A 141893-nucleotide genomic window follows, 5' to 3' on the forward strand; every position below is an offset into this window, starting at 1 on the left:
TATATCAAACTGTTGTCTGTCTGTCATGAATTTAACCTGGGTTTTTTTTATTGTTGATTTCATCATCATAAAGTATGAAAGTGCAATGCAGTTGTTCCTCAGATTATTTCAACATTGTTTATGAAACTGAAATGAGCAATATATAATAACAAATAAATAACCAACAGCCAGCTTCACTTAGATGGACCTGCAATATCTGTCTGGACAAAGAGGGGTTTAACACGTGTGCAGTGTCTTTCATGGGTTTGATTGTGTGATTTATTTTAAATTACATTTGACTTTAACAGATCTCAGAGCACAGTCTGGCTGTTTATCCCAAACTCACCTAGCTGCAGTCACATATGAATCTGGGATCGTGTTAACAGTTTGGAGCAGAGGTTCATAACTAGTGTTTTTAACAACAGCAGGGTAGGTGAAGAGGACTCAGAGCCTTTTGTGTGACTCAGCTCAAACGCCATAGTCCTATATTCTCCACAACCCCCCCTGTTGTTGCACTAAAAGCCCCCTCCCCTGCACCGGGGTTAGTGGAAAAGGTCACACAGGATTCAGGCCGGCCTTTTGGACACTACTGGGGGTCAGTGGGGATGGGCAAGTGTGGCAGCAGGAAGACACGCTGCTCAACCAATGGCTCCCATCTACCCTCACCAACATTCATAACCTGTCCTGATAATGGCTGTTCCTCCATTGATCCGGCCGCAGAGCTCGACCCCGAGTTCACAGGCAGGCTGACCGTCCCTCCACCCACAAACTGTGCCGTATTGGCAGGTGCCGAAACTGAGTTCTTGATTAATTAAACACCCTGGGGAGAGCCTCGCTGACCATGAATGAGGTTTTCACTTTCTCACGTTATGTAAGAGAAGAGCCTACAACCGCACCAGGGCTGTGAATATAATCATATATAATATATATGAATTTGGTTACATAACGCAGTACAAGTACTTCACAGGGAAACATGACAAGCTTACAGGTTAGGAAGTGTGTGTAAGTCATGATTGTAGCAGAAGATGTGATTTTAACATATGTTGGAAAAGGTCATATACTATATATTTCTGATTAATTGAACAATGTCCTGAGGCTTTTTTTGACCGGTTCCTATTTAATTTACATTTATTTAGAGCTTCAAAGATAAATTCACTAATCCATAAGTCACCCAAAAGAAAAATAAACATCAACTAATTTGTTAATATATAAATCAAATGTGGAAATGATTCTCGGTTTTTTTCTCCTCATTTTAAACTGAATATATTTTGGTTTGGGACCAACAATACAAGACATTAAAGACATCACCAGGACTTTGAGAATTCCCCACTATTTTTAGACATTTTTAAAACAAACTAATTAAATTAATTTGGAAAATCATCTTTACACTAATTATTAACTGTACCATCTGATTTTGACATATTTTTGCAAATGTCTTTATGCAGATAACTAGAAAATCCAATGTTCAATTTAAAGGACACTTGAAACATATTTGTTTTAATACTGTCATCCAACTCAAGATACGTTTGTAGTTTCAAGTTCAGGAAGAAGTCTGATGTTTCTTGTTGATTATAATGTTGCTGTTTTACTGAACTTTCTACATAAAGTACACTGCTTTATGTCAGCTCATTAAGGCAGCTTGAACCTTTAACATGGATCCATATTCCAAAAAATCAAGTGCAGAACGTCTTTTCTCAGCACTTCTTGTGTTTTGTTCTCTGATTGACCGGACATTCCAGCTGGGCCGCGGTCCTGCTGCTGAAAAAGGTTCACAGAGGGGGAGGAGCGTGGGAGGGGAGGTTTGATCTGCATGCACAATAAATGATGGACACTGGATCAATATCCACATTGACACAACAGCTGTCCTGCTCCCTCCTATCAATGCTTCCTCTTTAATTGCAGAACCCAGTTTTAGAGGACAAACTCATTTCCATTATCATTTTTGTTTTCAGTCCATAGAGACCATTTGGTGTGCAGTTGGTCTCTGATACTGAGGGGTCTGCTCTCATTAATACAGCATAGTATTGATAAGGAAGAGTTAAAGGGCCTCGATGTAGCCAGTGCTGAACTCCTGCTGTTACATATTGTACAAATTCTTCATTACTTTAGTTTCAGTCCCACAATACAAAAGTTGTTAATGTAAAGCATACGGTGTTTCAGCTGTAGTTTTTATATGTTGGTAAAGTAGGAGCCATAGCTGATGAGTGTAGTTGAATACAAAGTTAAATATTTTCGTCTGAAAATGTAGTGGAATAGAATGGGGCGACGCCTGCGAGCTAGTTCAGGCAGCCAACTCGAGCACTTATGCTGCATTCATACATAACGCCCCTTGCCACTCTACAACCAACCAAACAGAGTCTCCTTAATATGCCGCTCTATTTAAGCTGCCTCTCTCTATGCATTGCTTGCTGCTGCTATTGCTGCAGCTACTTCCACGTCGCTGCTGCTTGGCTGCCCCACCACCACCCCAGCTTCCACCTGTAGGCTCGGGGGGTTAGTTATTTAATCATCACTCATCGTGCTATGTATATCTGTGGAGTGATGATGCCCGAGCCGAGATGCCAAACTCAACTATATGCTGCTTCTAATAAACATGTTAAAGAAACAAGTGAGTTGTCTGACTGAAAGTATGAAGTGGCAAGAAATAGTCAAGTTTAGTTTGTTTGTTTGTAGCCTTTATTTAACCAGGTGAAGCCCCTTGAGATCAAAAGATCTCTTTCTCAAGGGTGACCTGCAGCGCATTGGTTACACATGTAACATCAAAACAACAGAACAACAATAAGGACGACATACAACATAAATTACAGGGCACAGTTTACAAACTCTATTTACAGTGACAAACTCTATTTACAGTTTAGAAGTAGTAGCCCATGCAACTCGCTTTACATTCCATCTTTGCCTTGTACTAAAATACACTATCCAAAACCAATCTCCATGTATGTGTTTATTTGGTTTCCTTGAAAAATACAACTAATAATCACTGGTAACTAAGTCAGTTTACTCGAGTACCATACTTAAGTACACATTTGAGTATTTTCTTTCTGTGCCTCTATATACATCTACTCCACTTCAATTCAGTGGAAATATTGTACTTATTACTTCACTACGGGTACATTTATTTAGCAGCTTTAGTTGCTATGCTCCAATTCAAACACTGAGTAAGTGCATTGAACAAATCAATGACTGGATGCGGCAGAACTTTCTCCAATTAAACAAAGATAAAACTGAGGTAATGGTTTTTGGAGCCAAGGCAGAACGTATAAAAGTTAGCGCTGAGCTTCAGCCTGCAATGTTCAAAACAACAGATAAAGCCAGAAATCTAGGTGTAGTCATGGACTCTGACCTGAGTTTCAACAGTCACATTAAAGCAGTTACTAAATCAGCCTACTATCACCTAAAGAATATATCTAGGATTAAAAGACTAATGTCACAGCAGGATTTGGAAAAACTTGTCCATGCCTTTATCTTCAGTAGACTGGACTACTGCAATGGTGTCTTCACAGGTCTCACTAAAAAAATCTATTAGAAAGCTGCAGCTGATTCAGAACGCTGCTGCTCGAGTCCTCACTAACACTAAGAAAGTGGATCACATCACTCCTGTTCTGATGTCTTTACACTGGCTTCCTGTGTGTCAAAGAATAGATTTCAAAATACTGCTGCTGGTTTATAAAGCACTGAATGGTTTAGGCCCAAAATACATTTCTGACCTCCTGCTAAATTATGAACCATCCAGATCTCTCAGGTCTTCAGGGACTGGTCAGCTTTCTGTCCCCAGAGTCAGAACTAAACATGGAGAAGCAGCATTCAGTTATTATGCTCCAAATATCTGGAACAAACTCCCAGAAACCTGCAGGTCCGCTGCAACTCTGACTACTTTCAAATCCAGGCTGAAGACTTTTCTTTTTGTCGCTGCTTTTAATTGAACTATTCACATCTTAAACTGCACTGTAACTTTTATCCATGTACTTTTTCTTTTAATGTTTAATTGAACTATTCATATTTTAGACTGCAGTTTAACTTTTATCCATGTATTTTTCCTTTTAATGTTTATTTTATTAGCTTTTCTTTTTTAATGCTTAATGTCTTTCATTTTTTGTAAAGCACTTTGAATTGCCTTGCGTTGAAAAGTGCTATATAAATAAACTTGCCTTGCCTTGCCTTTAAGAGTTTTAAACGTAGAAAATAAGAATAACTTAATGGAAACTATCCATTAAGTGCCTTTAACATGGGTGGGTTGACACTAATTATTTGGATGCAATTGTGCTAATTGTTAAAGTATGTTTTTATGTAGATAGTTCCATCTTCAAAAATGTGAAGATGTGCTGCTTTCCCATTTACATATTTTTATTTTCTATTTAATATTCTAGAGGTTTTTTTTCTGCAATGAGTACATTTACTTCCAATACTTTGAGTACTGATTATACTTTTAACGTAAGTACCATTCTCAATGCAGGACTTTCACCTGTAATGGAGTATTTCTATACTTTCAAGTTTCAAGGCTTTATTGTCATTTGCACATTAGCTACAGTGGACATTTATATAGGACATAGAACAAATAAAACCGATAGTACAGTGTATTATTATTACATTTACTAAGTTAGAGTAAAGGATCTGAATACTTTGTTCACCTCTGCTAATAATGCAGTACTTAATTGTAGTTGAGTATTCATCATTAGCAGGCTAGTATGTAGTGGGATCAGGCCTCGGTGTAAATGCATGAGTTTAGGAGATGATATAAGTGACGCACAGCTAACGGTAGGTGGCGCTGGACTGAAAGCGTCAGCCTGTGGGAGAGAGAGATGAATGGAGAGGTGTCCATGATCCAGCGGAGGGGACTGCTCTCCTGCTGTTGCCCTCCCTCCTCCTGCTCAGTATCAGCGCAGCTCATCTGCAGGACACAACTATGAAAGAGTAGCTAGCATGCAAAGACAATTCAGGTATTAATGGCGCCTGTCAAAGGGAAATTATATCAGCGGTTGCTGTTCTTGGTCGTTTTTCTTCCAATCTCAGGTAAGAAGCGTTATCGATATTATTCTGAGAGTTAAAACCCTATCACTCTGACTGTGTGTCGCCTACATGTTTGACTGTGTGGAGCCTCAACAACAGCTCACTGCGGACCTTTAATGTTACATTTAACTAACTGACTAACGTTAAAACCCGTTTAACTGGAAAAAGTACTCTGATAAAATACTTGACTATAAATGTTACTTTACACCACTCTCGGTTAGAAACGCAACTGAGAGTTTTATCACCAAAACTGTCACATCAGAAGACAGAATAACTGGAAAGTCATCAGGTTATCTAGATTAACCGGTTTGACATTGACTCTTTCTAATACATTAACGTTATGTTTTATTTATGTAAACGACCATTGTCATGTCCGGCTGAGAATGTGTTGTGTTTTAGCGAATTCAACTGTCAACTTTAAAACTCACTAACGTTACTGTGCTCAGATACCTTTAATCAGAGGTGGGAGAAGTACTCAGATCTTGACTTGTACTGAAGTAAAAGTAGTGTAGGAATACTCTGTTACAAGTCAAAGTCCTGCAATCAAGATGTTACTCAAGTAAAAGTAGAAAAGTATCAGCATCAAAATAAACTACTAAGTACTCATTATGCAGATAGCCCAATTTTAGAATAATTTATATATCATTATGTTTTGATTATATTCATTGATTAATTTAAGCTGGTAAAGGTGCAGCTAGTTTGAATTACTTTGTAAGCTTGTGGATTTACTCCAGGTGTAACTAAAGTCTTAAGTAAGTGTTGATTATCTTTCATATCATTAATCCAATTCTGCAAAGTAAGGTATTACATAAATGTAGTGGAGTAAAAGTACAGAATTTACCTCTGAATTGTAGAGGGGTAGAAAAACAAAGTAGCAAAAACATTTAAATACTCAATAAAACTAATTACCTTATAATTGTACTTAAGTACAGTATAATATACTTAGTTATTTTACACCACTGATTTAATGAAGAGTAAGACATCAGGCTATCAAAAATATGTATACTGTTACTCAAGTGAAAGTAAAGTTTACAAAATAGCCTAGTGTACTGTACACTAAGTGGGACCTGTCACAGCGTTATGTTATTATGTAATCCTGACAAAGAGTATGATTAAGAATATGTTCAAGCCATATGTAGCGTATTTAAGGTTGACATTTGTAAAGCTATTTGAACATACTTTGTATACTTTTATTTAAACAGTAGCCTATCTTGTGTCAGAAGTAGCCTACCATAACTCCTTCTGAATTCTGTTCTTAACTACAGCTATAGACAAAATATCGTATTAAGGGGGTTAACATGCTGTCGATACCTACCATGTGTATCGATCCTATTGATGTTTAAAAATGAGCAGTATTAGCTGAGTTATATTGTTAAGTGTACAGAGTGTTTAGTTACAGTGTGACTCTTTGATCTTCTAACCAGGATTATCCAATTACAGAGCTGAAATAAGAGCCCAGCAGTGTGTCACTCCAACAAAGGGCCAATGCTAATACAAAATCAATACACATCATATCAGCCTTAAAGTTGGTGTTGGTGATACGGCTCAATGAAGTCATATACTGTGGCCCTGCTTCTAAAGAGATGATGACTTTAAAATACAGGTTGTTATGTAATTGTTCTGAATTGATAGTGAAAAACCTGCATGTATTCAGTTGATCTATTGAAGCGTAGCATGTTACAAATGACACTGTGTCTCTTTTCAAAGGTCCAATTAATGGAACATTACGTAAAGCTCATGCTGAGTGTTCAGTTAGTAATAGGTTTCTGTGTAAACCAAAGAGACTAATGGGATCAAACAGTTTCACCTTCAGCTGGTGACTTTATGAGCCGTAAGTGATTGGATTAAAGTGGTGCAGAAAGGAAGCTACAATGTGATTTACTGTAGAGGACAGCTGTAGCCTGCAAGCCTCTCACATGTTGTATTTCCCCTAATAGCAGGGTGTTTTAAGGAGTCTCACGCATGTATCCAACTGAGACTATAAACACTGATAATACCCATCCAAAGGAAGCTGAGCCACAACTTCCTTTACTGAGTATAAACTCTTTAAAATAACTTAAAGCCTGACTTTAAATAACTGTTTCAATGCCTTAGATGTTTTCACTGAACTTCTGTTGGTGCTGGTTGCATCATTCACTTCTAATTAGTTTTTTCTCTCTCCTTCTGCAGGTGTTTTATGCTTTAGTGAGTTATTTTTCATCAAGGAGCCCCATGATGTCACCGCCATGCGGAAAGAAGCTGTTATTTTGGACTGTCAGGCGCATGGAGAGTCACCCATCGACGTCAGATGGCTCAAAAACGGAGTAAAAGTGTTGGAGAACGACCGGGTGTACCGGCTCTCCAATGGCTCCCTTTTTATTTCGGAGGTGGAGAGCAGGAGAGGAGACAAATCAGATGAAGGGCTCTATCAGTGCCTTGCTCAGAACAAATATGGCGCAATCCTGAGCCAGAAAGCCCGTCTAACAATCGCAAGTAAGTATCATGCTGCAGTCACCATGGAAACATAAGAGTGTGATGGACAACTTTGATCATAATCAGGCAGTGAGATGTCCTATATTCTGACTATTTCTTTTGCTGCTCAGTGTTGCAATCAAGGCAGCTTTGGTGGTAGTGCAGGAAGGGGGACAAAGTCTTCAAAGTAAGACCCCAAAATAGATGCTGTGGAGGGGATATATGCCCATTGGTGTGGTAATGAAGGAGCAGCAGATCTGAAAGGTCAGGATCTGTCCAGGATACCGGCTCTCCAATGCTAAAGAGCAGATGACCCCTATTCAGAGGCCGGGCTTTCATGTTATTGCACCCTGACCGCTTGAGGAATTGTTCTTTTGGAATGCTTTCTCCTCCAGTGCTGCGCAAGTTGGCCTCGAAATTGAAGGGGGGAGCGGAGAAGCTTCAGGCAGAGTTGGTCTTTTGGGACATTATATCCCCTCCTCCCACACCATGGGCCAATTGGGCCATGCATCTTGCTGTGCCACTTTTTTGTGTTTGGTCATCTTTGTACCCCCACCCAATGCACTTAAATGTGCATATTTATTATTGCTGAGATGTGGAATTATTTTGAAGGAAGACAATAGCAAGCCTTGACATAGGGTAATAGTCCTTGTCTCCATGTGTTTCAATAGTGGAAGATTATGTTTACGTTAAAGTTCATTCATCCTCTGTTTTGAGGTCCAAAAAGTTATTGTTGAGTTGCAGAACAATAACTGATGATTTTTAATTTTTTAATTTAAACACATTATTAGAAATGTTTGCTTAGAACAAAATGGGTTTTTTATAACATTACCAGCAATAATGGAATAGTTGTTATGAACTTTGGTTTAATGGGGTTCAATTAGGAGTGAGTAATTTAACAGTTGTTGAGTTTTTAAGCTGGTTAACGTGAACTATTTTGAAGTTGTTCCTGACTACATGTGATGTTGTAAATTATCAGTTATAAGTCAGATATTTTCTGGTATTTAAAAGGAACATATCGTTTATTAATTCATTGAGTGGTGTACATGCTTTATAGTAAAAAGTTAAGTGCTAATAAAGGCTGGCAGTAAGCTTTACTAGTTTGTTTTAAAATGACACTTAGACCAGCTTGAGGGTCTATCTGGAAGCTCATAAAATTTACACATACCTGAGAAATGCTCAGTTGAAGGACACAGAGGCAGCAGTGGGGGCTGCTGCGAGTGGTGTGCCAACACACATACGCACACACACACAAATGTGAATTGCTGTTTCCCAGTATCACTGCCTTACCCCGAGTGTCTAAATGACCAAACTTTATTGCAGGTCTTACAAGGTTAGTAGGGGCTGGAGGCTTTGTACACAATTGTGTTCTGCCTCACTACTCTGGTGAAAGAGTGAAAAGCTTTTCTCTCTGACCGTTTTGGTCCACATTGCCTCCATGCTTGCAAAAGTAAAGGGATTCTTTGGGGGAAGTTGTTTGTCCTGATATCAGTGGACAGAACAGCTGGACATTTACACCACTAAAACGCCTATTACATAACTTGTATAATTTAACAAGGCTGATTCTAAGCTTACAGTTTAATTGAGAAGTCAGGGTGGCAATCCTCATTAAACAGCATGACTTTATTTATGATCTGCCTTTTGTCTTGCCCTAAAAGGATTTTGGCAACATGTGGTTATTTGTTTTCAATCTATTATGGCTGTACATGATATTTAGTTTATTATGAACATTTTGATCCAGCTGTCAGTCTGTCCTTAACACATGTTAATTCTTCATCTGAAAGATGGATGGTGTATCATGTCTTGATACCGCCTTTCCAGAGCCAAATAAAGCCACATTTTGTATCGATATTGATGCTATCATTTCGATTTATATAGCTTAGTTCTTTGTGATATGTGGTTAAAATGACAATGTTTCATCGTACCAGCGGTGAGCTTTTTAATTCTCTGCTCTTATGTCGAAGCGATGGACCTGCCAGTTGTTCTTTGAGGAATGTGATGGTGATGGAGGGTAACCTTAAACATTGGGTTTGCTAAAGCACAAAGGTGAGGGATTTGGACTCGATGAAAAGGAATGTGACACATGAGCCTTACCATGTGACTTTTGTCAATAGACTTTAGATTGATGGGGATTTTAGCAGAGTTAGCGTTCTTTTGTAGCCTCTTGTACCATGTGATCACAGGTATACAAAGGGCATAATGTCAGAGTTCTCATTAGGTTTTGCAGGTACGTCTCAGTGTGGCCCCCCTATTGGTATAGGCACTATGAGATGGTGAAAACTGTCCTGAGGTGTCAGGTTTCTAGGATGCATTGCAGTCTGGATGGTTTAAGACATGGTGATTGAAAATCATTGGCCAGTCAGTGATGGTAATGCGCTGTTGTACTCTGGCATTATTGATGCGGTAAAGTCTTGGGACCAATTCCTGGAACAGATTAAATTGAGGGCGTCTGGGTAACCTTGTAGAAAGTAGGCTTGGGCCTGTGTTAAAGGATGGCTTAAATAACGCCTGTGTTACGTTCTCACTGATTGAGTCCATTTCTTTAGGAAAACTATACTGATTGTAACTTGTCATTACCCTCAGAAAGGGCCTTATGCATTTGTTGCAAGCATAACATAATGGTAGGCAAAAAAGGACAGTTCAACCCAACATTTAAAATGCAAATCCCTGCCTCTGCGTTCTCTCAAATATAATGGAAATAGGTGACACTTTGCTAGTGCCAAAAGCCCCAAATTAATTAATTTGCAAAACTTGTTAACCACCATCACCGTACAAAAGTAAGCTACTACTAGTATGAGAGGCTCATGCTTAATCAGGGGTGGGTATTGGCTATTAGGAAGGAAAATACCCCAAATTAACCCTAACTGCTCACAAGGTGGAATATCTTGAGTAAACTGGGCCAAGGTGCCTGGAAACAGATCTAGCTGTTGTTTGTTGTTGTATTTTTGTTGTGCTTGATGAACAAAAAGTAACCTAATCAAACATTTATTTTGTGGTGACCATGTAATTTGAAACTGTCATCCAGAGGTATCTGTTTCAGGGTTGAGCTGATTCAACTTTCTATCTCCAGCAGAACAAGTGCTATTGCCTTTAAATGGATTAAGCTTTGGAGTTTTTTAAAGAAGCTACAGCTGCTAATGTACAAAGTTTGTTTTAACTTAATGATGTTTCCATAGGAAGCCAGGCCAGGACCACAGCAATATTTCTAGTTGCTAAGGAATGTTTCTGACAAGCACTGGCTCGGTCCAATTAGAAACCCCCATAAGACGAAAGTAAACCTTGCAAGTGTTAGCTGTGGTGTGAATGGATGGAATGGCCTGAAGTGAGACAACTCTCTACCTGGAATCTTGTTTTTCTCCTCTGCTGGACACGAAAGGTTACCATGGTTCCCCTGAACGGCTGGCACAGGGGGCAAAGGTTTCTTTAAATTGTTCAATAGATGGAGGGCCGTGCGACAGAGCACAGGACTTAAATCTTTCCTACAATAATGTGGGATGCTCATCTCGTTTTATCAGTTGCTGCAATGGTCATTAGTGCCATAATCAGTGGGTTTACTTTTCTCTCTTTCTGATCTATCATGTTATAACCAACTTTTCTTTTCTTAAACGTTTTGTTGCTGCCATGGAAAAGTATATTAGTGCGGTTAAAAAAAGACTTTTCAAAGATTGACTTCTTCAGCTCCGTGTTATGATACGGAGATTAAAGACAATGCAGCCACTGTTTGCGGTGAGTGGAGGGTTGCTGTTGAATGATTGGAAAACTTTGTAGCAGAGATAAGGGGTTGGAGGAGGGGGATGAATGCTCCTTCCCAACACCGCTCCCCCACCGCCCGCCCGGTGCTTTCAGAGGTCACGCTGCTCATGGGAATAGCTCTTTGTTTAGCCCGGCCAGTGGTCACTTGACTGTCCTGCAGCCTGTGTAGCAGCAGCACATCTGCCAGCCAGCCAGTGATTGATTTGTTGGCTTTTTTCAGCTTTGCATTCTTCTCCTACTTGCTTATCAGCCTCCTTTCCCCCCCGATCCTTTTATTAATCTTCAGCGGGGGTCATGGAACACTTTAAAGGGCTCATCACTCAATTAGATGGAGGTTTTTTCAGTAAAGGTGTGGGAGGAGTAAATGAAGATTGAACTTATTTTGGTGTAACCATGTGGTGCACTCTATAGGACCAATAGGAAGACTCTCAAACCTTTTTGGGGTTGCTTAGTGATTCAATGGAGCTTATTTCAGGGCTTCCTGATGCTTAAAGCTATCAATCGAGCAGGCACCCTGCAGGATCATGAGAAGATGGTCAATTTGAATGTACTCCTAAAAGATTGGACTCTGAGCATAGCAACACTGAAGCGGCTTCTGTCATCATGTATCAGGACATGGAAAACCACATTGAATTAAACATACTCTCATTGACAACACTTTTTTGGATTATTAAACGGCACGACTTATTCATATAAGTATTTATTTTTGGACTTTCTCAGGTTGTTTCTTTTAAGTGAAAAACTATTAATAATTTTTATTTTTTTCCGATGATTTTACAAAACAGCTTTTTTTCCTTGTTTGACAATTTCATTTTAATATATTTTCTTTGCACTTCAGTGTCAGGATTTATTTGATATAAAGTGTGTTCCTTACCTTCATACAGTAAGACCCATAGGAAATATAAAGTGCATATTGTTTATATTGAATTGCCACGTTTCAATGCACAGTATTATTTAGAATAAGAATCAGAGTCAGAAACAAGTTTACTGCCAAGTAACATACGAGGAATTTGTCTTGGTATTATGGTGCAAACATATCCTCCATACATAAAAATAAAAAGCAGTATAGACCAAAACACAAGCTTGTTGTCCCATATGCTTGTGTGTCGTGGAAATTGTTTAAATGAAGAGATACATTGACTTTCAAGATTAGTAATGAAAGGATTCATATGATTTTCAGCACAAAATCACAGAGAAATCCACTCGTATGCAGGTAGATAATGTGCTGGGGCCTGACTTAGGAACTGACCACAGTAACCAGAGGAGAGAGAGGGCTGAACTAATTCCTGGTATTTGTAAGGGAACCTTTGTTTGGGCCTGACCTGTCCACTGACCTTCAGTTTGTTGAGCTGCTGGCATCAGCAGACCCATCTGGTGCAGGCAGAAGTGAAGCAAATACATGTTTACTCTTCAGATTTGGACTGTGGTGAAACGTTCTGTAATGAACAGAGAAGAGTTGTTGACAGACTCATATTTGTACATCTTTAGCTTTGAATTCAGACCTCTGGACATCGCTGTCACTTTACATCAAGCATGCAGTTAGTTTTATCACTGTTATTCAACATGCAACACCTGGACCACATATATAGTTTTATTTGTTGTAGTTGCTAAACTGGGACATGTCATCGATACAGCAGAAAAGGATATCATTACAAAACAGCAATTCAAACGTTGCAGCTGGAGGAGGAACTCAGAGATTTATAGGTGGCTTGCGGGGCAGCAGTGAGCAGGAGAGCTTTGGGGTGGTCATGTTGGGCTCTGTGTTTGGTGCTAGCCAGGATTTGTGGAGGTCAAAGGTGAGAGGTGAGATTGCTGGGAAGCCAGAACTGTTTCTTCATGCTTTTAGGCTGAGGAATTTCTTCTCCTAGTCTTGTTGGCTAAATCTATGTATGGCACGCAAGAGGAAATGTTGTATTATTTGGTGGAATAAAAGAACATAGGCACACACATGAAAGTGGAAAACATAATAGTAGTCTTTATTATCACAAATATATTTAAAGTAAATGACATGTTCTTTTTCTCATCTTCACATTAGATGCCCCACGGCTAACATCATCGTTCAAAGCAGGTCACCCTCCCATATCGGTATAGTGCTCTTACCAATGCTGGACCATCCCTAGCCGTTATAGATTCCCCTCCCTCTCTTAGTAGTTTATCAATAATCATCCCGCAGCTTGTCAATCCAGCAGGGAGGCAGAGGATCACTGCAGCTCATCTCTCATGCCCTGCAGTCATATCACTTCAGCACATTAATGGCATTTTTGAGCCTGCGTTAACACTGGGGGTGGGACAGTGTGAGCGTGTGATGGAGGGGGGTTTGAATGCCTCTCCCTGCTTCTGTCCTCACATCAAACAACCAGAGTGGAGCTAATAGGGGCAGCAGCTCAGGACTAATTTGATTAAATGTGTCTAAAGCGAAAGGATCTGATCCTGACGGCAGTTTGGCAGTCCTTTACGACAACTCTAAAGCCACCATGAAATAGAGCTCTACAACTAAATAACCTTTACATTTCAAAAAATGAGTCTTCATAACTTTATCCCAGCAACTGGAACTTTCTCCCTTCCCAAAATGAATGGCTCTTTCCTCCACAAGAGTCAGCTGGATTTGAAGCCAAGGCGCTGTGTAAAAGTGATAATTCACTGAATGGCAGTCATAGCTCTCCTGCTGTTTAGCACCACAACACCTGGCAACACCGCTTACACGCAGCCATCCATCATGGCCCTCACAGACACTGCAGTGACTTTATGGCAGTGGACCTTCTACACTTTTCTCGAAAGCACAGGGTTCCACAGGAGAGTGTTGCATGTCTGAATAAACAAATACAGATGTTGGATATCCAATCAGTACAAAGAGTTATGATTGTTAAATAGCAAGTCAGACAATTCTGTAGTTTCACTGTTTTCCCTGTTTCACGTTCGTTTCCTGGTTGGTTGTTCACTTAGGAAATGATGCCTACTGTTTTCTGGTCATTTCAGTACTTGCTCTATTTCACAAACAGCAGTGCAATTGATTTCTTTTAACCAATGATTGACCTCAGGCTTCTGCAGCTTTTTGAGCAGAGAGGGGGACGGTACAGCAGTGGGTGACCTTAATAGCTTTCAGAACTTTTATGGCCCAGGATGAACCACTGTCAAAGAGCATTCATTAACAAAAAAGGCTAAAAACAACTTCATTATAAAATACATACACTTCTCTTGGCTGGTTCAGCATAAAAGGACTTATTGTAATTCATGTTGGGCCTCATTTGCTTGCCGCTCAGCTGGTGGCTGACAACAGCTCAGTTTCAGGGAAACTCTATCCTCACAGGATGTAGCTGTTCCACTCCAGTCATCACCTTCCTCAGCAGGTCTGTAGCTTTAGGTCATCGTCTCTCTGTTTTCTGACATCCAGTGGATCGGACTGAGATGGATGGATGTCTGAAGCACACCAATATGTTTGTAAACAAGGAGAGTTCAATCAGAAATAAAGAGTAAGTTGATCATCCTTTGAGTTGATCTTGGAGAGCGGGTCACAAGCACTATATTACCGTTTAATTGTAGGCTATACAAATATTAATAGGGATAATATAATCTGTCCTTGATGACACTTTGATGAATGTTTCTGTAACCTTAACATTGTGGGAAGTTGTGCAGGGCTTTTGACTGATGTTCTTGGATGTTCTAGGTCTTGGATGATTTGTTATGTGCTTCAGTTTTATGTCAAACATGATTTGTGGGAAACGCATGGAGTGAAATGCAACACCTTAAGGGAAAATAGTTTGCTTTGACCTTTTCTAGGAAAGCTTCCATGTAGGCTAAAAGATAAAAACATGAAAACTCTCTTGGTTGCACGGAGGAATTGGACTGTGCAAGAGTTTTGTGTCTTTGTAGAAACCAGGCCACTTTTTATTGCGATAAAGTAAATGTTCAAGAGCTGAGGAGAATTTGATAAAGGAAGCTGCGCTACTTCCCTCACACTGAAAGACAGTGCCATCTCATTCTGACGTTATAAGATGAAGGAAAAAACATTAAAGTCGTCTCTTTGTTCTTCTGCAGGTATCTCAGCGTTTACAATCCAGCCGACGTCCATCGCGGTGACTGAAGGCTCAGTCGCCAGGTTTGCCTGCAAAATCAGTGCCCACCCTCCTTGCATCATCACTTGGGAGTTCAATCGGGTCTCGTTACCCCTTGCCACAGAGCGGTAAGCACTGTTTTCAGTTTCATACGTCATGGTGTACTGTTTTACTGGACAGCCGAGTTTTATTTACATGAAACATAATCTGTGACCATTATGAGTTTTTATGAATGTTTGATGTGTCATTTCTCCATGCTGTATCGTATCCAGAATCACCGTCCTGCCCAGTGGTGTGCTTCAGATCCACGGGGTGCAGCGGAAAGATGCTGGAAACTATCGGTGTATCACCACCAACATCGCCAGCCGCCGCCGAAGCATAGAGGCCTCCCTCACTGTCACCCCAGGTCTGTCAGCTGGTCTACATTAATGTCTTTAAGATGTCAGGAAATTGTGAAAAATGTCCATCCCAAAGTAATGTTTTTAAAAGTATTGTATTGTCACCCCAAAACATTTGTTTTCAGTTGAATATGATATAAAACTGAGAAAAACAGGAAAGATCCTTGTCAAGAAGATGTTGGTGTTTTAGTGTTCAGGGACTGCAGATGGAAATTCATTAATATTCTTCTCTTTTTTGATTTTTTTCATGCACAGTCCTTGTAATAAAATAAAGTCTACAAATAATAATAAACAAAGTTTAAATTGAGCAGATATGAACTCATACTTCAAAATCACAGTAAGGTAACAGTGTTTGCCTCTCTCGCAGTTGTGGTCAACAGTTCGTTGAAAGGCTTATTTACTAACTAAAGTGTCAGCACAGAGAGAGCATTTCCACTTGAATCTGTGATGCCAATCCCATCAGATCACATTCACTAAACCTGTTCTTCCTCCTCCCCCTCGCAGCCCCCAGGCCCCCGCTTCCCCAGAGGCCGCGCATTATCGTCGGGCCACAGAACATTTCAGTGTCGTTGCACCAGAATGCCATCCTGGAGTGCATGGCCACAGGCAATCCCAGACCCATCCTCTCCTGGAGCCGAGCGGACAGCAAGTCTATTGACGTTTACAGCACTAAAGTGTTGGGAAATGGCAACCTCATCATCACCGACATCAAGCCCCAGCATGGAGGCGTCTATATGTGCAGAGCCACCACTCCTGGCACGCGAAACTTCACAGTCTCTTCAGCCAACATCACCGTGTTAGGTAAAGACATACCGCAGTTTGGCTGTGTATGTTTTTTGATTGAAAATGTGGAGTTAAAATGTTAAATATATTTTCATTAATGTTCTTTTTCTAAAGCACTCCCTTCCTTGGTTGAGTGGCCGGAGAGCCTGACCCGTCCACGAGCCGGCACCGCCCGCTTCGTGTGTCAAGCTGAAGGAGTTCCAACGCCTCAAATCACTTGGTTCAAGAACGGAGAGAAAGTTCACTCTAATGGTCGATTCAAGATGTACAACAGGTGATTCCTCCTTCCATTTAAGAGAACACCCATTCATATTTAAAAATGTGTGCGTCTGTATTTACAGAGATAATGAAAACAGGAAACCAGACTAATTTTATTGTACCATAAAATGCTCATTTAACAGTCTTTGTTGTTCAGTTTAAAACAATGTATATAAATAATGCACTACTTTCCTTACAGTAGAAAGGAAACTGAATAATTTACATTAGGGAAAAAGGATTTAACATGTTATAGTTCTTCAACTGTCAGTGCTTGTTAAAGGTAATTATAGAATGATAACACACTGTTAAACAAGCCTCAGGATATGACCATGTGTGCATAATCTTAATCTGTGGGTGTCTGTGTCTCATAGCAAACTGGTCATCAACCAGATCATCCCTGAGGACGATGCCATCTATCAGTGCCAGGCAGAGAACGAGCAGGGGTCGGTCCTCTCCATGGCCAGGCTCATCGTGGTGATGTCTGAAGATCGGCCCAGTGCTCCCAGGAATATCCGAGCTGACACCGTGTCGAGCTCCGCGATCCTTCTGGCGTGGGACAGGCCTGAGTTCAACGCAGATAAAGTTATTGCTTACTCAGTGCACTACATGAAGGCTGAAGGTGAGTGGTGTGCAAACAAACAAGAGACAACAGGAATTAGATTTGCAATGTCTTTTTTGTCACATAGGGATATTATCTCTTTTGTACAGTATTTTCTTTTAGCACTAAATGTGTAAATGCAGAACATCTCCAGTTTAAATCCTGAGAGAAAAACAGTTAGGAAGTTAAATTCTGCCACTTCCTGTCTAGAAAATATATTGTGGGACCTTTCGGTTTTTATTAACACCATGTTGGTGGGATGAGGTAAAAGAAAGAAAAAGGAAATTATTTTTCTAGAATAAAGCCGAACAACTGCTTTTCTTGAGAAACAGGAACATTCCTTTATGGACTGTCGCCCTGTGGAGTTTCAAGATGCAGGGTCCCTTCCTTTTGGCTGCTAAAATGCAGGATGCACACACAACTATTCATTAAAGCACAAGGGTTGTATTGTGGAAGCAGAAAAGCCTTTAAGCCTTTCAGCCTTCCTGGGAACCCTTGCTGTGGACAACAAGAGTCACATTCAAACAATACAACATTTGAGAAAAAAAAATCAGCTTGCTCATTCAAGCACTACACTTAATTATAATGGCCCTCACTTCCATTGGGTTGGTGAAATGTACAGAAAAGAACACCTGCCGGATTCTGTTGGGGATAATGAGGTCAACATAAAAAGAACAAGTTGAACAAATTCCCTCCATTTTATTCTTGAATTACTGGCATCCGTCCAGAGTTTTTCTGCCCTTGATTTAGATTTCGTGACACAATCTTCTTGGTCCCGGTCACAAAGAATGGCTGTTCGTTGAGATTGACAGAGTATCTGACAGTACGCTCTGCACCTGAGGTGACAGAGAAAACCCAGCCGTAAATGGAGGCTCTTATGAAAGGAGGAACTAATTAGTCCGTGTGATGAAGTGTCTAAAAGTGTGTATTCTGTGAGGACCGTTAGAGGGAGTGAATTGGACAGGAAGGCAGACTTTGTTACACTTTTCTGAGAGGCTTAGTGGGGCATTCAGAATACGGAGACATTTCTTTTTTTGCGCAAGTACCTTGTTTACAAAGTCAGAAATCAGACCATGTCTTTTTTTACCTTGGGAAGAAAATACATCTTTGTGTGAATTTTCTAATCTGCTTTAATTAAATACATATTCCACAATAGGTCATTTATAAAAACTGCTACAAGTAAACATGGAAATTAATGTTCAAAAACTGCTCCAGGAAGTGATGACTGTTGATATAAGATACTTTGTAATTGCATGATTATGATTTTGTTCCGTACCAACAACAGCAGTTCTCATCAGAAGCACTATTGATTGTGTTTATATAAGTCTGCTTTAACGATGTTATAATTTGTCCAGGACTAAACAACGAGGAATATCAAGTTGTGATTGGAAACGATACAACTCACTACATTATTGATGACCTGGAGCCGGCTCGCAACTACACTTTCTACGTGGTGGCCTACATGCCCATGGGAGCCAGCCGCATGTCGGACAACGTGTTCCAGCACACACTCGAGGACGGTGAGGCATACACTCAGTGAAGGTCACAAACACTAGAATACCGATCAGAAGTAAGACATGTATAGAGAGTGAGGTGGGCAGATAGAGGACAAACGGCCATTATCGATCTACAGAGACCATGTTATTCCATTGGGAGCTCAGAGCATGTTTGTTTATAACATATTGTAGGTGCTGTAAATGAGCTTGCTTATTGATGTAGAGATAAACTCATTATTTGAACAGTGTGTGTACATGTATGTGTGTGTGCCTACTTACACAAGCTCCAATGCATACATCTAATGCCTTGTGAGTGATTTTGAATTCCATGAAAACCTCATTTGTTCATGACCTGTGGGTCAAAGGCTGCCCTGTGTCTGTTCTACAAGACTGAAGTTATGACATGATTTTACATAGCAGGCAGGGCAAGCTGGAGGTCAGCCTAAATAGGTGCTCTTGTTAGACGATTAAATCAAGTTATAATCAGGGTAAAACATTTCTTTTTTTACATACAAGACCCTTTGTAACCCCATGAAAATATGACTTAAAATGATCTTGCATCATATTCTGAAATGTGATTACCAACTGTAGCCACCATGAGTAACTCTGTCTTGCAGTTTTAGAGTTAGTTTGAATAAGGGTGAGCTATATGTATAAAATACTGTGTTGGTTATTTTATAACGCTATATATAGGAAACCGGTTAATTTCTGGACCACTGATTGGAATAATGCCATGAAACAGCCCTGCATTGATTTGCAAGAAATTGAATAAGACACATCATTTGTATTGGTGCACATAATTATATTGTCTCAGGGCTCACTGTATATCTTGGGGAGGCCTCTGAATGTATATGGTTATAACAATTCCTTTTCCTAGCCATGAAAACCCTTCAGAAGAAACAGCTATTGACAACATGGGGAATAGAAGGGAGGACTTCAGTTTTCTTTGGTCCTAACGTCCCTGTCTTTTCGCTCCACAGTTCCCCTCCGTGCTCCTGAGCTCAGCCTCACCAGCCGCAGTCCCATGGACATCCAGGTGTCTTGGCAGCCGCTTCCAGACAAGCTGAGTCGGGGCCGAGTCTCCGCCTACCGTTTGTCCTACCGCACCAGTGCTGAGAGCACGGTGTCACAGCTGGAGCTACCTGGAGAGAAGACGCAGCACCTCCTGGAGATCCTGCAGCCCGACACCATCTACCTGCTGCGAATCGTTGCTGCCACCAGCATCGGGTGGGGGGAGCAGTCCGCCTGGACGTCTCACCGCACTCCGAAGCTATCGAGTGCTCGAGGTAACACATGTCTGCCATACAGCCTTCATGGTGTATTAAAGATGAGGGAACTGTTTTTCAAACATGCAGACTGAAAGTTTAGCATCATTGTTAATGATCACTAAACATTTATCTTCCGCTTAAAGGCACAGTTCGGCCCAAAATCAGAGGGACATGTTCTTTCTCTTACCCGAAATGCTATTTATCAATCATTATTCTTGATGTGACATTCCGAGTGTTAGAGATATCGACAAAGAGATTATTTTCTATATAATGGAACAAGATGGCATCCGCGTTTTGGTGAAATCATAACGTAGTTACTTAAGATAATCCACATACATTGTTGTCACCTTTTCATGAAAAACGGTTGGTGCTCATTTCGGCGTTGTTTAGTTGAAAGAAAATAGCAACTCTCATTAAAACTATGTAGACTGATAACCGGCACAACAGATAAGAGGAAAAATCGATATTTCTGATTTTGGGATGGAGGGTTCCTTTTTAAACCTGAAGACCAAATCAAGATAAAAACGTGCTCTAATAATCTTGTTAAGGCCTTGCGTTTGTTACTCTGTGACCTTTGCCCTGCACTGTCAGTAGCATTGGAGGGGTTTCAGTCATGGTCATAAAAGGAGCGACTCAGATCTCTGGGTGGGACACAGTATATGGTTGTTAGAGCCACATCTGAAGCTTTTAGGTGGGGGACGGGAGGATTTGTTTTTCCTGCCCTTCTCTTTCTCTCTCTGTTTCAAGTCCCAAAGACTTATATTGGTAAACTCCATTCCCCTCATTCCTAAAATAAAAACGTGTGAAATGAGTCCCCTGACAGCTCGTTGGGTTGACTCCGGTCTGTTTTGAGTGTGAAACAGCTGGTACAGCATCAGATGGTAGTTTCACTTTTCAAATAAAACTCCCATGTGCCTCACAAAAACACTGGAAACAACTCTGTGAAGAGATTCCAGTTGTCCAGGAACAAGTTCCTGTTTTCTGAAAAGCTTCAGCGATAAGATGCACCTATCAGAACGATGTTTATGAATCACATCTGTTTCTGGATCAATGACTGTTCCTTGTTTGTTTTTTTGTAGGACTGTTATCCATCACACAATATCTAAATCTAAATGTTTTTTCTTTATCTTGTCTTTAGTTCCCATGGCTCCTGAGCTGCATTTAGAGCCTTTAAACTGCACCACTATCTTGGCGCGATGGCAGCTGTCTCCCAGGAACTCGGCTAGTGTTCAAGGCTATAGGCTCTTCTACCACGAGGAGAGCCAGTCAGAGAGGGCGCCGCTTCAGCTTCGCGCCTTGGATAATACTTACACCATCGGAGGCCTTGGTGAGTTTTTGGGTCAGATCATTTGAGTTACCTGCTGCCACTGTGGTACCTGGTATCCATGCTGAAACTCACAATGCTTTCCATTTTCAATCAAGCCGCCAATTAGTTTATAAATACCTGAATAGTGTCCACCATAATGTCTTTAAATGTTGTTGTTTTGTCACTGCAAAAACCAAATATATTACACTTAAAATTATGTAAAACAGAGAAAAGAAGGGAATATATCTCCATAATTGGGAGACAAAAAAGAAAGTACTTGTTTAACCCGGTTAAATCGGTTTGCGTGGTTTAACAAGCAGCAGTGGCATCTATTGACGACGGCTAAGCATATAAGTGATTAATTGGCCAAAGTGTTGTCGAGGAGATCCGTGAAACAGAACGGCATCACATCCCACTTCCATGACCTCCCGACCTCTGTGCCGGACTTTAGTGTGTGTGCCTTTTCAGCAGCTGCTGGATGGTGTTCTGGACATATCACAGCTCTTTTGGCCTTTAGGTCAGATTCATTTTGGATTTTTTTGTTTGAGAGAGGAGAGGGGGCTCAGGCCAACGCAGTGGACAACTCACCATCTGTGGCGAGAGGGGTCAACCAGGTGGTCAGCAGCTGACTTGTAAATCAGGAAGCTTGTGCCAGAACGGGATCAGAAAGAAAGAAAGATGAGGAGGCACTAAAAATGACTTTAGGTGTTAACTCTAACCGCTGCAGGCATTTAGTTAGTTAGATATTTCATGTTATGGGTTAAACACCAAAATGATAAATACACCCACAATGAACCTCTACTCCTGTTGCTTCTACTAATGATAAGGATATTAATGAATAATGAACACTAATACTGATACAATCAGAATAACTACTTAACTTACTTAGCTAAATATAAACACCTGGGATGCAGGTTTGATAATGGATCATTTTCAGAAAGAAAAAACTGACTGTTTGATTGTGTTTTGCTTATTAAATGTAATTATATTTTATATTATTGTCATAACTGTTTTATTGACGTGTATATTCGGGAAAGATATGATGCTCTTAAAAGTTCCCCTACTCTTTATCATCCTACTGCTCTGAATGTTTCAAAGTGCTTGGAGGAAGCTGCTGATAAATATGAAGCCACAAATAAATTAGCAATACCAAAAATAGAGCTTCAGCTGAATAAAAAGAATCATCTTTTTGTTCCTCTTCGATAAAGGAGCTTTGCAGGGCAGCTGTGTTGAAGAGAGGAAAGCTGTTTAGTGGAGGCAGATTTATTATGTGTTTTATGACTGCTTTGAGCTGCGTTGCTGGAGGAGCAGTGACATCAAAGACTCTCATTGTGTTTGACTTTGAGAGCCACAAAGATAGTTTATTAGCTAAGACCTAAAGGAAATGCAGCCTCTCACTGATCGAGCTGTAGGCCTAACAATGAGCACGTCTTGTGAGCTCACTATCTTGCCGTTCTGAGATTTCTTTCTCATGAATTAGTTGTAGGACTGTGCACAAGCATGTGACCTCCTGTGTGGCAACACATCCTTCATCAGTCAACCCCGCAGAGCTGTGAGGAACCCGACTAAATGGCTTTAACACTTTTACAAATGACTTCTTCCTTCTTAAAGACATCACTTTTTCATATGTTTAATATTGCTCCAAGCTGCAGCATAATACATGCAATAGGCTGTTTTTAAATTGATCAAAAACATTTAAGCAATTAATAAACTAATGAAATACAAGAAGATGCATATAAGTCCACGCTACTCTGACAGTAGCACAAATAGAGAATACTCAGTCATTTAAGTTTTAAAGCAACATTTACTGTTTCTAAAGTGTGTTAACATTCGCGAACATTAGCCACCCTAAGCTGCTGGTCCTACAAGACAAAGTGAAGGCTGTAGAAGCAAAACCACTGTGTTAGGAATCATGCAAATGTAGCGAGTGTAAGCATTTAATCCAGGGTACATTTGATTATTTATGAGTTTCACTTCTCATGTACAAGAGGTAGAGTATGTAATTTCTTGTCATCAAACGTTATATAGTCTTAAAGGTAGTCAGGTGATGAGTTGGTGCACCCCTAGATATTTAGTATCACAAGTTTTAAACATAGTACTTCAACAATAATTGTACTACTTAAAAATGAATGCATAATGTTATTGTCTCTGATCATCTAGAAATGTAGATATTTAATCACAAAGTAACACCTGACCTGGATGTAAAGAGCATGGTCTAAAGGGAAACTACATTAATGACCAGGAATTAAGATTTGAAGCTACAGATGCTCAAACAAAGAGTCCATATGTTGTGTCCTTGAGACAACAAAATGCTGACCGTAGAGCTTTCTCAGCAAGTGATTGCTTTGCAAATTAAATCTGCTTGTACTGTAAATGACATTTCCAATATTCCAGCAGTGGACATGCCTTCTTTTGCCAATAACATTGATTTCCGAGCTGTCAGCGGTGACTTTCTGTTTAAGGTGATTATGTTTCAGAGCATGTGTGAATGCAGTGGAGATTTGACAAAGACAGAAACAACTGCAGACTGAGCTGTGTGTACAGCCGCAGAAGAGCATGCTTCGAGCTGGCTGTAAATTATCACTTATGACCAATGCAGATGATTGAAAGCACACCCTGAGAGACAGGAATGTGTTTGAGAGGCTCCAGTTGGGTATAAATGACATGGTGATGTGACCTTTCCTCGCGTGTGTAGCCTCTGCTTGGCTCAAGAGAAGAATATCTAGACGGCTTGTAGTCGAGGCTTAAATACCTCTCATACCTGTTGGCACCAGGCCGCGCTGTGTGCACAACTGTAGATTTATCTCTTAGCTGCAGGCCATCTTCTTGTCCATTCCTTTTATTAGACACAAGGCAAAGCGTGCTTCGTGTGATAACTAGATTTCGATGCTGACCGTCATTTTAAAAGGTCATTTTGTGCTTAACTTGTGTGTGTCAGTAGTTGATTTGTGTGAGTAAGGGCAAAAGAGAGAAGGGGAGGACAGAGAGGGAGATGATAGATGCTGGTGTGAGGGTTCATGCAGGAGTTGACATTTATGGCCCCTGTTCAGGCCTGGCCTGGGGGGCCTTTCGCAGGGCAGAACAAAAACCTCAGGGGCCAACAGGATCTGCATTTTGGCTGTAAAAAAAGGGGGGTGACCACAAATGGCTAAAAATATGCCCTTTAATACAAACAGCATAATTTATGGGAGTGAGGCCATGTGAGATTTATCCCAGTGGGAAGGTCGGAAACATTTCTTCTCTCAAGGAATGGCAACTCGAGCAGAACGCCGCACTCTAAGAATAAAATGTTTATTTTGTAATACGGATTCACTGCTTTACAAGGTAGAGAGGTAGAAACAATAAGAAGATGAATTTAAATGTTTTATTTTGATTGCGAAGTTATCATTTTAGTTTATTTTTATCCAGCAATAATGCCAAACATGGCTATCTTCATGTTTCAAAATGTGATAGTTTTCTTCCTTTTTGTGTTTTATGACTGTGTAAACTAAATGTTATTTAGTTTGGAAAATTCTAAATATTTGAATTAAATAATTAGTGGTGAACTTTAGACATTTGAAAAACAAATGGTTTGCCAAATAAGCGTTAGTTGCTGCCTTAATATCAGGATTTTTTCAGAAAAGCACGGTTTGTTTGATTATTAATGACAACTATTTAGCTATCTGTGGTAGAGAGGATATTCACATAACGTTTATGTTATGAGCTTCAGGTGTCAGGTCCATTGCGAGTGAACGCCAAACCTGTCCTCTGAGTTTTCTCTTATCAGGACTCTGTGTCATCACCTATCAAGTGGCATTTTATTTTGACTCTAGGTGTTCCCCTGTTTTTCCACTCACTTCCTCTGCTTGACCCTCCCCCCTCAGAGAGAGCCCTGTCCCCCCTCCTTTTGCAGGATTTAGCTTGCCCAGATTCCATGTCAAAGGTCGTGGCCCAGATGTCAGCTTCCCCCCTCGCAGAGCTACTCTCTCGCATAATTACGGCAGGCCCATTGTACTGTGGGGCTGGGTAGAGGTGCATACTGTGTGCATGCTTCTCTTTAGAGGTGGTGGACACTGAGGCATCACAAACAGGGCGGATAACAAGGTGGACAAAAAGCCTCCTGGTTGTGTTTATCTCTTGCAATAAGAAAAAGTAATCAACAGGAAAGATGTTCAGTTCAAACCAGTCTTGGTATTATGTAACTCTTCCAGAAATTCAATATGGATTTCATGATTGGTGATTTAAGTGTTCATATTTACATTTGACTCCTAATTGTCATTGAATATAGCCAAATAGTTTTCAGGAGGAAGAAAAAAGGAGGCTCCTCTCATATTGCACACCCGTGACCTCAGATTCTTTCAGAGTTTAATCTCGGCCTGACCTGCTGGCCCTGGTCTGGCTCTAGTGAAGCTCCTCAGGGCAGCATGGGGGTGCACCACTCCACCCCTCCTAAACTTCTCTTACCTCCATGGACTCACATTCATCTCCTGTGGTCCTGTGGGACTCTTCTCAAGAGCCTCTAAATGTTTTATAAAGAAATAGAAGTTTGTTTTAGTGATCGACCGAACTTTTATAAGAGTAATAGAAGCCAGGTCATTAAAGTGTCCAGCAAAACGCTCATGGTCATATTGGAGTTAATATATATTTATGGGTTAAGTTAATACACAAGTACAAGTAAGAACACAACATTAAAGTAGTTTTAACTTCTTCTGAACAAAAACATACATAAAAAATCACAATGACGAGAATGCCAGGTGGTCCCACTGTTACCTATTTAAAACTTCCTAACAAACATCGAAGACTTCAGGTCGGAAAATGCTCTATTTTTTTAGCATAAATAGCATTTTTGTTTAAAACATACACAACTTCCAAACAAACTGTGACCAAACATTTGAGAAACATTCATTAAAGAGGCAAGGGTTCACTGTGCTTTTATTTTACATATATGGCTCACAATATAAATATCACATGCAAATATTCAAATTAGACCCTGCTAATTATTCTTTTAGGGGTAAGAGGGACATTTGGTCGGATGGCTTTTGTTCATCGAGGCTCTTCAGGGTCACGAGGCCTGAAACTGTTGTTGACCGTCAGCAAAGCCCTTCCCAGGGGATTTTGTCCGTCGATGTGACGCCCAGATTCTGGACCTGAGTAGGAGTGGCCACTGACCACTGACCAGCCGGCCTGACTGGGGCCGAGAAGGGGCTTTTCTGATTTTATCAAAAGACTTGGGGGTGACAGGGTGATGGATAGTGGAGCTCTTCTGTTCTGCTGCCCTGAGCACTGCAGAAACTGACCAAAGGACTCACGTCACAGAGCATCTGTCACACTGCCCTCACCTCTGGTTCCCACCACACCATTAGGACAGAAACCCTCACTGACCCCACACCCACACGGCCCAGGCCTCTTTCATGTATCCCCCTGCTTCCTGTTAGCTGGACGGATCACGCTGTCATCTGCCATGGTGTTGTGGTCCATGGTGAAAAAGTGTTTTTGAGAATAAATCTCAATAGATGTTTCCTGAAGTCCAGATCTAAGACTGCATATTGACTGATGTATTTTACAGCTACACTTTACATTCTCTGTGGTTGTTATGATTATTAAGACATTTTTGTTTCTTTCTTTTTCTCAATATAGACCCAAGGAAGAAATACCATGTGAAGCTTCTGGCTTATAATTTTGTTGGAGAAGGCTACCAGGCTGACCAGACTGTCAGCACCACTGGATGCGTCTGTAAGTCGCAAAAGTGTGACAATAACATTAGATTGCATATAAGGACCGTTGTACTGTAAAACATTTTTAAATATGGAGCGATGGGTGGTAATATTCTTATGAAAAACTTAATTTCCTAAGATATAGGTCATATATTATATGAGAATAAAACGTAAATATTATTCTCTACGGTTGAAGTGTTTGAACCATAACAACAAAAGACAACAATGAGGTTATGTCTCAGACTTTAATGTCATACATTTGCAAGAGATAAAAACTAAATCTTCCTCAAAATGTATCTCAGATAATAAATAACAACTGAAATGTTGGACATTTCCTGAATACTTACTCCCTCTATGTCATTTATTTATTTTGTACCTACAATGGCCCTTGTTCACCGTTATAGGAGCATGTTGGTGTCTCTTGTATTGCAACAGTAAATAACTTTACCCTCAATGTATCTCGTAGCTGTCAGAGATCGCCTGGTGCCTCCTCCACCTCCTCCACACAACGTCTACATCAAGAGCAACAGCTCCAGCTCGGTGTTTCTGCGCTGGCGTCGACCAGCCTTCACCTCCAGCCAAACCATCAACTACACCGTGCGCTGCAACCCAGTAGGCCTGCAGAATGCCTCGCTGGTGCTCTACCTGCAGACGTAAGAATTGACTAACAGCACAGGCAGCTTTTTTATCATTGTGTTGAACTTTTAAATAATTAGTACAGTTTGGGACAAGCACATTCAAAGGGACAATGCTCTCTGTTTAGAGTGTTTCATTGATAGTGAATACTGATTTAAAACACATGTTACTGTGTGTTTGGTCTATCTTAATGTATGATGAGATGACTTAGTCTCACGCTGCAGTTCTGCTCTTATCTTAACACCTCATTATCAATAAGTTGTCCTACCACAACCTCAGCTGTGCCATATCAGAAACACTTAAACCACTTAAAACTTAACAACATACATTTTTTTCACACTTGTTGGGGAGAGTGTTTTGGTCAACTCTCAGTGGTGTCTTTTCCCACAGTCCGCACAGCTCCATACCACCATCTGCTGGACAAGACCCTTTATTATCAGACTATTTCAAAAGTAAAAACTGATTACATAATTATGTAGATCATTGTGGCTTACTATATAATAAAATATACATAGCTGGGAAAGTCATCATTTTGTTTGTGTTATTATTTGTTTGTTAGACCCTGTAGGACTTAAGCATCGCCAATGAAACCCATTAAATCCACAATGCTTGATCCAATGGCTATAACAACACAACATTGTGCATTATATCATATCAGGTTTTACATTTTAGAGAAGTGGCTTGAAGATGTTTCCTATGGGTCAAATACATGCTATATTCCTGGTTTCCACTGGGGTTTTTAGTAAACAGAAAGTAATACATGTTTAACAGTGTCATTTAAACTCACATTTAAACAGTTAAAATGTTTATAAAGTAATAATAGATCAATTAGTGTTAAGTGTTAAAAGTCTCTGATTTTCTTTTTCCTGCAGGAATGAGCAGAACCTCCTGGTGAGAGATCTGGAGCCCAACACCAAGTATGAATTTGCCATCCGCCTCCACATTGACCAGCTGTCCAGCCCCTGGAGCCCTGTGGTCTATCAGAGCACTTTACCTGACGGTGTGCACAACATGATCAAACATTTCAATCCTATTTATTATAGCTAGGAGTTTGTTACTGCTGCTGCTGCATGGTATTGTTATGTGACCTTGCTCCTTACACCCACACAGCTCCAACTCTGCCTCCTTCCAACGTGAAAGTGACTCTGATAGAAGAGGACACGGCGCTGGTTTCATGGAAAAACCCAGATGAACCGAATGTAGCTGTGACACATTACACCATCCTGTACGCCTCAAGAAACGCCTGGTTAGCTGGGGAATGGCAAGTGCTGCAGAGAGAAGGTACGGATGAGTGTGGTGATAGATGTGGAGAGAAAGACGTTATACATGTTTGCAGGGGAAGGGGGAACCACAAAGACTTCCTCCTGTCCCGCACAAATAATCCATTGGAAATCAGTAACTCATTTTATCCTCCAGTCTTTGCCAGGACAGGTTACGCTCAATGCTTTTGTCTTACTGATAAAAGACCAGTTTGTAGGTTTAATACGATTACTACAAAGACTTTGATTTATCTTCTTATTGACACTTTTCAGTTCCAGTACAGTTTGTCAAATCAGTTGAAATTGTGTCAAACATAAATGTATTAAATGAATAGAAATGGGATGCATGTTTTATAAGATTAAGAAAATAAATTTAATGTGAAAAGTTTCACCAAAAAAAACCTAACCGAATACAAAATGAAACGATACATTCCCCATGTTTGCGCCAACCAAAAAGCAAAGTGAGAACTCTTTGTAAAGCAACCAATCCACTCAGTCACAGGCACCATAAAGATGTTGGTGGGTCTGATGTGTGAGGCTGTTTAGGTGTCTCAAGGCAGATGACCTCAGGAAACAAAAAAAAAGACACACACAATTCCCCTCTAGTGAAGGGGTCAAAAGTGAAGCCGTTCACAAAGCCCCCCCATCACCTCAAACTGAACCCCCACCCCCCCGCGGCCTCTGATGGGACCCTGGTGGTGCTGGATAAGGGAATGTGTATAGCCCTGACCCCCTGCTCTTCTCTCACATAGCACCTCTCAGCCATCAGGATTGTTTTTGTGTTTGTCTTTCTCTACAGCACAAAGTCCTGTTGTTCTCCACTCACTGAGGCTGCGGCCCCACGAGGACGAAAACGGCTAAACGCATAGGATTAACGCAAACGCAATCGCAAACGGCTTCCGTCCACATGCAATAATTATCCGGATAGTGTCTGCCCACACGAGACCGCTCCGTTTAGCTCCAACCGCTGGAGAAGCTGCAGTACATATGCAGGAGCCTGTAGGTGGCGCTGTAACTTCCTCCACAAAAGCAGCGAAGAAGAAGGTTGTCATGGTTGCCCTTCTGTTTATTCTCCGCGGTGGGGGCCGAGGGAACCGGGCAGAGTTTTTCGCCAGTCAGCGTGTATTAAAGTTGAAATCTTCCGGACAAAATTATAAAAGTGCCGGTCAAAGGTCTTCTTTGTTATTTATTGAGCTTTAAAACAAATGAATAACGACTCTATATAATATAATGATAAAATACACGGAGCCTCTCTTTTTCCTCCCTCTCTTCGGACAGCGCCAGTGTCTGTCTCATGCAGCAGCTCATCCAGTAATCAGTGACCCGGCCGACTGTAAAAATAAACATATTTATAACTAGTTTAGGGAGTTTGAGAGGTAATTAAAATAGCTAAGGGTGATGATCTGACTTGAAGTGTGTGTTTTGCTGCAGAGGGAGGAGCTGCAGGTGAGCAGAGCTGCGTGTCTCCGTCCTGTCAGATTAGACTTCACTCGCGAGAGAAAGATAAATAATCTGAATTCAGGGTGCAGTTTACTTTGACGTGGGGGTGAGCAGCAGAGGTGGGGAGAGGCGGGGCTATTGCCTCATCAATATTGCTGTAGATGTTGCACAAACAACTGTAGCATGGTCAATAGCGTCCGGAGCACGATAGCAACTCTGCGATCCGCCATTGTTGTTGTTGTTGGTGGCGAAACACTTCAGCACTGGCGCGGGGTAAGCGGAGGTGAGCAGAAGAGGTGGGGAGAGGCGGGGCTATTGCGCAATCACTATCAGTGATCTGAAAATGTCCGTATAGGGCGCACACACGGAGCTGTTTGACCCCCCAGAGAGTGGCGTATGCATTTCTATCCACCTTGGGACCCGTTGTTGTTTCCTCAGTCGTTTAGTGCCATATTCGGTCGTCCTCGTGTGGCCGAACGGTCTATATGACACTAAACAGTAACGCAAACGACCGAATTCGTCCTCGTGGGGCCGCAGCCTGAAACAGGCATCTGCGCGTATCTTGATAGTAACATATTGGAGTAACAAATAATCAATATTCTTTTCAAAAGAACTTGTTTAAATACATTTAGACATTAAAGGAATAGTTACACATTTTGGGAAATGTAAATGTGCTCCTTACTTAATGCAATTTGCCAGTTACCTTTGTCTGATAGTTTAAGGTACTTTTCAGATTACACATTTTCATAACTTTACTTTCCAGAAAAAAACGAATTTTCTTCTAATTTTTCATTTAAATATAAAACAAAAACTGTTATCTTGCTTCAAATGGAAAACTTATCATCACAGTGCTGAACATTTCACAGTGTGATATTAGTAAGGAGGATTTGAATACTTCGTCCCCCACTATGTGTGAGTGGCATCAATATTCTTATCTTTCTCTGGTCAAGAAAGCAAATAAACACGTTTCAAATGGTTGAACTATTCCTTTCAGTATAACCATGAAATGAAGTTAACACCCAACTGTTGTCTGTAGCAATAATCACAAGTAAATAGTTTAAAAAGCAAAATCCCCCAACAATATATTCAAAATGTGAAGTTAAACACCAGTTAAATCTCACCAACAGGAACCATCACCATGGCCCTGCTGGAGAAATTGAAGCCTGGTCAGATTTACTTTGTGAAAGTTTCTGCCTCCAACAACATGGGCGATGGTCCGTTCTCTCTGACTGTGGAGCTGAAGGTCCTGGCAGATCTGTCCTCGGGTCACGATCCCCGGCTCTCTCGTGGCAACACACACTCCACAGGTCAGTACCATTAACATCAACCTGAGAGAATCCCTTTATATATTTTCTATAAGTTTCTTTCTGACTGCAATTTGAAGGATTGATAATCTGACAATATTCCCTTTAACTTTCACAGCCTTTTCTGATGGTTTCTACCACTTGGACCAAAAGTCAATGACAGGAATCACTGTGGGAGTCTGCATCGCTCTCATCTGCATCATCATCTGTGCCTTCATCATCATCTGCAGAGGCAAAAACAGGTACGTGGACTGTCCGAACACATATTGTTAAACAGCAGATGCTCAGTGTATTCTCTGTTTGTACTGACATCATGTTTTCTTCCTCCAGGAAATTCTCAGCATTTAAAGCGTACAGAGAAGGAGCGAGCACATCTGCCGCAGCTGCAGGACAGCTGGGCTCTGAGGGACAAACGGAGAGCGCTGATGTCAGCGTGCCGATGCTGAGTCCAAACCACTTCATCGATGCCAAGGTACTTCACACTCAGCACAGCATGAAACACGCTCACTGAAAAGCTTTGGATTTAGTCTTTTTTTGGGGGCCTAGAGCAGTTTTGGAAATATTAACACATCTTTTGGAAACATTACAATGTTTGTAAGGATATTATTAATTATACTACCTGATGATATAAAATATAGTTGCAAGAGTATCACTTGATCATATTCATTTTACAGTAAAGTACTGGATATGGCTTGTGCTTTTTCAAACTTACTATACTTACCAAGTTTACTTATATATTTTTCCCTTTTTTAGGGTGGAACAAATCTCATTATCAATTCTCTCGGCCCTGTTCAGCCAAGCACTGAGAAGAAAGAGAAATGGTTTTCCTTCAGCAGTAATGCGAAAAAGGACAGTAAAGCACTGCAGGTAAGATTTAAAAAGAGGACTCTTGCTTGGTTAATTGTCATCAGCAACTTGTAGCAAAATGGATACGAACAATTCATTGCTTTGTAAATTACAATTTGCATATGGTTAAAAAAAAAATCAGACCCAAACCTTAGCTTAAACCTAAACACTGCTATTTGATTGTTTGTCTTTGTTTGGGTAACAGTCGGCCTGGGACTTAGATATAAGACCTTTTTACTTCCCATTTGACTAAGGCTGTAACAAATGAGGTTTTATTATTGATAAATCTCCAGATGAATGTCTAGATTCATTGTTAGGTTTAAAATGGTCAGATAATAGTGAAAAAAGTCCATCCACTTTGGAAAAGTCTTGTTTGGTCAGTCCAAAAACCAAAGACGTTCTGTTAAATATGGCATAAAACAGAGAAAGCAGTAACTCTCCAGATTTGAGAGGCTGAAAGCAGCATTTCATGCCATTTTTGCATGAAAGACTACTTTAAGATGAATCTATAGACTAAATGATTTCCAATTATTTTTGTTTGAATCGATTTATAGACATAGTAAACCTATTGTTGCAGTTTTACAACAGAGCCATAAACACTCAGACACGCAGACTAATCATCACTTCCTCTGTGCTGCAGATTGTGAGACCCGCCTCCTACCAGCCCGGCTCCACCGTGCTGACCTATGAAGAGGAGCTGAACCTGTCTCCAGATCAGCCCGACGCCATGCAGGCAATGCGCTGGTCGCCTGGGGACTCAGAGGGCTCCTCCAGCAGCGAGGGCAGCCACGCAACCGGCGACTCGGGCCGTTACTCTCATGACGAGACGGAGATGACCAACCTCTCGTCTGGGGCTAGCAGCAGCCGCCCGTCTCTGTCCGTGGAGGACAGCGGAGGCTCGGAGGACAGCGGAGGCTCGGACTGTAGCGTAAAAGAGTCAGGCGATGTGGTGGAGGAAAGTCTGCCTGACCTGAAGTTAATGGAGTCTGTCGACAATGGCTGCTGTCACCATGAAGCAAAGAACATCTCTCAGGATGCACTTTCCCTCCAGGTGCCTGAGTGTGTGTGAGTGTGAGAATGTGTGCGAGAATGTGTGAGGGTGTGAAGGCAGTCGTACACTTGCAAAAAGTCAAACTGCAGTGAAGTACAAAAACTACTGAGCAGAGCACATCCTAGAGAGTTAGAGGAAACGATCAACATCACTCCACAGTCCCGCCTCAAAACCCACCTCTTCAACTCTGTCCATAAGCCCCCCCCCCTCACAACCAACTTCCTCCTGACTGCTTTTCTGTTTTGTTTCCTTTTGGTTTTGGTTTTGTTTTGTTTGTCTACCCTCCCTCCCAAATGCGTCTTTGTGTTCAAGAAAAGCGCTATAGAAATCAAATGTATCATTATTAATACTCCTGACAAGCTTAGCTTAGCACAAGGATTAGAAGCGGGATTCAGGGTCTCTGGCTGTGCGTAAAAATAACAAAATCCACCTACCAACACCTTTAATATCCCAAATGAACACTTAGTTGTGAAGTGTGGAAACATCAAGCTATGGTTTTATAGGAGGTCTTGTGTTTAGCTATGGTTGAGACCAGCTTTCTGGAGTCTACCCATCGGGAAGCCTTCGTAAAGCGACAATTTGTAGTTTTTCACTTCAGTTTTTGCAGAGAAATTGTTTAGCTTTAGAGGTGGATTTTGTTACCTATGGACACATCCAGGCTAGCTGTTTACCCCTGTTTACAGTCTTTGTGCTAAGTTAAGTGAATTGGCTGCAGGCTGATGACAAACTAATACTTGTAACTATCCTTCAGTTATTCTTTGCAGTTATTCTCTCTTGCAAGTGTACCGCAGGCCTGAATGTAAGTGAGAGAGAGATGTGTAAAAAAACAAGGGGAGAAACCTTTTTTACATTCATCCTCTGTAGGTCCAACACAGTGAACAGAAAGCCGACAAATGCCTTTTCCAGTATAAAATGTTGGCAGGGATGGGTCACATGATTTATTTTACTTTCAATGAATGCCTTTTTTTATTTTCTCTTTGTTGTGTGTATGTTTTGTTTTTTTGATCTCACCCACCATGAATGTTTAAAAAGATTGTAAAAAATTTGGCACAACGTGACATTTCTGACATTATTTAAGAGAGTTTATCACTGGAGCGAAAGGAAAGCGTGAATCCTTTTCACTGATTATCTACCTCGGTTTACCTCCGTGTAAACTTCCACTGTATATTTAATAACTACTTATACCAACGTTATGTGATGTGCTGCTTCGGTTACATTGCATTTGATACTTCCTGATGACTTTCCTCCTGATTGTCATCCCACTTTAGTTTTTTCAATTGATTTTGTCCGGATTTTGCTGGATGGGGAGGGCAGCTCTCTCCTCTCGCTCCACCTGTGTGGCCTGAATGATAGAAACACACACCGTTTGTTATTTATCCCCTCAGGTGTTGCTGAGGCACTGAGCCAGTATTAATAGTTTGTATTTTGTCCATTATTGAGTAATAGTATGGAAAGACAGTGAATGTCTCCTTTTTGTTTCCTTTGTGCAGCTGCCCTCGCTATTCCTGTTTTATACTACCTCGATTACGAATGTATTTTATTGTCTTATTGTTTTCCTAAACTCAGGGAACAAAGTTTAGTACATTTGAAAAGTCATGTAGTGTTACAGGCTTAACTGACAGGGTATCTTCTCAGTACTAAACCGTTTGAGTGTGTATTTGCCTAATAGAAAATGCTATGAATGTATCCCCCAGACATTGTGCGCTAGTAGCTCAAATGTTAAAAAGCCCCCTATGTAGTTTCTCCTCAGGTCCTATAACGTCTGTTTGTTTTGTTTTTACAACAGACTCTTCAGTTTATTGACTTCTTCCTTTTGATTAGTGTAAAGATTCACACCAGAAGTGCTTGCAGTGGCGTGTCGGTTCAGAAAAGCTTTATAATTGGCCTTAATGTGGGAAAGCCTCCCTCAGAAGTGGAAACCAAATCTTTCTGAGGGATAAGCTCCACGTGAGGATGCAACACGTGAAGAATGATTGTAGTAAAAGCAGTGTTTAATCAGAGATGAAAGTGAAGAATTGAATGAACACCATAAAACTATATTTTTATTAGAAGATAATGTTCCACGGAGTTCACATTGTAGAATTTTCCAAGTAGTCTTTTTGTTTTGTTGTAGAGTAGATAAAGATTAGCACTTGTCTGCCAAGTAGTTTTGTATTATCGTCCTATGTGCAGCGGTGAGTGTGACGCTAGAACCCAAAGAGTTGTTTGCTACCTGTGTTTATTTTAGTCTCTCAACTAATCTCTGGCAGAAGGTTACTGAGGAATGTGAAATAATCGAAACACGTTAGACCAAAGATGAGACGCTGCCACTGAGATCAGTTTTGAGTTCCTCAAACAAAGCCTTGCACATTAGTGGCCTTGATCCGCGACACAAAGAGTGAAGAGAGTCGCGGGTTAAAACTCCAAGGAAGTGCCTGCAGGACACTCAGACACTGGAGTGACAATTATTAATCATTTTGCGCACAAACCAAATTATCCTGCCGCAGTGTTCCTCCAAAACTGTTGCAAACAGATGTCTGTACATTGTAGGGGCGAAATTATTAAATACAATATATTATATTGAGTAGTGTCTGTGTTGCAACGGTGCAGTTTTGTGTAAATGTGCACCCACTGATTGAAAGATTATTTAAAAAAAGAAATTGTATTTAGAAGATTTCCTCACATGGGACATACATAAAGTAATTTATCTCAACCCAAAATACATGTGAGGTATTTAAACGTTTGCCTTTTGAGTTAATACTAAAGATACTTTGATCATCTTTAAAGATATCTTAGTTTAAATCATAACTGACAAGTCAGTGGGTGCAGCTTTGTTTTCACATTCTGTATTTTAATCAGAGAGATTCTGCGGAGGATTCAATCATGGGAAATGTACGGGATGAAGAGTGACACAATCAGTTTACCTTTCTTTTGGAAAAGCAAACAATATAAACCAAAGATTGTTTTTAAAGGTCACCGTTGCATATTGGCATATTGAGAGAGATCTGTTTAAGCATCCTATCTTTGTGTGAAAGTTGTCATTTTCAGTGTCCTTGTGCTCATTTAATAACAGAAACCATGTGTTCTACTTGGGGATTTCAGGATGAAAACGTTTCCATTATTCATCTTTTATTTCCAAAAAATAAGTTATCCTCTTTTTTTTACACTTTTTATTATTCAAAGTTAAAGAAGAATACACATTTCCCTTTGTAATTGAACCATACTGTATTCATATGTCCTGTGTTATTAGAGCTTTAAGAGCTCAATCCAGAATCTGAAACCAGTCCTCATGCTTATAACTCTCAACCCAAAATGTTCAAGAGATGTTGTGGAGCTCTGATAAGATACTGAACTGCTTCACAAAGACACTGTTTATGTTTTTAACTCGGGATACACACACACACACACACACACACACACACACACACACACACACACACACACACACACACACACACACACACACACACACTACTGGATGCAGATTCTAAATTGGGCTCTTCGTAGTTCAGGTACAGAAGTGTTACCTCAGGTTTTATTTTTCAAATTCTTGTGATAAGTGCAAATGCAATTTACTTGGGTCATTAATATGTGTAAGATAAAAGATGCAATGTGTGAGATATGGCAAGAATTTTAGTTTAAAACAGTTGAAAAATGAACATATACAGAATGTAAAGAGAATTTAGTGTTGCCTCTCTGTTCCATCCTGTCTTGTATTACCACTTGTCCCTCTGGCGATTGTGAGTCACTGTAGCGTCCAGTCTAGCATCGGTCCAACATGTGAAGACGTAGTTCAGAAGACGTGGGTCTATGGCCAGCTTTTACACATTGCATCTTTAAGATCGTCCCACAAATGACCTGAGATGTTGGCCTGTCCATCGCATGAATGTTGTTATGTTGGAGTTATGTTCCTGTCCGAATGTGTGAATTCAAAGGGATAAAACACACTTGTTTTTCCTTTTAGCAGTAATATTGTTTAAATAATGTGAGGTAGAGCGCTGCGGGTCATTTACAGTCAAACTCAGGGGAACCTGCAGCTGCTCCGCCTCAAAGAGAAAACTGGTTTTCAAGTCTTGAAAATGGAATGTACCTTTTTGTAATGATTATGTTTCATGATATTTTATGTTAATGTTTTGTTTTATTTGTCAGATCATCTTTGTCAGCAAAACCACTTGCAAGTTGGTTTTTGCCAAAATATGTTAAGTTAGGAGATTTAAGACAGATGGTAATTATGTATAAGTCTGATTCTCAATTTAAATAAAAGTATAAAAAATGTCATTTGTCTACAATTGTTTTGATTGAATGCTTTCATATTTAAACAAACATGCATTAGCTTTGACTACAGTATATCTCTACTGGTATGATATGTTAACATCAGATCATTGTACATTTTATTGATAATTCTTACACATTTTTAGGTAAGTAAAGTATTTAATACAGGACTTTAACCTTTTAGTGTTTCACTTGTAGTTTAGTTTTAAATATTTCCATGTCCTGGTATTTCTGCTTCTGCACCGCGCTATATGATGATATTAGTTTCTTTAAGATAATAGTATACATGAAATGCATAATCCTTTGTGTTAAAATACAATCATTAAATTATTATAGGAAAAGATTAAATGTATAATAATTTAAAACATAATTACATAAATTGTTATATTTCAATTATATAATATGTATATCATCCTCATAAGAGCTCTTGTGCAAATTGAGTAACTTTACTTTAATTATATTTTGATTCTAATACTTTTGTAAATGGACATGTTAACACTGAAAAGTTCAAATGTCAAATAGAAGCCACGTGCTCGTTGTTGTTAGGTCAGGGTTGCCAACTTTGGGTACCTGGCTGGAGTGAGATTTTGATATCATGGGTTTAATTACACATATGCGTACGAAATGACTGCTATCGTGTCAGTAGCGGGACCTTAGGATATAGGATAATACAATATACAAATACACAATATTGGACACAGACTATAAAGGGCACACAGTTTCCTTCACTAATGAAAGTCAAACACATGTTTGTTTCCACTGTTTTATTGTGTGCCTGTCACGATAAGCAATTAATTGATTTATCGGCTACGGAGTATTTTTGTTGGGTAATCTATGGTAGGGCTAACCCAGGGGTCTGCAACCTTTTTGACCAAAAGAGCCATTTCGCTCCTTTTTCCCAAAAAATGTTTTGTCTGGCCGCAAAACATATTTCAAAGTTTTACATCAGTTATATCAGACAAAATAAATTCTTTATAAATAAAATGTTTGCATTTATTAGGCTATTTATTACATGATATAAAACTGTTAACCTCTAATAAGAAACAAATAACTTTTATAAGGAGAATTAAAAATAATACACAGGCCTACTTTAAAATAAATTAAACACAGCACTTGGGGAGTCCTCTGCACATTTGAAGGGGGAACAAATATTATTAAATGGGCCCACTTTGAAATAAATAAAACATATATCTGCACCCTAAAAAGAGTTAAAGGTAAGAATGGAGAAACCAGCTCGAGTGCGCTAGAATTTGAAAGTACACAACCGGAAAAAAATAGGCCTCTTCCTTCAGACTTTCTTACAGAGTCCCTTATGGGCATAGATATGTCTCATAATTATTTGTGTGAACATAAAAATAATTTGTGTGTAAATATGTGATTTGTAAATGTAAAACAACATCCACAAATGCATTTAAAAGATTTGCAAACTCACAAATACATTTGCAAGTGTAAAACGGATCTGCAAATACGCTAAATATGTTCACAAATAAAAAAAAGATCAGTGAATATCTCTTTAACATTTACAACTTTCGATCAGGCATTTGTGAATCCATTTTGTATTTGTGGACCAAAATGCGCTCGCGGATCTCAACTCTCTGTTCACGGATCTCAAATCTCTGTTCGCGGATCGTCTTTTTACACACACGGAATTTTGAGACATATTTTCCGCCGGTCTCGGCTAAAATCTACTCGTGTCACTCGGTTATTTTCGGAAACCACGTGATGGCCCGTTGATGACTACATTTCCGCATGATTTCAAAGTAAGAGCATGATGGTTTGTTTAATGCTCTGTTTTTGTATTATAATGAACAGCGGAACGTTAGATGCATTCTTCATCACCATCACCCTCATCGTCATGTTATAGTGATACAGTTAGTTTGTGTTATTGGTTCAATACAGCATATCTCGAGCACCTTCGTTGATGTTGAAGTGCAGGCTATACGCCACTTCCGGGTCCCGGGGGAGCAGCTGGCAACGAAGCAGCTCAGATAAAACTCTTTCTTCATTGTTTGTTGTGTATTCAGTCAAGCGGGTCAAAGTTACAAAGCACTTCACATCTTATTAATCGGCCTAATTTTACTTTACCAGTGCAGTAATAAAGTAATCTGTAGAAAAGCACCGTATTTAGGTCAGCCTTCATAGTAACGCTACATTAAATGTTATAATATTCATCGTGTCCTTTCCACTGATATATTCCTGTCGATTGCTTTCATTTGTATTTAATGTTATTGTGTTTATACTTGTTTCCACACATTTCACAATTTGGGATGAATGAAGTATCTATCTATATATGATATCCATCTATCTATATCTGTCTGTCTGTCTATCTGATCTATTATTTTATTTTTCACATACACATTAATGCAACTATATAATCAAAAGTTTTAACACATAGGCCTACAGAGAACCTTTTAAAGCATAATGAGTACTTCAAATGTAAGTCCATTTGGCTAGTACTTACATACCTTTACTTAAGTAAGACTATAAAGGCAAGACTTTTACTTCAGTCAAGTATCTGAATACTTTGTCTGCTACTGGTAGTCCATGGATCCATTGCTCTTAATTTCCAGTCGTAAAGAGAACCAACTGTAATGTGTTCAAGTAGATGTCCTTTCCAAATGAATCGGATGGTAACATTGGGTCAATATTAGCATTAAGGTGTTCCATCTGTTGATCACTCAGAGGACTCCGGGTGACAGGAACAACTATTCCCAGTGTTCCTCACGCAGATGACCACTGGCCTCCCAGTCAATGAAGGGGATCTGTAATCTCTGTCACAAAAAACAAAACCGTTTTTAAAAATATGTATACTTTTCTTCCGCTGTTATGTACCGTTATAATTGTATACAAAAGAAGAATAAAGAAGTATCACTACATTCCTATGCATTAATATAATTACTTATATTGACTGTGCGTGGGCCTGGCAGTGGGAGATTAATTTCAGGCAAAAGTGTGCACAATCAACGGTAGGGCATGTATTTTAATTGTTTTAATAATTTATATGGTTATAAAATATAACATTGAAACACTGACGCAAAGAACAAGTATGTAGAATGTGTTATTAAGTACGTTTGTTTGACTACAGTCCAGTTCTGTATCCTACATAATAAAATATGACAATCGTTAATTTCTTTGTCAATTACTTTTATCAAATGAATATCCCACATTTTTTTTAAGCACTTTAAATGTTAGAAACAAATATTATAGGATTGATATAATATGTACAATATTTAAGTCCTGTACTCTGCAGGTACAGATAGATAGATAGATAGATAGATAGATAGATAGATAGATAGATAGATAGATAGATAGATAGATAGATAGATAGATAGATAGATGGATATCATATATAATAATAATAATAATACATTACATTTATAAAGCGCTTTTCCTGGTGCTCAAAGCACTTACGAGCAAGTAAAACAAAATAACAACAAAAGTAGAGAGTGCTAAGCTCGGAGGAATAAGGGCAAGGGGTTATATAGATACTTCATTCATCCCAAATTGTGAAATGTGTGGAAACAAGTATAAACACAATAACATTAAATACAAATGAAAGCAATCGACAGGAATATATCAGTGGAAAGGACACGATGAATATTATAACATTTAATGTAGCCTTACTATGCAGGCTGACCTAAATACGGTGCTTTTCTACAGATTACTTTATTACTGCACTGGTAAAGTAAAATTAGGCCGATTAATAAGATGTGAAGTGCTTTGTAACTTTGACCCGCTTGACTGAATACACAACAAACAATGAAGAAAGAGTTTTATCTGAGCTGCTTCGTTGCCAGCTGCTCCCCCGGGACCCGGAAGTGGCGTATAGCCTGCACTTCAACATCAACGAAGGTGCTCGAGATATGCTGTATTGAACCAATAACACAAACTAACTGTATCACTATAACATGACGATGAGGGTGATGGTGATGAAGAATGCATCTAACGTTCCGCTGTTCATTATAATACAAAAACAGAGCATTAAACAAACCATCATGCTCTTACTTTGAAATCATGCGGAAATGTAGTCATCAACGGGCCATCACGTGGTTTCCGAAAATAACCGAGTGACACGAGTAGATTTTAGCCGAGACCGGCGGAAAATATGTCTCAAAATTCCGTGTGTGTAAAAAGACGATCCGCGAACAGAGATTTGAGATCCGTGAACAGAGAGTTGAGATCCGCGAGCGCATTTTTGGTCCACAAATACAAAATGGATTCACAAATGCCTGATCGAAAGTTGTAAATGTTAAAGAGATATTCACAGATCTTTTTTTTATTTGTGAACATATTTAGCGTATTTGCAGATCCGTTTTACACTTGCAAATGTATTTGTGAGTTTGCAAATCTTTTAAATGCATTTGTGGATGTTGTTTTACATTTACAAATCACATATTTACACACAAATTATTTTTATGTTCACACAAATAATTATGAGACATATCTATGCCCATAGTCCCTCCTCCAACACACACGAACGCACACATGACCAATGAGGGCACGATATAAGTTTGTGCCCAGATGGAAGGCTGACAGGCAGGTAGGCCATCCAGTTACTTTAGCCGAGCCGGCTCAGATGATTGGTCATGCTTTTTACAGCGCTACGGCTTCCAGAGATTAATTTTTGTATGTATTTATTGTCAAAGCATTTCATATATTCATTGCTATCGGGACGTTAAGAGCATTCCATGGAATATAACAAAAAGTGTTTTCTGAAATAAATGACATACCCCATTGAATTATGACTGACGATCGTCAGCTGTCTTCCTCTCCCTCGTAAAGGCTGCACCACCGTTGACAACTTCTCTCTACATATCAAACATACCGGTAAACCAGCATCGTTTGCTGTGAAAGCATACAACTATGTCCACGCAGAATTAAATCCTGTGTTCCTCCGGTACTTTTTTTTGATTTATCCATAGTTCGCTCATCGAGCCGGGGGTCAGGTTATTCGCCTCCAAGAAAAGGCGCTCGCGCGGGACCGGAGCAGGATGTGACGCATATTTTAGTTGACCTAATTAAAACCGTTTTGTTTTTTATTTATGTGTCACAGTATCACCTCAAAATACAACATACGAAACATTTTCAACCATGCAACAAAATATAAATAGTCCTACAAATACTTTTATTTTATTTCCTTCTTATTTTTGTCTAAACTCAAGGGAGCCAGAGCAGAGGGTTTAAAGGGCCGCATGCGGACCGTGGGCCGCGGGTTGCCAACCCCTGGGCTAACCCATACAGTGGTGGGGCTCAAGTCAGTATTTGCAATGTAATGTGCTCCCCTTGACAGTGAAACGCCACGCGTGAGGTTTAGATTTCCCTGTCTCAATCCAAATGGAACTGTATGAAACAAAAAGGCACATTTGTCTTGTAGTAAATAAAAAGGGCGACCTGGAGCCAATCCTGCAATTTCCCCACAAGTGAAAGAGTTGACATGCTGAAACCCAACCTCTGTAGGGGGGTCTGGGGGGATTGTCCCCCAGGAGATTTTTTGAAATACTAACAAAAAATACACATTCTGGTAGGCTACTCTCTTGAGAAGAAAAATAAATAAATCTATTATTACACGACATATTTAAAAAAATGAATGCCATTTAATTTTTGTGTTACTTTGTTCTGAAAGCTGAACCTGCTGCTCCTCACAGAGAGAAGAGGGAAGAGGCTGTGTGCATTACTTTACATTGTGGATAAGGGTGGATAGCCCCCATTGTTCTGAGTGTCAACATGAAAGACAGCCCACACACCTATCAATCATCAAACCGTGGGGTCTTATTTCATTACGTGTTGATTTCTATCAACACGTAATGTTGTATCGATGTATATAGAGATGTACTACAGCAAAAGTATTCTCCGTCGGGACTTCCTGCAACAACACCTCGCCGTTATCTTGATTCTGATTGGCCAGAAGACATTATCAAAGATGTTCTATTGAGAAGACGATCGCTACGTGACAACAGTTTTCAAAACCGTTTCTACTAGTCTTCGGTATTCTTGTTTTGGCGTGAGAATAGTTTGGGCAGCGTGAGAGCGTGAGATTGAGAGTGAAATTGAGAGTGAAAGCGTGTGTCACCCGCCAGATGCTTGAGTTGGCAACCCTGAACTGTTAGGTGGGTGCTAGTGTGCGCGTGTCGTCTGGCTCTAAACCAAAAATATTCCAAGGTTATGTTACTTGAATCGAATGGTAAATTGAGTTCAGAAACTTTAAATACTACTGGTACTCTATGACTTCTTATATGACAGTATGCTGTGTGGAGACTCACCTGTCATATAAAACTTGTAGAAGTTGTGCTTTCTATATATAGAATATTTAGTTTAGAGCTTAGAGCCAGACGACACGCTGTAGCACTTAATAACAACGAGCACGTGGCTTCTATTTGACATTTGAACTGTTCAGTGTTGACTCTAAAACACAGTGAAACAATACATTATTGTCTTGTTGTTTTTGTATGTAGTTTTCTTTTTTTTGTTTCCATTTTAGTTCTGCTGACAGTCTGCTTTATCACGCTTCCTTGTTTATGTTTTTTCCACTCGCTTGCTGAGCCAGTTTTGCCGCCACGCTGACGTATGGGAGTTGTAGTTCTATGAGTTCTAAAAATGCGGTTTCCGCTTGTCCAGCTAAACACTTCAAAACTACATTTCCCACAAAAAGACTGGTTTTGCAGTGTTGTTAAAGGATAACCTGGGCTGTAACTGCGTCTGGAGCTCCAACAGCTGCCTCGTCGTTTGGCACAACACACCGGTGAGTTTAGTCTTTTTTTAAAAGCTAGTGATGTTAAAAGGCTGCTTAAGATACGTAACGTTACTAATTATATGTTTTCACGGTGCTCAGACAGGTGACGTTAATAACTAGCCTGGTAACTTAGTTAAAACCAACAGCTAAACGTCGTCATTGGTGTTAACGGCCGGATGTAATGGTAGCTACGGTATCGGTTGTTGTATAAACTGTTGGTATCTCATTTGTTTAAAATGTCAGGCCGCACGAGCAGGCATCTTGTGTTCGCTGCTGCTGAGGTCTTCACCGATAGATGTCGCCTTTCACATAATGTCCGTTTGTTGCAAGGCTTTACTTCATAACAGTGCGTCACACTGGGGTGGTAAATAAAACCACATTTGGCCAACCATAACAGAAGTGCTTTTATTTTTGAAAACGTGTCTATGTTGATATGAATAATAGTTCATTTATCTAAAAAATAAGTAAAGGTGCTTTATTTAAATATGTTACTTACAACTATAAGTCTCAGGAGATTAATACAATTGCAACGTAAAAATGCATTATATGTGCTTGAATTTGGACTTTCAGTGTATATTAGATGTAGGGAGCCCTGATTACAGTATTTCAATACAGCACACTTTTCATTAAAAACAAAACAGCAGTTGTCTCCAGTAAAAGTGAAAGAGTTCCTGACTGCCTGGGGTCCTATGTTCAGCTCAGTCAGATACATAAGATAAGGACACAGTTGTACAGTAATACCTGTAGTTGTACAGCACTACCTGTACTGTACAACTGATTGATACGATGTGTGACGATGACACCCACAGGCAGTGATACAAAAGTCTTGGATGTGTGTCTTAGGTTCTTTCTTTTTAATACCTTTTATATTGCCCTTAAATAACATTTCTTACCCTCAAATACATCCCAAGGACAGAAGCAAACATTTTTATTTTTTAATAAATACTTTGAACTAATTGACTATCCAATTGATACATTGTTGACGTGACACATTATCATCCTGTGACACAATGTCCTACTTGATCTTTTTCACCAAAATATACTTTCACCACCTTATCTCCTCCAAATCCCTGTCTGGCTGACAGCGGACAGAAATGTCGGCGACGTCAAGTGATGCAGAGTCGTCCTGTGGCTGGACCATTATCAGTAATGAGGTATAAATCCTTTTCTTGGTACCTAAACCAGCTATTTTCAGTTGTCTATTTTCAAATCACAGGATGGATAGCCTCTCAGTTCCCTATCTCCAACATTCAAGTTCACAACTCTCATTCAAATGTTTAAAAACATTACACATTATTTGAGCAATCTCTTCCTAACTTAGTCCTGGAATTATTTAGACACTTTTTATAGAGTTGTATATGATACACTGTTTATTCAACATATCCAATAATCATTTTTATAAGTGTGGTGGAAATTCCACACTTAATCACATTCTGGTTAGTAATGAACAAATCTTCAAGTTTAAACCAAAGTTGTGTTATTTAATGAAGAGTTAACAGAATCAATCTATTTCCAGCTGCCTTCCAACAGAAAGGCAAGCACTTTACACAGGAGAAAGGGAAAGGTCCCAGCCAATCAAAATGTAAACTACTAGGTTATTGAAATGGTGAGCAGGCGAGGGTTAAGTATATATACATGTTAATTATAACCGGTAACACCAGTATGATAATTTGCCAGACAATTGTCACAGTGGCACTCTGCTCTCTGTCGAATGCTAGAGAACTCAAGGTAGCCAGTCTTTTTGCATTAAAGGTGTGAAAAATCCGTATTGAGCCAAGGGAAAATCTAGTTTATATAGAACTGAAAGACACTTAAAATATACATTTCAACGATAATAGGTAAATATCTTGCTGAATACTGCATGTCTGCATGTATTGTCTTCTTTATTCATAAATAAAATGATGTGTCCCCAGGGTTCAGATATTGAGATGTTGGGAGCAGAGGCTGCCGAGCTGTTAGAGTGTCCTCCAGCAGAGGAGGAGGAGCGGCAGGATGAACAGGCCTCAGACTCCACTGGTAACACTCCTCATATTATTTTCTACCTGAGTTTAACAGTAGAAGATGTGAGTATGACACTGTAGGAATACAAACCGTTTTCTTGGTTAAATTGTGTGTTTATGTAAGGCAAGGCAAGTTTATTTATATAGCACTTTTCAACACAAGGCAATTCAAAGTGCTTTACAAAAAATGAAAGACATTAAGAAAATGGCATTTAAAATAAAAGCTAATAAAATAAACATTAAAAGAAAAAATACATGGATAAAAGTTACAGTGCAGTTTAAGACGTGAATAGTTCAATAAAAGCAGCGACAAAAAGAAAAGTCTTCAGCCTGGATTTAAAAGTAGTCAGAGTTGCAGCGGACCGGCAGGTTTCTGGGAGTTTGTTCCAGATATTTGGAGCATAATAACTGAACGCTGCTTTACCATGTTTAGTTCTGACTCTGGGGACAGAAAGCTGACCAGTCCCTGAAGACCTGAGAGATCTGGATGGTTCATAATTTAGCAGGAGGTCAGAAATGTATTTTGGGCCTAAACCATTCAGTGCTTTATAAACCAGCAGCAGTATTTTGAAATCTAGTCTTTGACACACAGGAAGCGAGTGTAAAGACATCAGAACAGGAGTGATGTGATCCACTTTCTTAGTGTTAGTGAGGACTCGAGCAGCGGCGTTCTGAATCAGCTGCAGCTTTCTAATAGATTTTTTAGTGAGACCTGTGAAGACACCATTACAGTAGTCCAGTCTACTGAAGATAAAGGCATGGACAAGTTTTTCCAAATCCTGCTGTGACATTAGTCTTTTAATCCTAGATATATTCTTTAGGTGATAGTAGGCTGATTTAGTAACTGTTTTAATGTGACTGTTGAAACTCAGGTCAGAGTCCATGACTACACCTAGATTTCTGGCTTTATCTGTTGTTTTGAACATTGCAGGCTGAAGCTCAGCGTTAACTTTTATACGTTCTGCCTTGGCTCCAAAAACCATTACCTCAGTTTTATCTCGTTTAATTGGAGAAAGTTCTGACACATCCAGTCATTGATTTGTTCAATGCACTTACTCAGTGTTTGAATTGGAGCATTGTCTCCTGGTGAAATTGTTACGTAAATGTGTGTGTCATCCGCATAGCTATGGTAACTTATTTTGTTGTTCTAATTAAATTGTTATTTAAATGCAAGAAATTACTCAACTGTTGAAAAACAACTTTTTCAATGATTTTACCTAGAAATGGGAGGTTTGATATGGGCCTGTAATTGTTCATTACTGAAGCATCTAGATTATTCTTTTTTAAGAGCGGTTTAATGACTGCAGTTTTCAGGGCCTGTGGAAAAATACCTGAGTGAAGAGATTTGTTTACTATATGAAGTAGATCTGAGGCCATGCAAGGCAAAACATCTTTGAAAAATCCTGTTGGAATAATATCAAGGCAGCAGGAGGAGGACTTCAGAAGTTGTATAATGTCCTCTAGGTTTTTATCATTAATCTGATGGAATTGTGTCATGGTGTTTGAATTGATGTTAAGTGGACACAGAGACAACACGTTTGCTGTACCTGATGCAGAGGCACTGACTGCTTGTCTGATTTTCTGAATTTTGTCAGTGAAAAAGGAGGCAAAATCATTGCACGCCCTGGTGGATAGAAATTCAGAGGCTACTGACACTGGGGGGTTAGTTAGTCTGTCGACGGTAGCAAACAAGGCACGTGCGTTGTTTTTGTTTTTGGTAATGATGTCAGAGAAGAACGATTGTCGTGCGTTTTTCGATTCCAAATTATAAAGGCCAAGTCTCTCTTTATAGATTTCAAAGTGAACCTGGAGATTAGTTTTTCGCCACCTGCGTTCAGCTTTTCGACATTCTCTTTTTTCTGTTTTCACGGTCATGGCCTTTCTCCATGGAGATATTTTCTTGCCAGACACTTCCTTTACCTTAATTGGAGCAATGGCATCTATAGCATTTTTAATTTTTTAATTAAAATGATCTACTAGCTCATTTACTGAGATGTTAGCAGGGGCAAGTGTGGAAGAAAAATTCTGAGTAAACATTTCCCTAGTATTTTCAGTTAAATATCGCTTTGTGGTTACCTCTTTTTGAAAAAAATTGTGAACAGAAATAGAGCTCTCAAAGAAAACACAGGAATGATCAGAGAGTGCAACATCAGTCACCACAACCTTAGAGATATTCAGACCCTTTGAGATAATTAAGTCCAGAGTGTGCCCCTTAGTGTGCGTGGACTCCGTCACATGCTGAGTCAGTCCATGTACAAGCAAGAATATCCACATCTCTTTCAGCTAAATGCCTGAAACGTTGACTTTTGTATTGTCTGACTGTCAGACATTTTACATTCACAACTTAAAGCTCTAACTCTATTAATGTATCCTTGTGTTTTTCCTTGTTTGTTTCTTTACACGTTGTACATGCTTTCATTATCCCTTTTTAAAGCAGCTAGAAAAATGTCAGCTTGGAAAATAAATATGATTAATGAAAAGATAAATCCAGCTGATCAATATAGGGCATTGTTTTGTTTCAGTTTCTCAAATACGAGCGTTTACTGGTTCTTTTTATTTGACATTAATAGGTCATGAAGATCATACAGTACCCATCATAATTCACACTCAATTTGTATTTATTATGTTTGCAGCTCAGTGTGATGAAGAACAAGTTGCAGAGTCACTTGATGAAACTCTGAAAGAGCAAACCATAGATGAGACAGTGTGTCCCTCAGAGGTGAGAAAACGATCAGAATGACCTGCAGTGTTCTTTAAACAATCCAGAGTCTGTTCCCTTAGTGCTCCATATTCAAAATATTGTATCTTCTCCAGGACGGCCACAGCTCCACAGGGAAACAGCATGTGCTGTCCTTCAGCGATCACTCCGACATTGTGACTCTTGGAGATCTGAAGGAGGACGAGCCCGCTGAGGAGGAGGAGGAAGAGGAGGCCGCCAACGGGGAGTTTTACCTCGGCACCTCCTGCAGCAGCCAGTACGCTTTCAGTGCTGCGGAGACTGGTAGGGCTGCAGCACACACACACACACACACACACACACACACACACACACACACACACACACACACACACACACACACACACACACACACACACACACACACACACACACACACACACACACTTTAATGATGAAATGGGCTTCCAATAATTTCTCTATGCTGGCTACAAGATTGTCACGTCGTATCACATGACTTACATTTTTAATTGAGCCGTCCCTTAAGTTATAGATGCTGTCTCTTTACGTATTAGTGATGGAAATTCTGGCTCTTTTTAGTGAGCCGGATCATTTGGCTCGGCTCACTAAAAAGAGCCGGTTCTTTCGGCTCCCAAACGGCTCTTCGTGTTAGCACAGTTTACCACAGAGCCTCAGTTTCGGCTCCGGCGCTCACAGTTCACGCACGTGCTCCACTAGCACCCCCCCGTCGAGGCTCGCCGGCAGTACACTTTCCGTCACAGGAACACGCTTTGCTGGCGGCGAAAATAATCCCACCAGACTCCTTTGCCCCTCCAACAGAGGGATGTCCTTGTCCTTTTTCCTTTTCGTCATTTCAAGCGATAAAAGCTTGATCTTCTCTCGAATTATTTATTTTTTTGGACGCCCTCAGCTCGAGTTCAGGGCGTTCCGAGCTGAATAAGGTCAAATGACGGCAAGACGCCCCCCTGGCGGAAACGCTGTTTAGTCTCTATACTAGTATTTATGTCAAAAGTAAAATGCATGAGAGCGATATCAATCTTTAGATAGATACTTTATTTATCCCAACATTGGGAAATGTTTTTGTGCCAGAAGTAGGGATGGGTTTCTTAGTGTAGTGGAGCCTCACTTTAGAGCGTTTACCGCGATCCATCTTTGGTGTTATGAAGTGACTGAGCTCGTGAACTGTCTACGGGAGGGCGGGGGGAGCCTCGCTGCGGGGAAACTGTGGACCTCTGTCGCCTGTCAGCGCAACATACATGATGCCGTTTAAAAAAATTAAAGGCGGTGCTGGCCGTCAACGGCCCGCTGACGACCGGCCGTTCTGTGATTCTCCAGAACACACAGATGGCCAGTCCGCCCCTACCCTGGCTGTATTCCACCGGGTCGCACCGCGGCGGTGACGGACCCGCGGCGCAGACGGACCCGGTGGAATACAGGGTCTACCGCGTTTAGGAACCGTTAAGCAGAACCGAAATTGTGCATTTTGTATGGGTACCCGGCATTTTCTTATCGGTTCTCATATGGAACCGAGTTTCTGTTCCCAACCCTAGTCAGAAGCAGTGTCAAGCAAGAGTAACAAATGTTTAAAAGATACAGTATATAACTATTTCATAATAGAAAAGACATATATCCCTAGCCTAGAGTATCTACATAATACACAATATGACCAGATATTGAATAAATGGAGTACTCTACAATAAACAGTGTCATTGGCTACAAGGATATACAGAAATATATTATAGACACATAATAGCAAATCATAAGTAGTCATTTAAAATGTTAAATGTATTCATAAAACGTGAACAGCCAATTAATCTGCAGTATTTGTTCCCTGCATGATAAACCTCGCTGCACATTCTTTTGAACCTGATAGTTTTGTGTCTACCTTTCCCTATTTATGAATTCCCTCATGAAACCACTGCAACCGTGACCTTGTGTATTTGTATTGTAGTATTCCCAGGGCAGCAGCAGCAGCAGCAGCTGCCTGCAGTGACTCACTCCAGCAGCAGTGAGGATGAGGAAGGGCCGAGCACCGTTGTCCGAAGGCGAAGGTTGAGGAAGAATACGGCTGGCAGCGTGACAGAGCCTGAGGAAGAGGATGAGGAGGATGAGGGTGAAGTTCTTGATGTCCGGACACAAGGCAAGGGCAGCAGCATCCTCAGCAGCTGCATCCTGATCGCCCTCGTCGTAGCCTTCAGTGCGGGCTTTGGACACTTCTATGGTGAGACGAGGAACATATACTGAGCCCTGTAGCCCAACTATGCTAATCCTAATGTGTGTGTGAATACAAATGTAAATAATGTGTTTGTGTTACAGGTTCAGTCCAGATTAAAGAAAGGCAGAAACCAGGGGAGGAAATCAGAGTGAATGAACTCGATGTTGTGATGGATCTGATTCAACGACATGTTCGAGAAAAACCTTTTAAACACCAGGTCAGAGAGTACAGAGATCACAACATCATGTGTAGCAGTATGTACATGAACACATAACTAACTCATTCTGTTCATGTCATTCATCAACCCGTGCTTTGACTGTTATTACCTCTTTTTGAGCATAAGATTATATTATATTATATTAGGAAGACTTTCATTTGGCCATAACGTGTTTCTTGTTGTTCTCTCTCAGGGCCAAATTGTTGACTTTGGAGCGGATGATCTGGATCAGCAAGAAGTGAACTCACTGCTCTCACAGGTGAGGGAGAAGATTCAGAAAGAGAACCAGGAGCTCCACATCCAACAGGTTCTCATTCAGGTCACTTCTTCACTTCATTCCACGGCCCCAGTTATGGGTGGAAAACTCTCTCTTGCATTTTTGCATTTTGATTTAATGCTCTAATGCCGAATGATATTTCACAATAAGACTACCCTTATAAAGGGTTTACGAATAGTTTGTAATTAATTAATTAATTAGGTTGTGAATACTTTGTAAATCATTAATAAGCTTTTATAAGACATGAGATAAACAGGGCAACTGTGACCGGTTGCCTGCCAAATAGTGAGCCCACATTTATCTGTACTGCTAAGCCTTATTAGAAATGGTAGTAACTCATTAATAAATGGGAATGTGTTTTACACTTTACAAGGCTCCCTTTTGGCAACTATAAATGTTAGTAAGTCGTAAATAAATGGTCATAAGAGATACCAAGACACATCAAGATGGAAGGGGGGGGAATCAACTCGGTGTACAACAGATACCAAGGATGCTGGCTGATGAAGAAGACGAAGTAAGCTAGGTAGCCAATATAAGACTTAGCAGTACAGATAAATGTTGGCTCACTATTTGGCAAGATGACTAGGCCTTATATTGGCTACCTAGCTTACTTCGTGTTCTTCATCAGCCAGCATCCTTGGTATCTGTTGTTCACTGAGTTGATTCTCGCTAATATAAGGCTTAGTCATCTTGCCAAATAGTGAGCCTGTGTTGATGTATGAAAACTATGTTAGAACTGGTTTATAAATGGTTGTTAATGATTAATAAAGTGTTTACAACCTAATTAATAACCTAATTATGAACCCTTTATGAATCCTTTATAAGGGTAGTCTTATTGTAAAGTGGTACCAATATTTCATTACATTCAATCATCATTTAAACAACGCTTTATAAGCCATAACATTTCCTCTCTTCCCTTCAGGCCCAAAGAGAGGAGCTGGAGATGTTGCTGAGAGAGAAGGAGCAGACTGACCTGATGGTGTCCGAGCAGCACCTGTTGACCGCTGAGAACATTCTGCTGATGAACTCCCTACAACATAAAGAAGCGTCGCTAGCCGCCCTGCAGGAGGAGCTGAACAAGCTCAGAGATCAGGAGGCGATGAGAGCCGGTGCTGACGCGCTGCTTTCTGAAAACAAGAGGCTGTTAGATGAGCTGGAGGGGGAGAAACAGCTGGTCCGCAGCTTTCACAGCCAGAGGGTAGACATGATGGCTGAAACCCAGACACTGAGGAAGAAGCTCAACAAGCAGAGAACAGTTACAGAGGAGCTCAGGAGAGAGTTAGAGGAGCTGAGGAGTCTCTTCCCCAGAGCCAATCAGGAGGCAGAGACGGAGCTCCAGGCCCGTCTGACGGAGCTGGAGAAGAGGCTGAGCTTCGAGCAGCAGCGCTCCGACCTGTGGGAGAGGCTCTACCTGGAAACCAAAGAGGAGAGAGCTAAAGGAGACACAGAGCCCAAAGTCAAAAGTCAGAAAGGGGGCACGGCAGGAAAAGTTAAAGAGACATTTGACGCTGTGAAAAACTCCACCAAGGAGTTCGTCCATCACCACAAAGAGCAGATAAAGAAAGCAAAGGAAGCCGTGAAGGAAAACCTGAGGAAGTTTTCAGATTCCGTCAAATCAACGTTCAGAAACTTCAAAGACTCGGCCTCGACCCTCTTTAAAAATGCAGGAGGCTTTTATGAGAAGAGACGTGGCGAGAAGAACACAAAGGAGGCGTGGCAGCACAGATCCACTCAGAACACACAGCAGCGCACACACCACGCGAGCAGCCACAACACTCGGAAATCAGGAGATAAAGTTCACAGAGATGGAGGTCAAGATTCCGACGAGGCAAACTTCAAAGGATGCTCGGGAGTGTTCGACTGCGCCTTCCAGGAGTCCAAGAGTCTCTTCGACAAAGCCATGGATCCAATCAGAGCGGACGAGTTCAACCAGCTGCTGCGGAGCTACTTGCAGCAGGAAGTCGACCACTTCCACCACTGGGAGGAGCTCGAGAAGTTCATCAACAACTTCTTCCACAACGGCGTGTTCATCCACGACCGGATGCTTTTCACGGACTTTGTCAGCGGCGTGGAAAACTACCTGAGAGAAATGCTCGAGTATCAAGGCCTCGACAACGACGTGTTCAGAGATCTCGACGACTTTGTCTACCGGCACTTCTTTGGAAAGGGTTACAGAAAAAGCCACGGCCCAAAGTAAGTCCCAATTATCTTTAAAAAAGTAGCCCATCTTAATTAGGGAATAAGTCCAAGCTTTCTGTGGAACGTCATTCTCATTCCTAATCGTCCGAAAGAGTTTTCCAGTTATACAAGAAGATCTGATGTTGGGAGAAAAAATATTTGGTGTAATTGGTACACTTCTAAACTTAAATCTTATTGATTACATGAATAGCTATCCTAGTAAGTATTTGCAGTTCAGGGCTCTTTTGCCGAGAGCTTCTTTCAGGACTTTGTATCAAACCGCCACAATGTGTAAATAAATAACATTTTCTGAGGGCTGGCATTACATTACATTTAGCTGACGCTTTTATCCAAAGCGACTTACAATAAGTGCGTTCGACCAAGAAGATACAAACTTGAAGAAAACATAATCATATAAGTACATCAGGTTTCATAGAGACAAAACATTTCAAGTGCTACTCATTTGGCTTTAGATAAGCCAGTCCTTTGTTAGTATATAAATGCTTTGTTAGTAATTGTCGCTCGAAGTGGAGTCGAAAGAGATGAGTTTTCAGTCTGCGCCAGAAGGTGTGTAAGCTAACTGCTGTCCTGATTTCAATGGGGAGCTCATTCCACCATTTTGGAGCCAGGATAGCAAACCGACATGTTTTTGCTGATCGGGTGCAGCGAGCCGTTTGGCTGGTGCAGAGCCGAGTGCTCATTACAATGCCAAATAGGAAAAGAGAGTTGGATTCCATCTATATGAAATCATTTGACATCTTAAAGAAGTGGGAGGCAGCCATGGTAAATCATATGGAGGGCAAATGCAAGACAAGTGGTCGGAAGAATCTACAGTAAAGTTTGGAAAGTGGTGAATTTCCTGGCCATCAGAAATGTGCAGGAACCTTAAGGGAAGAGACTTATTTTCTGGAAGATCGTTCCCTCTTGCAGACGGGATTGCATTTTACAAATCTAAGCACAGATGATGTCATTATCCTTGAGACATTACATTGTGCAATGAACTTCATAATAAGTTAAAGCAGGAAAAAGTTGTAATTTCAGACGCAAGATTTGTAATTTCCTGACGCTGTGGGTTCTCCTTTTCAACAATCACAACATTCAGAGTTTGGTTGTGTGCAAGGGATCATGGGAGTTTGTCATTACAGTCAGCCTCCCAGCAGTTAGGATCCCTTCATTCTTTAGTGCTCATTTATTCAAGTTAAACACAAAATACTAGTATTCATGCTTTTGATGTCTTGTTTTTGAACCACACAGCGGGCCGTTTGAAGGACCCGACACAGACCCAAAGGAGACGAAGCATCAGCAGCGGAAGCAGAGAGCGAGACCCCGACCGAACGGTGAGCGCACGTCGAGCCGCTCAGGAAGAGGCACAGACCGACACATGGCCGACGTCAAAATAGAACTGGGTCCGCTGCCGTTTGATCCCAAATATTGATATTTGATTAGCCAATTCCATTTTGGGTTGTATTTACCTGCTATGTCCAACTTGTTTGCACAATGTTAACTTTTTAATGCTACTGAAGTTTCTTGAGCTGTTTTTGCGGTTTTGAAGTAGCTGTTACGTTTGAGTTTAAGATGGGTAAAACACCATTAACACTCACCTTCAACCACAGCACATAATGTTTAAAAATGTTTATTGGGAATGCAGAGCTTATTTTAAGATGAATGTTTGTAAGTATTTGTAGGAGTTGTTTTAATTTGCTGCTACAGAGACAGATTTTATGGTCTGAGTTTGCTTTCATTGTAAAGATGCTATGTTCTAACATTCCACATGAAGCCTATTCTTAATGGACCTGAGTTTTATTTTGTATTTGTGTGTAGTGTTGGGAAAGAAATTACTGGAAGAGAAAAATGACACCACATTTATTTCAGTAGCAATTTCATGTCTTTACAATCTCATTCAGGATCCATTGTTCCAGTGTCAGTGCCTTTCATATATAAAGATGCTCCCTCCAACTCTCCCCTCAGGGAAATGAGTATGAAACATCTCTGCTGTCCTCACAAAGTTATTCCCCTGCAAAAACACGGATATTTCCTGCAACAAAAAAACACATAACATAAATACAAATCCCACAATCATTTAGACAAATAGATAACATAAATACACTTTGTGAAGATCTCACTTTCTCCAAAACGTCAAACAGAACCAGATGGGTTGGTAGAGAAGATTTGTACGGAAATGAGGTTCTGAGCCAGTGAAGCGGGTCCTCGTAGAACTGATCTGCTTCATCTACGTGACCTTCTTCTCCGAGGTCCGGGGGACACTCGAGGAACCTCATCTTCATCGGGCAGTGCACGTGGCTGCAGAGCGACAAAGAGAGAGCAGTCAGCTGCTGCATGTAACTTTTGGTCTACATACAAACATTATATCTAGCTTCAATTATATGGGGGTTATTCCCTATCTTTATTCAAGAGCGTCGTATTTAAATTTGAGAGCATACTTTATGTATTTATTTCCCTCGAACCATGTCCTCGCACTCAAATAGTGCCTGCTGCTTGCACTCGGATATATTGCTGTTTACAGATTTATTCTGTGCGCGCTCGAAACTTTTGTGCAACAATCCTGTCAAAATCCCTCAACCAATAGGAGGCCAGGTGTCCTTGCGGGTGCGTTCGCTTGACTTATTACAGCGTCCCGTAAGGGCGGTTACTCTTTGGTTTATAAACTCCCGCCCTCCACGGCTTTATAACATAGCATGTACTGCACTTGACGGTTAATATTCTTTAAAGGTGGGGTATGTAATTTTGGAGAAACCAGCTCGAGTGCGCTAGAATTTGAAAGTACACTACCGAAAAAAAGCTGCCCCTCCCTTCAGACTTCCTTACAGAGCCCCTCCTCCAACACACGATGATTGGTCGTGCTTTTTACAGCGCCACGTCTTCCACAGATGACATTTTGTTATGTATTTATTGTCAAAGCATTTAATATATTCATTGCTATTGGGATGTTAAGAGCATTCCATGGAATATAACAAAAAGTGTTTCTGAAGTGAATTACCTACCCCACCTTTAACTGAAATGCTACATTTTCTCCTAAAAGGTATTGATAATAACATATTGTAAACTATACCGAACCCTAATAATAATGGACATTAGTGTAAGTAAACAAATGTAAATAAACGTCACCTCCCTTTTAACGGCTATTCTGGAGCTCTACACGTGCAAATGTTTTATACAAGTTTCCTGATTTTAAATTTGTAACGTAAGCTTTGAACAAGGTTGAATAACTCAAAACTGTTGTAACAATTTGCATCAGAATTGTGGGTGTGCAGTTTTTACAACACTTCTCTACCTGTAATAAGGCGTGGAGTGGCAGGGCATGAGCAGCAGGACGTCCGGCTGCATGGTGGAGATGTTTCTGACGTCACACAGCGTCTGCAGGCGGCTCATGACGTCCAGAGAGCCTCGTTGGTGGATCAGCCCGGTGTACAGCGCTGCCAGCAGGTTGCTCACCAACAGGACGGTCGCAGCAGCTCGCCGCCACGCTTTCAAACTGGACAGAGATATCCCTGGAGTAGAAGAAGTATTAAAACACACGTCTGGCTGTAATCACAAATACATGTGGGATGTGAAAACTTACCACAGAAGATCATACAGAAAGGTAGCACTGGGTAGATGAATCTGAACTCTTTGTGAGGAAGCAAACTGAAGGAGAAGATCAAAACAGGTTAGTTTGTCCGTCAAGATGCAAAACATGACTGATCTCAGGACCGGACTGGGACAATAAGTCAGGCCGGGAATTATACACCCAGCCAGGCCACTACCAGTTGCCATTCTGCTGGATTTATTTGTAAATATTTACAGCGTAGCTTCCCATAGTGATAGCTCTATAGTTTAAATCTACCCAATAATAAACATATGGACAGGGGTTACTATTTTAAAAAATATGCAAATGTATTTGGGAACCTATCCATGTGAATATATTTTAAGTGGGGGTGGACCTCAAATCCTCTAGGGGGATCTGGGGGCATGCCCCCCGGTAAGATTTATTTTAAAATGTTGGAGTTTAATGCATCAACCTGGTGCATTTTGAGGGGAAAATAAAGAGACTACACCTGGAACACCCATATGAAACAGAACTGTATACATTTCAATAATCATAAAATCATGGCCATAACCAATAACATATGAAAAACACTGAAAGTTGTTTATTTATTTATTTTTGGTTCATTTATAGTTGTGAGTGTGTCTGTACTCCTGAATCAGCCTCCCCTGTCTCCCTCCTCTCCTCCCTGCTCCTCTTTGAGGTAGCAGCAAAGACTAGTTTTAGCTCTCAACAAGTTTTACAAGTGTATCTTACCTTCTTTCTTTTTATTCATGCATATTTTACTAATCACTCCCCCCTCAAATGGAAATATGGGTTTACATAAATGGTGACCAAACAGTTTGAGCCTCGCAACCGTGCCGCGCCACACTATGCGCCGCATAAGCGCATAGGTGCGCCGTATTTGCGGCTCCCTCCGCAAGATGAGGCTCCCTCCACAAGATGAGACTCCCTCCGCGAGGTGAGGCTCCCTCCGCGAGGTGAGGCCCCCTCTGCGAGGTGAGACCCCCTCCGCGAGGTGAGACCCCCTCCGCGAGGTGAGGCCCCACGCAGTGTGTGATCAGCCTGTAGGGAGGGACAGCCCTGTCGGCAGGCCACATCATGTGTGGACAGACAGCACCCTGTGTGAGGCAGAGCCACATTTGCGCAGCGTTGCGTTCACAATACATTAAAAAAAAGGAAAATCGCCAGGCCAGCAGGCCACTTAACAGGCCAGGCCATCGGGAAACCTCCCGGTCCTCCCGATGGCCAGTCCTCCCGATGGCCAGTCCGGGCCTGACTGATCTGGACCTGTATTACTCAAACTGAGGAAAGGGACATTTTGGGTCTGAAAAGGGATAGTTTGTATTTTTTGAAAGGAGATATACTTATGTAAAGTCAGTTTTAGATCCACAGCTGTTTAGTTAATATTCCCTTTTTTATTAGTTGTGATTGTTTTATTTTAGATATCATTTGCACTTCAAATTGTTGACCTGTGTTAATTTGTTGGTCAATAAACAGAAAAACCCTTCATTGTTATTAGAAGCAAGTGACTTTTCTTTCTATAGGGTACGATATTATTGAGTGTAATTCTTAGAGGTTTAATGAATTTTGGGTTGTTAATGTGAACAGACATTTACCTGTAGACCACGATAGTCCAGACGATCGCTGCCAGCAGGATTTTGTATCTTTTGAAGGCGAGGCTGCACCCGTGAAGAAAGAGCGGAAGATGAGGACCGATCACCACGGCAAAGCCCTGAGAGAAGTACCAGTGCCAGGGGTGAGAGCCGTAGAAATCGGCCACACCGTGGAAGACGTTAAACTTCAGGAAGTTAAACTGCACCACGGTCCACTGAGAAACAAAAAGTTAAATCATATTGTTACATTAAACTTAAAAAGAAGCTGTGAATGCAATCTAAACTTCACATGGGTTTTATCTAGGGCTGAATTAAAACAGTTTTATTATTATCAATAAATCTGCAGATTATTCTTGAGATTAAGTGTTTGGCCTAACCAGTTACAGAAAATAGAGAAAAATGTTTATTCCAGTTCCTTAAAGTTCAATGTGACGTCTTTCAATGTATAGTTTAATATGGTTTAACAATAAAGTAAACATGTAACAGATAATTTTTTTTGTAGATAGTTGGTGCTCATTTTTCAGTCCATCAACTAATTGTTGCAGCTCTGATTATATTTTTTACCTTTCCATAAAATATGCAGTCGATCAGTGTTGAAATCACAACAGCCACAGCACTGGAAATGAGAAAGAAAGAAAAATAATCATGCAATAAAGAGACAAGGATGAAATGTATGATGAGATGATGGGAGACATAAAGCACACACCCTATAGGAACAACGGTATGAGTGATGAGCCTCAGTTTGTCATTCTCCTGCCAGAAATGGTACATCAGCAGAGGGAACCAGACGATCAGGGCCGTGGGGCGGACGATGACTGCCAGGGCGACCAGGCTCAGGTATATTTTGCTGGAGAGACACTGTTAGTAAATAATCTTTATAAAGATAGGGGGATTAATTAAACATGAAGTCACAAGCCAAACCTGCTGTGAGTTTTGGATCTTGGGAGGGGAAAGTAAAAGAGAGCCAGAGAGGTGAGGGTGGTCTCCGTGCTGTTGGTGAGGGTCCTGGTGCAGCAGAACCAAGAGAACCACGAGCACATGTGGCAGAAGAACTGGAGACAAACACAACAAGGAGAAGTGATAAAGTCCTGTATGAATGTACAAAAACCTGGGATGATCTGAACACAAAGAAAGATCTGATTGGAGGATGATATGAAGTTGGTCGGTGCCTTACTGTGAGTTTGTGCTGTTGTGTTTTGTCATGTTTGCTTATGTAACATAGTGGACTAACTGCAACTGCATTTTATTGGGCTCCTTGTGTTGTATAAGGGCAATAGCCAACCCTTGAATACCTGAATTACTTGGCAACCCAGCATAACCTCCCAGTTCATGTCATGCATCCTGACAAAAATATCCATTAATGGGAGAAATCAAATGGTTCTACCCTGAATATATGTTTAGTTCTAAACTTTTAAACTGTGTATTTAAAGCCTCACTAATTTCTTACTAGCCACTGGATTAGTTTAAAATGTATACTGAATAGCCAAGAAAGCAAGGATCATTTGCGACATGTATTCATAGTGGTTTGAATTCATGTTTAATATGAATTACATGATTTTCCCATGACAAAGACTCATTTTATCTAGCTGTAATATTATATGTAGTGGTTTTATTTCATAGCTAGATATTTGTATTTTAACTTTAAGGTTTTCTATCTGTGTGTGAGACATATTGTGCCTGTAGTCTGTTCTCCACTCAGCAACACTGAGATTCTCCAGGAGTCAGCTGTTGAGAAACTTAGTGAAATATGTTGCAATCCATTTTGCAACAATCTGCCCAAACGTGTTTTCAGGTCACATAAGCCCAGACTGGCTCTGTTGTTGTAAAATGCTGCTAGTTAATTATGTCTGAATTAAGTTTAGAAAAGTTGGAAATTGAAAAGTTATATATGTCTTTTGATCTGAGGAAATAAGATTATCACAAACCAATCCAGTGCAAGCTGTAACTTGTACATTTCCTGAAAAACCGAGGTGAACTCCTTACCGTCCATTTTGCAACATCACGTCTTTCCAAAGTTCGGATGAGGTAGAAGAATTTTACATCAGCAAAAGCAGCGAAGAGTGCTTGAATTATTCGTGGTAGCCATATCTGCAGAACCAAACAGACCAGGATTAGTGAAACGAAGGGACAAAAGAAAAAATATTTGCTCAAAGACATGCAATATTGAAGTTGTCTGTGAACACACCAGGAGAAAGACTGAGTCGTAGTTTAGGAAGTGTAATATCTTGTATATGAATGCAAAGAAGAGCGGATAGGTGAATCCTCTTATCCCTTCCTTCCATTCCCAGGTCAGATACCCATAAGTCACTCTGTTAAGGTTCGATCAGCATACAGGGATAGAACATTTAAAAAAGAATCTGCTTCCATTCAGCAGGTGTCAGATTTGAGATGTTCCTTTTAATGTAACTTCTTGTTTTAATTTATACTATTTTATTGGGTTAATGAAATATCTACAACCTGAACTAAAGTTTGTCAAGACAAAAAGTAAAAGTATTATTTATGTTAAGAATAGTAATAATGGTTATAATACGAACAATAATTATGGCTTATCCTATTTCCTTTTTATTGTAATACCTTGTTATCTTGTATGGTGTTTAATGTCATTTATGTTATCCAAACATATGCAATACCCTTTCATGTGCTCTGTGAACATTTCAAACAAGAGCTTTTTTAAGCTAATAATGTATGTAATGTATTAATTTAGAGGACGAATAATAAAAAGATTATGATTGATTTTATTTTATTTTGAAGCCCACTGACCTGTAAACATTTTTCCTGTATACACAGACTTGACTTGGCACTGCTCCAACAATAATAATAATGCATAGTAAGTACTAAGTAGAGGCACATATCTGCAGGTAATACTTAATGTAAAGGATATTTGAAGACCATCCGATGGGAAACCTCCAGAGACTGCCAGTACTCATCAGGGACGAAGCTGGTCTGCACCAGCAAGCAGTTTATCAGTCTGAAGGCCACAGAAAACAGAACCACTCTTCTCAGCTCACCTGTGGAGGACATGATTAATATATCACTTGATTTGTTTTATGATTAGTTGTTTAGTCCCCATTGTCTGACATACAAAGATGAACCCACCTTCCTTAAGAATGTTTTCATCTTCCTTTGAGTATAGTTGCGATTTTCGTTTCCGCAGTTTCACATCTTCCACTTTATTCCCAATATTTAGACGCGATCGGATGTTCTCCATCAGGACATAGTGTTTGCTGCAGGACACCCGTCAGGACTTCAGTCAGTCAGGTGTGCTCAGAGTCAACTCTTCAACACAATGTTACTATTTTTAAATACTCGAAATGACTTAAGGTGTTAGTTATTGGCTGGGCGCTGCGTGTGGACAGTCTGCACACTGCTTCCGTTTATTGATCCCACGGTATTAAACTTTCACATCTTAAACTAAAACACGATTAATCCACATTAACTTCAGTATCACAGAACTGTGGTATTATGTTGACTGCGCATCCGCACTCAGACTTACTTCCGCTGGAACTCTGATTCCTGATTTCAAAATAAAGGGATCCTGCATTGTGTTGTTGGATAATATGTTTTAGTAACAGATGGGCCGTTTTTATATTTACAGTACACACAATGTATTCACAAGTTTAACCTGTTGCAGATTTAGAGACTGAAATTTGAAGGGGACCCTTCACCTTTTGTAATGTGACTGACAGGATATTCGTGCGCTTTTCTCATGCACGCAAAAGGATATTTTGAAAACAAAAATGTAACCAACATTAATATTAATTTGATATTTCTTGAAACAATTACTATTATTAATTTGAGTAGTAGTAGTATTACTATTATTTTAGTATTTATGTATGTATTATTTGCTGCATATTATTATTTTGTTATTAATATTATTCTGCTCTTCCCACGTTCCTCCACTAGGTGGCGGACTAACGCGCGCTGCTGTTCAGTCAGAATTCACGACAGAAGAAGAAGAAGAGAGCTTGCCTGCACCGCTGCTTGTTGGTGTCCTTGCAGTTATATATCTTGTGTTTTCACCTCTGTGTTCTCCTGTCTGTCTGAATGTGGTGATCCAAGACACTTTGAACAAACCGCTTCCTCGGTGAGTTTTTAGAAATATGACAACATCGCTGTTAAACCAGTTAAATTGTCATGTTTGAGTTGTTTTTAGCAGCCAAATGGTTACAAAACGGTCAAGCTTTCAGAGGCTGTTTGTGCATTTACGTTTTTTTTTCAAAATAAGACTCGCTTAAATGTCTACATGTAAATCAATGTAATGTCAGGTTAGAGATCACTTTTGTAATGTTTTTTGAAGACCATAAGGTATAACGGAAGGCTTATGAATCAGGATGTATGTTGTTTGACACCAAAGATACTGCACAACTGAGCCAAGACAGCATAGTATTACTGTTTGACATACATTCAGACTACATTACAAAATCTGTTGTAAGGCATTTATTAGTTTCTGATTATGGGAAAATAGGAAAAAATAGTAGAATTTCCCACTACTGTATCTTCTTTACCAAATCCAAAGTATTTAGGCTATTGTTTGCTCTTATGATAAAGTAATATATGTTCTTCCATATCTGAGCCTCCCCTGTATCAGTTGGGAGTCCAGAGGCGAGTTGTTCCCGTGCAAAATGTCGATGTTTGATCAATTACTTCCATTAGAGTTTTTTTTACAGGTATATCTGCCATTAAGCATTTTTTTATACAAGTATACATTCCTAAAAATACCAGCTAAGGTGAAGGGACATTGTTCAGTTTCGGGATCAACGTCAGTCCTCCTTGGATTGTAGTGATATGCGTCTTGGCTTCGGTTTGAATGGTAATTTGGAAACAATCTTGCACCAGTTTCTCTGAAGATGATAGAACAGGAAATCCAACCTCAAAACACACCATTTAGTCCAGCAACACAGCTACCTTGTACTGCATGAAGAGTAGCTGACAACATACATGCTGCAAGTTATGCTTAACATTTTGCAAGAACATGTAACATTCAACAGAGCAAAGGGGGTGCACAAATAATGGTTATAATTCAAAGTATCTAAATCAACTGTCTTGGATAACAACTTTTTACTCTTCTTTCAGAATCATCCTGTGTTTGGAAATTGGGTTTTCATATTAAAAGAAGTCATGTTTCGAAGGAGAATACCCTTTGTAGATGTCCTCTTCGCCACACTGGTTGGAGTTGCTGGTGGTATTTATATCTTCAGCCCTGTTTTTGCACCTCAGCTGGAGCCGAAGACCTCAGAACAACCAAACCAGGATGTGCCACAGAAACCAAAAGAAACAGACTTATATATTTCACCCCTTCAAGGAAATACTTCACAGACAGAAACCAGGAGATCAACATGAGAGGCTTCTGGCTGAACCAAAGACCTGCACGGATGTATGCTTCTTTGGGGTCCTTTGTGTGATTTTTCATTTACAAAATAAAACATTTAATAATTTCACGTCTTGAATAATCATTGTAAGGGAAACTTCTACAGAAATGGAGAGTCAGGACTCAGAGAGACATGAGGAGAGTTGGAGCTTTGATGTCAAACACTGGTTTTATTGCAAGTATCGGCCGGAGAATTTCACATCACAAGTCACAGCAGCCAGAGGTTCTGACTGCACGGGTGGGTTGCCACATCAATTCTGCCCAGCCTCTCTCTCGATAGACCTTTTAACTAGTTTACAGAGAGTTCTGGGAACACTGGAGATAGCCCCAACATCTGGAGACACTCAATCACTTGTCTGACTCTTAGGCTCTGTGACCGAGAGTTGACCGGTCATAGACTGAGAAATATCAACATATGACTGCATTAGCACATTCCTTACGGGAGATAACAGACCCAGGGTTGGTCATACACGTCAACAGGCAGAAAGGTTAAATATCTTAGGAGTAAGGAAGAATTATTCTCTGACAATCATCTATTTCAAAATGATGTGTCAAAAGTTTTGTTTTACATGTTTGTTTTTATCTCCAATAATTTCAAAGGGTAACTCACATTCATCAAATCAGTTAGCTTACACAAACCCTCATGCTGTATGTGATTTATTCAATAGAGAAATGTTGCATTTTGTCTTTATGAAAACAAAAAAGCTTAATATTTTTCAAAATATGCCAATAAATACGACTTAAAGTCCTGCGGTGCTGTAAAGTAAAAACTTTATTTGTATAGTGCCTCTCTTGCAAAATTGTATTCAAAGTGCTAAAAATTACAATGAAAATACAACAATACAAGTAACAATGCACAGTACAATACTTTAGTCATGGACTCCTGAAATTTACATTGCAACAGGGATTAACTGTAAAAATACGCATAATTGTTGGTCCATATTTTGTTCTTCAAAATTAAATACATTAATATGAAATGTAATACATTGAAAGTAGTTCAGGCACGTAACCATTAACTAGTTGTCATTGTCTCCTTGAAGAGATTTGTATTTGTAAGTAAATATTGTGTTTTATTGTCCTATAGGATTTTCAGAGATAAGCCTATAGTGAGTGAAATACCTAGAAATGTAATAAAATATATATTTATAAATATATTCTGATGTTGATATGTGTGTAGGCTTACTTTTATTTCAATTACAGTAAGATTGAATGATTGTTTCTCAACCTGAAGATGGTTTACTATTAAAAGAAGAACGTGTTTTACTGAAGTAAATGTCAGGTATGCATGTCAGGTGTGTGATAAAAAGTACATGCTCATTTTCAGAGGTGGGAAGTAACTAAGTACATTTATTCAAGTACTGTAGATAAGTACAATTTTGAAATACTTGTACTTTACTTGAGTATTTCCATGTTATGCTACTTTGTATTTATACCCCAGTACAATTCAGAGGTAAATCGTAAATACTTTTCCTCCAATACTTTTATTGTGTACCTACTTTGTAGATTCTGATTATTATGTGAGATATAAGCAACACTTAAATAAGACTTTAGTTACACCTGGGGGGTATACTGCGAAGCAGGATTTTCGCTTAGCCGGCTAAATTCAGGGAAAACTCCGGCTTTCCGGTCATCCGAAGCTGGTTCTCTTTTTAGCAGGCTAGATCTCCATGGTAATATATGCTAAGCAGCTAACCTGGTCGGGACCAGGTTAGGTTGCAGGCTAAGAGCTCAACTCAGTGAAAGCACCGCCTGCTGACCAATCAGAGCTCAGTGTGCGGAGTTTAAAGCGATCAAGTCATATTACAGGGGAAAGGAAATACAGAAAAACTGCCGTCGCAGGAAAGACGGCCGGCAAAAATCACCGACTGTGTGAACGTGAACATTAATAGAATATCACCTCCCATCTTCAGAGCAATCTGACTATTATAACATTAGCGTTAAGAAAGCTTACTTAAATATCGGCCACAACATAAGTAACCGGATCAGAGTACATTAAGTACAGTCCGCGGCATATCACTTCATAATGTATCATATATCTCCTTATCTGAGTCAGCTGAGCCGTATCTGGCCGTGCAACACTCACAGTGTCACATACTGTATGCAGAAGTATTATTTTAAGCAACACATAAGTTGACGAAACACTCGAGACAAATGTAATTGAAGTCAGATCGTGTTTTAGACGGGGCAGTGATATCATAAACCTGTTAATGTACGCATTCAAACACTTGTTCTTTTACCAGCTGTATTCACCTTGCAGGTGCAGCTATGTGGCTTTGATCCTGGATAAAGTGTTTAAGTCATGGATGTTTAAAGTTTAACTTCTTCATTTTTGACTAGTATTAAAGTTCACTTTTCATTCAGGAAGTATGACGCTGCGCTGTCAGTACGCTTCTCCATGTTTGTGATTGGTCGAATGCTCCAAATGCCACCCCTTTCATGTGAACGCGCACCTAACTAGATAGGACACGGCTGGCTTGAGCGATCCACTTGATAACCAGCGTCGTAGTACAGTTTAGCGAGAGCGCGTATGTTTTGGATTAGGCCAACCGGCTAACTCAAACATATCCAGGTTAGGTTGAACCAGGTTCGCAGTATAGGCCCCTGGAGTACAATTCACAAGCTAGATAGATAGATAGATAGATAGATAGATAGATAGATAGATAGATAGATAGATAGATAGATAGATAGATAGATAGATAGATAGATAGATAGATAGATAGATAGATAGATAGATAGATAGATAGATAGATAGATAGATAGATAGATAGATAGATAGATAGATAGATAGATAGATAGATAGATAGATAGATAGATAGATAGATAGATAGATAGATAGATAGATAGATAGATAGATAGATAGATAGATAGATAGATAGATAGATAGATAGATAGATAGATAGATAGATAGATAGATAGATAGATAGATAGATAGATAGATAGATAGATAGATAGATAGATAGATAGATAGATAGATAGATAGATAGATAGATAGATAGATAGATAGATAGATAGATAGATAGATAGATAGATAGATAGATAGATAGATAGATAGATAGATAGATAGATAGATAGATAGATAGATAGATAGATAGATAGATAGATAGATAGATAGATAGATAGATAGATAGATAGATAGATAGATAGATAGATAGATAGATAGATAGATAGATAGATAGATAGACAGATAGACAGATAGATAGATAGATAGATAGATAGATAGATAGATAGATGCAATGTAAGAGAAACTAAGACACAAAAAATAAACAGTCCAATATATTTCAGATTTAGAAATATAAATAAAATAGCATAACAAAGTTAAAAGATAAAAAAGCTACAAAGTCAAACTAGCTGCACATTTATCACACTTTAATGCATAAATAATTACTATAAGAACATATATTATATAAGATTGTGAAATGGGCCAATCTTCCTAATGAGTAGGCTACTTTTACTTTTGGCACTTTTTTGATGCTAATGCTTTTCTACTTTTTCAGGACTTTTACTTGTAACAGAGTATTCCTACACTCTGGTACTTCTACTTTTAGTTGAGCACAAGATCTGAGTACTTCTCCACCCCAGCTTATGTCCCTGTGAGATGTGTTGCGTTAGATCAGGGGTGTCCAAACTTTTTTCACCGAGGGCCACATACAGAAAAATATACGAAAGGCGTGGCCACTCCCTAGAGGTGAGGTATTGCCTCATAGATTCAGTTAAAAGTTGGAAAAATCAATCAAATGTAAACCATTCTTGATACTTGAAAATGCTTTCAGAAAATAACAGCCTACATCACAGCTCTCCATCATATATTTTGTTACAATAAGTGTTGGCAGCTCATTCCTTAAAACAGATGCCTCAGATTGATTATAATTATAGGAAATACGAAAGGTATATTTCAAGGTTGTTATGTAAATGTGTTATTGGGCTTTTTTGTTATCAACTTAGATTTGTTAGAAAAATATTGTCAACTTTAATTGACTGAATTTATTAGAAAAGTCGTCTTGTTAACACATGAATACTGTGTAATATATTTGAACATTTATATTTAAGAAGTAGCCTAATACAAGCAGAAGTTTCATTTGTGGGCCATATTTCATCATACTTTGCTGAGGGCCGATTCAAAATGGTCCGCGTGCCGCATTTGGCCCCCGGGCCGTAGTTTGGACACCCCTGCGTTAGATGTAGTGCTGCAGTAACGGAGGCTCCCTGCAGCGGCTCAGTGAGGAGGAGCTGTTTCTCCACGGGAAGTGAAGCAGGCGTTCAGTGTTAATGAAGCTCATGTCAACTATTGGCCCAGAGGCGACGGAGAGAGTGAAGTTATCATTTATCCCCTTATCTAAAGTCTAAAACTGTCACTTTGTAAAACTTTTTTTTTACTTTTACTAGCGGGACTCAGTGCGCAGCAGCAACGCCCCGGGGCTGGTGAGTATGTTCACATGTTTTCAGGAAATCGAAGAAATCGGGTAGCATCTGTCAGGAGTTAGCGAGGGGCTGAAAGTTCACTAACAACTTAAATTCACTCGATTATCTGCATCTCTTCACACTTTCTGCCTCCAAACTTGTTAAATTCACCCCTCAAACATTAACAATAACGTGGCGTAGGGAACAATGTTACACTTGCCTTATCCTCCTGTAAGAGTTGTTTGTTTATCCCACACTAAACACCATTGTTTATACAAGTAAAACATTTGGTTTCTCGGGACTGGACTGCAGGTTTTTTTTAACATTTATAACGCTGTTTGTATTAATATGTTCACTGCGTATGTCTGACAGAGGAAGCTGGCATCCTGTTAAGTCTTAAAGTAAAACAAAGTGACTATGTTGTTACAGGACAGCCACATGAAGACCTGCTGAGGTCTATCGATTTGAGTGTGTGTTTGTTACATAGACTGTAGGTCTGTTGGCAGTGGTGGAAAGTGACTAAGTAGCTTATATTTAAGTACAAATTCAAGGTAGGCCCAAGGGTTCTTTACTTGGTTATTTACGTTTACTGTTTGTACAGGTCTTCATTTGAAGTGGCATTGTCCACTACACCTCAGGAGTAAATATAGTAGGCTACTATTTTGTACTACATTTGTGTCTCAACTTTAGTTACTTTCCAGGTTTTCATACACTTTATCTAAAGGATAAAGTGTTTCCTTTATGGGTTGAGGACCTCTGAAGTTAAATAAAGCATATCAAAAGCACTACAGCTGAAAAATGCATTGTTTGTAACAAAGCTGAAAACTGGACTGGACACAAAGATACATTGATTATATAAAGGAGGTATCTCTTTAACACAACATCTACAGCAATACAATGCAACTTACACATTAATTCAGGTGTTATATTGATCCAAAAACATAATGTATAATGAGTTTAACTTTAAGTACATTTGGCTAAACACTTACATACCACTTCTTAAGTAAGGCTTGAACGCATGACTTTGACTTGTAGTTGAGTATTTTCACATGGCGGTGTTAGTACTGAATACTTGTTCTACCGCTGTTTGTGAAGAATGAGTTTGATGTGCCTGGCACTGCCTGGCGCTGCCTGGCGCTGCTGCAGATAAACCCTCTCAAGGTATTTTAATGAGCGTTGGCAGCCAGTAACTTTAAAGAAACATGGTGCCAAAATAACTGATCATATTATTTTTATTCTAATGTGCACGTCATTATTGTGCTGCTGCACCCTTTCTAGTTTATGGCATGCACACATCCGGATTTCTCCAAGGAGCCTCTGTGTTGGACAGCTGCCCAGGGTGGGTCTTCCACTTCTCCCTGATAAAGGATTCCAGCTTTTAGTGTTTGCTGGTCTGCATGGATGGTAGTACTTGGCAAACACAGCTACTAGGTTAACTCCACCGCGGACAAAATGCCAAAAGGTATTACGGTAGATTAAGGTTTAGTTATACTTGATCTAAAAAGCAAAGCCTCATTGAGATAAAACATCACTTTCAAGAGAGTCCTTGCCTAAATATGTAAATACAGACAGACAATTCAAGACAGAATCTAAATTAGAAATGCAATTATAAAATCATGAATATAATTGTTTTAAATGCAATCATGTAGTTATTTATCTGCTGATTGTTTTCAAGATAAATTGATTAATATTTTTATATAGAACATTTTGGAAAATAGTAAATAATCTTCATCCAGGTTCTCAAAGTCCAAGGTGATGACTTTGTGTCCGTCCAAAACCCCAAATATTCAGTTTGATACGATATCAAACAGAGAAAAGCAGGACATCTCGCCATGCAAAGGACATTAAGAATAATATGCATCTGTTCATCAACTTGAGTAAAATTGACAAGTGTTTTACCTTTAGCATTATTACACATACATAAAAACAATTGATTACTCTCTTGCAACAATATGATGTTAATACCAAGTGGAACACATACTTTAAAATAGACTACAAATAGACCTACATTTTAATTTAGAATAATAAAGACAAACAAACAATGTCTCTCTGATACTGTTCACAATCTGAGATAGAAAACGACATTACTTCACTGTGATTCAGCCGTTAAAACAAGAAATATCAAAAAAGTAAATGATATCTATTCTAATATCTGATGACAATGTAATATTGATGTATAGCGCTGCTAGTATTTTTAAATGCAATACAATTAAGTAGGTAAGTACTAGATTTTAATTTGGGAGGCCTCCACGAATTCACTTTTAATTAGATTACCAGAAACCTGTTTCAGTTTGTTCAGTTTCTGTTGCTAGTTTCTAATTTGTATCAAGTGATTGTGGTGGATGCAATTTCTTGTGAAAGCGCAACACACATCCTGCAAGTTGAAATGTCAGGATGATTGTAAATGATGTGTAGCTGTTGGTTTTGTAATAGGCAAACCCTAACCCTTTGTCGTTTTTAATGAAACGAATAACTTTAAGATAAGCGTCACACTTGGTGTTACACAGATATTTGGGAGGCCCTTTCCTATGAAGGCAGAATGTGACACCTTAATCTGACAGAGCCTCGTTTGTTTTCTGTTAAAAGGTTGTGGGAAACCTGAGACTGCCCAATGGCATTTACTCTTAATCCGAATGAGTTTAACCTCCACAATTTGAGAGATTTACAGTATGTTAGGTATATTCCTCTGTTCTGCACTGCAGCTGTAACTCTCAGGAAATTGTTCTCAGGCTGGGTGCACACATTTTTAACTTCAATTTTACAATTGTTCATATTAAAGGTGGGGTAGGTACATTTCAGAAACCGGCTCGAGATACACTTTTTGTTATATTCCATGGAATGCTCTTAACATCCCGATAGCAATGAATATCTTAAGTGCTTTGACAATAAATCCATAAAAAAATGTCATCTGTGGAAGCCGTAGTACTGTAAAAAGTACAACCAATCCATTTAGCCGGGCCGGCTAAACGGATTGGATGACAGTATTAATTGCCGCCCTGTCTGTCAGCCTTCCATCTCGTGCACGCAGAAATGTATCTCGTGCCCTCATTGGGCGTGCCGTCATTGGGCGTGCATCGCAGCAGTACTTCAATGACTCGCCAGCAACAGGCGGCCACTTTCACCAGTCTGCTGACGTCATGTGCGCGTTCATGTGTGTTGGAGGAGGTGCTCTGTAAGGAAGTCTGAAGGAAGGGGCGGATTCTTTTCGGCTGCGTACTTTCAAATTGTAGTGCACTCGAGCCGGAATCTGAAACTTACCTACCCCACCTTTAAGTTTTTTTAAAAGTTGTATATGTTGTGCGGCACTCATCAAGTGTTACATTGAATTATTGAAGAAAACGTGTTTTTCCTAGCATGCCTCTACGTTGAATGAAAATGTTCTTTCAGAAATCAAGGATAACAAAGGGTTAGTGTTTGATAAGTTTGTTTTATAGATCTTATATAATTCTTCCTTAATTAAGGACTCAAGCAATATCACAGGTTCTCAACAGAAAAGAACAAAACACAAACCTAGTTATATACAATAGAACACAAAACTCAGAGCTCAACAAAGACAAAATAACACAAACTAAAACAAGAAGGCCAGGATTATTCCTGACTGCATGAAGGGTCCCTTTTTGAAAAAATGGTCTCGGTTTGGGTTGAAAATAAACCCAGTCAGGATCCAGTTTGAGTTCTGTAGGCAAGGGTTAAAACTCCCTATTTTCATCCCGAACAGAAGAAGCTGTTTGTCATAATGAGGATTCCACGTGTTACTGAGCCTGAAGACATGATGGTTGTGTAGGTATCTATAGATACATTTCAGTTCAGCAAATGTAATAAAATGATCAAAACTTAATTTATAAAAACATGGCAACGATGTGATCTTGTTAGCTTCCTGATCAACATTTTAATTGCTGGTTATTGCAGATGTGGCTTGTCCAAGGTGTTGCACAATCAACTAATTGCGAAAGAAAAGTCATACATTTCATGAAAGTATTTGCATTATGAAATAATAGGCATTCTCTTCAAAGTCTATATGAATGTGTTTGCTTTTGCAACCTTGCCAACCATTTTAACATGCTCCTTAAAAACGTATTTTATAACATATGTACCACTTGTGTGTGTATTTGGCTTTATGATATTACTGTTTTTCCTGCTGCGTAATCAATCGCCCCTTTAGGGACACATTAAGTTCTGCTTGACTCAAATTGAAAGGTAAATGAAACCCAGTAAATAGGTTAATAGACTTAACGGTTTTTTTGTTAACCGCACTATGTGTATTCCTGCGCAACATATCAGATTGTACTCCGTCATCAGAGCTTGCTTTCCCTTCCCAGCTGCTAGGACTGGAAGAGGTAGCTTTAGCACCACACTGTAACATTACTAGACATGTGCTTGAACATTTGCTTTTCATTAGAACATTTGGCTTTTCAGGAGATAGTGCTTTTTCTTGTTTCCGATTGGAGCTTGGAGAAGTCATCAGATGAACCTGATGGTAGTCTGCAGAAGTTTGCTGACACAATCTGCATCTCTTGCAGTGTGGTTTTGCTCGGCTGTGTAACTTTTGTGACCTGTTTTTAAATGACACAGAAATAATTTACTGACTCAAGTTTTGGAGTCAGGCTGTTTTAATAACAATATCAGTAAGTTGGGCAACAAGTCAGTGATGCAGACGCTTTGACTTGTTATGGCAGGAAATAGAAGTGCTTAACAAGGTACAAAATGGCAGACAAACGTTTAAAAAGCAAAGGAGCTTCAAACGGTATGAGAAAAAGTACCACTAACAAAATAGAAATAACACAAATAATTAAAAAGATCAATAATCAAAAGTTAAGAGGATGCCTTTACATATAAATGGGTTCATGACAGTTACAAGTGAACATTTCAACAAAAAGTGAACATTAGACCCATCATGAAGGTAGTGTTTATTGCAGGTTTGATATATTGGGCTGCGTAGTTTTAATTAGGATTCAATAGATTTGTAGTAGGCCCCTTAAATTGGGAAATAAGAGGAAATGTTACAGGAAGTTGTGAGTTTAATGCTAATAAACCATTTTGCTCACATGTGTATATAAAGTTGTGTAGTGTTACAAATCTTTAACTGGGTCGGTTTGATGGTAATCATTTCCTTAAAAAAAAAAAGATTTTGAAAGCATTCATAAACCGTTATGAAGAGCTTTACGACAGGATGGAGAGAGTCAACATCAAAAACTAAAGGAACCTAAAACACAATTAATACTTTTTTCAGAGTTTCAGCTTTTGTTGCAATGTCAATAGCAACTGACCCAGCTTGAGCTTGTTTTGGCACCCCCGAAAGAAGGACCTAAAGCGTTATAGAGATATAAATAAAACCTTAATATTAACTTTAATGTACCTGGGTAAGAACTGCTACGAGCAGGAATGTTGACTTGATCATTTGGGGCTCCTTGTTCTCTTTGCAGCCGTTTCCGTCAAAGTGCATTCATCATGGATCTCGATATAGCACGAGACCTTAAGCTACTTATGGCTCCAGATAAAGGGTTCAGGGTGGGTCACAGTGAAAGAATGTAGGACTTGTCTGCTGAGTTTTCTACGAGCTGGTCATATGATACATCTGCACTTTCTTTTAAATGTTTTGACTGTAGTAAGTCGTCCATGTCAAATAAAAATGTCTCCATTAGATTTCATAGTGTGCTGAATTACTTCAACCGTTACTCCAAAATGTGTAGAGCAGCAAGCGACTGATTTCTAGAGACACATTACATCTGCTTTCTTGTCGTGCTGATCGTGAGTACATACTTGAGTGTTGTCGGTGGCTGGAGAGGGACAGAGGGATTTAAAAAACTTCCTGTTACTGTGTCAACAAGATAACATGGCTCCTATGTTACACATACCCCTGCAATGTCATAAACTATACAAAGATACATTTGGAGGGTTAGGGATGTTTTGAAGAGTGTACAAAATGTTATGTATACAGGATTGAATGAAGATTATACTCCACCCCCACAGCAGTACTTTTGCTGATGCCATGGGGTACATGGAAAATGTTGGAGAAGCTCAACTAAGTAGACATAATAGCAATAAAAACAAACCACAAGAGTCGCCCGTATTACATGAACACCATTTGTAAGAGGCTGTAAAAACTATGAACAACCAAGTTGTATTTATCTTGAGTTTTGTTTCCCATTATGGTTAACTACTGATGTGCTGTGACTATACAGTAATGACATGATTAACATAAGGAATATAAATTAAAGTATGTGAAATTATTCCTTCAGACATGACGTTTGCTTTTTATGTCAATCCATTAATCAGCAACATTTAGGAATTGCATAATTATTTTGTAATTTCTTTGTATCTTTCGTAGACGTCACAGCTGCAACTTCATCAGTCAGAACAGATCGAGCATTCTACAAAGTAACTTGTTTTTTTGATGTGCTTTAAATGTATGTTTTGTGCTATTATTTGAGACTTGATTTAATAGAGTCAAGCTTGTTCATTTGGGATAAGAAGACACATTGACGTCCCTCTTGTATGGAGGCTGGCTGTTGATCTAGTGACATCAGAATTCATTAGAATTAAAGATGATGGCTGCTGGTACTGAAAGTGAAATGTAATTAGCATAATGCTAAGGGCACCAGTGGAGCTGGAAAGATGACAAACAAGAAAACAGAATAATACAAAAGTGTGGGGGTGGACTGGACTGCATTAAGTAGATTGAAGGGATAAGTCCCAACATTGTTCATCTATACTATAGCTGTAGTGTGGACGGGCGGTTACTTCCACATAGTCGTGATCTGTAGGAGCTTGAGCCTCGCAGCCACAGTCCTCCCACACGGTGTTTTCCCTCCTGTTGCCTGATTAGATCTCCTCTCAGGACTGTGTGGGTAATGGTGCGTTCACTTGCTCCTCGGATTGCCCCATTTCGAGAGTTTGGAAGTAGTTGTTCCCCTCGCCGTGTGTTCATCAGCTTTTAGTTGTATTTTTTTACAGAATGTGTGCTACATAGAATAGGTGTTGTATTTTAGTGCTCAGAGAATCTAAACAATATGTTGATAGCTTTTTATATTAGGTTCATATTGTTTATATTAGTGTTTTTCTCCCAGTGTTGTTCCTGCACTTATACATTCCTGTAAAACCACAACAATATAAGGTAGCCCTTTCTATAATTATTTTTACAACATAAAATATTCTAATTATGGTGGATCTTAATCTGCTTATAGAATTTCAGAGTTATTTTTTGAACACTCATAATTATTGATGAATCTTAACATCAACAATCATAACACCTTATGAAGCGTGTTTTCTGATTGTGTATGCATATAGTATGGTTACTACTTGTTTTTATTATTTGTAGGGAAAAGTAATTGTCGGATGTAGTTTGGAGGATTTGAACAAATATAATAATTTAAGCATAATATTTAAATGTCAAGTGCTTAAACCATTTGGATGTCAGTCTGTGTGTGTTTGTACAATAGATGTGGTTATTTGGGGGATAGCTGAACATAAATACCAATGTATTTCTGTAACACATTTTGAGATTGTTGTTTGAGTTGTTTTGTTTGTGTGTTTCAGAAATTAAACTCTCACGATGTCGGATGGAGAGTATGATTACCTCATAAAGTTCCTAGCCCTCGGTGACTCTGGAGTGGGGAAAACTAGCTTCCTCTACCAATACACAGACTGCAAGTTCAACTCCAAGTTCATCACCACAGTGGGAATAGACTTCAGAGAAAAAAGAGTGGTAAGTTCAGTCAATTCTTATCAAACGCCGGCAATTGTTTGGACCTCTTTGTATGCTTTCGTGCAGCAAGCATTTACTGCTGCCTAATTAGTGGATTTAATGCATTCCCACACCATTAAGTAACAAAAGAGTACTGATGAATGTTGCAACAGCAATCCAAGGAATGACTAATGTTGGTGAACAGGAGGCAGCACCCTCCTTAAGAATAAACACTTCTTACCATTGGCAAACAGCTGAGCAGTGTTCATATTTACTCATTGTTTACTCTCTAATGCTGCTAACCTCAAGCTTTAAGATAATATCCTGATAACAGATTCACCACAGCTGTACTGGAGCTACTCAGTCAATCCAGGACAATGTTATGTTAAGGGCACAATGTAGGGAACACATTGCCACTAAGGTTCTCGTAGATTTGAGGTTTTGTGAAGTAGTGTGCAATCATGGTATAGTTTGCCATGGCAGTCAGCTTCTCCCAGTGACAGTGTTTACCAGGACCAAACTATTTGAAAAAGTCTCCTCCTCTCCAAATACATTGACCTGCCGATTAAAAGTGTGAAAACACTGAAACAGGGCTGCCAACAGCACGCAATTATCCCATATCTCACGCACTCACGCCACACTTGCCTTTCCTCACGCTAAGGTTTCGTCCAAAATAAATGTATATAAATATAAAAATAAAGTGAAGGAACAGAAAACCGAGCGGTCTACGAAATGGGACGTTCTTCTGGCTTAGTTCAGTAAAGTTGAAACGATATTGAGAGATTCGGATTTCACGGATCAATAACTCATGAACAAAACGTTATTCAGACACAAACGATGTCTCCTAAGTACCGTGGTAAGGTTGACAACAAACTACAACCACATTTCGATCAAAAAAAAGCCAATACGCGCCGTCCTCCGAGCTGGACACATTACATTGGTCTCTATCCGCAGCCCGAGAAGAAACGAGTGCTCAGGGACCGTCTGCAAAGTGCAACTCCGAAAAAAGAGAATACAATAATATTCAATCACTGTTATACAGCTTATTACTACCAAACTCAGCACACACATCAATAGTCTCATGGTGGTCATACTACAGCAAGGAGTTTGGAAGAATATGCTTTTGAATAATTTTGGGGAATATTTATAATGTCAAATCTTCAATCTTATCATCTTTAAATAACTTCACTATTATTCAGTATATTTCTACCAAACTCACTATTTGCATTGTTGTTGTTAGCATCTGGTTAGCTTAACAGATATTAAAATCTGTTTCTAAAACAAGGAAAGGGAGAGCTCTGTCCTGTCAGACTGAGAGATAATTACAGCTCAGTGAGGTAAGGGACTCTCTGTTTAGATAGTTAACTTTAGTCTAGTTATCTCAGTTGGTCTCAAACGTTTTGGTCACCATTTATGAGAATAAATGAAAAACAGTTGTGAAATACTATATGACAGACAAACAAGAATACAGTTTAAAAGGTGAGTGATTTGTAAAATATCCATAAAGAAAAAGAAAATCTGTTTACAGTTCCGTTTCATATGGGTGTTGAGAGATGTATCCATAAATTCATTTTGCTCTCAAAATGCACCAGGTTAATGCATATAACTTCAATATTAAAAAAATAAATCTTCAAGGGGGAGCATGCCCCCGGACCCCCCTAGAGGAGGTGAGGACCCCACCCCCCTCTTTACCTCTACTTGCACCTATATGCCATTTTATATGCTGTGCGCTGATTATCAAGCCTTCATTGTAAGAGTCGTGTGTACACTGTGTATGTGCGTGTTCCACTGTAGCACCCGGTACATTAATGGGAAACCCTAGTTTGTACATGTTCAATACATTTGTAACACTGTACACATGAACGTTTATTTTATCTTCCACTAACGTCTGCTTTACTTTGTTCCTGTGATAAACTAAGATCAGGACATCCAAAAAGTAAAATCCACCATCGGGATAAAATACCATGAAGTTACAGTATATTAAATGGGTAATCAGATGGATACAGTACACCAATAATACTGAAGCTGTCTGTTCAATGGTCACAGGGAAACCGCTGAGATCAACAGCGTGTCCCTAGATTAGTCTTACTGTAGGAATGAAAGACTACATTATTTCTCAATCTCTAAAGGTTCCCGTGTTATTGAAATGTGCAGTTACATCTGGGGACTCTTTTAGAGACTCTTCAATAACTTTAATTGCACATTTGTTTCTCCATTTTTACAAGCAGCTATGAAATACAAGATTAATGCTGCTTATCATTCTCGAAAAACTCAAAACTCAGTCCCAACAGAGTTTAACAGTATGATGCAAGTATCGCTTTAACATGCTGCATTGTTAAACATCTTAAGCCACTGGAAAGTAAGATCCGTAAAATAAATCTTATTCTTAAAGTGTATGAAGGGATTTACTACTACATCAAACTACACTTTAATTACACTCCAACAGATTGAGATTGAATGCTTCTCAATCCGTTTGAACATCTGAACATCTGTTTGACCTGATCCGTCTCTGTTTCTGTCAGGTTTACAAATCAACAAATCCAGATGGATCTCCAGGTCGAGGACAGAAGATCCACATGCAGCTGTGGGACACTGCGGGACAGGAGAGGTACGTGAAGTTATTCTACTTGAACTTTACATTTATTTGTCACTATTTATTATATTGTCATCAAGTGGTTCCTCTTTGTTGTCAGGTTTCGGAGTTTGACGACGGCGTTCTTTAGAGATGCAATGGGTTTCCTCCTCCTGTTTGACCTCACTAATGAACAAAGTTTCCTCAACGTCAGAAACTGGATGAGTAAGTCCTTTGATATTTCACTCTGAACTGTACACTTCGTTTTTTGGCTGTTTTTAGAAGGGTGTTAAGATGTAAGAACAAAGGACGCAGTCTACATTTTCATTAAATATTTTTAAAAACAAGTGAGGTGAATGGAACGGATGCTATTTAACATAGATGAGTTGCAGTAAGAAAAGGTAAAAAGTAATAATGTCCACTCTGAGAGGTTTCTTATGTAACAATCGGGGAGCAGACGTTCCATATAACCTGTTGTGCTTTGAAATGTGGATGTGTCATTACCGATAGGTGGACTGAAATGTTGCATCATTAAAATTAAGACACAATTTAGTGCACAGGAATTTTTTACAAAATGGATCACTCTCAAAATACTTGTGTATAGAATTTACACTAGGATGTTAGGCCTTTTATATTGTGTGATTTAACATGTATTCTTCCAGTATTTATATATTATAAAGTATTTTCTGTGCACAGTATACTCTCACCTCAACTACTGCTGCTACACTGCTCAACTTTCTTGTGTCTTCTTGAATATAATTCTAAATGATGGCTTTATATCTGTCTCAGAAGCAAACATATTTATAAACGCGGGACTAAATACATAATAAATTGCTCAATGTGTGTTTTCAGGTCAGTTACAGATCCACGCATACTGCGAAAATCCAGACATTGTTTTGTGTGGCAACAAATGTGACTTGTCGGATCAGAGAGCAGTCCGTGAGGAAGAGGCCCGTGAGCTGGCGGAGAAGTACGGGTACGTCTCCGCTTTGATCCATCTGTACATGAACCTCTCCCTTTAGATGTTTGTCAAGAAGGCAGTGGCTGTATTGTTTGCCAGTCTTGGAAAAGCAAATATTTGTACACATGTGTAAAATATCCTGCTCTGAAACTATAAGACACACCTCTATTAAAAACACACAAAGTGCACCGTGAGAAATGCTGTGAATGCCTTCAAGAGAGGATAAACCTCGGAATGCTATATAACATTCGAAGTAGGCGATATTGACAGACAGACTAATGCTCTTTTGGTCTTTATATGGGACTGGAAATGTAACCTTGCATAAGCCCCGCCTTATCCCTATTTTTTTCTCTACACTCAAAGTTTGTGTCACATTGTGACTAGCGGCAGTAGTCTGTGATCCCGTATTTATTATGTCCAATATTTTTCTTCCATGCAGAATCCCTTACTTTGAGACAAGTGCTTCAATCGGGCTTAACGTGAACATGGCCGTGGACGTCCTGCTGGATCTCATCATGAAGAGAATGGAACGATGTGTTGACAAGTCCTGGATCCCTGATGGGACCGTCAGAGCTAACGGAACCAGCAACCCAGACCTCTCAGAGGCCTCTGATAAGAGCAAATGTGCATGTTAGATTCAATTACGAACGTTACATGTCTGTGTCCATAATACTGTTGAAAAAATAGGAAGATATCCAAGTTAAGCAGTTGAAGTATACATTATGCATATTGTAAAATATTTAAGGGGAAACAATATTTATCTTTATTGCCCCACAGAGTAGTGCTTTGCTATACATATATAAAGTACAGAAGTGTATTAGGTCCAGGCATGAGAGCAAATACATTAGAGGAAGATATTGATTTGTTGTTTTTAGGGAAAATGTTGTGAATTAAATTGAAATGTCAGGAAAAAGTCAAAAAGTTAGTCATATATATGAATCCTACATTTTAACTTTATTCTCAACATTTGAAATGCTAAATAGATTAAATAAAACATCTTATTCCCAAGCCTGCCCATAATACACCTCCATAGAAAAGTGCTTTTTGAATGTGGGCGTTTAATTTAAATTAATTTAACATGGTCTTTTCAAAAAATATATATTAATATTGGAGCGTGGGATATTTATTTCTAATGATGTCCAGCTGGAAATGTCATCATTTGGATGCTGATCATGTTTTCAGGTATAAATGTTGTGCTTCAAGTTGCGTCAAAGTGAGCTGCTCTGCCAAATGTGCTATAAGAATACTTCTAACACTCTTCACTTGCTGTAAGATAAGCGTAGATTCACACTGCGATTAAGAAAGGAGTCACTTTGTACAGTCAGATGAATGTTGACTGATGCCTGCAGTCACGGTGTATTGGGATTTGTTATGGATATACTTTTAGGAAGCTTATTGATGTTGTGCTTAGTGTCCTTCTGCAGAATGCAAGATTGCCCTGCAACAGCCAGTAAACACGTTGCTCACATTGTCCGACTGAAATTAACTAGAAGGACAATTAACATTTGTTTATTTTTTCCTAAATCAACGTTTGTGCTTGTTTTTCTTAAAACCTTGATAATAGAATACAGTTTGTCTTCGTCATCAACACTTCATTATAATCAGCAACTATTTCTGCCAATGATTGCAAAAATTAAGTCTCAGTATAAATATAAAATTGTGGAAAAAGTAAAACAAATAGTCTAATAGTTTAATATATTTCAAAGTAAGACATTTCAATGAAAAATGTTGCTGTAGCTTTTGTGAACATCCAAGTAACATGCAATATATTATTTTTTCAATATTCACCTGTAAGGATTTCTGTAGTTTTAGAGTATTCAGGATTGTGCTCAGCCGAGATCCTACATACTGCTATGCCAAGGCCCCGGATGATAACATGTGGATAACAAGAATATATCACCTGAAAACAAAGACCACCTTTGCTAGTGTCAGGATTCTCCGAGCAGATGCTATGCTTTTAAAGAGTGGGACAACTGTTTAGGCAGCCATCTACTAATTACACATGCGGCATGCATCAGGATTATGTATTCAAGTTCTGATTGCAATGAAAAGAGCTGCTACATACCATCTTACCCTCAGTATATTTTTGGATGTAGACCTACTGAGGGTTAAATAATAAAAGAGAGGTCTTTAAAGAACCTGCTTAGCCTTGGTTTTGTATTGGCAAGTTTGATAAGAATAGCAATAAACAAACATTTCAGTTTACTTATATGGTGTTGATTTTTAAATCCTTATGCTTACCCCTTCAGATCCTTTAAAGTTTCATAGATTTATCATACGACTGATATTTAATTAAGAGTATCTAAACTTAGTAAAACACTGAAATGGTATTGTGACATGTATTTTTTTGTTTTACACACACATGGACATTATTGTTATTAATTGTAAAGGCTAAAAGTGATGTTTTAGTTAAGACACAAACAGCTAAAGTTGAATTTGATTATAATATGAGTATGACTATGCTGATTAATTTCATATTTTAAAGTGTGCCATACTTATTCATATGCAAAATGTATATCATGTGTGAAATAAACTGTTTTATTTATGTATTCCTTGAAGCAGTATCGAATTTTATATAATCAATCTTGAAGAGGTTGAATAAAAATGGAATTTCACTATGAAGTATTGCTTTATGTGTTTAGAATCTGAGATTATGACCATCCTTGCCAACATTACAGACTACATAACACTTCAGTCAGTGTCTAATATAAATCCTTATTTCACTACTGGCTTTAATGTTTAACGTTTGACGACCTTTTTTTTTTGTCCAATCTGCATTCATAATACATCCTAAAGCGTGTTTTTAATGGGAGCTGCATGTTTAAAATTGCCCCTTTATAAATATAAACCATAGATATAAACCATTTAGATCCAACCCAAAAGGGGGAGCACTTTCCCCACAGCCCCTACCAGAGGAGTGTTTATCCGGTGAAGAAGAAGCTGCAGAACCAAACACAACACCAGCCTGAGTTGCAAAGGTATCAGAGACACTTTTCATTATTTTGACAATTTACAAACTCAATGCTGAAATACGGTTTTACTCAGAGGTACATTTCAATTAAAACCAAGGCTCAAATTCAGCAACGGTAATACTTCCGCTGAAAATCCACCAGTTTCGTATCTGTTTTAGCTAGCTAACGTTAAGCTCTCTTGACATTGCATTTCTTTTTTCAACCCTGGCGTTAAAATAAAATAACGTATAAAACACACACGAGCTTTAGCTCGAAGTTGTCACTCTCTGCTAATGCTAATGTTAGCTAGCTAAGGATTAAGGTTAGTTGACGTTTTTTTGTTCTGGATTATTTTTAAGGAACTGACACGTACCTTTATTTCCTTTTATTTGTACCCAACATATTTTCTCTTTTCCCGCAATTGATGTTAAAAAGTAGCATCACTATAATCTTGTTAAATTGCATACGTTTATGGAGGGACGAATCTGGCTGTTGCTATGATAAAACCCCTTATTCAGTCTATGGGTAAAACATAATCGGAAGATTCGGAACGGTTATCTCTATGACAACGGACATCATTTATTTAACTAGTGAATACATAACAACATAGACGTTTTACACTTTGAGACATATATTCAAGTTAACGTAAAGCTAAACAATACTAAACAATAACTCTTCAAAAAAGGATTAGTTTCTTGGATGTGACAATTCCATTCACATGATTAGTGTTCTTATTATTGATTTAACCAACTATTGTATTGAAAAGTATCATGCACTTTGCAATAACATCAACACTTGATTAGAATAGAAAATTGTATTGATCCCCAATACTAGATGTATAATAATATGTATGTTTGTATGTAACATAATGTGTGTTTTACTTGCAGAATGCCTTTCCACTTCTGCCCTCAGTGTGGGACAAAGTTGCAGACGGGTTTCAGATTTTGTCCTTCATGTGGGGAGAAGATTCCTTGTATTGTTGATGAATCTGGACCTGTGAGCCCGGTGACATCTTTAAGTCTCTCTCCAGCCAAGAAGGATGAAGCAGTAGTTAAATCATTCCTTGTTTCAGTAGCAAGTGGCCAGCCCACAGGAAGTACAGGTAAACATCTTGACAGAGTGTTATGTACAGTAAAACATAGATTGTTTAGACTTTGTGTGGTTTTTATCTTTGAGAATGTTAATCCTGTTTTTCTTTGCCACATGGATATAACACCTCAGCTCTAGTTACGACTCGTCCTGCACTGCGGAAGCCACGAAACTCCCTTCGTCTGGAGAAGGAAGTTACATTTAATATTAGCAATGCCACGCCACCTGTGCTGCCCTCCACTGCTATCAAAGGTGATTTATAATGGTTTGGAAGAAGTTACCGATTGAGAAAATTTGCTTTTTGAATTTAATTTGCTGTAGCATGAACCATCAGTCTGACATATAGCTTTAAGCTCCAGGCAGCACATGCCAGGTGGAAAATTAAAATAATAATTTGAAATATTGAATGCATTTTTCTTGGACAACATTCTATGATTTGCTATGATTTGTCTCAACAGATAGTGGGGGTGGATTGCTCGGAACTCCACCCAAGCAGCAGTCTCCTCGACCTGGTGAGCTGAAGCACATTCCTCGTGGAAAATCTATTTCCTGTCTTCTGTCTTGATGTGTCTTTCTCATTATTTTGATTGCGGCTGATTCTATCTGCAGGGAGGGGAAAGGCGAGACGCTCCAGCCCTGCTGAGCAGGCAGAAGAGGGAAGGAGTCCGAATAATAAAACAAGCAGGAGAGCGGAGGATTTATCAGTACATGGCCCCCTTGTGGCTGTCTCCTCCCCTGTTTCCTCACCAAAGTCTCAGTTAAAAGGTGAGAAACAATTATTATTGTATTTCACTATGGATTAAGCTGCTGATTTTTTTTATAGTCAAGAAAACGTTAAAAGATATTCAGTTGTATATGATATAAAACGGAGAACCAGGAAATCTTTATATCAATAATTTACTACAGTAAGAACAACTACATGATTCAGTTCTCAGGGGATGGACCTGCATTTTAGATTCACAAAATATCAGTCGGTTAAATGGAGACACAGAGTTAAATCTTATCAGGTCACTTGGCAGATACACTTTGCATTATATAAGCTCAATGTAAATGGGACCATTTCTATGAGGATACACTTTGCATTATATAAGCTCAATGTAAATGGAACCATTTCTATGAGGATACACTTTGCATTATATAAGCTCAATGTAAAATGGAACATTTCTGAAAAGATTCAATGTGAAGGGATTTGAAGTGGAGGTATAGTTTTAACTTTGACGTCGGTTAACTAATTCTGGTCATCTCTCTTTATCCTTATATTTTCAATTTGTTATGTTTTCTATGCATCCTTTTTTATGTCAGCGTCTCACATACTTTGAAACATACGACGTAATTGGTCGGTTGTTTCTTTTTGCATTTATAGGAAAAAGCAAATCTAAGAAGGCAAAGCATGCGTCTGCTGTGGAGCCGCTGCAGGAAGGCGAAGAGGTGACGGACACGGCGGGAAAGAAGTGGAAGCTGGTGAAACTGCTGAGTCAGAGCACCACAGAGCTGCTGTACGAAGGTGAGACTGGCAGTGGAAATACTGGTTTATATTCAAATTACATTTCAGGTAAAAGATAAGGATTATTATTATACAGAAGTATTTATTCAAATTTTGAACAAACTATTCCGACTTGTCTTTCAGTCTTTCATTTACAATATAGCTGTTTAACGGAAACTATATTCTAAATAGATATGCTAGATATATAAAATGGTTAAATTATGTAGTTTTAGTGTTACCTCTTCTTATGAGACTCTTCTTTTTGTTTCCATTTCAAAAAGTATCCTGGGTCCGGGTAGCTTGAATAAAGCCTTACAAAGAGAGGGCTAGTTTGGCAGTCCTTCAACAGGATAACACAATTACAAATCTAAATGTAAAGTAAAAAGATCCTGTATTGGCACAAAATAAATATAATTTCTTTTTTTCTTTTTTTCAGTTTTGCAAATAGATTCACGATCCAATTCCAAGGAATCAAATCACATCCTCAAGCTGGTAAGTGCCGCCTGAACAGACGTGGTACATTTGAAGGTTTTATAAATACTCATATGTGGGACTGCAGTGCCATAAAGGAAGAACCAATCGCTCCCTCACTTTGTATTCGTCAGGGAATGTATTGTTCTGATTTGTTATGTATTTCCCGTAAACGTCCTTGATAACATCATCACGTTTATCTTTCTTTGTGTTAGGGAGCTAAAGATGGCAGAATCTTCACTGAGCAGAACTTTCTGCAAAGAGCTGCTAAACCTGTGTCAGGTGAGGTTTTATTGTGTTTCAAGTTCATACATTTATTTTATTTACAAAAACAATGTTAATGTTGCCTGTAAACGAAGTGGTGATTTTCTATGGATATGAAGGGCCAGGGTAGTCCTACCATGGTTCTTATTTATCTAATGATCATTACGAGAGGAACACTTTTATTTGAAATGAATAGCAGCATTTATCACAGTTGATGAGATAGAGAGATGAGATATTGAAAGTCAGAAGGAGAACCACTAACAATAAGTCAGTGGTAACGGTTCTGGCAGTTTGTCATGTGATGTAGTTTCACAATGTCACTTACAAATATGTTTCCTTCATTTCTTAATCCATTTAGAGGAAAGCAGAAGTTGTTGAAAAGAGATTTATTTTCAACGGGAGCATCTTGAATCCTGCTTCATGTGTAAACCACATATCAATCATGTCAAAGCAAAATTGGCTAAGACTGTAGCAACATTGGGGGAAGTCAAGACACATTCTGGGCCACTAATACACTCATATTGCCATATTGGAGTAACTGTGTTGAGATTTTGGGAAATACTTACAAAACCAACCTCCAGCCATTATGTATATTACCAAAAAGAGCAATAAGAATGATCAACAATCTTAGATATCTTGAACACAACAATTCATTATTCTTAAAGCCAGATACACTGAAGTTCAGGGATGTGGTTGAATTTGAACCTACACAAATCATGTACAAAGCAAGACTTAATCTACTCCCAGGTAATATACAGAACATGTTTATGGAAAGACAGGGGAGGGATCATTTGAGAGGAGAACTTGTATAAAAATCTGTACGGTGATTTTGTGGAATGGTTTGGAGCAGGAGTTAAAACAAAGCATTAAATAAATCTTTTTAAAACGATGTACAAAAATACTTTCTTGGAAAGATATAGGGACAAGTGATCTAAGTGAGAAATAATTATAAATGTATGTAAATATTATATATATAAAATATTAAAGCAGTTATATATAACGGCAGAAATCATTTTACGGACTATCAGCAGTTTAGTAAGGGGTGGGAATTTATAAGCATGTGCTTCCTTCTGCTCCTTTTCAGACACTATTATTATTATGAAATATATTTGTGTGAAATATATTTAATATTGTTTGAAGATTCATGAAAAAATAAAAAAACAATATGGTATTCGGTTGAACTTTTGTTTTGTATCTGTTCGTATTAAAGATGGAAATGAAAATAATGAAATGAACAAAGTCATGAATCACACATGATAATTAAACCAATGGTCCCTCTGCAGTGGACAGGTGGATCAAACAGAACAAGATGGACTTCCTGGGGATTCCCTCCTGTGCCGGCTTTGGTCCTCATGCAGAGTCCTACAGGTGTGAATATTTACACATGAATTACAAAAAGTTTACCATTAACTTAAGGTATATTACAAGTTGTTCTTTATGTCTTTTATTATTCCATAGGTTTCTGATTTTCCCCAACATGGGCCAGTCTCTCCACTCTGTCATGGAGGAAGAAGACGAGCTGCTGTCGGAGAAAGCTGTCCTTCAGCTCGCCTGCAGAATAGTGAGTGTGCACTTTTAACTTGACTTTTAATCAAATACCTAAAGTTATCGGGTCACTTCGTGCCCTAATTCTCTTTACATGGACGCCTCACATCTATTACATTAATATCCTTTGGGAACATTAAACTGCTTTTACAGTCGTTTCACATCACAAACCATAACGACATCATTTATACATCTGTTTTTATTTACTACATGTTCACTATTGTCCATGTGTTTGTAACCTGTCTTGTATCTTGTTCCGTTTCTGTTTTTTTATCATGATGAAGTCTCTCTCAACGTATCCTGTCATATTGTATCTCCTATCTAAATCATGATCCAGATCTTGAATAAGAACTGTTTTTCTCCCTTGCTTGATAAACGGTAACATTGGTTTCCCCTTGCAGTTAGATGTGCTGCAGTATATCCATTCAAATGAGTACGTTCACGCTGATATAAACGCAGAAAACATATACATCAAACCAGGACAGAAATCACAGGTGAGGACATTTCATTATTCCAACTGTACTCTGTTAGTGTCCATGATTGAAATGCCTTTTACGTGTGTGTGTGTGTGTGTGTGTGTGTGTGTGTGTGTGTGTGTGTGTGTGTGTGTGTGTGTGTGTGTGTGTGTGTGTGTGTGTGTGTGTGTGTGTGTGTGTGTGTGTGTGTGTGTGTGTGTGTGTGTGTGTGTGTGTGTGTGTGTGTGTGTGTGTGTGTGTGTGTGTGTGTGTGTGTGTGTGTGTGTGTGTGTGTGTGTGTGTGTGTGTGTGTGTGTGTGTGTGTGTGTGTGTGTGTGTGTGTGTGTGTGTGTGTGTGTGTGTGTGTGTGTGTGTGTGGTTAGGTTTACCTGGTAGGATACTGCCATGCCTTCAGATACTGTCCTGGTGATCAACATGTGGAGTACCGTGAGGACAGCCGGACGCCACACGAGGGCAGCGTGGAGTTCATCAGCCTGGACGCTCATAAAGGAGCAGGTCAGTCCCTCCTCTGGACTCCTTTCACCAGCCAATCAGACGCCATTTCACTCCACAAGCTGACACTCAACACTCTCAGATGAATTTACATGAGCACCAGCTGCCCTCCTCCCACAGTCCATCTGTCTGCATACACAGGCGTCACATGATAACACTGATCTGATGTTTTTCTTTTGAATGATTGTGATTTTCTTTTAGTGTGACAGTTCTTTCAACCTTTGGCATGTTTAATATGGAAACCACAATAACTAGGTGTCTCTAAATGTGAGGATTGTTTTGTGGTGTTGATGTTTCAGGGTGAGTGTGAGGGAAAACAGATGTAGTCATCGCTGTGTGTGTGTGTTTCCTCTCAGCTCCGTCTCGACGCAGCGACCTGCAGTCTCTGGGTTACTGCATGCTGCACTGGCACACAGGGACGCTGCCATGGACTCAAATCACTCACCCAGACCAGGTGGCCACGCAGAAACAGAGGTGAGAGAGTTGTATTCTTAAAAAATAATAGGCAATTATTTTTGATCTATCCATCAGTTGTCAATTGCATTTCTCATGCAATATTTGTATCTCCTGCTCTTTATTATGTCATATTTAGATTCATTACTTTGGGTTCTGGCAAAACAAGACATTTTAGGACATCAACTTGGACATTTTTGTACATATATCTGATATATTTTTAGACCAAACAATAAACTTGCTAAAACAACCGTCAACACACGTTTGAACCTCTGATTTGTATCAACATGCCTGCATAAGATAAGTTAGTGGTAAAATATAAAGAAATAATCAAACTTTTCTCATTGTAGGTACATGAAGGATGTCCCTGCTCTGTTGAGTCACTGCTTTGAGAAGAATATCATTTCCAGTGAGTTAAAATGTTTGTGAAACAACAGATAACCCGTTTGATTCAATGTGCATTTTGCTGATATATTTCTGTGTGTGTGTGTGTGTGTGTGTGTGTGTGTGGCCCGTTGAAGGTGCATTTCAAGCGTACCTGACTAACGTGATGGCTCTGCAGTACACTGAGCAGCCGGACTACTCTGCACTGAATGCCGGACTCAGCGCCGTGTTACTGCAGCTGGGGGGGGCAGCGGAGCAGCCGCTCAGCTTTTAGTTGAGGACGTTATCACTCTGCAACTTAGGTACAAGTATGTAGATTCTGGTCACAGGGTTCCTTCATTACACTACATTTCAATTAACTGATGCTTTAATCCAAAGCAATTTACAATTAGTGCAATAAAGCATGAAGATAAAAACTCCGAACAGTAAGAAACCTGCAGGTACATTTGCTTCAAATAAGCCAAACCATTGTTAGTGCTGGTGCATTAGTTTCAAATGAGCTCAAAACCTTTAAGTACTACACATTTTAGTGTGTGTGTGGGTTTAATGACCAATGTGCAGACTCAAAATGTTGGTTCGGACACTTAGTGCAGTTATTTAATATTTAGAAAATGTAAATAGTTAATTAGGATTATTTGAAGTGGGTTTTTAGGTGTTTTTTTATCCACAATTAGCAGCTGACACTCGGCACGGACACAGACAGGTGAAGTAGCAAAATGATACGCAAACACTGCTGTGGACAGGGGGCATCAGCAACATGTAATGTTAGCCACCTTAAAGAAATCAATATCAGTTTAAGAGTACGACCTATTTAGAACGTTTTCATATTTTAAATATAGCGTACATTCAGTTTGACGGTTGATTTGTTTAAGGTGGGTCAGTCTTTTAGCTTTCTAGAGTATGTTCTGCAGCTGCCCCTGTTTCCATTGCCTTGCTCCCGGGATTCTAGGTTCTTATACACATAAATTAAGTACACAAATAGTTCAGTTGTAAGAAATGAGGGGGAAATGTGCTTTCTCATCCCCGGGGCAAATGAGACCAGAGGCCTACAAATGAGACCAGAGGCCTGTACTACGAAGCTGGATTTTCCTAACCTGGATATGTTTGAGTTAGCCGGTTGGCCTAATCCAAAACATACGCGCTGTCGCTAAGCTGTACTACGACGCGGGTTATCAACATGGAGAAGCGCACTGACAGCGCAGCGTCATACTTCCTGAATGAAAAGTCAACTATAATATTAGACGTATGAAGAAGTTAAACTTTAAACATCCATGACTTAAACACTTTATCCAGGATCAAAGCCACAGAGCTGCACCTGCAAGGTGAATACAGCTGGCAAAAGAAAAAGTGTTTGAATGCGTACATTAACAGGTTTATGATATCACTGCCCCGTCTAAAACACGATCCGACTTTAATTACATTTGTCTCGAGTGTTTCGTCAACTTAATGTGCATACAGTATGTGACACTGAGTGTTCCACGGCCAGATACGGCTCAGCTGACTCAGATAAGGAAATATGATACATTATGATGTGATATGAATGATAATGGGACACATCGACGTCTGCACTCAGTGTACTTATGTTGTGGCAGATATTTAAGTAAGCTTTCTTAACGCGAATGTTATAATAGTCAGATTGCTCTGAAGATGGGAGGTAATATTCTATTAATGTTCACGTTCACACAGTCGGTGATTTTTGCCGGCCGTCTTTCCTGCGACGGCAGTTTTTCTGTATTTCCTTTCCCCTGTAATATGACTTGATCGCTTTAAACTCCGCACACTGAGCTCTGATTGGTCAGCAGGCAGTGCTTTCACTGAGTTGAGCTCTTAGCCTGCAACCTAACCTGCTCCGGAGCAGGTTAGCCGCACAGCATAAGTTACCATGGAGATCTAGCCCGCTAAAAAGAGAACCAGCGTCGTAGGACCGGAAAGCCGGAGTTTTCCCTGAAGTTAGCCGGCTAAGCGAAAATCCTGCTTCGTAGTACAGGCCTCTGGTCCAGAGGAGATGTAAACCTAAGTGTGTTTATAGTTTAATTTGAATGTGAGGTATTCTCTGTGATAATATTAACATATGTGTACTGTGTTTTAATTTCAGAGTCATTGAAGAAAGAAGACTATTTGGAAGATTTTACTTATTTGTTTTATCATGTTGTGTTTTACTTCTGAATTATTGCACTGAAGCCGAGTCTTTTAGAGTTCCACGTGTGCACTCGTGTTAGGTGAATGGGTTTTGATGGGAATCTTCTTTTTGGGTGTGGTTTTTCATATTCATTGCACAGTCTTTTAAACAATGCAAGGTCAACGTTAATCTCCCTTAAATGTAAGAGCGATGCAAGTTCTTAATATTTGACGCACAGGTTTGGGTTTTGTTGACATGTGAGTTTACTTGTCACAGTGTTCCTCTTTTAGCAGATACCTTTAACAGTGGTTTGTCTTTGACATGAATTTACTTCTGCTAAACATTTCCTCAACATGAGCCAACAGACGTAGATCCACCCTTCCTATATGTAGGCACAGTTAGTCTGCCTGTATAAAAAGCAATATATTTCATTTAAAGCAGTGCCTTAGTGTCCTTGATCAAAGAGCACAAGACATCTTGAGTTTAAGGCTTGTTAACAAATAAATTGTGTTTGAGTAAATGTTTTAGTTTTTTTACTTTTGTTGTTGTGAAGTTGTCTGTACTAACCCAGAGATAAACAGGTATTCAACACAACAGCAGACCTGGTCATTTTAAAGAAACCTTTATAAAGTTTAAACATTTCTGAACATAAAGATTTTAACATTTCAAGACATATACAATTCTTTATATGAAACGGTAAATATCTCTTATTGTGCACACTCTTAAAGTAATTCAGAAAATAAACACTTATCTTTAGCCTGATCTCTCCTGTGGCATTTTAAAACCTTTCATCTCTGTCACTTGAGGCACTTTCTGAATGTCGAGGCTTTTGTAGAACAACGTAAAGCATGATGCTGAAGGACTATAGCGCCCCCATGAGGCAGCTTCTGTACACAGCTGCAGACCTGATGGCTGCCTGCAGTGGAGCCGGCACACACGCTTCTATACAGACATGCTGGCAGTGTGAGGCAGCTACACATGCAGGTTTAAATATAGTTTACACTGCAGGTTGATTTCATGTTGGACCAGATGAGCTTTGAGCAGAAACTCAAAGTGTTTTTATTCAGTCCTTATATTACTTATCTTCCTGGGTTCAATGTAAATTCTGCTCTTGTGTACTTTTGAGTAGTTAACTCTCGATGATACGTAAATTAAAAGATCCCGCTTTGTAAATGAGATTGTGTCCACAGCACAAAATGTAAATCTTTAGACATCACATGCTCACATAGTGGAAAGAGCTCTGGGCTTTACACTGATTTCACACTGAAAATCATAACCTTAAAAGTAGTTTAACATCCACAAATACTGACAGTTTTGAATGCAACTCAGTAAGTGATTGTTTGTTACTCTATTAACTTGAACTTAAAAACCATAAAAAAAAAAAATGTGATTACTTCAAAATATGCACTGTAATAAAGCCGAAAAACAAGGCCGCTTAAAGCTGTTCCTGAAATGTTTTGGACATTACATTTTCACATGAAAGGAACAGTTTATTAAAGTGTAAACTAAGTGGTATCCCGCTTTCACTCAGGCAACGTGATGAAGAACATGTTGAAGGAAAAGGACGTTTGAAGAGGGACTTCAAAACGCAGAAACCTGGAGGCTCATCGCTCTTGGTCAGAACAAGGCAAATATGTGCACAAACTCGGCCCGAGAGGACGAGCTTGTTTGTCTGAGCAGAAAGTGGAACATCCTCAAGGCCTCCGATCCGCAGCGTGATGGGGAGATGGCATAAGGAGATCAGAGTGGGAGAAATGGTTTAGCTGAGGCTCCTCCGTGTCCTTAGAAGACAGTAGTAGCCAATTGTTTGGGAGAGGAGGGACGCTCCTCCTGGCCATGTGACACGTGCTCTCCTGAAAGATCGAACACAGGAGGGAAATGAACACATCTCTCTCGCCTGCAGTGCTGTGGTCACATGACCAGCTGCAGCCTCTGTTTACAAACTCCTCTCACCGGGTAGATTTTCTCCCTTTTTCTCGCTGTCATCTTCCTTCTCGTCGGGCATCTCTATCTGACACAGATCCTGCACGTCCTCCACGCTCGACTCCTTTAAAAAAACAACACATGTTTTTCTCTTTGAAGTTCGTCAGACATGTTTCACAGTGGTATCATTGTTGTAGCCGTTTTCCCCAGAGCCATCTATTAGTTACGCATTCTTCCACTTAATGAGATCATCAGGGATTTATTTTTAATATAATAACTCATTCTTTATGCTGCTCAGAGTTTTGTAACCCCAGTGTCTCTCCTCTCTCTTGTGCCTGCAACGCAACCACTACACTTTATGCAAATTAATCCCAGTTGAAAACACCTAAATAGAAATAATCATATGGGCAATGATGGTGACTTTTAGAAACTTTTGAAGCTAGTTATGATAAATTAATATATGAACAAAAAAAAGACATTAATCGGACATTTTGATTACCTGTGATTCAGAGAAACGATCTTCATCTGAGTTCCTGAATCCTTCGGGAGCTTCCATAAGGATCTGCAGGCCGTCAGCCTCGTCGTCATCGCTGCAGAGAGACAACAGGGACATACATGGTGAGTCCAAATTAAACACCATAACAGACACTGAGGGAACTATTCAAACCCAAGATTCAGGATAGAATGAAAATAGAGGCAGGCAATGATCACTAACACTGACCTTCCTCCAGAGTGAAATCTCTCTTCCTTTTCTTCTTCCTCCACTTTCTCTTCCTCCATTTTGATTTGGTTCTCTTCAGGTTGCGCAGCATCCTCCTCCTTTTTCTCTTCTACTACCTCTTTATTTCCTCCCTCCTTTCCCTCTTCCTCCTCATCTTCCTCGAGGTCAGAGCAGTTGAGAAAGTCGAAACTTTCAAGGGCCGTCTCGACTTCTAGATTGAAACTAGAAGAAACTGGAAAAGGAACCTACGGAGAAAACAAAGCAGTGTTTAAAGTTAAGGTATTTTTTATTTAGTTATACGTTAAGTTTTTGATTTTTTGTTTTGCGAAGCACTCTGTGTTACCCTTCGTGTACGACAACTGCTATACAAATAAAGTATGATTGATTGATTAAAAATCACCATCAACAGAATAAACTTCACAAAAACAATGAAGTGAATGAAGCTCACCGTTGGAGGGTCCTGCGGTGGTTTGGACTCCTGGACGGACTGACTGCGTTTCTCTGATGCTTCGTCCTCTGCTGCTTCAGTGGTGCTGTCCTTTGTTTCTGCTTCAGTCTGTCCAGCCTGCACTGGCAAGTCCTCAGACTGTTTTACCTCCTCTGCTGAAATACACACATGTGGGACGCCACTTTCAGACAAATCCTGAGTGGACACAGCGTGTACAGAGGACACGTCGGGGCAGGAGCAGCTCAGGTCTGCCGAGGTTTCAGAGAGGTCCGCTGACTGGAGAGACGCTCGATCAGCCGCGGTGCAGTCATCGCTGTGAGAGCAGGAAGTCTGCAGGTGGCCGTTTGGCACTGCGTCCGTCTGAGAGAAAACCTCCCCGGCTTCGGTCTCGTCCTCCTCCTGATTGGAGGAGAGCGACGGCGTTGAGGCGCTGGACTTGTGTGGCGTGAAGGACAGCTGAGAGGTGAGCGTGGTTTGCAGCATGTTGGAGGCCGTGAGCTTCTGAGCGTGGTGAGCGAGCGCCGGGCTGGACGAGTCGTCGGAGGACTCAGACGAGTTGGACCAGACGGTGCCGTTCTCCACTTCCCCCTGCCGCCTCAGCAGAGACTAGACAGGAAACACGGAGGACATTAACTAAAGGCCCAAAGGTATGTCGACATACTTCAGGATCACAGGTTTTAAGTGCATGTTGGTTATCAAATTACATCACGAAAAATGTAATTGCGTTAGGGTTGCAATTAAAGATTATTTTCACTATTGATTCATCTGCAGATTATTTATGGGTTAATGGTTGGTCCATAAAATATAAGAAAATTGTGAAAAATGTCTCAGAGTCCAAGGGGAAGTTTGTCAAAGCTTCACTATTCCAGCTTCTTAAATGTGAGGCTGTTATTGATTTCATGCCATTGCTTTTCCTATCTGTCTCTAGTCTATGAGTATGATATAAAGCAGAGAAAAGTAGAACATCTCTCATGAGAAAAACTTCCAATTTTGCTTTAAAATCACTCAATCGATTACCAAAAAGATGGTGTTTTGTTCAATTGATTAATTGACAAATCCTTTCAGATGTCAAATGCAGTGCATTTGATCAATGAAACAGACAAATTCCTTGATCCAGTTCTCAAACTGTTGATCAGAGATGCTAGTAATGGGCAAGGATAAAAATACGAAGTGGAACTAAAGGGAAATATCCAGTGTCATGTGGGACAAAAAAGACGAGGGGACATAAAACATGTTTTTGACTAAAAAAGGAAATTACAGAAATAATTCATTGATTTGATTTATCAATTGAGCACATCAAACATTTGCTGCTTAAATCTTAGATCTGGCCTCTTTCTCCCTCATACTATAAACTACAAATATAAAAATGTTTATCTCCTGTACTTAATGCAATATGTGGGCACTGTTAATAAACAATTTGGGTAAAGCTGTGATTGTTAATATTTTAAACACTAAATCAAGATCATCAAAGTTTTCTTGAATTCCCCCCCTTAAAAATGTAAGTAGTCACTCGATTAATTGACAAATGCCCTGATCATTTAGTAAGCCCTAACAATCTCAAAAATAATCATATATCCAGAACACATTATCTGGTTTTGAATTAAATAATCAAAATCAACAACAATATAATCACGTTGCATCTGACAAAATGTCTGTGATTATCTTTTTCAATTTTGATTTTAAATATCATTTTTTCTAATATATATATCATCAATCGGTTTGGTCACTATGAACTAAACTACAACTACGTCCCAACACACCGACTGTACTGAGGTGAATCTGGGTGTAGTGCGGCTCAATTCACAACGTAAGGGTGCCGTCCTGTCCGCCATGACTTCGTGAAGCGCCTCCACCAGCGAGCGGCTCGGCCTGGGCCTGCCCTGAGGCGCGCTCTTCAGCGAGGTGAGGAAGAGGAGGGACATATTGTAGCTCTACTCAACCACTATTAAACAGCTACAAGGGCCACAGCTCTGCTCACACATTCTGCTGTCACACGCCGCGCTACCGCTATCATTCATTCTCCGCCCATTAGCTACGCCACTCCCACAGCCACATGCCCTCACACACAGCGCTCTGCGAACACGCTCACACACATCAGAGCTACCGCTACACACAAACAAGTGGGGGAGTAGCTGAAATAGAACAAGCCAATGAAATGACAGTAATAATGGCCATCAGGAGGATTAAATATACAATGTCTATATGATGTAAAAATGAATAGCAGCAAACAGTGGTGGAAGAAGTATTCACATCATTACCTCAAGTAGAAGTAGTAATACTATACTCTGAAAATACTCCATTAGAGGTAAAAGTCCAGACTTCAAAATGTTACTGAAGTAAAAGTATTATAAGCAAAATGTACCTTAAAGGTGGGGTAGGTAAGTTTCAGAAACCGGCTCGAGTGCACTAAAATTTGAAAGTACGCAGCCGAAAAGACCTCCTTACAGAGCACCTCCTCCAACACACATGAACGCGCACATGACGTCAGCAGACTGGTGAAAGTGGCCGCCTGTTGCTGGCGAGTCATTGAAGTACTGCTGCGATGCACGCCCAATGACGGCACGCCCAATGAGGGCACGAGATACCTTTCTGCGTGCACGAGATGGAAGGCTGACAGACAGGGCGGCAAAAAGTACAACCAATCGATTGGTTGTACTTTTTACAGTATTACGGCTTCCACAGATGACATTTTTTAATGGATTTTTTGTCAAAGCACTTCAGATATTCATTGCTATCGGGATGTTAAGAGCATTCCATGGAATATAACAAAAAGTGTATCTCGAGCCGGTTTCTGAAACTTACCTACCCCACCTTTAATCATCAAAGGTGTGTACTATTATTGCACTGTATAAGCAGTACTGCATAATATTATATAAGCGTGTGTCAAGTGGTGTCGGTAAAACATTTTAGCAGCGGTGTTAAGTGTCAATAAATAGGGATACTCAGAGTACAAGTACCTCAAAATGTAACTAGATTACAGTACTTGACTAAATGTACTTAGTTACTTTCAACTACTAGTAGTTAAAGGTTTACGACAGGGGCCAGGATTGGCCATTAAGAGAAAAAATGTAATAAAGTTAAGGTGAATAAAGTTAATGTTACTCACATAAAACACCTGCTCCCGCATAGAGGGCGTGTCAGGAGGGCTCTGATTGGACAGCAGCCGCTTGGTGACTGTATTGGTGGAGGACGTCTGGTCGTCCTTATCAAACGGACTAAAAGACAAAGGAAAAAGCAGGACAACGGGTGAGAAACTGAACAAAACACACCTGAACAATTGGTAAAAACTGGTAAAAGTGTTGAACTATAATAATAAAAAGGGCCAATTAGACTAATTACCTCCAGGTGACCTCCAGGTTCAGCTTCACCGTCCCGAGGTCGTTGATGTCCACGGCGAGCGTCTGGGGCAGCGGGCAGAAGAGGTCGAGCATCTCGCAGGACACGCTGCCCACCACCACGTGATTGGCCAGGCTCTTCAGCTCCGTCACCTGGATAAACAAAACAGGAACACCTCAGCCAGAACTTCTAAGGAATGACGAAGTTAACCCATGGGATTGTTATGTTGAATTTGAGATTATTTCAGAAAAGCTTAACTCTGTGCCAAGCAAATAAACAAAACTTTTTCTATTTTTTTTAAAGCTCATATGCATTCGCAAGAGATAAAATGCAAACGTTATAAATGAAATAAAACCGTCACAGTAGGATGTTGTTGTCTCGTGTAGCCACTTTTTAGCAAAGGCCTTTTTTAATGACACATCAAATCCTCCAAGATTGCTGAGTAAATTCACACTAAAGAAACAAATGTGTATTATGCACAGCTGAACAAAAATCCACACTGTTTGAGTCACATTTGCTAAAAGCAACACATCAGTTTTACGTAAAACTTTAAAAATAACACTTTGAATTTGTGGTTTTGAATGTTTTCATTGGAATTGTTTACAAAGACAAACATTAGGAATAACGCTAGCCATGCCTTTTTAAATCGGATTTCCTTACCTTGATTGACAGCAGTTCTGTGACGAGAGGCAGGAAGATGTTCTCTTCCCCGTCCCATATCTGCTTGTTGCTGACTTCCATGCGGCCTCGTAGCCTCCAGCGCTGACGCCCATAGCGCATTAGGACCTGATGGAACCAAAAACAGTGAATGTGATTCAGCACACAGACTGTCACAATTTGTAGCTACATCCTTGTGCTTATGATTCTTACCTCATACTGGTCACCAGAACAGAGCCTTGCGAAGCCAGCGAGGCCTGAAACATGTAAAAGGAATAGAAAAATGAGAACCGTGCGAAGGCAGAGCGGATGAAAATAGGAAGTGGTAGAAAGTGACTCACCCTTCATCTTGACATGAAATTCTCCCATCTGGCTTTCTAATTCACTCTCAAGGGAGCACATGTGCTGCAGGGACAGATGGAGGCATCGGTTTGAATAATTTGACAGAGATTTGAATTTACAGCACACATCAATCACCTGTGATTTATATAGCCTGATGTCAAAGATTACACATTTGTATTTACAGACTGTACAGCATACAACACCCTCGCAGAGGTAAGGAAAACCCCCCCACAACAACCCACAATCAATGGGAACATTTAAGAAACCCCAGGGAGAGCAACAAAAGGAGGGATCCCAGAACCGACTGACATGAAATAAATGTTGTATATACAGAATAAACAACATAATAAATGACAACAAAATTGTGAATGTATATTAAAATGAAGGAACTAGAAGGAGGTCACAAAGCTGCCATTTGCCACCAAAATGAAAAAAACATCCGCTCACCTCGGTGCACTCTCTGTAGCCCTTGTTGGCCTCACTCAGGCTCTCTCTGGCCTCCCGGCTGCCCACGGCCACGTTAAAGGCCGCCACCATCTTACTCGCTCCGTCACGCAGTCGCCGCTGTATACAATACGCATCGTACAGCTCCTCTACCTGCGGAAGCATATATAATAATATAGTTTATTTGTATAGAGCTTAACAGAGAACACACAAGACACGATACAAAAATAAGACATTACATACTACTTTCAATAGGCATGAGGAAACAATGGATGATTGCACTGTTCTTTATTCTCAACGTCAAGAATAGTGGGCCATGTAACTCAATAGTTGAGGATGAAAATAAACTTTAAAATTACAGAACAAATTATAAGAAAGCCTTTTGACAATATTTATTGAAATAGTGGTAGTTTTATTAATTCATTTTTTCATTCAATGAAAAAGGTCAGATGTGCAAAACTATATATATTTTTGAAATAACTCTACTGAGCAATGGCAGCTTTTAACAGCACTGACACAATATCCCATTATAAATGAAACATTAGCATTCATTTAAAGTCGTGTTTGTGTCCATCTAATGAGTCCAATATTAATTCTCTTTTAGCTCTGATTTCTCCACCAACTCCTGAAGGAAATATCGTGCAGTCCTTTGGTCCATTGTTTTAATATAAATGTTGATTAGTGCAGCATCAAGGTAAAAGATTATCTATTTTTTTAATCGTGTATTTATGTATACATACCTTGCTGAGGTGGAACTCCAGTCGGCGCATAAACCTCTCGATGGCTTTCACTTGCTATAAAAAAAGAAAGGAATGATAATACAGGACGTCTTTCTTTTATCTGTTTACAGTTTCAATGTGAATGAAACTCACCTTGTCCAGCTCATACAAAGACCCCTGCAAAACAAAATAAAGCATTTAGCATCACAAAGTGTCAGATTAACATGCTGACTTCCAGCCTGGCACGGAAAGGAGGTCAGGCTGGAGTGACTGGTTTGACTAGAGGAGCTCTCACCAGACGACCGTTCCTCTTGTTCTCTCGTGACTGCTGACCCAGGCTGTCCAGCTCCAGCTGGTGGACCTGCAGGTACGACCTAACAACAACACAAACACATTACTGTTTAGTCCTCATTTACAAAAGCAGGCATATTCACTCCACCTGTCAGTCGTGCGTGGACTCAATGCAAACAGAGTCTGCGTTGTGTTTACTCACTGTAAGCCTCGCCGTAAGGCAGCGTAGACCTCGTCCAGCCGCTCGGGCTGCGGGATTTTAGTGGGTGGCTGTTTGGTGGAGCCTGTGAACATCCTGCTTCCTTACAAGGCACGTTTCTCTAGGATCAAACAGGCCTGAGGGAGGGAGAGGAACATGGGCTCGTTTCTGATAAGACCTTCAGGGTTATTTCAAGAAGCACATTCAAAATAGGCAGCAAGGAAACTGGCATGGGAAGAAATGGAAATATCATCCAGGCCATGTGATACACAATGATATCCTCATAATCCTAAAGATATGATTGAAACTCTTAAAAAGGCACTTAAACATACTAGAATCATACTGATAGGATTTATATTTAAAGTTTTTGATAAAAAAAAAATAACAATCCTATATAGGCTAATCCTTAATCATAAAGTCCAAACAAATAAAAATAGCAACATTACGTGAGTCTATTCTATTTTGAATGCTTTTTTTTTTTTTTTTAAATCATGCTTTATTTATCACTTTGCTACAATGATGGCAAGGACATAGAGCGAGACAGACACATTTCTGCTCACCTTCGGAGTGGAGAGAGATTGTCACTATTCTAGCATGCTTGGAGAGTTGAGTGTAGCGCTGGGGCTTCAACAAACCCAAGGACATGTCCTGTAATTACACAAAAAGGAGACATTAAGGACAGAAATGTCACACTTTACTTCGAAGGGGGGGGGGGGGGGTGGAAACATACTCTTTCACTTCCTTGGTTTTGGCCACATTGTTTTTTTTTAAAGTCTGAGACTGTGAACGACACACACGCAGCTACCACAGTGGCCACCACGGACAACATGAAGGAGTACAGTCTGCTTTTGCTTCTCTTCCCCTTCCTTTCCTCCTTCTCCACCCCCTCCACATCCAGCAGCAGCGCACAGGAAGTCTCATGGCTGACTCTACACAGGAAATTCTACACAGAAGTTTGGAAGGAGAATATAAAAACTATCCCTCCGCTGTTGGTGCCAGGGTGTAAAACTCTTTTTTTACTCCAAGATAAACCAGTAAATGTGCAGATTAACAGCAGACATGGGGAACTATAGGAAGAGAGGGTCCCGCATGGGTTTATCTAGTCACAAAAGAGATTACAGATTTAAAGCAAACTAAAGCTGTCAAGCAGGAAACCATCCCATATTAACACATGGGATCTGTGAATGAGCCCATAGCCCATTGTTTTACACCAAACTCAAAATCAAGAGAGATTTTATAAACATATGGGATTACATATTCCACCTGTTGCAAAAGAAACAAACAGATAATGGTTTTACTTGATCAAAGCTTGTTAGGGACAACATTGCTGACATGAGAGTAAGCTGTAAACTCCCTGCTGTGACTCTACGTTCTCCTGGACGTTGGCTCGGGGTGTAGCATGCCGGGGGTTCGGCTAAACTGCTAATCTGAGCTGCACACTGGGAGGATTAACTGGAGTTGCTCAGGGGTCAGAACGAGGCAAAGAAAAGATGCTATACCAGAGAGCCTTTACGTCAAAAAACAACACACCAACAACTACAGCTGCACCACATATTGTTTTTTTATCAGCATCATGATGTCAACTCTCACGATGAACACATCAGGAAAGATTGCTATAATGCACGAAGGGATTTTTTTTAACTAGTTGAAAGTAAATGTAAACTTATCAAATGTAACAATTATATATTTTATTATTAGTGTTTTAGCCAATATTAGAATAGCTCTGAAATAATTTTTCTATTTTTGTTTCGTTGTAGTTAGTTTTCAGAGTGTGTTTGCTAAAAGAACAAATCCGCCAGCTAAATCAAATCTTTAGCTAATATCTTTATTATTACAGCAAATAAATAGTTCCAAAACTGAAATAAATGTACGTTGATTTTGTTTTAATCGTTTTTTAACCAGGCAATGATGTTAGCTTGGTTTCAGTTTACTAATACATTCACAGCTTTTTTTAGTTACAGTTTCAGATTAATATTATAATCCTGATTTAGCACTATACTGAATATATTAGAAAAGCAGAACTGGGTACACTCTCTGTCTATGTGTCTCAAGTTATATCATGCAGCCCTAACACCAAACACTGTTATCCAAAATGGCCTAATGGCTTGTGCTGGACTGTGCCTTGCACCCTGGGGTGGGCACAGCTTTAAAAGTGCAAAGTCACAATGGTGATACACATATTTTTTACTCTCCCACCCACCCATAAATAGCTCAGCGGCCTTCAGTAATATTAATGATTCTGAATGCCAGTTACTACTCGGTCAAATGTGCTTTTATCCCCCCCTCCTTACATTAGAGATCATTAACTGGATTAATCCTCTCCTCAGAGCGGCGGGAACAAAGAGGACACTGTTTCCAATCACCTCACAAGACTGGAGTTTTGTCTGAAAAAAGCCTTTGGTGCTCTCACTGCATTCACAAGCGCATGCAGTCTTGTTCAGTAAGAAGTCTGGGCCTGCAACCATCTCAGATCAGGCTGAAAATAACAATCATTTGTATTATCAAATAATCTGCCAATTATTAGATCTATTCGATTAATTGTTACAGTAACTGCCTTCCCAGTTTCATTAAGTCCATAACCAAAAGATATTCAGATTAGAAGGATATAAAACAGAGAAAAGTAGAAAAACTCCATATGTGAGAGTTGAATTTTAATCATTTTAATAATCAGTTGATTTTGCTTGAAAAATCAACTGATTATCAAAAAAACTGCAGATTATTATTTTGTGGATCGTCTGAAAGATAAATCAGCTAATAGTTGGAGTTTAAGAATAATGCCTTTGATTACTTTAAGGGCTGCAACTCTTGACTTTATTAAAGGCTAACTATTTTATTAGTTGATAAATAATAATATTCCCCACCTATGTTGTACATTGTTGAAGTAATTATTTTATGCAATAATGTCTAATGGTTTCAACCTCTCAAATATAGAGATGTCCTGCTTTTTTATATCACATTCACAGAATAAACAAATACAACAAGACATCTAAAGATACATCCTTGGACTCTGAGGAGCTGGGATGGATGTTTTAAACTATTTTCGAACATTTCATAGGCCAAAAGATCCAACTATTAATCTAATAAACAATCAGCAAATCAACTAATACAAAACAATTGTTAGTTGCAGACACAAATAGATTCAATCCCACCAAGTGTTCATTGTTGGCCTGTCATCATACAAAATGGTGAAAGAAAGTCATGCATGTGACGTTTGGAGATTAGACATAATCACTACTGGAAATGATTAATTTCCTCACGATTAGTTGATCCACTAATCGACTAACAATTGTTGCATTAGTGCAGATATAAATAACTACGTAGCTCACACCCCATTAGACCCGGGTACATCCATACTTTGTTGTGTGTTTGAGGAAGAGGAGGAGGAGGATGAGGGGTAATGGTGTTACAATAAAAAGCAACCACTTCTACTCCAGATTACTGGATTACCCGGCGGCAGCAGCAGGCCACTGAGGCGGATCAACACGTTCATCCATCACGGTCTTTACTCCAAGTAGAAACAGCACAGGATGGGGCTAAGAAAAACTAATTTAGGGGTAAAACCTGTGTCGTCCAGATTTGGTATTCCGCACATATCCCACCCCAGCCCCCGGAGCTCATCACAGGCCACAAAAAAAGTCCACCCCCGTCCACACCAGGACCCCCAATACCCTGCTGCCTGAAAGTGTCCGTCCACACAACAAAACACAAGAAAAGCAGTAAGGAAATACGCGGATTAAAAGCAATTACAGCCAGTTTGGTGAATATAATTTCGATAACATCACAGGAAAGCAACTTGGTCGGACGGACTCATGACCATGTAGAGAAAAAATCTTCTTGTTGTTGTGACCTTGTCGATTAAAAGCATCCTCTTACCTCTGATTAAATGTCCGACACACCGGAGAAAACGACCGGGGTCTCATTTCCAACACGATGCTCTACACAGTTTGCAGAGGTTTACAGTTATTCTGGGCGCTGTCCCTCTCCTTGATTCGCAGTTTTTTGTGTCCACCGTCAAAGTGGCAGAAACTACCAAAGACAACTTCCGGTGGGAGGTTTTCATCATAAAAGCCGCACAAGTGAACCCGAAATTGCAGACATGAAAACATAAATACGCAGATATTAATAACTACAATAAAGCCAAATAAACAGGTAGAATGCCATCATTAATGTGTAATTACATTAACAAAGACACACCCTTGGTAACATAATCATATGAAATAGAAAACATAAAATGCATCACATAAAATGGAAGATATGCTAGAGCTCACTGTAAATAACAATATAAAAATACAATTTATAAAATAAAATCAATATCCATACAAACAAAAAATACATGTATTTTCTTCCAAATATTTGTATAATTAGCAGCGACACGTTAGATGCCTTTTTATTGTTCTGTCTGGTGTCAATAGAGTTTTTTTTATTTATTTTGTATACAAATTATTCATTTACTGTAGCCTAACAACACATAATAAATCACATAATAAGCCATCATGTGATGTATTATAAGTGCAGATAACTTAAATAACAGTAGTTCATGATTATCTGCAAAATACCTATAACTGTAATCATCAAATACATATAGTGGTTTCGTAAGAGTGAGCTACTTTATATCCCCTCTTTAGTGTAGGTTAGTGTAAGGTGCCATGAAATAAAAACGCCCATGAAGTACATGTAACACAAAATAACAGCGGTTGAGTGGTGTAATTAGTGCCTTTCCACCATTGCTGTAAAAAGTCACATTTTATAAATTACCTGACCATATCTGCATGTTTTTTTTAAATATTTTTAATCAAATAGATATGAAATAAGGCAAGGCAAGGCAAGTTTATTTATATAGCACCTTTCAACACAAGGCAATTCAAAGTGCTTTACAAAAATGAAAGACATTAAGAAAATGGCATTTAGAAACAGTCATTAAAAAGCAAAGATAATAAAATAAACATTAAAAGAGCATAATAACAGAACTCTGCTTCTCCATGTTTAGTTCTGACTCTGGGGACAGAAAGTTGACCAGTCCCTGAAGACTTGAGAGTTCTGGGTGGTTCATAATTTAGCAGTAGGTCAGAAATGTATTTTGGGCCTAAACCATTCAATGCTTTATAAACCAGTAGCAGTATATTTTGAAATCAATTATTTGACACACAGGAAGCCAGTGTAAAGACTTCAGAACAGGAGTGATGTGATCCACTTTCTTAGTGTCAGTGAGGACTCGAGCAGCGGTGTTCTGAATCAGCTGATTTAGTAATTGTTTTAATGTGACTGTTGAAACTCAGGTCAGAGTCCATGACTAGACCTAGATGTATGGCTCTATCTGTTGTTTTGAACATTGCAGACTGAATCTCAGCGCTAACTTTTATACGTTCTGCCTTGCGGCACTGAGATTATCTAATAATACTAACACTGAAGTTCTGCCACTGTCTGTGTTTAAGTGGATGTCATTGAAGACCTGTGGCCACTTTGTAAATTAAACCTTCATTGTAACACCAAATGAAATCACTCGTTTTATTTTGAAATGTCGCTCCTAAAACCGGAAATCATGTTTCTGCTAGTTGCTGTGGCAACAAGGATGTCTTGAGTCTGTCACTGTTTTGCTGCTTGTGCTTCGCTGGCGACGCCGTGGTGAATCTAACGGAAAAACACGGACATGCTGAGTTTCCGAGGGAGAAACAGTATCAGCGTCTCCCAAAAACACAACCGACACCCAGGGGTGGTCCGGTGAAACGTGTAGGTTACATTCAGGAAGTTAAATGTATCTGGTGCACGGTGTTGGGGGCCGTTGATCCTAGTTTGTCTGAGCCGGGGCCTGGGACGGAGGAGGGGGCGGCGATGAAGGACAGCATGTGGCGCTTTCTCCTCCAGAGCTCCTACAAAACAGGACGTAGCAGCTGGCAAAAAGCAAGAGTGCTGGTTTTAATTTCCTAGATTAGTTCATTAAATAGCTGCCGGCTGAAAATAAACTGCGCTTTTTAAAGTGTGTGTATATAACAATGATTCAGAGGGAGGTTAAGTTAAATATAACTGGACGAAAGAAAAGCGTAACATTCAAATTAACTATCACTACTAAATTAAATCATGATAGCATGCTGTCACCACCTAACCTAACTAGCTACCTATTTTAACGGTTCTTGGCGATACTGGTACATTTGTTTCTGCGTCATTTAGTTTATAGCTAACATCATATCAACACTGTTGGGAGAAGTACTCAGATCCTTTACTTAAAGGTGGGGTAAGTAAGTTTGAGAAACCGGCTCGAGATACACTTTTTGTTATATTCCATGGAATGCTCTTAACATCCCGATAGCAATGAATATCTTAAGTGCTTTGACAAAAAATCAATACAAAAATTTCATCTGGAGAAGCCGTAACACTGTAAAAAGTACCTACCTGGCTGTCAGCCTTCCATCGGGGCACAAATGTATCTCGTGCCCTCATTGGTCATGTGCGCGTTCGTGTGTGTTGGAGGAGGGGCTCTATAAAGAAGTGGCAGATTTTCTCCGGTTGTGTATTTTCAAATTCTAGCGATCTCGAGCCGGTTTCTCAAACTTACCTACCCCACCTTTAAAGGTTACCTATTGTGCAAAAACCAAATGTTCATGTTTTTATACATTAATATGTAGCCTATTCTAGTAGTCTCCAAAAATATTTTAATAAACCTGAAAAGGTGTATAACATGAGATCTTTACTTATGTAAACAACATTTAGTTCAAGCAAAGATTTGTATAGCTTTTTGCTGTAGTTGTTGTCCAAATACATATTTTCATCTCTTAAAAACAGGGAAGTTATCTTTACTTCATCAAATGTACATTCCTTTAGGTAAAACTTTCTGAAATTATAATATTGATTAGAAAATATTGAATTTAACTAACGAAAACATTTTCCAGTAAAAGTTCAAAATGACATATTATCTAAGACAAACGTAGAAATATCTCTCACAGTCAGCTGTAACAATAGTCAGCTTTAGCTTAGGTTACAGCAACTTCTAAAACTGTTTCCTAACTAGGAGGTTCCCAAACCTCAGAAACCACTAAAAGGCTCAAAATGTCTGTGTTGTCAGGATAAACTAAAACATGGAGCTAACCATTTTACAGAGGAATGACATTAAAGACATAGAGCTAAACACCAAGTATTGAGTTTAACAGGCCTATGATATCCACGTCCCACGGTTTAATGTTTGTAGTCTTTTTCACTAAAGGCAGTTACATCTTTTAGAAACTGGTTAACAATAAAGGGATTCTCTAGCCCTGATTCAGTAGCACCGATACTGTGTGAACAGTATCAGTAAAAGCCAATAATGGGGTCTTAACCCTTAACCGTTCATGGTGTTCGCCGGTCAATTTTGACCCATGATTTATCTCAGTCCAAAACACACCAAAAAAAAGACTATCATCCAATATTGTTTTAACTACATCATAACTAACTTATAATGCATTCATAACCGTACAATCCTGTTGCAATTTAGTGTTATGGCCCAAAGCACATTACACCACATATTGCACACGTGCATATGTGTGTTCAGGTTCAAGTGTTAGTGTACATATTCTTTGAGAAAGGTCGAGTTCCCGTGGGGGGCAAAATTGTTAGTGTATGAAGGGGGTGAGGGTGGGGTGTCTAATGTCAAAGATGAATCTTTATTGGGCCAAATTTGACCTCGAGTCACCCAAAACAATCTCCCCAGACCCGAACACCAAATTATACACTGTTTTTTTAGAAACCATCAGACTTGGCTAAAATTGTCAAAATCTGTTTTGTAGTGTTTATATTGCTGTTGTGGAGGATATCATGGAGCCTTGTTCTGATAAAAAAAACTAGAGCGTGGTTATTATATAATTTAAACGGGTCACGGGAGACTAGAACACAACATAAGGGTTAATGCAAGTGTGAAGCTGCTGTGTCTACTGAATGAAAGCTAACATAATGGGACTTAGTAGTTTTAAACAAGAAAATAATTTATACCTCTGGGACCAAAGACTATTTATTGTGGTGTGAACAAATCAGGACATACTTTGGGCAACTATCTTACAGTTCAACTAATACATTTCAGATTTTTTTAAAAATCACACTATTGTCAATCGTCAAAATCAGGATTTACATTTTTTTTATTAAAATGCTAATATTGTGGATTAAATATCTATCTTATGAGATGTAAGGCAAGGCAAGTTTATTTATATAGCACCTTTCAATGCAAGGCAATTCAAAGTGCTTTACAAAAATGAAAGACATTAAGAGCATTAAGAAACATATTATAAAATAATATCTAGAAACACTCATTTTTACATTACATTGCATTTAGCTGACGCTTTTATCCAAAGCGACTTGCAATAAGTGCATTCGACCAAGAAGATACAAACTTGAAGAAAACAGAATCATATAGTACTGTTCATCAGGTTTCATAGAGCCAAAACATGTCAAGTGCTACTCAACTGGCTTTGGATAAGCCAGTCTTTTATTAGTATATGAGTGCTTTGTTAGTCATTTTATTGCTCGAAGTGGAGTCGAAAGAGCTGGGTTTTCAGTCTGCGCCGGAAGATGTGTAGGCTTTCTGCTGTCCTGATGTCAATGGGGAGCTCATTCCACCATTTTGGAGCCAGGATAGCAAACCGACGTGTTTTTGTTGATGGGAACTTGGGTCCCCCTTGCAGTGCGAGTGCAGCGAGCGTTTGGCTGATGCAGAGCGGAGTGCACGTGCTGGGGTGTATGGTTTAACCATGTCCTGGATGTAGGAAGGGCCAGATCCATTCACTGCATGGTACGCAAGTCCCAGAGTCTTGAAGTACATACTGGAAGCCAGTGAAAGGAGGAGCGGTGTGGTGTGGGAAAATGTTGGAAGGTTGAAGACCAGAAGAGCCGCTGCATTCTGGATGAGCTGCAGAGGTCGGATGGCACGTGCAGGTAGACCAGCCAGGAGGGAGTTGCAGTAGTCTAGGCGTGAGATGACGAGAGCCTGGACCAGAAGTTGCGTCGCTTTCTGGGTCAGGAGGGGACGTATCCTTCTGATGTTGTAAAGAGTGTATATGCAGCAGCGGGTTGTAGCAGCGATGTTTGCAGTGAAGGACAGGTTGTTATTTAGGGTCACACCCAGATTCCTTGCAGTCTGAGTCGGGGAAACAACAGAGGGGCCGATGTTGATTGTTAGGTCAAGAGTGGGACACTCTTTTCCCATAAGAAAAAGCAGTTCAGTCTTGTCAAGGTTGAGCTTGAGGTGATGAGCAGACATCCACTGAGAGATGTCTGCTAGACAAGCAGAGATACGTGCGACGACCTGGGTCTCTGAGCGGGGAAAGGACAGGATTAATTGGGTGTCTTCAGCGTAGCAGTGGTATGAAAAACCATGCGGGCTAATGACTGATCCGAGCGAGTTTGTGTACAGAGAGAAGAGGAGGGGACCAAGGAAAGAGCCCTGAAGGACCCCTGTAGTTAATTGACAAGGGTCGGACTCGGACCCTCTCCAAGTTACCCTGTAGGTGCGGTCTTTGAGGTATGAGGCGAGGAGGGAAAGTGCAGAGCCTGAAACTCCAAGTTCTTGGAGAGTGTGAAGGAGGATCTGATGGTTCACCGTGTCAAATGCAGCAGACAGGTCCAAAAGGATGATGACAGAGGAGAGGGAGGCTGCTTTAGCAGTGTGCAGTTCCTCAGAGACAGCGAGGAGGGCAGTTTCTGTTGAGTGACCTGCCTTGAAACCAGACTGGTGCGGATCAAGAAGGTTTTTCTGATGGAGATAACAGGAGAGTTGTTTAAAGACAGCGCGTTCAAGTGTTTTAGACAGGAACGGGAGGAGAGAGACTGGCCTGTAGTTTATAACATCGGACGGGTTGAGAGTGGGTTTCTTTAGGAGAGGGTTTACTCTTGCCTCCTTGAGACTGTTTGGAAAGTGACCAGAAGTTAGAGAAGTGTTGATGAAATGGGTGAGAAACAGTAAAATATCAGGAGCGATAGTCTGAAGGAGGTTTGAGTGGATAGGGTCCAGAGGACAGGTGGTAGGACGGGCAGAGGTAATGAGGGTAAGAACCTCACTTGGAGAGAGAGGGGGAAAAGGAGGTTAGTGTGTGGGTGAACGGTGGGACTGGTGACCCTGTGGTGAGTAATGGTGAGTCGGAAAAAGAAGAGCGAATATCATAAACCTTTTTTTCAAAGTAGTTAACAAAGTAGCTTGGCAGAAGGGAGGAGGGGGAGGAGGCTTTGGGAGGTTCGAGGAGGGAGGAGAAGATAGAAAATAGTTTTTGGGGATTGGAATAGGAAGAATGGATCTTATCTTGAAAGAAAGTGCTTTTTGCCTGAGAGATCGAAGCAGAGAAAGAGGAGAGGAGAGCCTGATAGGTTAGGAGGTTGTCAAGGTGTTTGGATTTCCACCATTTCCGCTCAGCTGCCCGAAGGATGGTTCTATTAGCACGCAGTGCGTCATTTAGCCAGGGAGCAGGAGGGGACTGACAAGCCTGAAGGTTACAGGTGCAGAATTAGAAGAGATTAGTTTGTTGTGTTTGGAGAGGGGTAGAGTGAATTAAATGAAAAAGTGATCCGAGGTGTGAAGCGGGTTTACAGAGAGGTTAGAAGTAGTGCAGTTCCTTGAGAATATGAGATCATTTAAAAGCAATGAAATGACATTTAAAAACACTCATTTAAAAGCAAAGATAAAAGTTAAAGTGCAGTTTAAGATATGAATATATCAAATAAAAGCAGCGGCAAAAAGAAACGTCTTCAGCCTGGATTTAAAAGTAGTAAGAGTTGCAGCGGACCTGCAGGTTTCTGGGAGTTTGTTCCAGATATTTGGGCATAATAACTGAACGCTGCTTCTCCATGTTTAGTTCTGATTCTGGGGACAGAAAGCTGACCCGTCCCAGAAGACCTGAGAGATCTGGATGGTTCATAATTTAGCAGGAGGTCAGAAATTTATTTTGGGCCTAAACCATTCAGTGCTTTATAAACCAGCAGCAGTATTTTAAAATCTATTCTTTGACTCACAGGAAGCCAGTGTAAAGACTTCAGAACAGGAGTGATGTGATCCACTTTCTTAGTGTCAGTGAGGACTCGAGCAGCGGCGTTCTGAATCAGCTGCAGCTTTCTAATAGATTTTTTAGTGAGACCTCTGAAGACACCATCACAGTAGTCGAGTCTACTGAAGATAAAAGCATGGACAAGTTTTTCCAAATCCTGCTGTGACATTAGACTTTGAATCCTAGATATGTTCTTTAGGTGATAGTAGGCTGATTTAGTAATTGTTTTAATGTGACTGTTGAAACTCAGGTCAGAGTCCATGACTACACCTAGATTTCTGGCTTTATCTGTTGTTTTGAACATTGCAGACTGAAGCTCAGCGCTAACTTTTATACGTTCCGCCTTGGCTCCAAAAACCATTACCTCAGTTTTATCTTTGTTTAATTGGAGAAAGTTCTGACACATCCAGTCATTGATTTGTTCAATGCACTTACTCAGTGTTTGAATTGGAGCATAGTCTCCTGGTGAAATGGTTATATAAATCTGGGTGTCATCCGCATAGCTATGGTAACTTATTTTGTTATTTTTCATTATCTGAGCCAGTGGTAGCATAATAATAATAATAATAATAATAATAATAATAGCTTGGATTTATATAGCGCCTTTCAAGGGACCCAAGGTCGCTTTACAAGTAATAGGGCAAAAACAAACATAACAAAACAAAAGTCAGACAGATAAAACAACAGATCGATTTAGGGCCCGAAAGCCTTGGCAAACAGATGGGACTTGAGGGCCCTTTTGAAGGCGTCAAGGCAAGGCAAGGCACCTTTCAGCACCAGGCAATTCAAGGTGCTTTACAAAAATGAAAGACATTCAGACAAAGGCATTTAAAAACAGTAAAAGATAATAAAACAAACATTAAAACAAAAACAAAAAATGAAAGACATTAAGAAAATGGCATTTAAAATCAGTCATTAAAAAGAAAAGCTAATAAAATAAACATTAAAAGATAAAAGTTACAGTGCAGTCTAAGATATGAATAGTTCAATTATTTCGGTTCTTGATTTTTTATTTATTCACAGAACCTCCCTTTGGAAATCCGAACATTTCTGTCCCGATTGTTAATTTAGACTGATTGTTTTCACCATGTTATGCTCGCATGACATCCACAATCGGACCCTCAGGAGGGTGTACTAGCCCCCTACTCTGCTTTGCGTTCCATAACAAAGTCTTTAAGTGTTACCTGAACACCCCGTGTTACCAAAACACTATTTTTCACCCGTCGGTGATGTGATACTTGTTCCTCAGTACAAATCACCCAAAAACTGATCGTAAACCCTGGCTACGATGGATATCCCAAATATCCTACTTTCGAGCAGTCCCTCTCATAAATGTCATGGAGTTTCAGACGGTTTTCACCATGTTTTGCTCGCATGACATCCACAATTGGACCCTCAGGAGGGTGTACTAGCCCCCTACTCTGCTTTGCGTTCCATAACAAAGTCTTTAAGTGTTACCTGAACACCCTGTGTTACCAAAACACTATTTTTCACCCGTCGGTGCTGTGATACTTGTTCCTCAGTACAACTCACCTAAAAACTCGTAACCCTGGCTACGATGGATATCCCAAATATCCTACTTTCGAGCAGTCCCTCTCATAAATGTCATGGAGAAATTAATTAAGTTTAAATTTAAAACATTAAAAGAAAAAATACATGGATAAAAGTTACAGTGCAGTCTAAGATATGAATAGTTCAATTAAAAGCAGCGACAAAAAGAAAAGTCTTCAGCCTGGATTTAAAAGTAGTCAGAGTTGCAGCGGACCTGCAGGTTTCTGGGAGTTTGTTCCAGATATTTGGAGTATAATAACTGAACGCTGCTTCTCCATGTTTAGTTCTGACTCTGGGGACAGAAAGCTGACCAGTCCCTGAAGACCTGAGAGATCTGGATGGTTCATAATTTAGCAGGAGATCAGAAATGTATTTTGGGCCTAAACCATTCAGTGCTTTATAAACCAGCAGCAGTATTTTGAAATCTATTCTTTGACACACAGGAAGCCAGTGTAAAGACTTCAGAACAGGAGTGATGTGATCCACTTTCTTAGTGTTAGTGAGGACTCGAGCAGCGGCGTTCTGAATCAGCTGCAGCTTCCTAATAGATTTTTTAGTGAGACCTGTGAAGACAAGTGTGGGGATGTTGCGAATCTCCGCAGGGAAAGCGTCCCAGAGGGTGGGGGCTGCCACACTGAAGGCTCTGTCCCCGAAGGTTCGCAGTTTGGTGCGGGGGGTGGTAAGCAGGCCAGAGTCTGAGGACCGCAGGTTCCGGGGTGGGGCATGTGGGTGAAGGATGTCCGATAGGTACTGGGGGGCAAGGGCATGGAGGGACTTGGACTGTAGGTAAGGAGGAGGACTTTGTAGGATATGCGGGACTTGACCGGCAACCAGTGTAGGTGGATGAGGGTGGGAGTGATGTGCTGCCACGGCTTTGTGTGCGTGAGTACCCTAGCAGCACAGTTTTGGACATACTGGAGCCTGTCCAGGGTTTTGTTGGGAACCCCGAACAGGACACCATTGCAGTAGTCCAAGCGGGTGGTGACAAACGCATGCACTAGGGTTTCGGCAACCGACTCCGAGAGTGACGGTCGGAGTCTGGCAATGTTCCTTAGGTGGTAAAAGGCCGATTTGGTCACAGATTTGACGTGGGAATGGAAGGAAAGGGTGGAGTCGAAGATGACACCCAGGTTGCGGGCTTCAGGAGATGGAGCAGCCGTCGACCTCGAGAACGAAGTCACCAACCTTCTGGGGCAGGGCCTTGGGTGCCACAACCATGAGCTCTGTTTTATTGCTGTTCAGCTTAAGATAGTTGGAAGACATCCATGTTTTGATGTCATGCAGGCAGTTGATGAGAGACTGAGGGGGGAGCTGGGAGGATGGAGTGGTGCTGAGATACAGTTGGGTATCATCAGCGTAGCAGTGGAAATTGAGTCCATGATGTCGGATGATCTGGCCGAGGGAGAGCATGTAAATGGTGAACAAGAGGGTGCCAAGCACAGAGCCCTGGGGTACACCGTGGTGGACTGGGGCCGGGGGTGAGTTTGAGCCACTGATGGAGACAAACTGTTTCCTGTTGTGGAGGTAGGATGTCAACCAGGACAGCGCTGTGCCAGTGACACCTAGGAGGTCTGAGAGGCGGGTGAGGAAGATGTTGTGAGAGATGGTGTCAAACGCTGCAGAGAGGTCCAGGAGGATGAGGATGCTGAGGCGGCCAGAGTCAGCAGCAATGAGGAGATCGTTGGTGATCTTGATGAGGGCGGTCTCAGTGCTGTGTTGCTGTCTGAAGCCGGATTGGAAGGGCTCATAGAGCTCATGGTTGGACATGTACAGATGGAGTTGGCTGTCGACCACTCTTTCCAGAGTTTTGCTGAGGAAGGGAAGGTTGGAGATCGGCCGGTGGTTCTGGAGGACGTCGGGGTCCAGGCCAGGTTTTTTTAGCATGTCGATGTTAAACAGAAGAGGCCCCAAGATGGAGCCTTGAGGAACCCCACGTCATATTTGTCAACTCAGATGTGTATTTTACCTATAGAAACAAAGTTGTTTCTGTCCTTTAAGTAGGATTTAAACCAATTTAGAACTGTTGCCGAAAGTCCCACCCAGTTTTCCAGTCGGTCTAATAATATGTTGTGGTCAACACTCAACAGTGTCAAACGCAGCACTGTGATTATCTAATAATACTAACACTGAAGTTCTGCCACTGTCTGTGTTTAAGTGGATGTCATCATTGAAGACCTTTACAAGAGCAGTCTCGGTGCTGTGGTTTGGACGAAAGCCTAACTGGAACACATCAAAACAGTTATTTAAATGCAAGAAATTACTCATCTGTTGAAAAACTACTTTTTCAATGATTTTACCTAGAAATGGCAGGTTTGATATGGGCCTGTAGTTGTTCATTACTGAAGCATCTAGATTATTCTTTTTTAAGAGCGGTTTAATGACTGCCGTTTTTAGGGGCTGTGGAAAGACACCTGGGTGAAGATACTTGTTTACTATATGAAGTAGATCTGAGGCCATGCAATGAAAAACATTTTTGAAAAATCCTGTTCGAATAATATCAAGGCAACAGGAGGAGGATTTCAGATGTTGTATAATGTCCTCTAGGGTTTTATCATTAATCTGATGGAATTTTGTCATGATGTCTGAATTGATTTTAGGTGGACACAGGGACAACACATTTGCTGTACCTGATACAGAAGCACTGACTGCTTTCTCTAATTTTCTGAATTGTGTCAGTGAAGAAGGAGGCATTGCAGGCCCTGGTGGATAGAAATTCAGAGGCTCCTGACACTGGGGGGTTTGTTAGTCTGTCGACGGTAGAAAACAAGGCACGTGCGTTGTTTTTGTTTTTGGCAATGATGTCAGAGAAGAAAGACTGTCATGCAATTTTCAATTCCAAATTATAAAAGCCAAGTCTCTCTTTATATATTTCATAATGAACTTGGAGATTTGTTTTTCGCCACCTGCGTTCAGCTTTTCGACACTCTTTTTTTCTGTGTTCATGGTCATGGCCTTTCTCCATGGAGATATTTTCTTAGTTGGAGCAATGGCATCTATAACATTTTGAATTAAATTGATCTCCTAGCTCATTTATTGAGATGTTAGCAGGGGCAAGTGTGGAAGAAAAATAAACAAGAGTAAAAATGTCCCTAGTATTTTCAGTTAAATATCGCTTTGTAGTTTCTGAGGTACAGCTATGATTCTTTGGACATGTGATAGCTATTGTGTTTTACCCTGAATACAGCAAATATACAGTATATTTAGTTTAAACAGTCCTGTGCCCAGAGACCACATTTACAGATGAATAATAAAAACTATGCCAAGGGAATTAGAGAGAAAAATAAAATATAGTAGTTTGCAAAAATGGGTTAAAATAAAGCAGTCTTTTCAGTATCATGAAAGGCACATAACTCCTCTTGCCATCAAGGCTCATTACTGATTTTGTTGATATAACAGCACTAGAAAATAGAAAACATAAGGAATATGGGAAAGAATAACACAATACCACTGAAGGCATGTTTAATGATCCCAACAGGCTCTTCTCACATGATGCAAAACCATGTGACATGTCACATGGAAATAAGTTAGTCAGTATTTTTTCCTGTGGAGATTGGAACCAATGTGCATCACTGCCACAGTTGAGCATGATCTATAAACAGAAACAGTTTTATTTGGTGGGAATATGTATTCAAACTAAGATAGAAGTGGAGGTAGTTGGGTGTAAAGTGCTTTTGACTTTTCCATGGATAGAAGCCACCAGAGCACTTGGTCATCGAGATACGTTGCTTACTGAGTTTAAAGGCTGCACACAGATCCTCGGATGAAACTCTTAGTTTGGGATGATGGTGAAAGCCTAGTTTAAGCTGAATGGCAATCAATTATACAAATGAGGAAACATTGTGATATCAAGTTGTCCATTTAATAAAATAGATTTGCAAGCAAAATACAATAACATTTGTGTTAGCACTCAGTTGTTACAAATCAGCAAATGTTGATAAACAATGTTTCTAGACATGATTTCTTGAGGCTTACTAACACACACATTACAACTTGTCCAAAACAAGAATGATTTTAAATATCCATGATTGAGATCATTACTGCTGCAGAAACCTACATCAGTCTCTTGGATGTACAGTCACATCTGTTCTCCTCTGCCACACCGTTATTAAAATATCATTCAAGCTGCTACATCGCATTGCCAATAGTACAAAAATATAACAACCCAAAGTGGAATGGCTACAAAAGGGAGCAAGACAACTTTCTTCAAACTCATCAGTGACAATGCTTAGTTCATACAGGTCATCTAGGGGTGTTGCAAGAAAGGAGCATAAGATAAGCAGTCTATTAAGCTTTTGAAAACTAGAAATTGGCAAAACAAAACAAGGGAATTACTAACCACAGAAAGAGAAAAATATGTAACTTTCCTTATCTTGGAGTGGCATCTTCCTGAAAGGTGCCTGTCTGTTTGACAGTTTCAGTGACTTTGTTAAAGCTTTGTCCTAAATGTTATTTGCTTTGCCATCTTCTGCTGCTATTAAAAGCCACATTTCACTGAGAAGTAGGTTTTAGTCCAAACTGAGAGGTAAATGGAGCTCTTCAGTGAGGATTCGGTAACGCTAAAGGCAAGGTAAAGCAATATCCATATTATGGGTGAACTTTTATTTTTAAGTGACACAGATGTCAAACTAAAGGGATTGCAAATAATAAAAAAATGAAAATGTTTACACATCTTTTGTAAAAATACACACAGTTTGGATAAGGAAAGAGTCGCTCGACCATGTTAAAACATTTAGTGGATTATAGAAATGTACATATGCCAGGCCATTTTCTACCACTTAACTTCAGGGCTAAAGATACTGCTGTGAATTACAGCCACCCCAAACGTACTTTTTTGGTAGGTAAATCTTATTAAAAATATTGTTTTCACTCAAACTCATTATCAATACATGATTAAAAAGCAAATCTTAAATTACAACAGTGATGTTTGTTTCTGTGCAGGATGCAAGAGTTTGTTATCCTATGCCATCTTATGCCAAGAATTTTAAAATGAACATGTGATCGGGGCTCTGTGTGTCTACAGGTGTCGTCCATCACCGGTCCATCATGCTGAGGATCATCTCAGGGGTCAGGTCTCCGTTGGGCGGGGCCTCCGCCTCTACTGCCCCCTCCTCCTCCTCCTGGGACAACTCCTCCAGCTGGATGGTGGTCTTTTCTCCCCCGACCACCACCTGCTCCACGGTCTCATCATCCTGGTCCACTTGATCGGCTCCCACCTCCTTCTTCACGATGATGTCATCCACCTCTCCAGTGGCCTCGTCCTCCACACGGATGATAGCGGCTGCTGTGGAGAGAGATTCAGGTAAGGTCCCAGGTACTTAAATAATAAATAAAAATCAGTATAATTAAAACGGATTTAGAAAAAGAAACCGATGATTTTATATATATATATATTTTTGTATATAGTAGATATCAGACTAAAACTTTGTTTACATCTGCATAGATGCACACAAAGGCTCTATGCAACCAAAACACTTCTCATATGAAATATTCATGGTCACTAGCGATGGTATCGTTAATGTTTTAACGGTACTACTACTTTTATCGATACGGTCTTTTAACGGTACTTTTAGAGTAACTAAACAAATTGTGAACAAACCTAACATTGCTTTTTATTTAAATTAAATGCATAATATTTCACATCAAAAGAAACAATGTTTTAACAAATCGTATTTACTATTCTGTCATCAGATTATTTAACAGAATAGCTGAAACTTTAACAAAATAAATAACTCAGTTACCTCTAATCATTAACCCATGTTTGTATAATTGAGTTAACTGTGTTGCTGCTAGCATACATAATACCTGACGTGGAAACCTTACTCGTGGATGGGGCTACAGAGCTACTAGAAAGAAAGACAGTCGAACCCGGTGCATTTCTCCGTCTGAATGTGGTGCACTTTTGCTACATTTTACGAATTGCTCGTGTTATCGCCCTTACGTGCTAAACTCTTATTGCACTTTTGGCAACGAGCATTGTCCACATCGAAACGGGTAAAGTTTAACCACACCTCGGAGCGCGCTCTCTCCGCCATCTCCGCAGTGTGTGTTGCTGCATGTAGCAGCCGCGTGTGTGTAAAAGCCCCACCCCCTCGCAAGCAGGCGGGGGAGAGAGATCTCTCGTCTGGATTGAAAGATCAAGAATAATCATAGACGCATTTTGCAGTATTTTGGCATTTTAGAAACGGAGTTGGCGACACTAAAACTGCAATGTTTGTGTAACAATAATACATATGACATATTGTTTTACATATCTCCAGTACCGATAAAAAGACCGATAACGTCAGAGCTTAGCGGTACCACGGTCTTTAATAATTCAGCCCCGGGGCCCGTTTAATACCGTGGTTCGGTACCCATCCCTAATGGTCACTTTATCCTAGGGCTGCTCGATTATGGCAAAAATCATAATCACGATATTAAAAACGATTATCCATTTACTTTGATAACATCCATTTATTGAAAAAAAAAATGTGAATAGTATGTTTTTAACAGTTGATTACCCTGAACTTTAAGTATAATTCAACTGAAAAACCAACAGAAAATAATCGTTTTATTTCGATTACGTTGTTTTCGTAATCGTTGCAAGCCAAAATCGTAATAGCGATTAATTGAGCAGCCCTACTTTATCCCCATGAAAAAGAAAATATTGGAACAACAAAGGTTGCATATTCTTCAATAACGAAGCTTTCTGAAATCCATATATATTAGTGCCGTCAAAATTATCGCGTTAACGGCGGCAATTAATTTTTTTAATTAATTGCGTTAAAATATTTAACGCATGTGCAGAATGGCCCGCCCCATACGTGCCACCAGTGGCAGCGCCAGGGTATGGCTGGGGTAGGCTACACCCATACCAAGAAATGGCTTAGCCCCACCATGAAAAATGATGTTAAAGTAAGCAAAATAAAGTCTGCCAACTCGCGGAGTAAATTGCACAGACAGCAGTTAGTAAGATTGATTTCAGTAGCCACGGTTTTGAAAACTTTTGTCACGTAGTGATCGTCTTCTCAATAGAACATCTTTGATAACGGCGTGGTGTTGTTGCAGGAAGTCCCGACGCAGAATACTTTTGCTGTAGTACAGGGCAGAGCCATATAATAGTAATAATATGGCTCTGGTACAGGGGTGCACATAACTGGTACGCAGGTTATGTGCGTAATCTGAAATGCGTACCGTCACTTGTGTCACAAAGCGCATTTGCGTACCGACGTACTTGTGAAGCTTTTCCAGAAGGCGGTTAGATCAGGATGACAGAGTCGGTCTCCGTGTGCACAGACAGGGCTGCTGTTAACGTCGGTCTGTACAACGGAACTGTGCCAAAACTACGCCAACCGGCTGCGGAGGGAGACTCCCCCCTTCACTGGAGAACTGCGCTAAAAACAGCTGATCACAACGATCACAACGAGTATTTTAGTCTGACTCTTACTGGCTGGTTTGTTCTTTGGAGGCCGTCCACGTTTCCTCTTGACTGGGGGCTCGATAGGGGCTGGGATCGGGACAACAGGGGGGGCCTGTTCCACCTCAAGCTCACTTAACTCCTCTTCCTCCTCGATATCTTCCAGTTCATCCTCTACAGATTAATGAGGAAAACAAGAATGTTAAAAAAAAAAAAGTTTAACACAGCAGAAACTACAGCCACACGCAAACAAAAAAAGGTACAAGATCACCATCTAAGTTTGTTGCTATATAGATATAACGCAAATGTATACTTCTGGGAAAGTTAAACATGTCACAACCTTTTTCATTCAAATTAAAAGCGAGAACATTTATCCTTTTAAATTCTGAACGAATGTCATATTCTGATGTCAAATTCGGGGACTGTAACACAAAATAGCTGAACTCTGTAACATATCATACCCGTGTCTTCCTCGTCCCTCCTGCTCTGCATCTTCCTCTTCCTGCCCCGGCGTGCCTTTTTGGGCGCAGGAGTTCCATTTTCATCCTCATCCTCATCGACTTCGCCGTTGCAGTTCTCAGTGTGACGCAGCATTGTGTTCTGTGGAGCACAAAAATAATCAAAACTCAGAGACTTGCTGTATATAACACTAAAAAGTGCAGGTGTGCTAAAATTCCTCCTACCCTGCGAGTGAACGTCTTGTTACACTTGGAGCAGACGAAGGCAGTGGGGATAAAGTTGGGGTCGTGGTAGCGCTTGAAGTGCATATCCAGAAGCTGCTTCTGCCTGAAGGTTTTGTCACACTGGCTGCAGGCAAACGGCTTCTCCCCTGTGTGTGTGCGCTTGTGCATCACCATGTGGCGTTCCTATGGAGGCAACCGGTCAGAGATCAATACTAATCTATTAATCATGAAAATGAACACTGCCCATGTGCTTTATATTAAAATGGATACACACCTGTCTGCAGCAGTAGTCACACTGTTCACACTTGAAGCGTTTCTCATTCTTGTGGGTTTTCTGGTGCTGGATGAGAGCGTATCGCTCATGAAACACAGCATCACAGTAACGGCACTTCTTTCCCTTCTCAATAAATGAGTGTTGCTTCCTCAAATGAACACCTAGAAAAGACATGGCAAAGATGTGAAAACCTTCGTCAAAGTTTCTTTGTCATTTTGCATTAATAGAGACTAAAACAGCTCTGAAGCCTTTCAGTTCAAATTAATGCAAATCCTTGCTCAGAATGACAAAATATATATTACTAACCAAGATCGCTTTTGCGAGCAATGACCGTATCACAGTGTGGGCAGTGGAACTTTGCCACGTTCTCCGTGTGTTTCTGCAGAATGTGCATCTTCATGGTTCCACTCTGAGTGAACCGGGCATGGCAGATGTAGCACTCGTATGGCTTTTCACCTGCACAAAAAAAGAAGAAGATTTAAGTGAGATATTCTTTTTAAGGTGGACCAAACATTTTCTATTGGTGTATATGGTGTTAGTGTATCACCTGAATGTGTCCTCATGTGTCTTTTCAGCTTATAGGTGTCTCTGCTGGCATAGCTGCACAGACTGCACTGGAAAGGTCGCTCTCCTGTATGAGAGCGGATGTGCCTTTTCAACTTGCTCACCTGGAGAAAAATACAGAAAACTTAAAATAAGTGATCATGCCTGGATGTTCATCGCAGATGAGCTCTCTGATCAAAAAGTGATTACTTGCCTCCACACTGCAGTAGTCACACATGGAGCACTTGAAGGGCTTCTCATGCGTGTGTTTGTAGCGCCGATGACGCACCAACTCTCCGCTGGTCACAAATGCCATGTCGCAGTCTTGGCATTTATGTGGACGAGTGCCTAAAGAAAGAAAAGTTGCCACTTATTAATAAAGATATATCATTCCTGCTTTGGCTTCAACATGACACACAAAGTAAAGAAACTGAGTAGTGACACAATAGGAGGGATAACAAAATTCAGAATCTGAAACTAGCCATAAATTAGGAACATTTTCCACATCAATTTATCTAAATATTTCAACTGTAGATAAAGTGTTACCTACACAAGAATAATTATGTTTGCATTACCTGTGTGTGTATTGAGGTGGTTTCTCAGCAGAGTGACCGTTCGGAAGGCCCGCCCACACAAGTGACATTTATGTGGCCTCTCGTCTGTATGGCTCTTCATGTGTCTGTCCAGGTTGGAGCGCCTTGGACAGGTGTAGCTACACAACTCGCACTGGAAAGTCTTCTTTACACCTGCAAACACGTTTTAATATTTAAAATAAAAGACACAACCACAATAAATGTTGAGTCTTTCATCATCATGTCAAAATGTCTAATGAAACCTCGTCAAATATTAACCTTTCTTCTTGATCTTGGTGGGCTTTGGTGGCTTCATGTTGCCCACAACCTTCTCTGCATTCACTTCAGACAGCATCCCCTCCTGCTGCTCTTCTTCAAAGTCGTACACAGAAACATCCATGTCCCGATCGCCCTCTCCGTAGCGCAGGCGGCTCTTCTTTCCCTTCTTCCCTTTACCACGGAGGCCGGAGATGGGCTGGTAGTCTGGGTCCTTGGTCCATTCTGGGTCTTCTTGTTGAGACACATTGGTTTCCATTTCTGCAGGCTCTTCCTCCTCCTCCTCCTCCTCCTCTCCCCTCACACATTGAAGCTCATCGTGTGCTGCTTGAAGCTCCTCCTGCTCTACAGTCTCTACCTCACCATTGGCTCCCACTTTAACCACCTAAAAGAACACATTTCAAATGCATATCAAGTTAGCTTTTATAATTTTCACAAAAAGAAGAGAATACCTAATTTTCACAATTCTGGTTTATGTTTTTGCAATTCAAAGAAAAACATAGTATTTTCATATTTGTTAAGCTTGGCTAGTTGAAAAATTAGTATTGGTTGAAATAAAAGTGGATATACAATTGATTGACGGTCTCCAATAATCTGGGATTCCTAAAGTTAGATCAGACTTAATTCTGTAATAACAAATTTGAGAACAGACGTTCTTGCTATAGTTTTTTTCTCACCTGGAAGCCCTCGGGCAAGGGAAGAGTGTGACAGATAACCGGATCTGAATCCTTGTTTGCATTTGACGCGTCAACATAAGTGGCCTGGAGCCCCCCTACATTGGTTGCTGTGACGGGAACCTGCACCAGCTGCAGCTGACCGAGACTTAGTGCACCTCCTGCCTGCTCCTCCATGTTCACCACCTGCATGGGGAAACATACAACCCTTTAATTAACATGATATCCCAAACAAAGCTGTTAAGGTACGTCCACACAGCAGCTTTTCAAAAATCTTGAAAATCTTGGAGCTGGGCGTGTCTGAAAGCTTGGGGATTTTTTGCGAGCAACGCGACCAACAACCAATCACATGAATCTCCCGCCCCCGACATACAAAGCAAAAAACACCGGGGATTTTATGCGAGCAATATATATATATATATATATATATATATATATATATATATATATATATATATATATATATATATATAAACTCCCCAAACAGGCGAAAACCTACCAGTTTCACCCACTGTCTCTGCCACCTCCCTCCGTGCCTGGTTCCTCCGGTTTGTATCCCGTTAATAGTTCTGGTCGTAAAGAACCGGGTGATTTGCTACCGTAATTTCTCGTTTGGAATATGAGGAAATGAACTGCGGTTTGGTTCTCCCTGCTTACACGCGGTTTGATTGGCTAGCTCTTCTACTGTCAGATTTGCATAAACGGGATTTGATTGGCTGACGCTTCCAGCTCAGCTTCAAAAGTTGAACATTGCTCAACTTATGAATCCTGTAAATCTTCGCTTCGCTCCCCCACAATGCAGTTCGGCGAAAAGCGAGGCAAAGTGACGTCATCCCCATTCAAAGTCAATGGGCAGAGAAGCGTTGGAAGATTTGTTTAAAGCTGCTGTGTGGACGTACCGTTAATCAAACATTAGACAGAACTTGTATTGATCAACGTGATCTTCACATACCTGAAGTGTGATGATCTGACCCTCATCTCCACCAGTAACAGTCACCGTGCCTCCACTCTCCAACACCTCTGTCTTCATTTGTAACAGAGCGGGATCAAGAGCGTCCATCACCAGCATCTCCATGTTGTCAGTCACGTCCCCCTGTGCAGCCAGGACGGCCCCCTGTATCAGAGCGTCTCCGCTCTCTGTCAGGCACTTTCCATCAGGAGCCAGTTCATCACTGGTCTCCATGGAAGCAACCTCGCCCTCCATGGCGACGGACTTAGTAACACCTTGATTAGAGAAAACAGGCATCAAATTAAAACAAGGACTAACAGAGGCAAAATATCGCTTTATAAAGACAAATATAGCTGGCTGAATACATTTACAGATGGGACCTTACTCTTTAAAAGAATCATCGGCACATTAGCTTTTTCTTTTCTTATATGTGGGGAGCAGAACAAATGAAACTGCATTTCCTTTGGGGTCTATTGTGGTGTAGTATTATCACCTGTGGATATTTCAAAATCTCCACCAGGGGCTGGGATGTTGTTATATTAAAAAAAGGCCCTTACTCCTCTATAGATTTTCACAAAGAGCCACTAATTTTACATTTAATGATCTAATAAACATGGCTAATGCTTTCTGCATTAAATATAATCAATGGGGTTTCTCTTAATAATGTATGGAAATTCAAACATGATTAGATAAATGGCATGCACTTAATATTTAAAATACATTTTTTTTTACAATAAAGTTATTACAAGTAGACATTCGTAATAAAAAGGCCACACACACACACTTTAGTAAACAATTAACAGCTGCAGTATTTATCAAATCATTTAGGTGTAACATGAAGTGTGTGTGGTAGATGCTAGGTAGCAGAAGTAAAGTTATATATTGAGTTGCCTACAGAATCTTGTTGGAGTATTGAAATTGTCAAACTAATAAGAATGCAGCCAGTAATAATAATACCACATATTGCACACACGTGTTATTGCACAGCACTGATGTCGTAGACTGTTTGATAGTGACTTCAATTATTTTTGACAGAATAATCTGTCTATTTGTTCGTGCTGTTGCTTTTCTAGTACACGTATTTGGAGCAGTTGATGCTTTGAGTTGTTAAAAGATTAAGCAAGACATTATCAACCCTATATCGCATTCATTTGCCATAATACAGGAATCTGGATACGATTGAGCACACATGGACTCCTAGACTTTGAAGAGTTGTATAAAAGTATCTGTTTGAGTCGAATAAAGTAGTGTCAAGAGCTTTGAGTAAACCGCAGGGGAGCAAATCAGATGCAAAAGAGCCATAACTGTTAGTTTATCCTGCATAAAATCCCATCGTTATGATGTCAAACAGTGAAGAGAACTTTAGAAAAGTGATTATCTTCGTCTTCCTGTGTTGTTAAGAAAATGCTATCAGCCATCAATCAATCGATACTTAGCAGTAACTCATCCCCCCCGTTTTAAAAGCACTTACATTTCTTTCTAACACCTTATTCGTCGTATAGTTCCTAAGTGGAGAATCGCTACATAGTTGAAACAAACGACACTACTTTTACATGAACTCGTGTTAGTTTACTCGGGAGGCGCGATGTGAAAACAGGAAACAAAGGGCACGATAAGATGGACGTCAGGCCTGAACAAACTTAAAACTGAAATACCCATACATACAACCACCCCTGCACAAATACTCCACTATGTCAGGTGAAAAGCAACAAAACGCTCAACTGGGACACGGAGTTGCAGTTTATAGACAGATTTAGTGCGTTTTGGATAACGATAGAGGGAGACAAACACCCCCCGCCAGCCGCCTGGTCGGTAAGCCCTACCGTGACACCTAGAGGCCGGCGTCGGCTCCTACAAAAACCTCTCCGTGATCGGGGTAAATGAACCTCTGCACTTACTCTCGGTCGATTCTTTTGTCCGGTATATTCAGTCGGGAGTTCTGTGTAGGTGGTTGTTCCTCAGGATCCCGGGTTGAACGTCCGTACGTGCTGAATGGCGGACTAATAATTTTCTCCCGCTTAGGAAGAGTGGGCCTTACACAAAATGGCGGCCCTTTAAGAGCTACGGAGGCTGCGCACAAACAGCACCGGAGGGAGTGAAGGGGAGTGTCCGGGAACAGGGTGAGGGTGCTGGGCGCCAGATTTGAATTCAGTCGTGGGCGTGGCGTCCGGTTGTTGCACCAAATTCAGTGACTTCATTCAGAATGTTTAGCTGGCGCTGTTTAGCTCTATCACACTAGGAGGGATATCAGCTGAATATTAAACATGTTGGTTACTTATCTTCAGGGTTTTTAAGACATTGCCATAGGTGTCTCATTTATTTATTTGTTAAAAGTATAAAGGTCAGGTTCCCTCTAAGTCTATGACACAATGTTTAAGTAAAACAGGTCAATAGACTATAAAGGCAGAACAACACAGTAATGTCAGCTGAAATAATTTACATTTTAACAGTAGGCTATATCTGCATAACATCATTCAAAGTAAACGCACAGTAAATACATTTCATGCAGACACATTTGAACAAATATTGTATGCAAGCAGCAGATCCTATTATTGAGAAGCCTTTCGTTTTTTGTATACCCTCATTGAAAGAAATTCCCTGGGTAAACCCTCTATTGGCGAGGAGCTTGATAAGACTGGCCAGTTATTTATCATATTCCTCCCATATTAAGATTCTTTTTTTAAAGAACTGAACGATTATTGATTAGTTTTCTGATGAGAAGGGAAGATCACTTTTTATCGAGCATGATGTCTAAACCATAGACTGGTCTAAACCTACTAACTACTAGGTCAGAAGTCATTTTGTTACTTCCTAAAATCAGCCACAAGGGGGCAGTGTGGATGTTGTGGCATATAAACTGTGTAAAGATAAATAATAACAGTTTTATCTATGTGTAGGGCCTTACAACGGATCGGATCATCCCCAGGGATTTTCATTTCAAACCTTTATTTAGATAACCGTTTCATAGTGTCTGTTTGAGTTAAAATTTTCCCACTAAATCATCACCTGAAGGCCCTATTTTGGATCTGTTTACCTGCATTTTAAATAAACAAATAAAAAAAAACTGATACCGTCCAAATCCCAATAAATTGTTATCTCATCACCTAACTTTACAAAATAGATATTTATTTGATTTACTTCTTAGTTGCAATAAACCTACTGTAGTTATGTTACATCTGCACTAGCTGATGCCATATATGGAAAACCTGACATTGGTTCATTAGTGGGAAACAAGTTATTTATGTGTTCCTGTTTAGAGTTAAATGCTCAAAAGTGAATCTAGAAAATAAATATTGTGCCTAAAAATGTTATGGGTCAGTTTTTAACCAATATTGAATAATATTGAATAATTTTCTATTGTGCCACTGAAGCCAGTTTAAATTATACATTTAAATATCAAAGTGTTTCAAACTGGGAATTGAGTTGCCCTGTTTGAATATCATATGAGAAAATAATTCCCATGAAACTCCCATAGACATTACCTCATGGATGGATGATTAAGATGCGACATTGGTGCTGTGGGTGTGTCAAATGTTATGGTTTCTGATCAACTCTTACAGATCATTATCAAGATATCTAACAATCATCTGTGGAATTAGCAAGAATCTGGCGTTACAAACTAAATCTAGGCTGATTGATAAAAAAATCGTGAGCATTTTTTTTTAATGAAATACATTACAAATATTTTATTGTGACTCAATCGTTGGCAGCAAGATGTGAGAAAAATAGGTGATGTGCGATAACCTTGAATAATGCAATACATATAGCCTATTACTTCTGATAAATAAACAGATATTTTAAACATATTAATATAATACGTATATGTATATACTTTTTATATATATGTATATATATATAATATATGTCTGTGTTTGTCTTTTATGTTTTATTTTTTATTTCACTAATCACTAAAAACATTTCTTTAAGAGTCTCTTGCATTGTGTTTATCAGGAACATTTAAATCATCATTCAAATTAAAACAATATATTGTGCAGCCTTCTTAAATCCTCATTATTTCTTACGATACCAGAAAGGACAGTTTCCTTTAGTACAAATGATACACCTCACTTTGAATTACAGCCTTTCAGGGCATCTGTTCCGCATATAAAATAAATTATTAATGTGTTACGTAACCAATAGAACATTTTGTTCATTTCAACTCTTTCCATATCAAACTCATATATTCTTCCACTCGGATGGATGCAGGGATGAAACAAATCTCAGTGTGTCCACTTTATTCCCTCCATCTCCCTCCTGCCTCTTCTTATTTGATCACCATCTTTTTTTCTCATGGTTGTCCTCTAGTAGGGGAGGGGGCAGAGAAAGGCGAGGCTCTGTTGTCAGATGTGTCAGTCTAGCCGGCCCGGCCCCTCCCACTTCAGAGAGCATTACATACTGCTGCTGCCTGAGCTCTTAGCAACCGTGCCTCGGCAACAGAGCTCCACAGCAACAGCGTGCCGTGTCTCCCCAATGGAGCTGCCATTGGGCGGACCAGCTCTCCGGCACTACACCCAGAGCAGACCAAGACCTCATCGACAAAAACTCAACTATCGCCCCAGCAGACCACAGGTACATCAGAGAGGTTTTTGGGAAAGATGGAGAGTGTGTGAGGAGAGAAAATGGAAGGGGGAGCTGTAATAGGGTACAGAGGGGAGAAGCAGGGGGAAGGGAAGGATGGAGGGGGAGTGCTGTGAAAGATGCCTGGTCCCTGCTTTGAATAAGGCTGCCCCATTGTAACGGTCACCGGCTGTTTGATGAACACACACTTGGTATTTCTGTGTGTGAAAGCATGATGACTATGTCTGAGAGCGGCCGGTAGTTTTTGTTTTGCATGTCTTCTCTGTCTTACCCTATTTTTCCATAGTATCGAGAAAAAAAAATGTTGACCATCTCCATTTTTCCACTGATCAGTTTGTCACAGTAGCTTGTAGACATGCAGTCACTCCCTTGGAGCCGATGCTCAGGGAGACTAAAATAAAGCAATTCCCCAGACAGGATATCAAGTATCAGTGACTTCTGCTAAATTTGTGTTCTGCAGTCAACCTCCTGATTTGTATTGCTACTTGTGGCTACAGATGTTAATATGATCAGGATGATGCAGCTGCAATTTTGATATCACATTACCTACATTTGGAAAATGAGTTATCTTGCTTTCATTCTGCATGTGAAATCTAGTGACGCCCCCCCATTGTACGTTACTGAGCAACTGACTCCCAGGAGGCTGGTTTTTAGCATGAGAGATTCAAACCAAAATACACCTATAGAGGCAGAAGTGCCCGAGTGTGTGTTTTTTTTTTATATGTGAGGGTTATGTATGTAATACTACATTCGATTCAAGCTGCTCTTCTACATCAGTGTGTTTGATCTTTGGTGTAAAATGTTTTTCTGTGTTTGTGTGTGGTAATAAGGAGACAATAATTGAGAGTGACAATGAAGTCCTTGAGCTCATGGGGAGAGTGGATGAAGGAGTTGAAGAGTTCTTTACCAAGAGAGTACTTCCTACTGATTCACCGTGAGTATCAGCTGCCTAATTTTTCTCTTTATGGCTCCTTGATAGTAATTTGGATACCAATTATAAATGAATAAACTATTTCTAGAGAACTGTTTGACAGTATACGATCCTTTTAAATAGGACAAAGCAAGAAGAGGAATCTATCACAGTGCATGAAGAAGTAGCTCCTGCCAGCTCTGTCCCTTGTCCACCACCGACAAAAACACTAAGAAGGAAGCTCGGAGACTTCTTTACCCTCAGAAAGAGACGAGGTCTGAAATCAGAACCAAGCCAGGAGGGGCGACCCAAAAAGGCCTCCATCGCTGATCTCATCCGCCCGCTCAGGGAGGTCGCCAGAGCCGAAAAAGATAAAGACCGAGTCAAGGAACACGACAAGGAGAATGAAAAGGAGAAGGGGAAAGAGACTCCCAGTGCTGTTACTGGAGATGCCGCTGTTCATGAGACAACGGGTGCTCCAATGAGGGGTGAAACTGGGCCTCCCCGCCGAGCTCTCAGAGAGGGGAAGTCCCAGTCTCTCATTCTGCTTTCTGGATCAGCTGCAGCAGGGACTACTAATGCAAGAAACACTTCAAAGGTGAGTGGGCCCTATTATAAACCAGTATCTAAATATATTCCTAAATGTCTTGTAGATGGATTTGGTCAGATCCATTATACGTTGTTAAACCAGGATTATTTGTATGCCTTATTCTTATAATGAAGATATCATGAATTGACCTTGTGCATCTAATCTGAATTAGCCTAGCTACAAATGGCAAATACGCAGGGTACTATGGTATAAGATTGCAGGATCCTGCACACAGAAAATATAATTTAAGAGAATTAAGTCAAGAATGTTAAAAAGAAAGCATAAAGATGGTGTAGTACTGGACTCCAACCTTTAAAAAATATAATTTTTTCGTAGTTTTGAAGTGGAGGATGTTTGCAAGAAGTAAAAGCCAAATGAGCTTCAAATGTAGTTCTGGGTAAATGCTAATGCTATTACTTGCTTCACAAAAGCTGTATCTTGAGAAGACCACTTTCCTGTAATTCATTATGATACTTATTATCAATGATGAACAATTTATTGGAAATTATATCCTGTATAATATTTTTGGTAGAATTACAAGAATTGCTATGATCACAGATTTTGCACAATTATGTCAGCATTCAAATCTGCGTATGTGTGCATAGACTGTTTTCTTATTTAAGCACAAATCCCATATGGGTGGGTTTACAAAGACAGTATCATTTCAGAAATGTTTGTGAATGATTCCCAGTGTTTGTAGAGTTTAAATAATGTATACATTTAGATCAGTGCTATGTTTTGAAGCTCACTCGCTACTTTGCTGTTGCCGATTTCAGAAACAATTTGAAGGCCAACACAGTTTTGAACAGAAACTCCATCTCATGCTTCAACGTATTGGAGTTTCCAAAGCCCAGCCAGGAGAGACACAGGTGGGTGAAAGGGCATGTCTCAATTTACATATGTATACTGTTATGGTCTTTGAAAAGTGTTTAAATACCTATTTTGCTCTTTTAGAGTCCGGAGGGAGAAATGAAAAAAGCAGAATCTGAAGGTATGTCTCAATGTTTAGTATGATTAAACTCCTCTGCTCCGGCTTAGTGTTAATAAAGCTCAATTGATCTTTGAAGTTGAGGGATTAAAGATACCTTTTCCATTTTAAATGGATCACTTGTCCATAAGAAAGATTGAATATCTCTTTGGGCAGATACGACTGCTGTCCATCCACTTAAGGGATAATAAATGAATACCTCTTGTAAATGATCTTTGTGCCTCAGGTACTATCATTGACAGTAAACCTGAACCACCACCTACTAAACCTCGAACGATGTCTGCATCATCAGGTAAAACACAGACACCAACACGGATTCACTCTCCAATACAGTATAGCTGTGTTCAAAATTGCATACTAACGTAACACATGTATGTACTGCCTAATAAATTAACGATTTATCACACACACGATTTATCACACTTAGGCTTAAATGACTGTGGAACAAAAACAGTTTATCCAAATTTAAGTTTACATGAACTCTCCCTCTTAATGTTATATTTACCAGAATTATTTTAAGGCATCACTTTAGTGCTAAACAGGTTTTTTAAATTACAATATGTTAGCTCCAGTTGAGTATATAAGGTTTCGTACTCAGAGATTTAGCTTATCTGGTATACATCCTTGAATTTCTCACATTCACAACATCTGCTTGCCGTTGGAAAGCATTACACATGCAATTTGACGTATGGTATGAATTGGGAATTTCTAAATATCAGATTTTCACTACACAATTGTACAAAAAAAGAAAGAAAATCAATTGTTTAGCCAGTTACTTAAAATCAAGTGTAGGGTTTTGTCAGAGAGTCTCCTGGACCGTTAGAAAGCTTTAAAAAAGCACAACTACACAAAATAATTAAATTACAATTGCACTTAAATTCAGAGAGAAATTGATTATGATTCAAGAGGAGCTGGGTTACTTACATTATCTTATTTGTTTTATTAATATATCAATAATGTGTAAATATCCGTTATTATGCAATTTCGAACAGACCCTGTGTATATGATAAGCAATCATTTTCACATTACATTTTTTTTGTAGACACAAGACATCAAATTCGCCCGAGTGTGTCGGCACACGAGTCCGCTGGGAAACCTGCTTTGCTTCCGAAGCCCGTTATCAGGCCCGGCCCGCCCCCCACAACATCTGGCCGCAACACACCTGAGAACGAGCTATCCCAGATACAGGAAGCAGAGACAAACACACCCACTAAACAGAGTCCAGCTGCAGCTCCTGCACTCACTACCATCACCACTCCTACTGCACCGACGATCTCATACCCAGTCACTGACTCAAGCGATTCTACGAGTGCTGAACCCCCCGCCGACACAGATACAAGCACTGACTCCGCTAACCCCACTGCTGCAGCTACAACACCCACGAATGTTACAGAGCACGACAGTAAAACTTCTATCCCTGAAGAAACTACCGCTGAACCACCAACCTCCATCTCTAAGACAACCTTTACAAGCACCACTCCCCCTGCAGAGCCCCCTGCCACCCCTTCAGTTACTTCCACCACTTCCTCTGAGTCTGTCATTCCCAGTCTCTCTGTCACTTCCACCTCAACAACAATAACTACGCTTTCCATTACCACCTCTGAAACCGTTTTTGCTCCCAGCAATGAAAGCTCGGTTTCCACAACAAATCTGTCAACTACATCGACTTCTCCCTCAGTAGATCCTGCTGCTGGTGGTGATTCAGCTATTTCTGTCGCCACCACAGCTTCTTCACCCTCCACCAGCACATCAGATATGCCCTCAGGCTTGTCTGCTAAAACGAATTCAGTGACTGAAGCTAGTGATGACTCCCCTTCAGTCACCTCTTGCTCTGTTACATTAGTTTCATCTGACACTAAAACAACATCTCCACCTCCAAGTGACACCATTACAACTGCAGCTTCAGCTCTCGCCTCCATTACCCGTTACTCCCTCCTGATTTCTTCTCCCGATCCTCCTCCCACCATATCCACCTCTTCCACCACCACAACAAGCCCTACATCCACTGACTGCACCAACTCCTCATCCATCATTACTCACCCAGCCACCTCTGACCCCGCTGATATATCCGTTCCCTCCACTTCCTCCAGTGAGACAAACCCCACAGACACCACTTCCACTGCCACCCCTTTATACCGGGCAGACACCAAACCAACCAGTTCATCTTCCTCAGCTGCAATTTGCTCCTCACTCACGACCGACTCTGACCCACCAAACACTAACGACGGCAGCTCTACCCTCACACCTGATAACGGAAGTGATGCTTCTCAACATTTGACTAGTCCAGGTCAAGATAATGACTTGCAGACATCTCCTGAGGGAAGATCCAGTGAAGAGCCCGCAGAAAAGGGCACATGTGAGTTAAATTGTATATATTCTTTTTTTTTTCATCTGGTTTTAAGTGTAACCTTTTTCACTCTGGGGCCTCATTAAAAGAAAAGTAATTTAAGGTATAAAACAAAACCTATCTTCCTATTACAGAGGCATTTCCTAAACTCGTGGTTGTGTCCTATTCTGTCCCAAAATGTAAGAAATCCGTTATATAATTGTGAATTTAACTATTTAATTAAAACACTCATCTTGTCATACGTGTATTTAGGAAGTAAGGATCATAATATATGCTATCATAATTTTGGATCATGGTTCTGTGATACATTCCTTTCTTTATAATTAAACAGAACAGGAATTTTGTAATATCAACAATTTAAAATGTCTTCCCTAAGTGAGACAAGGACAGTTTCTGTTATTAGGCAATGTTTAACCATATGTTGTGCCGAAGTGTTAAATGGGGACAACATTTGTTTTATTTTGTCAAGTAAGTATGTATTTTGAAGGGCATATTTTGTATTTTTCTCTCTACATAACAGATGGTGAGCTTGAGATGGTCCAAAAGAGCAAGCAAACTGAGACAGAGGAGAGCAAGACAGTTGTCCACAATGGAAAGGAGGGCGAGAATGAAAACCAGGAACCAGCTCTCAATTCTGACAGCGAGGTGATAATAAAAGAAGTGCAGAAAGAAAGTGTCAAACCCGAAGAAGACACAATGAAATCAAAAGAAGAAGAACCTGCATCAGGAGAAGATGCTGAGCTGTGTAGCGACAAGGGGGAGAAAGAGAAGGAAAAACAAGATGAAGTTGGGAAGTAATTCAAAAGTTAAGAAATTGCTAAACACGGGACCAACTACTGTGACGGGGCGAGAGAGACCACAGTAAAGAGTCAAGGGGGAGATGATCCATGGCACTTCCTACAGGGACCACCACATTACAGCAGCACACCACAGAGGGTGGACCAAAGAACTGAGATCCCCTTGGTGTGACGTAATCAACAAATTCAGCAGTGTCTTTGTCCTTTTTTAACTTTCGTTTGACTTTTTGCATTGCACGTATGATTATGTACCATAAGACAACTACTGTGGTAAAATACACCATGTTTACAAGATGAAAAAGAGAAATATGACTATTAAATGGAATATTGAATTGACTGAGGCATTCCTTCTGCTCGTTTACGGGTGATATACTTTATTTTTCACAAATACATGTTTTTGGACAGAAAACTCAGGGTACATAACTTTCTTAACTTTTATAAAACCCATGGTCTTCATGGTCGTCCTTGTCTCTGGTCAATAATGATCTTTGATGCAAGATTAATAGATGTTGTTGAAAGCTCTAGAAACTTTAATAGATTACCCTTATTATGAATGTTTTTTTACTGATGGGTTTGTTCATAATATCCATAATAGCCGAAATAATTTTTTATTTTTAGCATTAATTAAAACATGGCAAACAAATATAGCTTTTGACAGTTTTATGTAGCAATAATTATAACCAAAACATTTACGTTTTTCTAAGATGGGCCAATCTGCATAAACAGTACTTTTACTTTTGGTACTGTAATATATTACTATATTTACTCGTAACAGAGTACACTCTGGCAGTTGAACTTTTACTCAAGTAGAAAATATGAGTAATATGAGTTCAGTGAAATATAACCCGCTTGAAGATCATCATCCACACCAGCAGTGGGCGCTCGCGGTGAGAGAACCCGCACTACTTCACCCGGAAAAGGAGGGCCAAAGGAAACGACAACGAAGAAATTGTTGTGTACTGTTCGCACAATAGTTTAGACATTATTTATCTATTTTTGATAATCCATTAGGTTTCTAGCCCTCCACCCTTTTGAGGTTCACTTGCAGCTGCGTTTGGCCTCGTCGAGTTCGTGGTAGAGATGTCGGTCGTGCCCCCCAGTCGCTCGAACGCCGGCTGGCCGCGCGGAGGAGCCGTTCAGTTCGGGAACAAATACATCAGCGGGCCCGCGAAACCCCTGTCTCTAGAGAGGACCATCAACCTGTGAGTGCTACAGCTGCAGATATATACATAAAAACATCAAGTTCCCTGAAGTTAAATCTATCTAAATACACCAATTAGCTTTCTATGTCCGATGTTGGAACCAGGAGGGTCTGGTCGCATCAAACAACGTGTAGCACAGTAACTCTGGATGCACCGTGTGGTCGTGTTTTGGTCCTGGATGTGTTTGCTTTTACACTTATATTCGGATTCAGAATCAGGTTCTTTGCAAAATAAATTCATGTAATCTGTACAATAAAAGCAAATAAGAATGTGTTAAAGTGAAAGAGTAGGATTGGGGAAACATTATTTAGGATGTTCAAATATTGCCCAAGCATGTAATTGGACGACTTCCTTGTTTTTTCCACACTAGAAAGTGTATACTTCTAGAGTTGCAACTAATGATAATTGGTTATAGAGATTTCATGACATCTTAAAGTAATTGTAATTCATCCAAATGTTGTTTTAAAAACGGGCACTAAAACATACTGGAATAACATTGCCTTGCAATTTATTAACAATATTGTTCTTGCATTACAGATAGGAAAACAATGTTGATGTAACCCATTATCTTAAAGAACAACAATAACTCACAATGTTCTCCTTAATGAATAAAGGATAAACAGATTGGCTTCTTGTTTTTTGGTTACATCATAACAATAATTCTGGTTCTTGGACTGTTTGTCTGGCAGAAGAAGCCACTTGAAGGCTATTGCGGATGTTTTAATTGATAAAGAAACACTGTATTGATCTTTGGTCATGCTTAATGAGGTTTCATGTTTGTATTTCAGATACCCTCTAACCAACTACACATTCGGCACCAAAGAGCCCCTGTATGAGAAGGACAGTTCAGTGGCCGCCCGGTTCCTGCGGATGCGGGAAGAGTTTGAGAAAATGGGAATGCGGAGGACAGTTGAGGGCGTTCTCATCGTCCACGAACACAGGCTGCCTCATGTGTTACTGCTGCAGCTGGGCACCACTTTCTTCAAACTGTGAGTAGTTCAGAGGCTCCTGTGTGAAGCAGCAGAAGGTTTTTACTGAGCATTCGTCTGACAGTTGGCTTCTCTCCTGCAGGCCCGGAGGAGAGCTGAGTCCTGGAGAGGATGAAGTGGAGGGTCTGAAACGCCTGATGACAGAGGTAGCTACATCATGGCACACTGTTCACTTGCTGTAACTGTGGTCATTGTGGAGTTTATGTATAATAACTTCTGTATTCTGTTAGATCCTCGGACGGCAGGACGGCGTGAAGCAGGACTGGGTGATCGACGACTGCATCGGCAACTGGTGGCGCCCCAACTTTGAGCCTCCACAGGTTGGTACACACAGATGACTGACACGTTTTAAATATTGAATTGACTGAAATAACTTTTCAATAGAATTTTGTGTTTTGAATATTTTAGTTGAAAAGAGTTAAGCACTATCAGATCAGTTTTTAAAGTTTTAAGCAGTGTCTGGTCAGTATCTTTTGCCCCGGTGAACGTGGTTCTTAATGTTATTTGTTTGTTTAGGATTTAGTGATTTGATATATAATCAATTCGTTATTACATTTAATGTCTATGCTAACCTTACAACATTACTTATGTGAGATACTAAGAATTTCTCAAACATAATAAACAAAGTTGATTGTAGTTTCAGTCGTTTTATTTTTCCTGTAGAGTTACTCTACACTGGAAGTCAGTTACAACACATTTCAGAAGGCTGCCATTTTTTTGCTTCATAAATCCAGAAAAAAAGTTTAGTTCAAGTCTCTGGGTGTTTCTCAATGTCGAGTAAAGCTGCTCCAGAGCCACTATTTCAAGCATACTACGTCATTGAGTGCCGCCGAAGTACTGTTCCAATGTCCAGCATACTTGGAATTCTACCGAGCCTGGTGTACATCGTAGCGAGAAATTTCGAGGCTGCACATGTGTAGACTCCGCGGTCTTAAAATCCCCACAATGCTTTGCGCACGGACCAATTTCCCCAAATCTGTGACGGAAAATGTAAGGCGGGGCCTCTCATATGACGCACACTTGCTCGCCTGTTCCACTCTTCGTTTTCCGAATGCCAGGAAGTATTCTTGCCTCGCTTCTGAAGCAAGTGACTCAGAAGACGTGCTACCAAGCAAGCGTACGCGAAATTGAGAAACACCCTCTGTGCTCAGTAATGATTTTGTTTATCCGTTCGTGCAAATGTGAACTAATAAAAAGTTGTTTCTTTTGCAGTATCCATATATCCCAGCACACATCACCAAACCTAAGGAGCATAAGAAGCTGTTCCTGGTTCAGTTGCAGGAAAAAGGTCAGTATATGTACATTTTAATTTTGCACAGATGTTTAATGGAGAATAAATCGCAGACAGAGTTGAAAACCTGGGATTTCTTGTTTCCACAGCGCTGTTTGCTGTCCCCAAAAACTATAAACTGGTGGCAGCACCGTTGTTTGAATTGTATGACAACGCTCCTGGCTATGGACCAATCATTTCCAGCCTACCACAGCTTTTGAGCAGGTATAGTTTGTGTCACTGTGTAAGTAGCTAAGTGAGACACTCTGTGTTTTTTTTTTTTCTTCTGTTGATTGTGCCTGTGGTTGAATTAAAAACTGAAGGGCTATTAGAATATAGTTATGTGAACTGTCTGTATCAAGGATGTAAAATTGTCGACAAAACCTGTACAACCTGTAACTTTTATAAAAAAAAAATTCAATTGGTTTTCTTTCATGTTTGGAGTGTAACATAATAAACATTTTTATCAACACCAGTTTACACAGTGAAAGCCCAATGAATGTAAAGACTACTAAAGAGCTTTCTCTGATAGTATTCTTCTGAAATGTCAACACTTGAGACACGTACACAAGGTTTTTGCAGATGAAGATTGAAGGCAGCTGATTGTTCTTAAGAATAACAAACATGCAGGGCAGTGTGAAGCTGCGTTGCTTTTTTCTTTTTTGCATGTCTATTAATTCCGTTTAAAGATAGAAGATAGAATCGGAGGGATGAAACCCTCTTTAATGGTCACACACGCAGAACACACAGTGACATTTGTTCTCTGCTTTTAACCCATCCTAGTACCAGGAGTACTTGGAGCAGTAATCTCGGTAGTTGTGCACTGTTTCAGATAAGGATTAGATTTCACTACACTCACGGCCCGTCCACACTACAGCTTCAAAAAAAGCTTGGAGCTGGGCGTGTCTGAAGCTCGACCAACAACCAATCACATGAATCTCCCGCCCCTGACACACAAGCAGCGGTTTGATTGGCTAGAGCTTGTACTGGCATATGATTTGATTGGCTGACGCTTCCACCGAAAGCTTCAAAAGTTGAACATTGCTCAACTTTTGCAGCCTGAAACGCCAGGAAAGCTCCGCTCTGCTTCCCACAATGCAGTTCGGCGAAAAGTGACGTCACCCCATTCAAAGTGAATGGGCAGACGCGTTGGAAACCGTTTTTGAAGCTGTCGAAGCTTTAGTGTGGACGGGCTGTCACGGCCCATCCACACGGCGGAGTGCGTTGAAGCTTCAACACTTCTGCCCGTTCACTTTGAATGGGGTGACGTCACGCTTCGCGACGGGCCGTTATGAGTGGTACACTTTGTGGAATTAAATTCCATGGGTGTATAGGTGTTAACATGTTTTTTTGTAACAAAATGCAGCTTGAATCTAAATTTGCTGGCATTTGGCCTTTTCAAAAACTATTTTCAATGCGATCAAAGAACTGCTTGCCGCACACAAAGGAAGGCACGCCACTGTAATATCAGGGCTGTCCAACGTAAAGAAAATTAAGGATTTTTTAAAAAGAAATTAATACTAGGGGGATGACGTCATAACATATTACGACAAACATTTGAACCTTCAATTCAAAAACCTCAATAGAAGCTTGCAACGCCACACATTCAGATCTGCAGGGATATTAGTTTTTTCCCTTTTGTCTTGCTGAAAAGAAATTCTCTTTGCGGCAGATTGATGGTGCTCAGCGAAAAAAACGCAAGACTCCTGCATGAACTCTTATGAATTAACACAATACATCAGCCTTTAAATAATCACTAGGATATTAATTACACTACGCGTGTTACCCTGAATGCAACACTGCAGCCTAATGTGTGTGCATGAGACAGTAGTGGCGGAAGATTTGAAAATAGTATGTTTTTGGGAAATAGTATGCATACATTTGAAAGATACAGAAGGTTTTTTAAGAGTTTGAAAATAGATGATTTGATAAAGTTGATGTTCTTAAACACAGCCCCCATCAACCTATAATTATTCAGGAATTAATATGTTTTTTGATTCTTCGTTCTCCACGGTGGCATGTGAACGTTTTCTTCAAGAATTCAAGATAATCGCGGTGAGTAATTTATGTACACGTGATCATTTTAAGGGTGAAGTGTTCCTTTTAAAGGTGCCCTGTGGAGTTTCCTTGTTTTTATACAACCACTGTTGTAAATGCGTAAAACATCTATTTTAAATCTGGATTCGGTTTAATTCATTTTTTTGAAGTCTTCTCGTCTGCCTTTTCTACGGCTCACTCATCAATAGCTTCAAACTCCACAGGTTACATTTAACAGAGAAGAAAATATATAAAAGATGGAAACAATCTCAATGCCATGATTGTGCAAATAGTCTCTTAAACATGAACTGAAATTGAATAATTATCTTTTTATAGGTTCAACTTCATTTACAACTAACTTGAGTGCACAGGAGTACGTCTGGCTGTCTCTGTGAGTGCAGTCCTTTGTGAGTGAAGATGAGAGACAATGTGGAGAAAAAAAACGTTCATCTTTAGCTCAACTTTCACAAAAGAAAGCTTGTCATGTCGGGTATATTTACATTTCACAGGGGTGTTTATACTGGTTTTTTTCTGTTTATTTTGTAATCTTTTTTAATCTTGAGAAACTGCAAGTGTTTTAGTCTGTATTCCAGTTTGCTAAGAATCAGATTTTATGTTTCTTCTAAGGAGGCCCAAGTTTGATTAAACAAACTACATCCTGTTGTTTTAACCTGTAACAACGCTGTGTTTTTCTTTCTTTTTAATAAAAAGTCCTTTTTGAGTATGTTTTTGTTGTAAGTACAAAGAGCAACTGAGTCGCTGAATGATAATTATTTATGTTTACAAGAAATAATGTTAATTCTGGCAAAAATATTATTGAAAAAATCCAATCAATTTAAAAAAACAAAACAGCCATGTTTTAAAATGTTGTTTTTGTCCGCACATTTCAATTACATTTTTTTTTTAGCTGTGTTATTCTTTAATGGCTTTGTGATAATGCACACAGTTTAGACTTGATTGGGGGAATGGTCTTGCATCAAGGTGAACAAACTGACCTGAACATAAAAAGTTAAACAATACAGTCGTTAAATAATATTATATATATCTTTGAGATTTAACAAAAGTCTCCATTTGCAAAGCAAAAATGCACTTGAGTATTTACACATCTAAACGTAAAAAATCAGAAAATATTCTGTAATACATGTAAAAAGTAGCATGAACTGAGAATACTCAGGTGAAGTACAAG

At 39.9% G+C, this 141893-nt stretch overlaps 10 protein-coding genes across 16 annotated transcripts; 7 read left to right on the plus strand and 3 right to left on the minus strand.

Moving 5' to 3' along the window:
- The first annotated feature begins 4908 nt into the window (after positions 1-4908).
- Positions 4909-33596, plus strand: prtga (protogenin homolog a (Gallus gallus)). The gene is made up of 19 exons (XM_034079023.2): positions 4909-4989; positions 7156-7458; positions 15226-15370; positions 15515-15648; positions 16145-16441; positions 16538-16697; positions 17053-17300; positions 18635-18799; positions 19756-20061; positions 21182-21370; positions 26966-27061; positions 27509-27695; positions 28551-28678; positions 28789-28959; positions 31505-31684; positions 31800-31923; positions 32012-32153; positions 32435-32548; positions 33168-33596. The coding sequence occupies exons 1-19, from the start codon at positions 4923-4925 to the stop codon at positions 33594-33596; spliced, it is 3585 nt and encodes a 1194-aa protein (XP_033934914.1). The 5' UTR covers positions 4909-4922.
- Positions 33597-44294: 10698 nt separating this feature from the next.
- Positions 44295-56132, plus strand: ccpg1 (cell cycle progression 1). Of its 3 annotated transcripts, none has more exons than XM_034112090.2 (10): positions 44295-44568; positions 45645-45713; positions 46473-46575; positions 49193-49278; positions 49374-49560; positions 51209-51478; positions 51574-51689; positions 51883-52008; positions 52889-54159; positions 55399-56132. In XM_034112090.2, the coding sequence occupies exons 2-10, from the start codon at positions 45654-45656 to the stop codon at positions 55577-55579; spliced, it is 2400 nt and encodes a 799-aa protein (XP_033967981.1). In that variant the 5' UTR covers positions 44295-44568; positions 45645-45653; the 3' UTR covers positions 55580-56132. The 3 variants fall into 3 exon arrangements, with proteins under 3 accessions (XP_033967981.1, XP_033967987.1, XP_033967994.1); XM_034112096.2 differs by having other exon boundaries at positions 44296-44568; positions 51883-51996; XM_034112103.2 differs by having other exon boundaries at positions 44298-44568; positions 51883-51948.
- Positions 55991-62787, minus strand: pigb (phosphatidylinositol glycan anchor biosynthesis, class B). The gene is made up of 12 exons (XM_034112123.1): positions 62401-62787; positions 62186-62312; positions 61490-61607; positions 61288-61392; positions 60226-60356; positions 60011-60151; positions 59869-59920; positions 59308-59519; positions 57725-57789; positions 57437-57653; positions 56268-56445; positions 55991-56179 (listed from the first exon to the last, which is right to left on the minus strand). The coding sequence occupies exons 1-12, from the start codon at positions 62510-62512 to the stop codon at positions 56066-56068; spliced, it is 1572 nt and encodes a 523-aa protein (XP_033968014.1). The 5' UTR covers positions 62513-62787; the 3' UTR covers positions 55991-56065.
- A 441-nt stretch (positions 62788-63228) lies between these two features.
- Positions 63229-64742, plus strand: LOC117466524 (protein PIGBOS1). Its single transcript, XM_034109823.2, has 2 exons — positions 63229-63388; positions 64378-64742. The coding sequence occupies exon 2, from the start codon at positions 64423-64425 to the stop codon at positions 64642-64644; it is 222 nt and encodes a 73-aa protein (XP_033965714.1). The 5' UTR covers positions 63229-63388; positions 64378-64422; the 3' UTR covers positions 64645-64742.
- Positions 64743-68858: 4116 nt separating this feature from the next.
- rab27a (RAB27A, member RAS oncogene family) lies at positions 68859-82836 on the plus strand. Of its 2 annotated transcripts, XM_034112134.2 has the most exons (7): positions 68859-69091; positions 75399-75448; positions 76607-76775; positions 79277-79362; positions 79448-79551; positions 80179-80302; positions 80727-82836. In XM_034112134.2, exons 3-7 carry the CDS (start codon positions 76623-76625, stop codon positions 80920-80922), a joined length of 663 nt encoding a protein of 220 aa, XP_033968025.1. In that variant the 5' UTR covers positions 68859-69091; positions 75399-75448; positions 76607-76622; the 3' UTR covers positions 80923-82836. The 2 variants fall into 2 exon arrangements, with proteins under 2 accessions (XP_033968025.1, XP_033968031.1); XM_034112140.2 differs by lacking the exon at positions 75399-75448.
- Positions 82837-83182: 346 nt separating this feature from the next.
- Positions 83183-92534, plus strand: vrk3 (VRK serine/threonine kinase 3). 3 transcript variants are annotated; one of them, XM_034112181.1, is made up of 16 exons: positions 83183-83265; positions 84126-84340; positions 84460-84579; positions 84786-84839; positions 84937-85092; positions 85691-85879; positions 86247-86302; positions 86497-86563; positions 87829-87913; positions 88004-88106; positions 88492-88584; positions 88929-89061; positions 89415-89532; positions 89862-89920; positions 90033-90197; positions 91991-92534. In XM_034112181.1, the coding sequence occupies exons 2-15, from the start codon at positions 84127-84129 to the stop codon at positions 90167-90169; spliced, it is 1584 nt and encodes a 527-aa protein (XP_033968072.1). In that variant the 5' UTR covers positions 83183-83265; position 84126; the 3' UTR covers positions 90170-90197; positions 91991-92534. The 3 variants fall into 3 exon arrangements, with proteins under 3 accessions (XP_033968072.1, XP_033968057.1, XP_033968065.1); XM_034112166.1 differs by lacking the exon at positions 83183-83265 and adding an exon at positions 83274-83373; XM_034112174.1 differs by lacking the exon at positions 83183-83265 and adding an exon at positions 83274-83373 and having other exon boundaries at positions 85691-85831.
- Positions 92535-92620: 86 nt separating this feature from the next.
- On the minus strand, positions 92621-105109 carry LOC117468149 (rho family-interacting cell polarization regulator 1-like). Its single transcript, XM_034112153.1, has 17 exons — positions 104968-105109; positions 101655-101742; positions 101098-101231; positions 100900-100978; positions 100758-100781; positions 100626-100679; positions 99889-100038; positions 99441-99504; positions 99313-99356; positions 99103-99228; positions 98446-98594; positions 98213-98321; positions 95107-95712; positions 94659-94903; positions 94437-94527; positions 93968-94061; positions 92621-93867 (listed from the first exon to the last, which is right to left on the minus strand). Exons 3-17 carry the CDS (start codon positions 101187-101189, stop codon positions 93797-93799), a joined length of 1998 nt encoding a protein of 665 aa, XP_033968044.1. The 5' UTR covers positions 101190-101231; positions 101655-101742; positions 104968-105109; the 3' UTR covers positions 92621-93796.
- Positions 105110-117473: 12364 nt separating this feature from the next.
- On the minus strand, positions 117474-127064 carry LOC117468175 (transcriptional repressor CTCF-like). 2 transcript variants are annotated; one of them, XM_034112188.2, is made up of 13 exons: positions 126899-127064; positions 125004-125275; positions 124055-124237; positions 123381-123762; positions 123105-123275; positions 122744-122877; positions 122534-122654; positions 122293-122442; positions 121987-122147; positions 121713-121895; positions 121491-121629; positions 121060-121203; positions 117474-118917 (listed from the first exon to the last, which is right to left on the minus strand). In XM_034112188.2, the coding sequence occupies exons 2-13, from the start codon at positions 125253-125255 to the stop codon at positions 118667-118669; spliced, it is 2271 nt and encodes a 756-aa protein (XP_033968079.1). In that variant the 5' UTR covers positions 125256-125275; positions 126899-127064; the 3' UTR covers positions 117474-118666. The 2 variants fall into 2 exon arrangements, with proteins under 2 accessions (XP_033968079.1, XP_033968088.1); XM_034112197.2 differs by lacking the exon at positions 126899-127064 and adding an exon at positions 126472-126719.
- Positions 127065-129411: 2347 nt separating this feature from the next.
- LOC117465638 (mucin-2-like) lies at positions 129412-135527 on the plus strand. The gene is made up of 8 exons (XM_034108577.1): positions 129412-129569; positions 130409-130512; positions 130633-131086; positions 131854-131946; positions 132032-132068; positions 132292-132357; positions 133108-134421; positions 134933-135527. Exons 1-8 carry the CDS (start codon positions 129471-129473, stop codon positions 135208-135210), a joined length of 2445 nt encoding a protein of 814 aa, XP_033964468.1. The 5' UTR covers positions 129412-129470; the 3' UTR covers positions 135211-135527.
- A 584-nt stretch (positions 135528-136111) lies between these two features.
- Positions 136112-139145, plus strand: nudt21 (nudix hydrolase 21). The gene is made up of 6 exons (XM_034112556.2): positions 136112-136411; positions 137200-137400; positions 137483-137546; positions 137631-137720; positions 138613-138688; positions 138781-139145. The coding sequence occupies exons 1-6, from the start codon at positions 136290-136292 to the stop codon at positions 138924-138926; spliced, it is 699 nt and encodes a 232-aa protein (XP_033968447.1). The 5' UTR covers positions 136112-136289; the 3' UTR covers positions 138927-139145.
- The last annotated feature ends 2748 nt before the right edge of the window (positions 139146-141893 follow it).

The sequence above is a fragment of the Pseudochaenichthys georgianus genome, chromosome 3 (assembly GCF_902827115.2).
Source record: "Pseudochaenichthys georgianus chromosome 3, fPseGeo1.2, whole genome shotgun sequence".
Taxonomy (NCBI): Eukaryota; Metazoa; Chordata; class Actinopteri; order Perciformes; family Channichthyidae; genus Pseudochaenichthys; species Pseudochaenichthys georgianus.

Excerpts from the sequence above, each read along its gene's own strand:
- nudt21 (XM_034112556.2), top strand. The coding sequence starts at position 136,290 with ATGTCGGTCGTGCCCCCCAGTCGCTCGAACGCCGGCTGGCCGCGCGGA. Across the intron at positions 137,401-137,482 it reads GGCACCACTTTCTTCAAACT|GCCCGGAGGAGAGCTGAGTC; the intron begins GTGAGTAGTTCA and ends TCTCTCCTGCAG. Across the intron at positions 137,547-137,630 it reads TGAAACGCCTGATGACAGAG|ATCCTCGGACGGCAGGACGG; the intron begins GTAGCTACATCA and ends GTATTCTGTTAG.
- LOC117468149 (XM_034112153.1), bottom strand. The coding sequence starts at position 101,189 with ATGTTCACAGGCTCCACCAAACAGCCACCCACTAAAATCCCGCAGCCC. Across the intron at positions 100,782-100,899 it reads ACAAGAGGAACGGTCGTCTG|GGGTCTTTGTATGAGCTGGA; the intron begins GTGAGAGCTCCT and ends TTTGTTTTGCAG. Across the intron at positions 98,595-99,102 it reads CAGAACTGCTGTCAATCAAG|GTGACGGAGCTGAAGAGCCT; the intron begins GTAAGGAAATCC and ends TTGTTTATCCAG.
- prtga (XM_034079023.2), top strand. The coding sequence starts at position 4,923 with ATGGCGCCTGTCAAAGGGAAATTATATCAGCGGTTGCTGTTCTTGGTC. Across the intron at positions 27,062-27,508 it reads CAGCACCACTGGATGCGTCT|CTGTCAGAGATCGCCTGGTG; the intron begins GTAAGTCGCAAA and ends TGTATCTCGTAG. Across the intron at positions 28,679-28,788 it reads TCAGAGCACTTTACCTGACG|CTCCAACTCTGCCTCCTTCC; the intron begins GTGTGCACAACA and ends ACACCCACACAG.
- LOC117468175 (XM_034112188.2), bottom strand. The coding sequence starts at position 125,255 with ATGGAGGGCGAGGTTGCTTCCATGGAGACCAGTGATGAACTGGCTCCT. Across the intron at positions 123,763-124,054 it reads CCTTGCCCGAGGGCTTCCAG|GTGGTTAAAGTGGGAGCCAA; the intron begins GTGAGAAAAAAA and ends GTGTTCTTTTAG. Across the intron at positions 122,443-122,533 it reads ACACATGAGGACACATTCAG|GTGAAAAGCCATACGAGTGC; the intron begins GTGATACACTAA and ends TTTTTTGTGCAG.
- LOC117465638 (XM_034108577.1), top strand. The coding sequence starts at position 129,471 with ATGGAGCTGCCATTGGGCGGACCAGCTCTCCGGCACTACACCCAGAGC. Across the intron at positions 131,087-131,853 it reads ATGCAAGAAACACTTCAAAG|AAACAATTTGAAGGCCAACA; the intron begins GTGAGTGGGCCC and ends TGCCGATTTCAG. Across the intron at positions 132,358-133,107 it reads AACGATGTCTGCATCATCAG|ACACAAGACATCAAATTCGC; the intron begins GTAAAACACAGA and ends TTTTTTTTGTAG.
- ccpg1 (XM_034112090.2), top strand. The coding sequence starts at position 45,654 with ATGTCGGCGACGTCAAGTGATGCAGAGTCGTCCTGTGGCTGGACCATT. Across the intron at positions 45,714-46,472 it reads GGACCATTATCAGTAATGAG|GGTTCAGATATTGAGATGTT; the intron begins GTATAAATCCTT and ends ATGTGTCCCCAG. Across the intron at positions 52,009-52,888 it reads TCCAACAGGTTCTCATTCAG|GCCCAAAGAGAGGAGCTGGA; the intron begins GTCACTTCTTCA and ends TCTTCCCTTCAG.
- vrk3 (XM_034112166.1), top strand. The coding sequence starts at position 83,309 with ATGCTGAAATACGGTTTTACTCAGAGGTACATTTCAATTAAAACCAAG. Across the intron at positions 88,107-88,491 it reads TTCAGCTCGCCTGCAGAATA|TTAGATGTGCTGCAGTATAT; the intron begins GTGAGTGTGCAC and ends TTCCCCTTGCAG. Across the intron at positions 89,921-90,032 it reads TGAGAAGAATATCATTTCCA|GTGCATTTCAAGCGTACCTG; the intron begins GTGAGTTAAAAT and ends GGCCCGTTGAAG.
- rab27a (XM_034112134.2), top strand. The coding sequence starts at position 76,623 with ATGTCGGATGGAGAGTATGATTACCTCATAAAGTTCCTAGCCCTCGGT. Across the intron at positions 79,363-79,447 it reads GACACTGCGGGACAGGAGAG|GTTTCGGAGTTTGACGACGG; the intron begins GTACGTGAAGTT and ends CTTTGTTGTCAG. Across the intron at positions 79,552-80,178 it reads CAACGTCAGAAACTGGATGA|GTCAGTTACAGATCCACGCA; the intron begins GTAAGTCCTTTG and ends GTGTGTTTTCAG.
- LOC117466524 (XM_034109823.2), top strand. The coding sequence starts at position 64,423 with ATGTTTCGAAGGAGAATACCCTTTGTAGATGTCCTCTTCGCCACACTG.
- pigb (XM_034112123.1), bottom strand. The coding sequence starts at position 62,512 with ATGGAGAACATCCGATCGCGTCTAAATATTGGGAATAAAGTGGAAGAT. Across the intron at positions 61,608-62,185 it reads TCCCATCGGATGGTCTTCAA|TTATGGGTATCTGACCTGGG; the intron begins ATATCCTTTACA and ends TAACAGAGTGAC. Across the intron at positions 56,180-56,267 it reads TGTTTGACGTTTTGGAGAAA|GAAATATCCGTGTTTTTGCA; the intron begins GTGAGATCTTCA and ends TTTTTGTTGCAG.